Source organism: Parasteatoda tepidariorum, chromosome 10, assembly GCF_982258835.1.
Source record: "Parasteatoda tepidariorum strain Cologne lab strain chromosome 10, Ptep-v5.0, whole genome shotgun sequence".
Classification (NCBI taxonomy): Eukaryota; Metazoa; Arthropoda; class Arachnida; order Araneae; family Theridiidae; genus Parasteatoda; species Parasteatoda tepidariorum.
The window spans coordinates 17,471,682-17,593,577 of record NC_141764.1 but is presented as its reverse complement, the minus strand read 5'-3'; the positions used below and the strand labels follow the sequence as shown (position 1 = coordinate 17,593,577).

The 121,896-nt window shown below is 26.8% G+C and overlaps 3 long non-coding RNA genes across 3 annotated transcripts; all 3 read right to left on the bottom strand.

The window, feature by feature from the left end:
* Window positions 1-16,971: 16,971 nt before the first annotated feature.
* Window positions 16,972-57,715, bottom strand: LOC122269152 (uncharacterized). Its single transcript, XR_006225004.3, has 4 exons — window positions 57,597-57,715; window positions 31,994-32,303; window positions 25,776-25,860; window positions 16,972-17,416 (listed from the first exon to the last, which is right to left on the bottom strand). It is a non-coding gene; the product is annotated as an uncharacterized LOC122269152 (long non-coding RNA).
* A 990-nt stretch (window positions 57,716-58,705) lies between these two features.
* Window positions 58,706-67,817, bottom strand: LOC139426298 (uncharacterized). The gene is made up of 3 exons (XR_011637521.2): window positions 66,723-67,817; window positions 60,805-60,911; window positions 58,706-58,854 (listed from the first exon to the last, which is right to left on the bottom strand). It is a non-coding gene; the product is annotated as an uncharacterized LOC139426298 (long non-coding RNA).
* A 7,253-nt stretch (window positions 67,818-75,070) lies between these two features.
* On the bottom strand, window positions 75,071-81,584 carry LOC139426297 (uncharacterized). Its single transcript, XR_011637520.2, has 3 exons — window positions 81,434-81,584; window positions 80,481-80,606; window positions 75,071-75,209 (listed from the first exon to the last, which is right to left on the bottom strand). It is a non-coding gene; the product is annotated as an uncharacterized LOC139426297 (long non-coding RNA).
* Window positions 81,585-121,896: the final 40,312 nt, after the last annotated feature.

Below are 121,896 nucleotides of genomic sequence, written 5' to 3'. Positions count from 1 at the left end.
GAATAACTATTTAAAATTTATTGTCGAAATAAAATTTAAAACAATTTAAGCACCATTTTCGTTCAAAATATACCGTCTGGAAATCACGAGATGTGCTATCAGTGGAGGTTTATCTCGCGATTTCCAAATAGTATTTTATCCATGAAATCATGCAAATTAAAAGCTGGCGGTATACATAGATACTGATTAATTGTTCTTATTGTAAATTGTTCTTAGTTATATTTATTTCATTTCTTTGAAGAATAGTCGTAGATTTGAAATACGATATTTCACGATTGGAATTTGTAACATAGCCTAGAATTAGAAGTTGAATGTCGTGCGGAAAGTGCAACATTCTTTCATTTTCTATGTACCTTGTATTTGCTTCAGTATGTACATATTTTCGTTATTTGTTGCATAGTTATGTACATTGCAAAATTATTGTTTTCTATTTTATTAATGTTTTCTCAGAGTTTTGTTTAATAAAATCCGAAAGAGGCAGCCAATGGGGTATTTTAGTGGTAGAAGTTTCGTTAAATAAATATATTTTAACGAAGCAAATTCAAATAAAGCGAATCTCAAATTGAATTTAATTTTTAATATATATTAGGTAATTTATATTAAGTTAATTTAATTTGTAATATTTAATTTTAGTTTATAATAAATTGGATTTAAAGAAATTTGAATTCTAATTTCAGATACAGTTAAATTCTAGTTTAAACAGAGTTTAAGTTAAGTGGAATTTAAGTTGAATTTATTATGAATCAGATAATAAAATAAAATTAAATTTAAATTTTGTTTAATTAATAAGACAAAACATAAAATGCTTTATCCATTTTGATAGTTATAAAAAATATTTATTTATAAGTTTCAAATTCATTTTTTTCCAATATTGTAAAAATTCACCGGAGAAAAAATATATCTAATTAGATCAATAATTTTAGTACTTTAAGGCATAAGGAAAAAATGTTTTGTTTCCATGGAATCATTTAGTTTAAATTTTCAAAATAATTATAAATTTAAAAAATCTGTTTCTACGAAGTAATATCAATGAATATATAATATTAGTATTATTAATACTAATATGCAAGTGTAAGATATAGTCAAACAATGTCTAAGTATTAAATACAGAAAATAAAAATATTAAATTGTCCGAAAAATAGGAAATATATTGATTTGCTGACGTACTGAATCACTTCATTGGCTGCTTCGGATTTCAAGCTTCATGTTCCATTGTAAATATATATATAAATATATCGTTATCATGATTTGTGTCTGTGTTTTAGGAATAAATGTTACTGTCACTACTATTGTACTTTTGTTTTTTATTCTGTTAAGACACTGTGTGAATTAAAACTCGAATTGAAGTAATTTTTTTCTTTTTTTTCCTCCCCCCCCCCCGAAAAAAAACGTCAGTAAAAATTATTAATTGTATTAATTGTTACTAACATAGCCTTTTAAAGAAAAATAATTGTTTGTTTTTAATTATCAAGGTAATAATAATCGTATTCAACTAAAAGAACACTGGATAAAGTAAAACTTTAAAAAAAAAGTTTCATTTCATAAACGATTCCTATTCCAGGAAACCAAGATGTTGAAGCTATTCAGTTTCTAATGCACCGCCAGTGCGTACTTACATTCAAAAACAAGTCAAATATGTGTCTCATAACTCAGAGCTTTCCGAACAAACAAGTCAGTTTAAGGCCAAAGCGTAGCAGCCCCAAACCTCCACCTGTTTTGCAGGCTGAGTTCGACCCTTTTGTATCGTTTCTCGTAAATTCCGATTTAGCCGGTTAAAAGTTGACACAAGTAATGGTCCTCAGAGTCAGGGTCCTTTTCTAAGTTACCTAATAGATAACATTGAGCGACAGAGTGCTGAATAAAAGCATCTATGGCAAAAAGCCCCGGTCTGTGGTTCTTATTGTTGTTCCGTTTTGTATTGTTAGCTTGGACTTACCATAACGCGTGTCTGATTTAAATGTGGGGGATTTGGTTTGAATTAAAAATATTTAATTATAGATCTTTTTTAATCAAATGTTGCCATTGATAGTAGTTTATTGAAAACAAGAGTAATTTTAATTCGTGATGAATTCGATTATTCAATAGTTTTTTCATTGAGAGTAACTCTAATATAAGTTTTTAAAAATATAAAGCTCGGGATATCGAGACAAAATATCGATGTAAAAAGAACATATTGAATTATAGATGAACTTCCAGTCATTTGTAGTAATTTTACTGTTAACTTAAAGGCAAATTGTTTCGGAAAACTTCGTGGGATTAATGGGAAAAATTAAATTGAGATCTGTTTCTAGTAACTTTTTCATTGCTAGTAAGTTTAACGTCATTTATTATATTTAATGTCATTATTATTTACCAATTCTGGAGAACGCACTAGGTTTGCTCATCGGGAAGACTGATTGTGCAGCTCATAGGAAAAAAAAGTCATTATTATTATTTTTTAAATGGTTTAGAAAAATTTATGCGATAAATAAAATAGATTTAATTAATGATCAATTTATAGTAAAGTTTTTTAATGATAGAGATTACATTTTTTTATATAATGATTCAGGAATGAATTATTTAAATAAATTTCTGTTCAATTTCTGTAATAGTTTCAAAAATCCCTTTTTCTTTTTTTATTTATTTTGTCTTGAAAATCTTGAAGTAATGAAAGATTTAAATCTTTTGACATCATAATGACTCTATATTTTAAGTTCATATACTTATAATTAAAGTGAAGTAATTTTAAAGTGAAGTAATTTCATTTAAGTTTCAGAGTGGTTATTTTGAATTACTTTATTTTTAAAAAAAATATGGCACACCATAAAGAAGAGAAGAGAGAAAAGAAAAATCTCTTTTCTTTCTCAAACTTATGTATAAGCGAAGACACGCTAATATAGTAGATTCTCGATTATCCGCTTATCAGTTTTTCGATCCACTTGATCATCCGGCATTTCATCATGTTTGTCTATATTCGGTTGATAATAATTGTTTCATTAATTTTTTTTTTTTTTAACAACTTGCTCTAGTACAGTAAAGATAGCTCGTAAACCATTAAAATTCAAACAATGAGAAAAGGTGATTAGGTGTTTGGCTTTGGTAGGAGGGAAAAAAAGGGATAGCTGAAGAATGAGAATTCTTAAATGTTGCCATCTTAATATCGTTTAGCTTAAATACTGCTAGCTACTTAGTTATTGTTTGCAATTTCCCATATAAAATCAGCACTTTCTAATACGCAATTATGCAACACCATCAATGTAAATATTTCAATAAATTAAAGTAATATTTTTTGAACCATTTTAAAGTGAAGTAATTTCGTTTAAGTTCTGGAATGGTTAGATTAAATTATTTAATTGTTAAAAAATATGGCACACGATAAGAAAGAGAAGGGAGAAAACAAACACCTCTTTTCTATCCCAAAACTATAAGCGAAGACACGCTAATATATTGATATACTGATTCTCGATTATTCGCCTATCGATTTTTTGATCCACTTGATCACCCGGCACTTCATCCGGTCTGTTTATATTCGGTGTTGATACTAATAGCTTCATTAAATTAAATTTTTTTTTGCTATAGTTTATTAAAGATGGCTCAGCTCAAAAACCATTAAAATTCAGACTCTCTCCCTCCCTTTTTTTATTTTCTCATTTTTTAAAATATTTTTTTTACAATTTTTCAAAAAAAAAAAAAAGTTGCTATAGTTTATTAAAGATAGCTCAGCTCAAAAACCATTGAAATTCAGACTCTCTCCCTCCCTTTTTTTATTTTTTTAAATTTTTTTTTTACGCTGAATTGATTGAGATCAAATTGGAGAGTTAAGATGAATAATTTGGAACCAATATTGGTTTTATATACCAAAAACCAGTGTTGTTTCTATATATTTGACTTTTTACCCATTTACACCTCTGATATTGTTATTCAGAGCTGGGTAGTATGGTTCCTCTTTACCCTCCCCTTCCTTTTACTCTCTCTCCATCAAAACCCGATGTGTTATTTACTAAGAAATGGATACTCTGGGTAGAACTTTTTTTTTTGGTGTCAGTTTTAAACCCTATCTTTACAGTACTATTATACTGTTATCACAATAAGATTTTTAAATAATGAAAATTTAGATCGCCTATCATCTCTCCCTTCTTAAAGTGTCTCGCTACATTGTTAATATAACTTGATAATCGATTGTCTCTATATATTGTCTAAGATTCATTTAACAAACATACTTTTCGTTTCCTAGACTCTATAGGCCCTATACACTGTGATTATTCACAAGTTTAGAGCTCAAAAAAAGAAGTTGAACCGTGAATAAGATTTGGAGCAATAATCAAATTCAGACATTTCCTTAAGTATAAAAATTAATTAGTGTAGATGATATTTTGGGAAATGAAATTTGAAAGAGAAATTTATTTTATTTAGCAATATTTTTTAATGAATTCTAATTTAGATCAATACAGTCCGGAATAAGAGGCTTAAATAGTTATTTTAAATCATTTGTAATATTTTTTTGGTGCGGTTACAATATTCGAATATCCGAAAATAATTAGAGACAAGCAATAATAGTTTTTAACAAATGTTTACAAATTTATATTGTTTAATTTTATAAGGACCAAAAAGCTCCAAACTTTAGTTATTTATTATTGTTATTTTCTTCTTAAATTTTAGATGAAGTTCGAATTGTGGAAAAAAATGGGACGATTAGTTGCCGAGAAAAGGAAGCTAAAAATATGATTTCTTCAGAAATTTTACTACTCAAAACTAATTTGACTGATTTAGTTCAGAATATGGACTTTATTATCCCAAAAAAAAAGTATGATTCTAGATTATATGAGAATTTGTGTACATGAATATTCAAAAATTTTATCATTACTATAGAAAATTTTTGTCTGATTTTTCATTATGCATGCAGCAATTTCTTGTAGTTTGTTTCTATTATTGCGTTTAATTTAGGACCTTATTTTGTCCAATTAACTTTTTGAAATAATTATAACTGCAAAAATTATAATTAATTTCTTAAATTTTTAAGTAAATTGGATACACACTGACGGAATTTTGACTTTTCGTAAAATATTAAAGAGAACATTACGAAACTTAATATTATTTTTACATACGAATTTTACATCCCTATTTACGCACGTTTAGTTTGGCAAAATTCATCTCCTTATTAATTAATTGATTTGAATGTAGCCTAAAATATGAAGATTAATGATTAAATGGTTAATTAAAAAAATATAGATAACGTTGTCAAATGTTATGGGTTCCATTAGTTCACTGAGAGAACTACTTTTTTTCTTCTAAATAATTAGTATTGACTTGAGTTTCTATTATATTTGTGCATACCATGTAAATTTCAAAATCAGGAGCAACAAAGTAACTTTCGCTTGATAAACATATTTGTTTTCACCGTATTTGAATTCGGGACCCTTAAAACTGGGGACACACACTCAAAGGAGAGTCACAGTTTTGAAAATATGGCCCTAATAGTTTTGTCACGAATGTAGTCGAAAGTTTGATAATAATGTAAATAATTTGTATTTTTATTTTTCTTAACTTTTTTAAAAAATTTTTTTAATTTTTTCTTTTGCGTATTTCACTATTTAGCTGGAACTCAATACGAAAATAATAAGCGAGATCTTTTGTAATATGAATTATGATAATAATAATCATAATTCATATAATGCATACTATATTATAGATTTTACACGCGAGGATCTGACCGATTACACCTCACCAATACCAGTTATTTGATCGATTATATCAGGATTATCCTTTTTAAAATTCTAGGACAAATATCTACATTTAAAAAGGATTTGCCCCAGGAAGTCTACAGTAAGGACCATCTTTTGTTTGCAGTATTCTTTCACAAAAAGAGCTTAATTTTGAACACTATTTGTATAAAAATAAATCTATTGAAACTAATAGAGAAAATACTATTAGCGTCATAAATTGTCGCCTACAATAATCCTTCTTGGTTCAAGCACTTTGAATACTATATTAGATATTACGATTTGCGATGCTAATTATGATTAGGAAAAAACAAAATTTTAAAATCATGATTAGTAAGAATTTATTAACACTTTTACTCGCTTTGGAGCCACGTTGGTACACCCTGAATTGTTGGATAAAATGGCAACAGTTTTGATAAATGACTCTTATTACCTGCTTGATGCTTTTTTATCCTACTGATTGAGATGTACCACGTGGCACCGAAACTCATTTAGGTTTGAAAGAACTTGTTCGTGATTTGAAACGATGTTTATTATAATGTCTAAAAAAAAGTTTAAGAAATAGAGAAAATATTTCCTTATTATTTACAGGAGCTTGAAATTGAACAATATTTCTATAAAAATAAATCTATAGAAACTGATAGAAAAAAAGCCCCATTAGTGTCAATAAATTGTCGCCTATATAATCCTTCTTGGTCACGTGGTACACCCATAATTGTTGGATAAAATGGCAGGAGTTTTGATAAATGACTCTATTTTTACCATCCGTGCTATTTTACCCTACTGATGAAGATGTAACATGTGACGCCGAAACGCATCTAGCTCTATAAGAACTTCACTTCATGTTCATGACTTAAAAAGAATGTTTATTATCATAATATCTGGAAAAAAAAGTTTGAGAAAAAGAAAAAATCTTTCCTCATAGTTATAAAACTCATTTATTGATAGATTTAATGTAAAAAAATATTATTTTTTTTATGATTTAATATAAAAAAGGTCAGAATTTATTTAAATTTTTAGGCATACAAATTTTTATTGTACTCTAAGCTTTGCAATTTTTGGCGACAAAATTTAAAATTTTAACGAAACCAACCGAATAGTTTCAGAATAATGAATTTTTCAAGAATCGTACACTGTAAAGACTGGGGTGTACTATTTAGCCGAACTTGATAAAGGTAGAACAAGGCAAACAATTCTGTCAGGAAACAATTCCGTCCAAACAATTCTGTCTTTGCCTTTTCTAGTTAATACCTAATTGAGCTATCATATATATTTTAAAAGATCTAAATAAATCTAAGATTTTTTTTAAAGTGGGAAAAATTTAAGTTAAGCTCACACGCATTCACATCATGCGTTAAATACTTTCGCTTATGAATACATAAATGTTGGCGAGCTTTGGATAATTTTTATTTATCTTAATATTTTGTTTTATATTTAAATGTAAGCTGACCAGAGTTTGTTGTTGCTTTTAATGCATTTACTGAAACAAAAATTCGCCTTTAAATATGCATGTAGGTTTTCAGTTGTGTTATGAGATATCAATATTTGATTTTTTAAATCTCTAAGCTCTATGAAATAATTACATAATGTATAATTTTTATCTGCTTTGTTTCTGCTAAGCCTAGTTCGAATTTATGATATTCTCTCTGTACCAAACACATGCTTGATTTACAGACTAATTTTATTACAAGAATTTGTCTATACAGGGATTCTAAATTAACGATTATGATTTTTACTGTATATTACATAGTAAAATTAACTTAATTGGCTCTTATGTATATCTTATCTTACTGTAATTAAGGATATATGTGTTACTGAACGCCAAAAATGGTGGTAGTTACTTTACACCAAGTAGTGCAACAAATATTCTGAGTGGTTCACTACTCCAGGAACTGTTTTCGGCTCTACATCACTTTGGAGTAAAGTAGTTGCCACCATTTTTAGTGTTAAGATTCACAAAAAAAATTTTTTTTTTTGCAATTTACTTTTAAATTTTTTTCTTCGCTTATGCATTACTGAGACAAACAGTACAGCAAGTAAGGCTATAAATAAGTAGTTAATGAAATTAATTTTTCGATACATTAAAATGTTTGCATTTGATAATAGCTACAATGATGGTTAGGCTTAAAAAACATGTTGAGTTAGAGAAAATAGAAAGAATGAAATGCATGTCACGTTTTAAACACATTTTTACCCGTTATTAATCCTCTCAGTGTTTGTCTTTGCTTATTTATTCAGCTGTTTTCTCTGAAGAACCTTTTGCAAAATGTTTCGCTTTTCTATCTTTTAGGAGAGCGATGCAATAATGGATTAGGAATTTAGGGGACATAATATGTCAAAGTTTAGGGATAAAAATATTAACATTTATGGAATTTTTTAGTAACGTAATTTAAAATTTTTTTAAAATAAAATTATACTGTTTATTAATTTTATATATGTATTATTTTCCTTTAACGAAAGTGTTTTTAATTTATAAAATATTCTGTTTTTCAAGCATTTAATTTTTTATATATTTAATAATTTCATTTTATTCATTTATTTACTTTTAAAATCGTGTTTATGTTTTGCAATTTTCATAAAACGTAATAAAATGTAATCAAACCGTAATGTAATTAAAATATAATCAAAATGTTATTCATAAAATGATATTGCGTCCCAAATTAATTTTTATTTTGAAAGAAAAACTATTTTCTTTTGGATGGTGCAAATAGTTAGCAAAATTAATAAAATCAATTAAAACCATTTTGCATTAAAAATAATATAATCACTGAAACAGTTTTTTCATCGTTAAAAACTGCTTTCGAATATCATAAAATAATCGTTCAATACAAACTTTTCACGTTTAAATAGTAGAAATAGTTCACATTTACAGTTTGTTTAATTTTTTGTACTATATAAGTTCTGAACCATTTAACTTTGTTTAAACTATGTTCCCTATTTATTGCAATCAAACGCAGCTGAATTTTTGGATGCAAACTGTTTCAATGTGAATGACATTTTTACGTATGATGTATAAAATAATAAGAAGATTAATTAAGAGGAGATCTGCTTAAAAATCTACACTGGTAGCGTAATCCTATTGTATTATTTTTTTTTATAGAGTTTGGAACAAAATTTAAAGTATTAATATATCTTTACCGATTAAATCAAAATAAAGTTATTATCATTTCCTCACAACGCATTTTATCATCTGATATGAGATGTTGTGCAGTTAAGAATTTAGTTGGGAGTTCAGCTTAATAGTAACCATAACTTGATTTTAATTTCCAAAATATTAGTTGAAAAGTGCTGATATTTCAAGTAACTAATCAACAAGTTTTAAATTAGTAATTTGCATTTTAAAATTAGTAACAGAATTTCAAACTTATTCCTGCTAAACTTCACTCTCTTTTACTGAATTACTCCAGCATCTGAAGCATGCGGGTATTTATCATTTCTAAAATAAGAATTTCTGAAGTTAACGGCAAGGGCAGCATTAGAGTGATTCTCACGAAACATGACAATTCACTGTCCCTTACTCCAAGATCTAATACTATAATACTAAAGTAACTTTTTTAAAAAAAAATTAATGAATAGCATTGTTGATAGCATTTTAAAATGACTTTGCACTTGCATTGACTGTTTTGTATAGTTGAAAAATTTAATTGAATATCAAAATGCCATTTTCCTGGCATGCCCCAAACAATGTTTCCAATAATAACAGCTTCGAAACTTCCCATAAATTTTTGAATATCTAAATTTTTTTTTATCTCAACCGGTGTAAGCATCTCTAGAATACACGCAGAGGGTATTATTTACAAAAACTTCGTTTAAATTAATTTTTTCTGTCAATAATTTGTTTGTCCCTAGAAAATCTGGCATTTTCCTGGCTACTTTTATTTAGTGGTTTATAACCGAAATAGATCGAGCCAGTAATCAATATCTTATGTCAATAGATTGAGTAGATATCCTTCTATATGAACATGTCTTGCAGCATGAATAAAGAACCAATTTTTTGGGTCAAAATCTATTTCAAAAAATTTTTCTAGGTGAGTAGGTTTTTGCGTTGTCATTTTCCTGGCTTCTTGAAATCATTAATAGCATAAACTACATAGATTTATCTGAGTTATTTTACGAAATCCTGTTGTTTTTTTGCAGAATATAAACGTCTTAGGCAAAAATATTAAATTAAAATAAAGTTATATGCTGTAAAATGGCGAATTTGTCATTAAATGGCTGTCGTTTTCCTGGCTTATGAATGCCAGGACATTGAAGGATTACTAGAAATTGTTTTAAACTGCTAATACTGTAAGGAGGGAAAGCAAATATTAACCCAATACCAAGTTTATGTATGATTGTAATATGCTTGGATGTAATCAAAGTTATTTATTTATTTAATGATTATTCTAAAAAATTTTATTCTGTACATATCAGCAACAAAAAAAAATTTTGATTCCTTTTACAGTGGACAAAAATAATTAATTTAAGCAATTTATGGTCCATCTAACATAAAGGCTTAAGTTAAGTTACTCACTATTAACTTAAAATGACTGTTTTCTAAACTTCTAATATGTCATTTTCCTGGTATTCAAGATTTGGTGAATTTCTATTTTATTTTATTTCTCGAACAAATATCAATAAACTACACTGCTGTATGTAAAAGATTAATAAGTGTAACTAAGGAAGTATACAAAAACATTTTTAGATTATTTTGAAGATTTTAAATTTGAAGAAATTTTTTGGTCCGAATTGTCATGTTTCGTGAGAATCACCCATTTAAAGAGCATATTGATCCAAAATAATTATGAATTTAAAACTTATGTAAATAAGTATTCTGCCTGCTTTATCAGTACTATTGCCGGTTGCCAGTCTCGGATGTTTCATGCAGCTTATTCCATACAGATGAATTTAGCGTCAGTATTCTCAACCGATTTACTCCTGTTTAGCTCAGCCACTTCTCTATATTATCTAACCATTTAGTAGTAAGTATTACGATTATTAAAAATTAAACGACTGAAAAGTTTTATAGTAGGACTAATTTTGTTATAGTAGAACAATTTCTAGCATCGATAATAATGTTTATTTACATACATTGTCAGCTAATATACGTAATAATATACTAATAACATACTAGATGACGCAAATGATATAGCATAGTATAACACCGAGCAATATTTTGTTTTTTCTGCAATATATCAATTTTTTTATTTAATATTTTGATTTTTTAATAATATACCGATTTTTTAATAATACCTTGATGTTGTAACAATACATTGATTATTCATAATTATATTGATTTTGTAATATTATATTGAATTTTTAGAAATAATAAATTTTTTAAGGAATATATTGATTTGTTTTAATGATCTACTAGGAGGCTTTGCCCCCCGCTCGCTGGCGCTCACCAACCCTCGGAACTGCTTTCGCAGTTCATTTCGGATTGCTTTGCAATCCGATGCTCGCTTTACTCGCTCATTGGATACGTTCTTAACGTCTAGCTTTTGTATACTTTTTTGAACACTGAAGTTCCGAAAACTTTTCACTGTAGAAAATTCTAAACCTGTGCATTTCAATATTAATTTGAAATTGCAAAGAGTTCAATATATTTTTCTTAATCACACTATTCTAAATTTCTGTTGTCGAGAAAAGTGACTGTTGTAAGTTTTGTTTTAAAGTCTTTCCCATCAGAGGGCCAAAACCATGTGTTGTAAAACAATATGAAATAGTACTGAACGCCGGATGTAAAGCATCGGCTTCGATGAAGATAATTTTGTGAGAAATTTTTTGATAATTCGATGAGAATTCACCCGATTAGACATATGATTCTCACTACGTGCTCTTGCGCGCCGAAGCCTATCGATTAAAACGTATTAGCATTTTATATAATATAGATTAGCCATATGATGCTCACTACGTGCTCTTGCTCGCCGAAGCCTATCAATTAAAAATGAAAACTGTTGCCAACGTGAGAAAAGAAATATCATCGGTTTTCTTGATATATACGTACGTATTAGCGTTTTATATAATAAGATAGATAGATTTATTTTTCAAGAATGCATCGCTTTGTAAAGAATATATTGATTTCTCAATTCTATATTCATTTTACCATGATATTATGATTTTTGTAATAATCTACTGATTTTTCAACAATATATTTATTTTTTAATCATATTATGATTAAACAATGATATTAGAAGGTTTAACAATGTGTTGAATGCTAATAACAATATGTAACGATGTATTGCTATGATTTCTATTCTTGCGTATGTAATTTGCACTGGTTGTAGGAAATCTGAGGGACTTTGTTGCTATGTTATATTTTTAGTAGAATATCAACACAATTTGTACCAATAGTGAAAACATATGATATTATTTTAGTATAGAAATATTAACTATAATTTATAACTATTTGTGAATTTAATAGTGAAGTCATTGTTACCATGCTTTGCATACTCTTAAAAGCTCTTAGTTTGATGGATTTTTTGTAAACATATAATACTTATCTAATTATCATAGAAATGTTCATGAAAATTATTTAAAACTAATAACTACCTCTTTCTCGGAAAACTAGAAAAATATATTAGAATTTGTGAAATGATTTATCCGCTTAGCTATAAGAATAAAACAATGAATAAATATTGAAAATTATGACATGACTTATCATTATAGCTATACCAATTTAAAAATGAACAAATATATGGAATATATTTCCATAGTCATTGCTACATCTGTGTGATAATTTAACAGCGGTAACTTTTATGTACTTTTTAAACCTATCTAATTATTATATCTGGCCGCGTTCTAAATTACTTAAAGTTAGTAACTGCCTCCGCTTAAAAAAATAATAAAATATATTGAAATATAGAATACGATTTATAGAATACGAACTTAACTATAGGTTTAAAAGAATGAATAAATGTATCTGACGTATTTCAAAAGCTTGATTACATGCGTTATAACAAGATTGTGATTACTTAAGAGCTTTAAGTTTGAGGAATTTTAATAAACATATTATATTTTTTCATCAAGGCAGGAAACTGTCCTTGCTTTAGAAAGGTTCTGGGTTCAAATCCCGGGCAAGACATGAATGTTCTTTCCTTCGCTGTACTATCTGCCCTCACTGTGGGAGCGACGTTGGCCTACCTAATATGGTGCCCCTGAAAGAGAGACCAACAAAATTGCCCTGTATATGCCTGAATTGACGGATGTTAATACTGTGGACATTGGGGAGAAAAATCTTTTTTCAAAAACTAATAAAATTCAATTAAAGTCATGACACAATTCATTAGCCTGTATGCCTGATTTTAACAATCAAGGAATGGATAACTACATACAATGTGCTACCATCGCTATTTTACGCATGTGTTATTAGTTGGTCATAATTAGAAACAGTTTCATGTTTGTATATTTATTTTCAATATAAAATATTTTTAACTTTTTTATTAATATTCATTAAAAATTAGTAATATTAGTAACCACTTTCAAAATAAACGATATCAAAATGCATAATATGATTCATCAAACCAACTGTAAAAATAAAACTATGAATAAATACGTAGAATGTGTTTCCGTAGCAGTTGTTAACACGTGTTATTACATCATTGTGGTTACTTAACAGCTTTATGTTAGAGGTAACTTTAGTGACGAACTAAATGCGTCAAATGAATACTTTTAACTGATTTACACGCTTTTTACGACTGAAGATTTGTTAGAGCCTTAAAAATATTGACGAAAACTTCGCTCATGACAAGCTTCATGAGTTAAAGAAAAATGCTTCCCTTTCACTTTCATGAACTCTGGAACCCTTTTTTTTAAAGAGCTGAAAGAGAAGTTTTATTGAAAACATAAAAAATAATAACCCTTTCACTGGATAGTTTTATTGTTTGATGTGTATTGAATATGAGATTTATGGAAAGGTAATGTTTATGGGAGATATATTATCTGCTGTTAAACAAAATCGTATAAGAGGTACATTAAAACTGACACTTAGTTGTAGTTTAAAAGTGTGTATTGACTATTTGTTCGTAATCATATACATTTGACATTCATAAAAAATTATTTGTATTTTTACAATGAAATAAACGATGTTTGTTTAGAATGTCTAAATAATTGAACTTAAAAATGGGCAGTAAATTTTAAAATTCTCAGAAAAAATACTAAAATGTACAATACATGACACGCAGCTATATAAACAATTTTTATATAAGTTGTCTGTGTCTAACGCACCTTACCATTAAAATAGTTTGTAAACAAATAACTAAGCTGACAGAAGGGGAAGGAATAAAATATAGTTTTGAGAGCAAAATTGTATGTAGCGGTTTATTCGAATTTTTATGGGAAAATTTTTCTAAAAATTAATAAAAAAATTTTAATATTGCAGATTTGAAATAATTTATCAGATTGGTGACGCTTTGTTTGGTGTACCATCTATTATAAAAAGTTATATTACAGATACGTGTTAGCTATTATTATAATGTTTAGAAAACTTTCGCATTTTGACCTTTGACAAAACGTACTAATATTTGCAGACCATTGTTTCAGACTATCGATATTCTATCTATATTTTTTAAACTATTTGTACGGAATATGAAGAAAAACATATTGAAAAAGATCTCAAAAGAATCATATTCAGATGATTGGCTGTAGCTTTATCCCTAGTTGATTTTAATTTGTGTTCTAAACGTATCATTATGAAGAGTATAACATCACTCTTATATTTACATAAAATCATTTCGAAAAATTCTAAATCATATGCTAAGAATACAATTATTTTGTAGAAACATGATAAAATGTAAAAGAAAAATTAAAAAAAAATCAGGAAAAAATCAATTTTGCAGATCTAATTTTTAAAATAATCTTTTTGTTTCAAAATTATAATTTTCAACTCTTTTTATTCGAGAATTTTATATCATTAGAAATTGTGCTTAATTATACAGTACAAGGCTTTAAATTAATTTCCGAATAAATATATCTGCCTAAAATGAAATTTTAGTGTAAAATTTTAAAGCTTTTGTGTTTTAGTAGCAATAAGTACTGTAATTACCAATTTAATACTTAGTTATCATGCTCATCAAATATTTAAAATGGGTTTAAATTGAGAATTCATTCAGTTTTTATATCTTCCGTATGGAATTCTGAATTTGAAACAAGAAAATATTTTTATTTTACATTTATAAAAAGTAAGTAGTGAACCATAATAGGATTTAATGATTGAACATTGAACTGTAATAAAGTTACCTTGAACCATAAAAGTGGGTATATTTATTTTAACCTCAATAAGACGTTAAACTGAAATAAAGTATAATGCATTCAAATTTCAGGTTGCTTATTTTACAGGATTATGTGGTTCAACTTAAAACCATATTCAGGTTGCAGCAAACTTGTCAGGTATTATTGTACAACAATTTCTAAAATTTCAGAAAGTGTACATTTAAAATTTGATTGGTTAAAACTCAAGTTAGCATTTTAATTTGAGAACAACTTTTTTCCACAGAAAATAACATTTGTAAACTTGAATTATTTTATTTTTTAAAGTTTAATACCAACGAGACTAACTTGCTGATTTAAAATTAATTTAGAGGTAATAATTTGTATTATATTTAACCTCGTTAAGGATCTCCTTGAAACGGAAAAACCATTTTACTTCTTCTTTTTATAGAGTTTTATGTGTCCGTAATTTGTTTACTAATTTAACAACAAATTAATATTTTTAATAACACTAAGAATGCTATCAGAATCTACTGCCGGTCAAAACTACCAGTATATGATAAAATTTACCATTTACGCTTTTCTGGTTCTATGGGAACACCAAAAAGCTTGATAACTTTTATCGAAGTATTTTGGCAATGATTTTCGTAAAATTATCGAAGTATTTTGGTAATGATTTTTGTAAAATTAATCATAAAATATGATATTATAATATGTGATAAAATTTGGAAAATGCGGTGAAATTCGATACTTTTATTATGATACTGCATGGTATAGAGCATACCATAAAAACCATTTATTTGTTCAAATTTTCTTTTTAGTTTTGTATTTTTCACTAAATATTTGGTAAAAATGATAATTATTTTAAAAACCAGAATTTTCGTTAAACCGTTACAAATGAGTAGAAAACTTACCAAATGAATGGTCTAAATACCTTCAAACTTGGTTTTATTAACCATAATTATGTTTTCTTTTAACGAGACATTTCTTCTCCGTGTATTTTTTATGATTATGAAACGTTTGATACATTATGATACTTTGAAATCGTGTAGAAAACTGATGTAAAAGGTACATATTTTAGGTTTCTTTTAAGGAATTTTTGCATCATAAAGGAAAAAAAAAGTAAAACATGTCGTTAATTCTTCAGACTATGTAATAAACAATCTTTCTCAATTTATCAAGAGACTAAAATTAATAAAGGAAAATCTGTAAATAAAAAGTAGAAATTTTCTATAATTAAAAAATTGTGACTTAACATTTTAGCTTAATTAAGAAAAAGGTCAAAACACTATCTAATTCAATATATTGAAAAAAAAAAGATTTAAATAAACAAGTACTTCATACTTGTTTATAGACAAAAAGTATTCTTGTAAGTAGCGGTCCTGCAGCAGCTGTTCACATGCTGCTATAGAACCATTATATTTAATCAAAATAATAAAATAATAGTATTATGAAATCTTTAACAGTATTTATTCTGTGCATACATAGCGAAAAAGTTAAAACTTAAAACTTGGTTTTATGATTTCAAAAAATAATAACTCTATTTTTCAAAATAATTTCACTCTTTTGTATTTTAAAAAATTGATTCCGTTTTTGAAAGTAATACTTATTCACATAATTCTTTGAAAAAATTAATATTTAATCATAAAATTGAAAACTTAAAACTTATCTCGAAATTTTCTGAATAAACTAATCAGAAACGTTATATTTAAGAAATTTTATTTGGAACAGTGGTATCTTTACGACTTTTAGAAAGTATTTTTGTTCCAACTTGACAAGTTCTTGAAGAAAAAACTAGAAAAGGTAATTATTATAATATTAAGATGACAATTGTCTCTACTTTTTCAATTTCTGCGAGATAATTTTGGTAATATAAACATAATGTTCGCAATTTCGTTTCTGAAAAAAAAAAGGATTGAGAAGTCAATTAGTTCTAGTCAATTATTAGTCCCTCAATACTCATTTAAAGAGCTTATTAGGGGGCAAAAATTACTTCCAAAAAATTTTAATTAGTTCATGATTTCCAAGCTCTTGTGCAAACTATAAAGTTTTAGTGTGCGTAAATCTATAATTATAAACATAATTTCAGAAAAATATATAAGTTTATTTTACGTTAAGTAAGAATAATTACAATAATTCGTCAATACTTACTAACAATGGAAAACATTATCAATACCTGAAAAGAAATCAACAAATATCTTATCAAAATATAAACACTGTGCATTTAAGTTATCTAAGTTTTCAAAAAATGTCTTGAAATCTTGGATATCTTCGAATTCCTGAGCTTCCGTGCACTGCAATTAAGATATCATTAGAACGAATTTCGTTCAGCCAATCGCAGGACTCGTAAAAGATGAACACATAAATATCAGTCTATATATGATGATCGATCAATTGTCAAGATGCTCTTCTTTATCTTTTTAACTTCACATTCTTTGTATCTTGTCTTAAGGGCGTGGTGTGCACACGACCATAAAGGAATTCTTGTTTATTTCAGATTTTTCTTTTCATTGAAAATTACCTACAGCCACCTAAAATGAAAACATAATTAATAATTTTTACGGAAATTATTATTAGATGTTTCAAAGTATAAGTGCTAATTTTTAAAATTTTAAAGGTACAAATAAAGCTTGATTATTGTTTTTTTCATTATTTTCGTTTTCAAAAATTGCGTCTATTTCCAATGTTTTTGTAATTTCTAAATAGCTTTACACCTGTATAAAACTGTATAGGTTTTGTAAATACGAAATTTGAAATTGTCATTGAATGAAAAGAATTTAAGTTAAGAAAATTAAAGGTAAACAAGTGAAAATGAAAAATAACTATTATTAATTATTTTTTAAGAACTTCCAATGTTTTTAGTATTTCTATACAGCTTTACAACTACATAAAATTGTATAGGATTTGTAAATACGAAATATTATATTGTCATTGAATGAAAATAATTTCTGTTAAGAAAATTATAGGTAACCAACTGACTATTAACAGTTAAATAACTGTTAATAGCTATTTTATATTTATATTATATATTTATATTTTATTATATTTTTATTATATATTTATATTATATGTATATATTTATTTTATATTGAAGAAGATTTAGTTATATTTTTAAGAAAATGATTATTGAAAGTTTTTAATTGTAAGTAATATATTTCATAATTTTATTGATGCAAATTTATTAAACCTCTCAATTAAACGCTTGAAATACTTTTTTTAAAGAATGTTTACTTTTAAAGCTTTAATAATTTCATTGTTCTCTTAAAAGTTAATTTTACTATTATATAATAACTGTACAAAATTTAATAAATATAAAATTTTTAATGGTCATTATTGTTATTGAAAAATTTTTTGATGGAAAAAATTTTAACTAACTTAAGGAAGATAAATTTTAATTATTTGAAGAAAAACGCAGAAAATGCGTTTATGTTATTTTCATATATAATAAACATCTTTAATTAATAGGATGTGTTGATAATTGCCTATGGAAAAAGGCATAAAAAATAGAAGGATTCATTCATTTGATATTTTAATGAAGAAAATTGAAAATTTATTGATATTCCTCTGACAGCAAAATATCAAACTCAAATTTTTGCTTGTACAGCAGATATTTTTTGTTCAAATATTTTTTCTTGATGAATGTGATAGAAAAAAAAAACGAAAAAATTTTAAAAAACTTTATTAGGAAAAAAAAATCTTATAAGAACTCACTTATTAGTTAAAAATAAAATTTACTTTTTCCTTATATTTTTATAAGAATTTTTCTCTTAAATTAGTTACACTACTGTGCATCGAATTGCATTTTATAAAAACCATATTTTGTACTCATTGTTTAAATTTTTATAAGAAACTGCATCAATTGCACTTTCATGTACATTAATTAGATTAAATTTCATCAAATCAATGTCTATACACTTTGTAAACACTGTTCATATTTTATTAATATTGCCTATGCTTATATTATGATAGCATACATAATCATAAGCCTCATAATTGTGAAAATTGCTGTCATATTTTTTATACATTGATCACATCTTATTAAAATTATTAATGCTGCAATTACATGCAAATTTGTACTCATAATAATTATAATAATTAAACCAGATAACAATGCTATGCATAATAATAAAAACTGTGTAAATTTGTAATGATTGTATAATAATCGCAACAATGAAATTATTTTATGCATACTTTATATTCATTACTTATTTTTTTTAAAGAATGCTATTAGACCTATAAAAATTGTTCGAAATTTTCCAATTAAAATTTTTTAAGTTCGTGATAAGGGATTATTTTAAAAAGTAGATTCACACATATCCGTCGTTTTTAATTTTGTCATAACTGTGTCCATGAGTTCTGGTACATACACCAACTTATTTCCTGAAACATATAAATATTTTTATTTTTCTTAAAGAATGCGCCTTATTGCAAACATAAAGAACATATTAATCGAAGAAAAATTTAATGTGGTGTTTATCAACTGATTTATAGTACTATTTTTTCATTGTGGACCTTTCGTATTTGGGATGATTTATATCAAATATTTTACAACTGCAAGGTATTGATTCTTGTTATGAATAGTACCGGAAACCTTATATTAGCTATCGGCAGCACGAATGTAAATTTATTGAGTGAATTTATGAATCGATAAAAAAATGTTTTATTAAAACAGTTTTCGAAATTTTACTTTTGAAGCAACGCAGACAATCGACAGCACTCATTTTCTAAAACAATCGGTAATCTTTCTTTTTTTGTGACTTATATAGTAAGTGCATGCTAAGAATATAGCGTATGATTTTACCGAATTTGTGATTTGCGACTGCGTTATTGTGCACCTTTATCATCAGTCATGTGCACGCATAATGCAAAAATACCTCCTAAAATATACTAGTTAATTGAAGTGCTGCTAAAACTAAAGTGCACACGGCAAAAAATTCCGGATCAAATTCCGGTACAAAATACCGTCATTTTGTGTGCATCATGCATAAAATCCATTATACCATAAAATCAATTTTTTTTCGTAAAATATTATTCCGTAGATTTAACAATATTATTTATATAACTAGAATTATTCAGCGATTTTACGGTAATTATTAATGTAAAAAATACGATATATCAGATTATTTTGTTCCATAACATGTTTTGGAAAAAATAGACTTCACGGTAAAAGGTATTCCCGCACCCTGAGAGCCAGTACTTTTCCCGGTGATTTGATTCAGAATATTTTACAGTACAATAATTTGTGTAAAAACTAGATTTACCTAACGCAAAAACATGTTAAATATAGATATGTACTATACATAATCGTTCGCTTAATAAAAATATTTTTTTAACAAAAATATTCTGTTTATTTAAATATTTGCTAAATATAAATATTTGTTAAATATAAATATAAAATTACTGAACATAAATGTTAAATATTTGTTCGAAATAAAAATATTAGAAAATATTTATAAGTATAGAAAATATTTATATTCATTAAATACAAATATTTTCTATACATAAATATTTATTAAATATAAATATTTAGTAAATATAAATATTTACTAAATATAAATATTTAGTAAATATAAATATTTACTAAATATAAATATTTGCTAAAACGTTTTGATATTAGTTTATTATAAAATTTAATACTTCAACAAATTTTCTGAATGAAAACACTTTCTCAGTATTTGGAATACTTCCTTATTTTAATTATTTTTTTATTTTTTTAACAGCTTACGTAGAAAATCATTCAATTTATACAAAATTTTTTATTAAGTCATTTAGAGAAAATCAAGACTCCCAGCGTTCGAAAGCTTTTGATGTTTGGTTAACTTGCATTCTGATATATATGCCCTAGCATATTGACCATAGCGGTAATGAAGGATCATGATGGGTAACAGTTCACATAATAGTCCAGATAATTGAAAACAGTTTTTTGTCCATGTTACTCCCTTGTACAATTTCAAAAAGACATGATAACTTCTTTCAATGTTTGATATAGAAGTTTTTTTTGTACTGCTTAAAGGCGTCTTATCATCTATATAAATTAAAGCTATGATTTCCATTCTTAAAATTACCAATGTTGCCAACAAAAAAAAAAAAAAAAAAAAAAAAAAAAAAAAAAAAAAAAAAAACGGAAACAAGTTAATATTGATAAAAATCAGAGTGTACAGAGTTTTTGAGTTTTCGTAAAAGCTTTCGTTCAAAACATTTAAAGATACCGTTATATGCTTTTTAAAATGTATTTATAGTATATATACAAATACATTTTATACAATAAGCTCTTATATTATATTTGGCTCAATGTTAAAACAAAGAGATTTCATACAGCATTTAGCATTAACAGTCTACGCTTTAGCTTCTACACAAATCTTATTTTTTACACTTAATTGATTGTCAGAAATTTTCATTAGGTTACATATAACTGTTACTCAATGCAAAATTCATCTAATATCGTGAAAGCAACTGTAATTGGGTATTAAAGTGAACATTATCCCTGTTCAATTTAAACCATTGTTTCGTGCAGTTAAAGTTTAAAAAGTAGGATAAAATGGTGCAAATGTGAGCCATTTAGCGGTTGAATGATATGATGGTTCACCATGCTTAAAAATTTCTAGAAATATACACTATTGCTTATCAATAATACTTGATTATTTTTATTGAAATAATTAAGCCAATGCTATTTGCAATTTTATTTCATAATGCAGTCAGATTGTTCAATTTCGATCCTTGAGCTCTGGTGACTCAGGGGATAAAGCGTTCATCTTCCATTAAGGTGAGCCGGGTTCAAATACCAGCAATGGCTGGTCGATACTATTTCCGCGCCGAAACACACCAACCACACTGACATAAAATATTCCCACTGGTAGAGGAATTATGGATTAAGATGCCTTTGCCATTAATCTAATTTTTGGTGGTTTTCGATATTTTTCTCTCCATGTAACGCAAATGCAGGTTAGTTCGTTAAAAAAAAAAAGACCTCCACAAAGGCAAATTTCTCCTAATACTTGATCCAGGAGTTCCCCTGTCTTCAGAATTGGGTTCAAAATTACAAGGTTACGGGGCTGAACATTGGTAGTCTTAAATCCAAAATTGCGTCAGCTGTTCAAAAAAAAAAAAAAAAAAAAAAAAAAAAAAGAGAAAAAAAAAAGAAAACGACAGTTATAAAGTATAAAATATAAAATTTTGATTCCTATGTTGCCAGTAATGCTCGTATTTATTATGACTACAAGGTCGGGTGAAAATGAAGAAAAATTAACATTATTTTACAGTCATGTATAGAGAAACTAACGTATAGAATGAGCTTTCACAAATTTTGAATGGATCTTCTGAGATGCAAATTGTACTTAGTGGTTTGATTTAAAATATAATTCAAAAGATATAAAATAATATTAAGAAAATTTAATGTGTCATTTACTAAAAAAAAGCACCATTTAGGAAATCATACTTTGACTCTACTTCCATTGCTTGTTCTTGCCACCATTTAAAAGTCTTGAGTAAACTGTTAAACGTTTCTGTGCACTTTGACTCATAATGTCACCCAGTTTGGTTGCAGCCTAAATACGGTATTAAATTAAAGCACGTTATGTCGCAATTTCCTAAGCTAATTATTCAGAAATCTAAACTAATTATTTTTAAACTTGAACTACGTTTCTATGACTCAACCTTTAGTGAATCATAGTTCAATTTAACCACTTATTTAGGTTGCAGGAACTTAATATATTGTAGTTTAAAGTACTAATGTCCTCGTTCAGCGTGTAACTAATTTTTTTGATAAAGCAATAATAGAAAATTTTAGATATAAATTTAATTTATTAAAATTCAAAAAGCTTCAGAAAAGGATATTTTAAGGTAATTTTTATAATTCAAATTTTTATCGAACTAATCCATTGTTTTAGTTTATAATTATTTTAATGGAGAAAGATCCGTTTATTAATATCAAAGTATTTTAATGAACAATTTAAGAGGGCGATAATAAATTAAGTTGTGTAATAATCAAGTTAGGTAATAACAAACTAATGTTTAATAAACGTTTTTTAAATGTCGTTTTCGAATTTAAAAATATAAAAAGAACATTTTTGTTAACACTAAAAAATTATTTATAAACAGCTAAGTTATAAACAAGAATTATTAAATGATTGATCGAGCAAAGCGTTAATAGCTGAGCTACAAAGTAATGTCAAAGTGTTAATGTAACGGTGTTCCCAGTATTTATATAAAATATTTAAGTATTTAACTTTTCTTGTTTTGATGTATTGTATTTAAAATAAAATTTAGAAGATTATATTTAAAAGAAAAAATGTCTTTCCTTTGAATATTTTCATGAAGTTGGACTTCAAAATCAATCTTTGTTTGGCATAATATAAGTCAGTCAAAATTTCAAAATATTATTTTTTTCAGGCTACGGAAAATCTGTAAACTTTAATTAAGGAGTATGTTTTAAGGCTAAAAGGAAAATTCATTGTGTTAACAAACTTAAATTAAATTGTCCAAGACATTACATTTTATCTAAAATGTTTAATAAAAAAATTAGAGCAAACTCTTTAATTTTCGTGATATAATGCAATGCACTGAAATTGCAGTGTTTAGTTTTAATAAAAAATTTCGAAAAGAATAAACAGTAATGGTTATAAAACTGTAATTTTTATATTTGGTCAATAAGAGAAGTTATTGCCAAAAAAAAAAAAAAAAAAAAAAAAAGAGTGGCATAAATTCTGTGTATAAGCAAATCATGAAAAGCGTTCTTAACAGAATTTAACAGTCACTTGTGAATTAAATACGTTCTTAACGTATTTAATTCACGATTGAAAATAATAACTAAAAACTGGTAAGAATTTTGCTGTGTAGTTTTTAGAAAAATTCATGTATTATATCTATTGTGTTTTAAACAGCATGTCCAATTACCATTTTAGTATATAAAAATTTTCTTCTAAGTGAGAAAAAAAATTAATAAGTTAATAAAACAAACGTGGTCAGTTCCTGTTTTTTATATAATAAGTCATATCTCATTAAGTTTAGAAAAATATTTACTTCAGAACACAGAAAAGCATAGTGCATAATACAAACGAAATTTATACTAGAATTGAATAAAATAAGCTTGGCGTATGTCTAAAATAGAACTTTGTTTTTTTTAGAAATATTTTAAATTCATAATTCAAAATTTTTTCCTATTAAAGCATCTTGCATAACTTTTAATCAAACTATGCATATTTCAGAAATTCATTTATTTTTTAAATATCTCTATAAGGCAACGGTCATAATCCTTTTGATGAGAAAATAAATTTTTATGGAATTTTTTATCGAATTTTTTTTATACTTTTAAATGCATGCTCATTATAGTGAAAATAATCGATACTCTTTTTATTTTTAACACGAATTCTTAGCCAGCTACATTTTTTAGACTCTTTTAAAAGAAGTTGATGTTCTTCGCTAATAACGAAATCTTACAGAACGAAGTACATTGTTGCTAACATAGTTTTCTTTTTCAAATTTGACATCTGAACAGAAATATTACTTTGCATGTATCAAGTGAATGAGGAAGCAATATCTAATGAAGATTTCGGGAGAGAAAACACACCCATGTGATTTATTTCTGGAGTTTAAATTTAAAGTGCAAGAAAAATTAGTCGTGTTTTAGTGTGGCTTTTTATAAGCTTTTATATGAAACATAAATGGTGAAATGAGTATTGGCTAATCTATAATGCTGCTAATACTTCTCGAGTTGGAATTAGAAAATTTAGGTATAATGAAAAAATGTTGCTAGAAACTGAAGTCTGAAGTCTTGAGTCTGAAGTAAAACCCGTGAAGAAAGGGGAAAAAAAATCTCTGAGGATTCGTTGAGACGTGGGGCTCTAGGAGTAAAGAAAACAAGCACCCAAAAGGCATAATAATCCAAGATTTTCGTTATATTAATCCAAGATTTTTATTTTATTTTATAAATTTTTTTAGACTTTAATTAAATTCTTCTCTAGATGAAAGTATATATTTAATTTACAGGATTAAATGAGGCACAATCCTCTACGACGGTTTATAAAAATCGCTTAAAACTGTTCTATGCTCTTTTTAATTTAAATATTTTACACCAGAACAGAATACTCATGGTAAAACTAAAAACAAAAAATCCCATAGGAATATTATTTATTTGAAATGTTTGAAATATTAGTGTATGAAATGCTTTTGGTTGAGTGAAAATATTTTGCACATTTCGCTTCTCGCTTTGAATATTCTCATATACTTTTTGAGCCGAAAATATTTTCAAATAATATTTAAAATTAATTTATGTTAAAAAAGTCTCGAGAAGTAAAAATTCAATATAATTTAATTAGAAAATGAAGAGTCAATATTTAGAAAGTAAATATGTAAATTAAACAAAGAAATTTGTTGAAAATCGGGCAAAATTAAGTCTATTAAATAATGAAATAATGTTTGATTAAAGTCAATAATTACCATTAAAGTGTTGTTATACTTTGTTTTTATATATTTAACATACCTCTTAATACACTGCTTAGTTCATTTTTATAAGTTCGTGTTTGCATTTTATTTTAGAATATTCTAATTTGAAATGAAAAAAAATATAGAGATATGCTTGAAAATTAAATAGCACATTAAAAATAACGCATTTTGCTATATACCCGAAAAATTAATTCTGAAAGCAACTAAAATCATTGAATGAATTTTTAATGTGCGCATTCATTATAAAATCGGTGGTGTGAGTTTTATGTGCAAATAAAATGCTTAATGGGTCTGATGCGGACGAATAACGACCAGGCAGTATACATCAAATTCTATACTGTAAATGGAAGATTTCAAGCAATTGTACTTCAGAATAAATGTTCTTTTTTTAGCTATCCAATCAGGAACGCATTCCTGACATTGGATTATAAGTTTGTGAAAAATACTTACATTTCTGTAGGTAGCAGATAGCTTAAATGTTGTTTTCGTTTGCTTATGCAGCTGTAACTTCTGTAAGCCACTAAGCAACTGACATCTAGAAATAGAATTGGTAAGTAAGACTTTATTTTTTCGAAGTATTTTTTTAATAAAATGACATCAATTTAATTTAAGTATGTCTTATAAACTAAAAGCAAGAACAAATGTAATATGCAAAATACATTTAGTATTTTATTCCATCATAAAAATAAGTTAATTATTAATTTTGTTTAAAAAAAATTTATTAATACCGTCATGTGGGGCTACTTTATGCATCGGGGGTACTTTGTGCAAATTCGAATTTGGTTCTTTTCAAGTGCTGCTACTCAGTATTATGTTTTTTTTGTTTACGTTACAAATGTGTGGAATTAAGTCTCCTCTATTGATACAAACATTTTTTCGAATTTTAAAACAATCTCAGAGTGTGTTTTGTTTATCCAATGTCAACTACTTTCCGAGAACGTCGAAAACTGTGCGTGGAAACTTTAGCTGTGAAGACGTTGATAAAACAATTGTCGTAAGTGCAAAATTTTTTAATTATATATTAATAAACAATTATGTCATGTTAGCGTTAAAAAAATGTGAAAATTAATAACAAATAAACGGAAAATGAAAAAAAAAAATGCACTGTGGGGCTACTTTGTGCAAAATTTCATTCGTTTTTTTTTTCGACAGAAAAATTGCCAGACGTTATAAAAAAAATACCTAGAACGAGAAACTACCGTGGTTACACTTTAGAAAAGCTGCAACAATGTTTGCAAGCAGTTGCTGGTGGTATGTCGATTGCAGAAGCTTCTCGGAAGTACAAAATCCACAGAAATACTATCTCTAATAAAATTCACAAGAAACGCGTGAAACGTGCTATTAAACTATCATTTTTCTTCTACAAAGATTTTCTAATGAATTAATCAAACGATTTAACACATAAAAATATATTTTATAGAACATCAGGTGATTTTGACAGAAACTGAAGAGCAAGTTCTGTCATGTTCATTCAATCATGTTATGTTCAAATTTATCAATATTAAAAATGTTAATGAATATGTAATAATTATTATTTTTGAAATTTCATCCATTTCAATCTTCAAAAATGTAAATGGTTTCCTTTTGTTTAAGCTTCAAATGTCTTGAAATAAACATTCTTTTTAAGAAAAAATTCTTTATAAAAAATGTTTTTTTAATGCTGAAAATTATTTTCAAACTAATATCTTTACATATCTTGATGTTTTTGTTATTAAAAATGTCAACAATTAACTTTTTTAACAATTTTATATCAATAATTTACTAAAAACATGATTATTGAACTGAATTCCTATCGCTGCACAAAGTAGCCTCATTTGGGGGCTACTTTGCGCAAGGTATGTTTTGACTTATTATTTGTAAATATTACATACAAATAATGCCAATATTGATCAAATTCACTCGTCTGAGTTCAGTTATGAATATAATATCGATAAATTTTACTAAAGTTTGAATTAACATAGTTTTTTTTATATTTCAAAGTTCAAAAACTGCGAAATCCTGCACAAAGTAGCCCCACATGACGGTAGTATAAATTGTTATTATTCAAAGTAATTCAACTTAGTGCTTATTTATACACAAATCTTTCCAGGTGAACTAAAATATTTTAAACGATGATAACCACGATGCTGTGTAACAGCTCAATCTATTTAGTTAATTATTTTTGATTATTTACTAAAAATTATTATTATATAAATATCGAAAAATATTCTTTTATAAGTAAAGAAAAATTAATTTGACTGAAAATATTTCATTTTATTGTATTCTACTCATAGGTAATATTTTTTACATGCTCAGAAAGGTACTTTTTCAAATCTACGACACATAAGAACTTGAAAATATATTTAGTAAATTTGCTTTGATTATTCTTAAAAAAATACTTTTCACAAAAGTGTCATAAGAATAATATTTTATCCATAAAAAATCATTGTCATTATATTTTAAATGATATAAACTTGGACTCTTTTATGCACTCAAAAAATATAACTGATTCTAGTAAATGTAATATAATACATTGCAACTATTTCTGAAAGCACATATTAATTTGATTTCGATTTTTTATTTTAATGTTACATCATATGCGTTGATATACAATGTTACAGAGTTTTCATATAAAAGTTGAGACTAAAGTAAAATAAATGAATATTTTATTTAAAATGCATTTTCACATTCGAATTTTTATTTAATAAATGAATTGCGATTAATTATTCGAATATTTTAACTTATAATTGTCGAAATGAGTACTATTGAGTACGAAACTATAGCAAAAACAAAACGTAATTTTCCGAGCAAAGCATCTCAGTGAAAATGTAGTAGCATAAAAATACAATTGATTTCTGGAAATATATTTAGTAAGCAGAGATTGGTTATTTATTGTAGTAGTATTACCTTATTAAAATTAATTTAAGGAACAAAAAACATAACCTAACTGTAACGGATTTAAGTATTAAAATTGAATTTAGTGCATTGATTTTGAGGGAAGAATTTCGTAAAAATGTTATTTATTACTTGGCTAATAATAATTTAAACCTAAAACTGTTATGTCCATAAGATCCCAAGCGATTTTAAATGTATTGTAATACAAATACTACCGTAAAGAGACTATATTTTGCTATTAGATTTTGATTAATACTAAAAATATTATTTTACAATTGTTGTAAAAATTCCATCATTTGCGAATATAATAATATTTTATACACAAGAATCGGTGTATTTTACTCTTAAACCGAGTATACATATTTATTCAACTCCTTCATCTCAACGATTTTAATAAATTCAATGATAAAATATAAGATGTTTAAAGAGACCTCCTTCTCCCCTATACTTGTAAAGTTGCTTTGATTTAGTTATTAAACTGTTTTTGTGTAAATAATGCTCAAATGTAACTTTTTATATGAGCTTAAATATTTTAGTAACACACTCAAAATCAAAATATTGACAACTTTTTTCTACTCTACTTCTCTAAGTAATTTTTTTAAAAAGTAAATTGTTTCACATTTTTGAAAATTAAATTCGTTTTTTAAGATATGCTATGTAAAACTATTTGTAAACGAAAGGTCGAATTCTTTGCAAAAAGAAATTTCTAGTTATTTTTTAATAAATATTTTTTAATAGAGTACTTACATAAGAAGAAGGAAAACTAGTTTTTTAATTTTTTTAAATAATATAAATTTTTTTTATTTATTTATGCACAAACTCTCCTCTCCGTTTTTTTTCTTATCCATAAATGTCTTTTAACCATGTTCACTTTCGTATTACAAATAATTCCCAAGATTACTTTCAAAATCAATTTGAAAGTTTAACAAAACTAGAGACAAAAATAATTTATAATAAAACAGTGTTTATTTTTAAATAGGTTTCAATTTTGCACATATTTGTTATAAAATAATTTTTAAATAGGTTTCTCGTTCTGAGAAGCTCTTTTTTCAAAAGCATTTATAAAACTTTAAGTTATACAAAATATTAACAGGTTATAAATTTTTAGTGTATCTGTAAATGATAGTGATAATGCAGAATTTTAAATAAAAAACTTGTAACAATAAATTTTATGTGTTCGTGTGGTAAGGTATATTTTTTACTAGATAGTAAACGTGATTAAGGAGAATATAAATAGCTTAATCACGTAGTTTTATTTTTTGTGTTCTAAAAATTAGTACGATAATGGAACTAAATTTAATTTATTATATTTTTATTAGAATTCAACACATAATTTCGTAGAAGAAATTATAGAATATAGTCATTACTTTATTACAATTTTATTTAATATCTTTTTATTTTATAAATAAAGTATTAAACTTTTTGATCACAAATCAAATGTTAGTTTACAAAAAGTTATTAAAACTTAATTTTTTCTAAACTCTTACAAGTTTTATAGGACAATCTCAACGTAAGAAACGGTATGTTCGATGATGCAATTTGCTTTATACGGTAAGACTCACCAGCTACTCGGCAGCATAATTTAATAGAGCGTCTAACGCACTTGGTATTTGCCGGTAGCTAAACACTTTAACAAAATAAAAAAATATTACATCTTGTAGAATAATTAAAATGATAAAATATGTTCAAATTAACCTTTGTAACGGAGCATAATTACTATTAAAATAAATAACAAATGACAGCTGTTATAATTCACAGCCCTTATTGAATTTATTTTAAATATGTATGGCTTTAAATAATGCTTCCTAAATACATCGTAGTGCTAACAATTTATTTATTTCAAGCTGTACGAATAGTTATTAAGACGTCTTTTAAAATATTTTTTTTACATTTTATATTTATTTCAGCTTATTTTAAGATATTTTGAGTTTTCTGTTATTATACATATCTATACTTTTTAGTAAAAAATAGTTCATTTATTTGTTTTAACTATTTTTAAAATGTGAAGGTTTTCTTTTAAAACAAAATCTTAAAATTATGACTTGTGAGATAGTTGTAGTAATATGTATTTTGTTATGCAACTTTTAGAAATACTACTAATACAGCACGAGATGTCTTTTTTGCGCAGATGAGTTACAAATGATCAGATAAGTTACAAATGATTTAAAAGTTAGCAACTGAAACATCTCAAAAAGTATTACAAATCTTTATATTTAGTTTTGTAAACATAAAAAAGTCCACTGTTCTGCAGCCATTTTAAAACTATTTTTAAAATATTTCTGATTTGACCCTGTTAAGATACCACATAAGTTTCTTTGTTAATCAAAATAAAACATTTACAAGAATGTATTTAAAAAAAAAGTGTCACTGTATGGTATTTTCTGCGATGTCTGAAATAAAATTCATATTTTTTGAGACACAAGAGTGTTAATATATGTTGCCAATTTTCTACTAGTAACTTTTCTCTTAATAACATTTTAATAACTTTTAAAACATTATTATATTGTTTTACAAAAATAAACATTGCATTGCATAAACAAAAAATGAAAAAAGTGTTGATGGAAAAATTCCGCAATGAATATGGCGTATCTTGTCACCTTGACTATTTATTGCATTCCTATCATATGTGGATACGAATCCAAAAAACAAATTTTGCGATAAAATTTCATTAAAAATTAAAATGAAATTTTTTTGGGAGTTATCAAAAAACGCATCATTATATTTATTTATTAAATATTTATTTATTAAATATTTATATATTAAATATATAGTTTTGAAAGCTGAAATTGATAAAAGCAAGAGTTTTATCATTTCCTAACGAATTTGCCAAGGTTTTGTTTGTACAAAAAAGTTAATATTTTTTATATCCAGATCAGGGAATATATCTTACCATTGTATATCCATACATTTTTAAAAATTTAGTGTAAATTTAGTGAGTAGTTCTATGTTGAGCATTTTTAAAAAAAAATAATATCTATCCGTCTATATATTTTCTATACCTTTATATATTTGCTATAACTCTCTATAATCTCTATTTTTTTATGCATTTAAATCTATAAATTACGAAAGAAAAATAGGTAAAAATTGCAGTATTGGCCTCTGGCAGTCGAATTACAATTAACAGTCTCTGGATCAAAATTACAATCTCTAGCGTTTTGCAATGACCTTGCAAAACTCATGGCAAACAACTTAAAATAAATGAGGCTAATTGAGCAATGGATGATGCATTTTTTATTTGGATTGAAGTTAAGCATCAATGCAAGGAGCTTAAAAATTATTAGACTGATTATAATACTAAAAAATTTTGTAACCTGCCATTTAAAATTGACGTTGGTGCCTTGCAAGGTGCCTGATTTTTAATAGATTCTTTATTGCGAAATTCATGTCAATTTAGTGATTAATTCTGTTTTAGATAATATTAATTGTAAACTTTTGAGTCACATATTTAAAGCAGACAGAAATAAAAGACCAAAGACCAAATATAAAAGACCAAATGCTTTACATTTACTTTGTCAAATAGTCTATATAATTCCACGCCCTTATCTGTATAAGATACCGTAATGTTCATAGAGTATTAAAATAAGAAGTATCTATGTTAAAAATAAGAAACAAAGGGTAACTTGCTATTTTCTTAAGTAAGAAAAAAACATTTTCCTTGAAACACCTGCCAATTTAATGAAAGATATAAACGTGATCTCTAAACATTTTATAAGTCGTAATACTTCTGATTGACTCTAATAATAGCATAAATCCCTCATAAACTTTATACCGATATATGAAATGCAAACACCTACAAAAATTACGATGACCCTAGAAAAATAATGCCAAACGTCTTCGTGTTCTTTTGGGCGTTGTGTTTGGTCTTCTTTTCCAAAAAGAAAAACGTGACCAATTTTATTCCATTTCGCATTCATAGTGTTCTATGTAGTGTCCGATGAATTGTTCGGAGATTAGGGACGTCCTTCGGTAAAAGAGGTCACATGGAATGCCTATTGGTATTTACAGTTTTCTTTTCATGTATGGAATCAGGTCGATGTATTTTCCTTGTATTTTATCTAATGACCAACTTGACACCTTAATATCATGGAATTGGCCGTTAAAAACCTGAAAATATAAATTAGGAAACATAAGAGATATGTAGTGATGAACATTTGTAATAGTTACAATATGTAATAGTAAGTTACAAAATCATTCGGGCTCATTTCTAGTAATTTTTACTTTAAAAATAAAAACAGGCAAATTTACTTATAGTTACGCTCAAAACTTATAGGTATTGGAATCAATGCAGATGATTTTTGGTGTTTAAAAAAATACATGAAGCTGCAATGTCTTTTTAGATAGTCTAGGCATTAAGGTTTTAGAAACAAATTATGCTGCTATTTAAATTTAAAATTATTTGGGGCAAAGATATCTTTGAAAAAAAAGGAACATGGCTCATTTTCTCTTAGAGCTGTAATAATTAAAAGCATAATAATTATAACAGTGATTGAAATATTTTGTATTTGGAATAATTTTTTCCACACTTCTTTCCATGTGCAATTTCTTCTTAAATTTCTTTCTTCTCGAAAATGCTTTGCCATTAATTATACTTATTTACTTTTAAAAAAAAGTAGTTTTGGGTTGGAATCACTTAAATGCAAACGAATAGTCATATGAGTAATGAAAAAACTGCTAATAAACTAGTTTTAGAACAAAAAAAAAAGGATATCAAATGTTTTTGAAACTGAATGCATCATTTGTTTCACCTTTAATTAATGCATGGCTCGTATTATTGGCTGGTAAGCAATGATATAGTTAAAAATACAAACAGTAAAATTGCCATTAGATTGTGAAACCAGTGAAATTGACGTTTTAACTTTCAACGCAATTAGATGTGCACCTATTTTGAAAAAGTGTCGAGAATAATTTCGGGTTAGAGAATTCACTAGAATAATTGTATTTTATAAGATCTTTTCATTTTGATGAAATTATTTAAAGTTGATACTTTAAACTATATTTGCATTTAAATTTCTTTTACTCTCTCTTCTAAGTTCCAGCAAATAAAAGTAATTTTGCAACATTCAAATTTCGTCAATAGTCCCATAAATATATTGATTAAAAACATTTTGTTTGATTCGCACAATGAGAAAAAAGTACAAGGAAATGGTAAAATTAACAGTGTAACGGTTGAGAAAACCAAAAATCTCGGTAATTTTTACCAAGGCTCTTTGGAATTGATTTTTGGTAAAATTAGGAACAAAATAATGAAATAATACTCATTATAAAATTGTAGCGTGTGGAGAATTTACGGAGAAGATACCATTTGGTAACTTTTCCGTAACTTAATACCGGATAATATTAAAGTTATATGTTTAAAGTTGTAGTTAATATGTAAGCATTAAAATACACTGTATTTTAATAATATTATTTTTTGGTCTGGTTTACAAAATAATAGTTCTTATTACCATGCATTTAGTGAAAAATTCAAACCTTTTTTATAATAATAAAATGGTTTTAGAAGTGGTTCTTATTTCATGTTCTAAGGTTCTATGATGACAAATATTACCAGAAATTATTAAAGCATATTTTATTGCTAATTTCCCTAAAACCCTTAACAACCTTAAATTTTACCACATTCTGGTAGTTTTGACCATAATTTTTTCTATATTCAATTACTAAGAATACAGTTATTTAATTTGAGTGCCTAAAAATGTTATTTGGAATTTTCAATCAATCAATTTGGAATCAAGAGACAGCCAAAATACCAATGTTTTGAAAATGACCCATATTTGAAAATGATCCATATTTGTCATTATAACGATATTTAAGTTTTACAAAAGCCGCACATGTAATTCATTTCTATTAGAGTAACCTGGTTATTCATCGTGAGCTTATTTTTAAGTATAGTAAACAATTTACTTTGATTTATTCCTTGGTGGATTAAAATAATATTTGTCGCCTGCGTGGAATTTATATTAATATTTATCATCTACTAAGGCACATGTTTTGCTCAATTTTAAACATGGTTAATGAAAAGTCTTTATTTCATTACAGACTATAATTAAGTAAAAATATGTCCATTAGCTTTATACATAGTAATCAATTAATTCAGTTATTCAGTTATAGGGGAATTACAAGATTTCTGAATTAAACGTTCGAAACAGTTTATAAATCAACGTTTATTTATTCTTCGATAGTTTGGTAACCTTTAAACGAATAACAAGAAATAAAAAAAAAATATGCTTTTTCACTGTTCTTGAAAAAATGGTTTAAAAAAATCAAAAGATTTCTTTTTTGTATTGATCATTTCTTATAAAAATATGGCTGCTATTTAGTGTCTGCTCAATATCAATTCATTTTCGAATTAAACGTTCAAAAAAGGTTAAATTAAAACGTTTATTTATTGTTTAATAATTGGATCACATTAAAGCATAAGAAAATATTAATTTATTGGAAAAAATGCAATTAAATCTTTCAACTGTCATTAATAAACGATTAACTGTTTAATATCAGTAATTAAAATTACTTAAAATCAAAAGACAGTCTATGTGCCAATGTTCTGAAAATGACCCGTATTTGTAATTATAACGATGTTTAAGTTTTACAAAAGCAACACACTTAATTCATTTCTACTAGAGTAATCTGGTTATTCCTGGTGAGCTTATTTTTAATTATAGTAAACGTTAATAAACGGTAAAAACGCAAATTAATGGAAAATCTCTTTCCATATTGTTTGCGTATCACAATTGAAACTATTATAATTTTCACTTCACAACATAGTTCAATTTGACAAGTGATTTCTGAACTCTACTTTAACAAAAAACTAAAATCATAACATTTATATAATTGCTAAGTCGGTAACGTTTAAACATATTTCACTTATCTATCATATTTTTAAAAATTTTTTTAAAGCAACTCTCACAAACAAAATAATGATAATTGAAAGAAATGTGGTGAGTTTGTTTTCGGTATTATTCATTTCTCAGAAAGAGCAACTACAGTCAAACTACGCTACAGTGAACCTTCATGGGACCGAAATTTCGGCTCACTATAACCGGGAGTTAACTATGTCCACACTGCAAACAATTTTAACTAATTTGTCTGAACTGCTCCCTTTTATTACACATTATTTAAATAAATGACCAATAAAAAGAAATACAAAAATGATTAAAAATCAATATGTAGTAACAAAGAATGTGCTAACTTTTATTTTTTATTACTCTTCGTCTTGCGTACAAAAAATTTAGGAATGGAAAACTGAGATAGAAGAAGGAAGCAAGAAAAATGCTTATGGCTACATTCTACTCAATTGATGGTTTTGAAATTCGGTAAATGCTTTTTATGCAGAAATTTCAAAATTACCATAAAAGGAAGGAAAAAAATGAGTCGAAGACAGAAAAACAGTTCATAATATCCAATTTCCTCTCTTTTTTGGTCCACTGTATCCACAAAAAATAATACTATACGCGTATCGTAAAGCATGGGAGCAAACATTTCGCTCACTAGATCCGGGAGTTCACTATAAACCCTGTTCACTATAGCGGGGTTTGACTGAAAAATCTCTGACCAATTGATTTGATGATCAATTTCTGAATGAAACTTTAAGAAAAGATAATGTCATAGCCTTATTTTTTTGTGCGATAATTCGGTAATGTTTAAACGCATGCAGAAGTAACGTTTCATTGAATGTCAAAAGCAACGTTTTCATTGTCCCTAACAAAATAGTAACACGAACAAATTACCGTCAATATTACCCTCTTTTTCATAAAATGAAACTACGATACTACAACCCCTGATCATATTATTAGATGCATTATAAGATTCTATGAAAAATTATAATAATCAGGTGATACAATACAGCTGCATTGTTTTTACTCGGATGAAACAGTCTTGCATTTGTTTACGTTCGTGTATCAATTGTTTAACATTGTAATGCAATACGTCAAAAATAAATACAAATAAGAAGTATATAAGAAAATCTCCTGAATAAAAACCCATTGCATGTATGCTTAAATACAAGTGTTGCGTACAAACTCGTGTAAGACATGTCATTATTAAAAAACTACAGTGCGTCTTATAATTATGTCTAATTATTATTATATACTGATATAATACCTGATATAATAAATATTCTATATTTATATATTATATCGTCCAATTTATCCAATCTTTGATTTTATATTATGTATCTTCTAATTTAACAAACTAATGCACGAACGCGAACAAGCGTAAGCCGGTTTCAGTCACATGAAAACAATAAAGCTGCATAGTATCACCAGATAATTAAGATTTTACATAGAATCTTATAGGGCAGGGGTGGCGAACCTTTATGCACCAATGTGCCATTTTTTCAAAAAATTGTTGAATGAGGTCATAGACGTGCCGTCAAATAATTTTGACTTCGTGATTATTGCGAAAATAATAATACTAAATACTATCAACTCGAAACTCTTTATTTACTATGAAAAAAAAAACCTTTTGCAATGTCTCAGTTATACGCGTAACTCAACTTGAAGTAACATCAGTGTGACTTCTGTTGTTGCAGATTAGATGACAAATAGCTTATATTAAGGTTGTAAGATGTAAGTTTAAGCAGGACTGTTAATTTCTTTTTTGCTTGTTATTTATTTTTAGCTCGTTTTTTAAAGTTACTGGTTTGTTTGACATTAATTGTAAATATTTTTGTTAATAATTGTTTATTTTTTAGAAATTTTAATTTAATTGCTAATATGCTTCATAGTGAACTTGTGATCGGTGGCGTGCCCAGAATATTGTGTCGCGTGCCATAAATGGCACGCGTGCCATTGGTTCGCTATCCCTGTTATAGGGCGTCTAATAATAATGCCAGGGGCTATATAACCGAGTAATATCAATCAGTTTGACCATTTATTTCGTAATTTAATATTTAAAACGGACTAAGGTCATAACCTTTATTTCGGATATACCATGGTATTGTCTTGCATGAAACTAATGAACAAGTTTGTAAAAAAAGGAAGAAAAAAAAATGTTTTATGTAAATCCATTCATTAAAAAAAAAACAATTTTTTTTTTACTCTCACTAATAAAATAATAGCGAAAGAAAGAAAAAAAACTACCGTGTGATCGCTTTCTGTTGCTGACTACTCATAAAGTGCAACTATTATATAAATCTTTGAGCAATAACCCACAACTTCCTGTTGTCATCAGATTTGCAATTAAGGACTTATTGGGTCGTCAAGGGTTTTTAGTAACGATTCGCTACTCATTTTAACTGCAACATCTTTTAGTGACTCCGAAAATTTGTACTTCATCTACGGCTCTTTCTTTAGAGCTCGTTTAACTGCACATTTGGCCGGTTATGAGCTTTAACGTACAGAAGTGTGAGTTTCGCATATTATTTTAACGATATTCTTTTTATTTACTATACCTATCAATGTTTTACTACATCTTTGCTTGTCTCTATGGCATCTATAAAATAAACGTGAGATTACTTGCGAAGTCATTTAAGCATCTATCAAACGATTTGTTTATTTGTTGAAGGGTGTTTCAGCAGTTTAACAAAATATGAAAACATAATTTCACGTGTTTATTTTAACTTAAAAATATTTTTTTTTTTGTCTGTTGAGGAATATTATTATAATGTTTTGAGAAAACAACGCATTCAAATGATAATTTTAATTTTATTATCTAGCAAAAGCGAAACGAAAGTGCAATTTTTTGATACACCTTCATATTTTTAATAAGGTATTTACTTCCTTATTTTGATTTTGAACAAGGTTACTTTTATTCTTTGCTTTTTTACAAGATTTTTGATCTTTATATTTCGTTTTTCTAACAAGTTTACTTTAATATTTTGCTTTTTAACAAATGGTTTTTACTTTTATATATATTACGACTATTTTCAATACCAACCCCCCTCTAAAAAAAGGCAGTATTTTTAACATGGTAATTTTTGGATTATAGGAGGAACAGCAGCTTTTTTTACGCTTTTATAATATTTATTTTCTTGAAAATATAGGATGTAATGTAATAGGAGGAATAGCAGCTTTTTTACGCTTTTATAATATTTGTTTTCTTGAAAATTATTTGCAAAATCCATCTATAGGATGTAATGTAATAGGAGGAATAGCAGCTTTTTTTACGCTTTTATAATATTTGTTTTCTTGAAAATTATTTGCAAAATCCATCTATAAAAGTATATTTTTTTGGACCTAAAATATTTGAAACCTTCTAAATTTGTAAAATTACCATCTAAAAACATTATTTCCGAAACTCACTTTTCCGTTATATGGAGGAAGTTTCTGTTCTATACTTTCTTGTACTCGTTTAAGTCTATTTTCGTAACTGCATCATAAAAAACAGTAATATATACTGAAAACAGAAGTTTTTAACTCATACAGAACAAAAAAGTCCGAGTTTGTTGAGTCAGAAATAATAAATAAAAGCCAATAAATTTTTATCAAGTTAAATAATAAGGGGAGTTTTGGAAGATAATATCGTACAAAATATTGTTTGGGAAAATTTTGTTTGATTGGTAATATAGATTTTTGTTATATTAACTGTTGCATTTATTAATAATAGACTTATAATTGCTGCAGAAAAAATGTATAGTCAAATTAATATTATAAAATAATAAATAATTTATGATTTTAATTTGTCGCACCAATAAGTTTAGTTTTAGTTTAATAATTAATAATTTAATTTTATTTGAATGTAGTAAAATTAAGCTCTTTTTCGGCACTATGAAAACATTCGAAACTCAGTAATTTTTACCAATAAATTTTGATAACGATTTTGGTAAAATTAACAATAAAATATATATTCATAATGTGTGATAAAATTTGGTAAATGTGGTGAAAATTAGTAATTCATACTTTAGAGGACGACATAAAGACAATTTATTGGGTTAAATTTAATTTTCAATTCGGAATTTTTTACAAAAAGTGTGGTAACAAGAACCATAATTCTGAAAATCAGAATTTCCGGTAAACAGTTGCCATATGAACGGAAAAATTACTAAATGAATGGTTTGAATGGAGTATATTCTGATTTGCTAGAATTTTTCATTTCATCAGAAGTGTCATTATCATACAGTATGGTAATTTCTTCAGACTTTTTTACTCCGGGAACAAAACGTTATTAACTTTTTTGCTATTAGAGAATAAAGCTACAAAGTTCTTCAATTCCTAAAAGTTGCAATTTTTTTCAAAATAATTTTATAAATATCAAATAGTTTACATCACTACTTCGAAATTTTTTTCCTAGTAGATCTTTCGTTTTTTGAACCCATCTAAAATTAATAATTGATCTGTTTCACTCTTAATAACTTAAAAAAATGTAATAATATTTGTAATGTAAAAATGTAAAAATAAATGTAAAAATGTAAATAAATATTCCTCCTTGATATAATTCAGACATTATTTTTATTTAGTTTTAAAGAACGATTAAAAATTATTGATTATTCTCATTAAAATTATCTTTTTAAACACATAAAATACAGGGATAACACCCAATCAAAGTAAGAGTAATAACGAGAATTAATTTAGAATTTTCTCATTCAGGGTCGTGGCACCCTGAGTGCCAGTACTTTTTACCGTAATTTGATCAAGAATTTCTTACAGTGTAGGGTTTAATAGAATGGATGTTTTCGCAATTAACTTATATGTGTTTCAATTGACTAATATATAACGTAACGGGATCGCTTTTAAACTTAGCAAAGCTTTCTTTCAATTTTTTCGTATTACTTGAAATTAAGGTTTAACTTCTGTTAATAAAAAGTTAAAGTTCTTAAGTGAAAATAACTAATGTCACAAACACTAAAAATAAGTAATATCATACGTCGTAGCTGCATGTTCCTGCCCTACCTCATTTTCTGCAAGGTTGGATACTGTGTAAACAGCGGGCAGGCAAAGCAGATGAGCATGATAAAAATATCTTTGTGATTTACGTTCATATAAACTAACTTAATTTACGATGAAATCCAAATGTATTCCTTAGTTTCTTTGTTTTTTTAAATTACTATGTTTACTTCTCAATGTACGAGGATCATGATATAACTTGTTGCTAAAAATAAGAATTTCAATGAGAAAACTGCATTATATCTAGTTATACGGAGGTATAAGATTTATCCGATCCAATCGGAAAAACCAGAATTCATCCGATTAGATGGGAAAATTCCTGGTTTTAGCATTCTTCTAACATCAAGAGAAGAACTTTTTTGAAATTTCTGTACTGTAGGGTAACCACATTTCTAAAAAAAACCCTTAATTTTGGTTTCAAAATAATAGCTCCAATTATCGCATCTTTTGTAAAAAAAGATAGTTGATTAAATAGTTTTTATATCATGCTACAAGATATCATGATAAAATTATCACATTTTATCACATTTGCTAAATTTTATCACGTATTAAAGAACCATATTTTACTTTTAATTTTACCAAATCATTTTCAAACCTCCTCGGTAAAAATTACGGAACCTTTCTGGTTTTTCCTTAAGGACAGAAACACGGTAAATTTTACCATATTCTGGTAGTTTTGACTAGTATTTTTCTCAGTGAAATATAATTAAGTTACCCTCTAAAATATGTATTTTTTACACTAAATAATTTTCATTTTTGGAGCTACTATTTTCTCATTCTCACTCTCCTGGGTAATTTAAGAATTTAGAAATTGAAAATTTTAGAATTTTATTCACGGAGTTTCTTAGGGAGGGAAAGAAACTCTAAAGATCCGGATTTGTTCTAGCAAACATTAGCCAACATAAAATTCATATTAAAAAAAGTGAAAAAAAAAATAAGGGAACAAATGTTTGATTTTTGCTGCCTTTTAATGAAAAAGTAGAGCATACTTTTCAAACAAAATAAACTGCAAACAAGTAGACGTACTCATAATAATTATCTATCAGAAACTAATAAATTGCGTTGTTTTATTACATTTCCTTATTATCGCTGAGAAAAAAAAATCATTTATAGGGATGAGAGTAGTGCTTAGTAATCATTTGCTATTTCAATCAATCGTGGACTTTATCTCTCCCTTCTTTTGAAAAATCATCATTTAATACTGGCGTATGGTATTTTATTATCAAAAAGTCGTTAAGAAAAAAAAAAGTAAACAAGGCATTGAAATAAAATATTTAACCTAAAATCCAAGATGTACAGGAAAGAGGGGACTTAAAATCTAAAGTTTCTCCTTCGGGTTTTCAATTTATAAAAAAAAAATAAACTTCTTCTCTGTAACAATGTTTGCTTAACAACATCTCAGAGAAGATCGTTATGGCCAAATCTATGGCCCAAAATCAATCGAATGAAGAGCCTATAGAGCTTACTAGATGAAGGTACTCATATGAAGTACGTGCTCATAAACTGGCCTATCATCGCTTAATATTATGATCCTCTCCACCAATAAAAAGGCTTTCTTGAGTCATAATCTCGGTGCACTCAACAGAATTCCATCGGTTGTGTGCAATAATAGCTGTAAAAATGCTGTAAGTACAGTGGACATAAAAGAGTTGAAGAGTTGGTATGAGCTAGCGCATCTGCGGATTGTCCCACCAATGAAGTCGCGCAAACACTACACACACTTCTAGGAGCAGAAGACATAAAAGACATCGCTTACTGAAAATTGACATTTTTATGAAGATGAAAAGCATAGAACTCAATCCCAGAAGTGCGTTGAACTGATGCGCATCCGTATATCTGTGGAACTTATAAAGTTCTTATCTGTTTACTGAGAAAAATGTGATTATTTTCGTAACCCGGCTATATGTTCTTTATACTCTTAAAAAATAACTTCAACATTAAACCATATTATCAGTATCTTGAAGCATAATAATACGGTGCACATATTCTGCAACCTTAATAAGGTGTTCAAAGCTCGTAAAAAATTCGAGCTGTCAAGTTCATGAAATACAATTAGGCAAATTCAACCATAGGTTCAACCTAGCACCACTTTAATTTTGCTGCAAAATTCAATGATATTATGATATCTCTCGCTCCAAAATTTCTAGTTGCGTAAATGTGGTAGATTTGCTACTATTTAAAATAGGCTCTTGTGATGCGTTGGCAAGCTCACGGCAATAAGCCTAACAAATCACGTTGGAAGTTGTAAAGAGAAACTAAAAAGTAAATTTAAACGATTGAATGGATCCATGCTCTGAGACATCATGATAAAACTAACAAATTTTATCTTAAATTATAAAACCATATTTTGTTGTTACTTTTTTCTAAAATCCCTACCAAGGAACTTCGCTAAGAAGCACCGAGCTTTTTGGAGTTCTTTAAAGCAAGGAACCGTTAAATTTAACCAAATACTAGCATATTTCTTTTTCTAAATGTAAAATTGAAAGTTTCTCTGCACATTGTGATGATCACTAATGCACCAACTTCCATCGTATATTTCTTGTATTTCAGTTTGCAAGTATAGTAATAACCAAATTGTTATTTTCTTACGAGAGATAATTTTAGAATAATATTTAAAAACAAAAAACTAATTTAAATAGATTGTTGCATATCCAACGTTATATTTTTAATCCCTCCTTCCGCTTTCTCGTGACGCTTTTTTTTTATTTTTATCATTTGCTGAAATATTTTGTATTATTATGCAGCATTTTTCATTCTTCTATCTTAAATATTTCGCATACAATATCGATAAAAGCTGTTTATTTTAAGTTTCAGAAGGTGATGTTATAAAAATAACATTGCTACAAATTTCGTTTTTTTTCTTTTTCTTAAATTTTTTTTAAAAAGAAAACAAAGTAGATGAAATCTGAAGTAAAAATAAAAGCCGAAGTGCTAATTTCGAATTTCAGTATAGAAAATAACTGAATTTAGATTCAGTTATTTTCTAACACTTTCAATCGCATTTTTAAACTCCTTTTTTTTCATTCATCTATTTAGGTTTGAATAATCAAATTCAAGTGTTAATATTTCCCCTCCTTTTATTATCGAGTTTTGAATTTCAATTATAGTTCACAAATTAGTTATTTTCGCAAATAATGACTGTTTGTCGAAGAAAATTTGCTAATAAGGTTCTTTGCTAGTAAAACAAGGCCTACTTGAAACAGGTGAATTAAAACTTTTTTAACTGGGGCTATTTGAATTGATTCTTATAATTAGGTTTGGTTTTTGACGAAATGATTTTAAACTACCAGAAAACTGAACATCAACTAATTTAAAAAAGGAGGAAAAGTTTGTTAACAGAAGCAATTAGTTAATAATTCAACCGGTGACATTAGTTCAGATCATCATTAATAGCATCCGTCTTTTTTTTAATGACTGAATTATTTTCATCAAAATGAAAGCAATTTAAATTTTTAATATTTGGTACTCGCAATTATGAATAAATAAATAAAAATTCAAATAAAATGTAAGCATAAAAAAAAGAATGTCCTTAAGAATTTAATTGATTATTTTTAAAAAATCAACTTAATGTTTTTTTTTATCTATATGAATCAAGGTAAACATTTTGTATTCACATGAAACTTTTAAAATATTTCTATAAACCTTAAAACAAGTTTGTTTCCGTCTTTATTTTCCTTCTAAAATGGTGACATTAATTTCGCTTTTTGCATAACAATGCAAAATTCTGCAACTTTCTTAATTTTGAAACTCACGACTATTTTTTTATTTATTGAACTTTATTTAACTGCTGTATCTCAATCCTTAAAGACACATAATCTGTCATTGCAAAGATCTGGGGCTCAAACCTCAATGGAGACACAAAATCCTCTCAGTTTCAGACTCATGGGTGTCAACTTGTCTCAGAAGTAAATGCTGCATACTGTTCGGCTTTAAGGACAGCCCAGACTTTTAGTCTGCTACTACGGTACCAAGGAAGCACATTTCTAACTGTAGTGCATTGGAGGAACGAATGAGTCGATTTGCGCAAAACTAAGATCCCCCCCCCAACTATATACCCAGATTAAGACAAAACTATTCATCCCACAACCCTAACCGAAGTGACCATTTTGACCACTGTCCACGCCACCACGTGAGTCCGATGTCTAGATTAGTTCACCTGAAAGTCGCACAATACATTGTCCCCATCCTGCTGTTGGTCACGAATTACGAATATTATTCTTCTGGTCCCCAAAGGATTGTTGTGGGAATACTTTTTAAACTTAATTATTATCGATTTTATTTGAATATCAGAGAAAATATACAGTAAGAGAACATAAAGTCAACAATACATTGACTAGTAAAGACAACTTAAAAAATTGGTGTAACATTGCACCGGAATACGATGCTAATTTACGACTTCTCTAATAATGTGTTTAATTAAACAATGTTCAATTATGGTATAGTACGGTAGCTATGAGCTTATTAATTTACTCAAATATTTATAAATTCTTAAGAATCAGAGCGCGATGAGTTTCATGATACAGTTCGCAAGAAAAATATAAGGCAGTAATAGAATTTTAAGTTTCAATTGCAAAAATGTTAATGCCATAACTTTCATTATTCTTGACAAAGTTTTCTGATATTTCTATGCACAATGTTTTAAAATTAAATTACTACAGCTGAAGAAAACTATAAAGAATCGTATAAGTGATATAATTTTTTTTTCCATGTAGGGTACACTAACTGGTGAATGAACACACCCCAGTAAATGAATATTTCATATATATTTTTCAAAAATAAAATTTTAAAAGAGTTTATTTAGATTGATTGGTTTCAGTAGCTTGCTACATAACAATAAGAAGTCATCTAACAATGTATTGGATTACGTGGCTACATATTCTTCTCTGAAAAATTTTCTGAATGTGTTAGTATCTTTGCAACACCTTGTTTCTTCGACAAAATTATTAGGTTTATGTTTATAGTTATTTGTTTTAAGTGTAATTAATTGTATGTAATAGTTTTATTTATTCTGTGAAAAAGAGAATTCAAAATATGGCTATTGAAGTAACATTTTATGTATTTAAAGCATCGTAGCATAAGCAAGTACTGAGATAAGGAGGTGTTTATTAACTGGATTACCAAACGATGAAAACCCAATGAATGAGCAAGTGTTCATTTATTGGGATTATTCCGAATTAATGAAAATAATGAAAGAATTTTAATTTTGATATACCTTTAGTCGTATTATGCATCAAATTCTGTTAAAAATATAAGAAATTATCTAACCAGTGACGGAACAAGCATGCATGTTCCTTCACTGGAGATAGAATTCCCAGTGAATGAACAGTTTGTGAGAAAAAGGACTTTACATGGCTCTATGGTAATTCATAGTTCTGCGATATAGAAGACACCTAAAATTCAATTAAAAGTTGTATGAATAATTCTTAAAATAATATCATTTCTAAATGCTGAATAAATAGTCAAATTTATGAAAAGAATTATAATTTAGTTATAATTATAAGTTATTTTTATAAATGACGTGGTAAGTTACGTCATAGGTTAGGCATTTTATTAAACTATGTTTACTACTCGAAAATTAAATAAATATAATAATAAAAACTTGAATAGAGCATTTCTTCTCTGGCTTTTATGCCAATAATTAGCTAAATTATGATCTTAATACTGTCTTTAACGTTATGACAGAAATGGGTAAAAAAATCCCTTTAAGGGCAATTGTCCAGGTGAAAAATGGATGAAACTTTTTTAAGACAACATCCACTGATAACTCAACGCAATGCAGAGATAATTTTAAAAGGCCAGACTTCCCTTACAGAGATGAATATTTGAGGGTGGTTTAAAGAACTTCAGAGATATCTTGAAGAGGAAAATAGCTCTGACATTTCTTTTTAGAAAATGATAGCATGTGCATACAAAGAGATTAACCACTTAATTTAAAGGTTTCTAAAAGTTGTTTGAATTATGACTGAAGGCTCTGAATTTTCTACAGATTAAATTATCTCATTAACTGGAGTAAATTTTCTCTTACTCGGTGCCCTGCAAAATATTCCTTGTATATGCCCCTTTATTGGAAGGATTTAGTAAAAAAATCACTACATTAAAAAAATCTCTACATATTCGGCTATTAGAAATCTAGTTAATAACAAGCTCAACGACTAAATCAAAAATATAAGGTATTAAAACTTGCTTCTAGAAAGCGTTCATATATTCAAAGAAAGTAAAAATAACTTTGTGCAGGAATATAATAATTGTGTCAATCAGCATTTAAAGCAGGAATAAAAAAAATATAATCAAATACTATCAAGCGGATATTCACTATGAAAAACGTTGCTATTCATGCCCAAGGTAAAGACTTCGGGCGATTTGCTTTATAAAATTCTACCTAGAATGTGGATGTAGAAGATTTGATGGACCACACCTTTGAACTATAGCTTTTTCGTTTTAATTCCTTTTATTTATGAAACCTTTACATTTTAGGCATAAAAATCTCCTTTTAAAAAATAGATGTTGAAATTTCATTGCATACAAACCTTCACTTGAATGATTTGTTTTAAAAAAAAATCTCGTTCCCAGAAGTATAAAAAATACTTATTTTTACCGACCTAGTTACAAAGTATCTCAAATTTTAAAGTTCAATGAAACTTTTGATCCACATGCTATATATTTGGAAGGGTTTGGTCTCTGTTCAAAAAGCAATACACTATCGATTATTACGAACGATGGTAATGCCAAACCAAAAATATAAACTATAAAAACTTGTTTGAAGAACGCATTAAGTGTGAGAATCAGGTTGTCAGAAAAGTGAGAGTCAGGTTGTTTTTGTAGAATAATTGTAGTAGCATTTTGTAGTAGAATACTATAAACGAATGAAACCACGTATGAAGTACACATAAGAATTATAAAAGATAAAGCATTCATGTGAATGTAAAATGTGTCAAAAACTGGTATGTACGATCAAGACATAGAAGTGTTCATTCAAGTTATTCCGCAGAAATTTTATGGGAATATATGGTTAAAAAAGATTTGAATGAGTGCATTGCAACAAATTTGAACAGCAGCTATTTTTTTCGGCTCTACTGCTTTTATTCCTTGAAGCTTTAAATTTAAACATTCAAATCTCTTTTAAAAAAGAAGCCCTAACTGGCTTGAATTCAAACATTGATTTAAAGGATTTGCATTAAAAAATAAAACCTCGTTCCCAGGAGCGTGAAGAATGTATCATTTTTTTGCCGCCCTACTTTTACTATATCTCAGATTTCACGCCCAAATCTCATTACAACGACGGGATGTAATTTTAACCTCAAGGCGATCAAGTAAGCTATAAAAGTTTGATTTTTCTTTGCAGAGGTTCGGTCTCAATTTGAAAGAAGGCCATGCATTTTGCGGTTGTCACAGACCAGGGCCTTAGTCAAAAATGCAAACTCAGCGGCTATATCAAAAATATAAGCCATAAAAGCTTACGTGTTTTAGAGTTAAGGGGGGCGTGAGAGAGATACGTATCGCTCCTATTTTTGATGGCTCCTGGAACATTAACAATGCCATTGTCCGCCTCTCCCAGCCTAGGCTTTTTAATGGCTTTTCCTTGCAGAACCGAATTCTGTTGGGAAAAAGCTATTCCAGGCGTCCTCCAGTTTTATAGTTTGGCCATAAAATCTAATTCTTACTTTTTTCTGATTGGTTCAGAGCTTATAAAAGGCGGAGTTTGCTTCTATGGAATGTATCTCGGAGTGGCTGACTGTGTAATGTTAATGTGGACATTCCATAGGTTTTAGCGCTTGCCATCTGATTAACTGGTAACGCACGTGATTTGTCGGTAGATTAATTTTGTTGAATTATACGGCCGTCGTAAAGTCTGCGTGTGCCACAGATTCCTGTGAAGGTAGCGGCTTCCAAGGGAATGTAAAATAATTCAGACGTAATTGCCTTGAAACAAGAGCAGACACGTTTTAAACTAAGGCCACGCTATCACACTGGTGTATTTCAGAGACAATTTTAGTTTATGAACCTCTATACCAGTTGCAGACACGAGGGCATACATTATAAATACTGCCACGCGATGCGATAGATTAAATTTCTTAATTAATTTTTTTATTTACATTAAACTGTATATTGATGCAAGAATAATTTATATGTGCATTATTTATTTATATTAAATTATATTAAATTTATATTGAATAATTCTGATGTACTTGCCTTGAAACAAGAACAGGCACGTTTTAAACTAAGGCCACGCTATCACACTGGTGTATTTCAGATACAATTTTAGTTTATGAACCTCTACACCAGTTGCAGACACGAGGGCACACATTATAAATACTGTCACGGGATGCGATAGATTAAATTTTTTAATTATTTTTTTTTATTTACATTAAAATATATATTGAAGCAAGAATAATTTATATGTGCATTATTTATTTATATTAAATTATATTAAATTTATATTGAATAATTCTGATGTACTTGCCTTGAAACAAGAACAGGCACGTTTTAAACTAAGGCCACGCTATAACACTGGTATATTTCAGAGACGGTTTTAGTTTATGAACCTCCATACCGGTTGCAGCCACGAGTGCATACATTATAAATACTGTGTGATATATTAAATAATATGTAATATATTAAATAATATATTGAATACTGGATATGATATATTAAATTTATATTAAATGCTTGTCATCTTAATCAATTTTGAGAGTTTATTTCTTTGCATTTTGATCTTGTAACAAATATGGTTAAGGAAACACAGATAAAAAGATATAGTGAGATTTCACACTCAAATAATTTATATATTCAGTTTTCGATACCTTTAAAAAACTTTTTGTTTTCCTGTTTAGCGAGGAGATTGCTACAATACAATCGTAAAAAATGCATTTGCAAATAACTTTTAGTGATTTAGAAAGTAAATTTCCTCTAAGATCAGAATATTAAAGAACACTTCAGCTTAATATGTGTTCAATTTATTCTAAAATGCCTTTTTCTCTGCTATACAATAGTATGTTTTTATTACACTCTCTAATTTATATTATTTATAAAACTATAATATAAAATGTGTTCATTATAGTCTTTATTGTATATTTACTACAATATTCATTTATTTCATTTCACCTTTTTGTTTAACTTTTTTTTAATAAATCGTATCCAATTACATTATGTAAGATTTATAAAACACTGACTTCATATTTTGTTTTCTGTTTCTGATCTTGACTAGTCGCAAATGGTTAAAGAGTGCTTCCTGATAAATTATTCAGTTCAAAGTAAATCCAATCAAAATATCGAACGTTCTTTTATTTATTGTAAATTTTTATAACATAAATAGATCTAATAAATTTTAATTAATAATTATTATTCTAGTTTATAATATTTTCAAACATTAAAAAAATAGCTGTTATTTATGATATTCTTAAAAATTTAAAAAAAATAGCTGTTATTCTAACTTATCTATTTTTAAAACATCATTTTAAATTTTGCACGGTTTGAAATTCTAAATTAAAATGTTTATTTGCTGTATAAAACTCTTTTAAAACCAAAGTAAACGTTTGTTATTGTCATCCAAGTTTGAAAACAAATTTCGTTTTGAAAAAAACTGCAAAACGTAGAATGACAGTGGATATTGGAGAATCACTTGGTAGCTGAAAATTAATTCAGCATACTTCAAATAAGGTAAGTAAAATAGTTGATAAAGTTTTTTTGAAAATTGGGGATAAAGTCCTAAAAAATAATAAATCGTGGTAAGGGATCTAATTTAAAAATAAAATTAAAAGTATGCTAAATTTTTTGAAGTTATTCTATTGTAGTAGAATAATTTGCAAACCAAAAAATGTCTTAAAGTCATAAAGAAGTTCATATAGCAGACATTTAAACTTCAATATTTGAGTAATATGGATAAAAGTCGCCTAAATCTTACCACTTTTTCATAAAGAAATTTTGATATTAATTAGAAATCATTGAAAATTATATTTGAAATATTAATAAGAAATAGAGACATTCAGCTACTTAAAGTATTCTTATTTCTTTGGTAATAATATTTGCGCAGAAGGTATTAATTTTTTTTAAAGGTTTGGTAAAATTTTGGAACTGGTTGCCTAATTCATACTATCTGATCCATAAACCGTATAACCTTAAAATAATTAGCATTTATGATCAAGTGAATAAGTAAACAATGAGTAACCCAAAATAATTGCTTAATAGCATTACAACAAATGTAATATTATAAACTTGTTGCAAGTTTAGTAACAGTAAGTATTATATGGCTGTAAAATGTAATGGGACATGATGTTACGTGCTTAAAAGTTCAAGTGTAACCCTTACAAGCGTAGCTTGTTAAAATTGTATTTTTTGGGATATATATAAATAACTTTCTTCTTCTTGGGATTGAAAAATAGGGAAAATGATTAGATGGAAGGCATTTTCGTAGAAGGCACCTCTGACATGAATCACATTAGTAACCAATAATTACTATATCATTACTTAATTAACCAGAATATTCCACTCTAAGAAGTTTTTCATCGCCTTTTTATTCCTGGGAATATGGGAACTAAGAATTACTTGACTAAAAACTTCATTCGCCTCAAAAATATACAAATGTTTTGTTTCTCACCTTTATTTTCCTTTTTTATAGGCAATATTATGTTTTATATTTCAAAACACGTTTGTTTCTTCTCATTCTCGTCTGGCAAATCTTGAAAATGGGTGCCTGCTTTTGAGCGCTTGAAACCTGACGACAGTTACGTCCTATTTGTATATTTTTGAAGAGAAGGAAGTTTTCAATCAAGTGATATTTTACCACTTCAGTTTCTTGGCATTATTTTTTTAAAGGAAACTAAGTCTCATTGTAAGGGTATTAAGTCTCATTGTTTCTTTGCTATAAATTGAAGCTTAGTTTGATGTTTTCTGCTGTCAAAAAATCAGTTTAAAAAGATATTGACCCAACATACTAGTTAAATTCTTTTAAGCAGACTTATGTTTCTCAACTTATGCTAACTCAACTTATGTTAACTCATCTTATGTTCAACTTATTTTCAACTTTATACTCTTAACTTTGTATTCTCAACTTATGTTCAACTTATTTTCAACTTTATATTCTTAACTTTGTATTCTCAACTTACGTTCAACTTATTTTAAACATTACTGACGAGATTAGAAATCTAATATTGGAGAAAAGTTAGCTTAGAAATATTCTAATCATTTTTCAACCGTTTGGGTGCAGTAAAGTTTAAAAAGTTTAATGAACAAACAATTCAATAGGAGTTGATAGGTTAACATATCGGAAGATTAAAACTATACGCAAGGTGTGATTTTGGAAATTACGTATTAAATAAAGTGTTATTCTAAGCTTCAAACAGTAATTTGTTAGCAAAGAAAGAAATCGGATGTAACAGATTGCAGTCGGATTTCTATTTAACTAACTTCGATTTTGCGAATTTCTCTAATTTGCGATTTTTTTTGAGGAACCAAGAACATTTTGAAAATTTTTTTGGTAAAAAAACTTCCGAATAACGAAGTGAATTTTCTATTTCATGAACTTTTCTTTGAGATCCACTTTCTCTACTTCCAAAAATATGTCAGAATATTTCAAACTTGTTAACGCATTTTATGGTGGAAATGACCTTGAATTGATCTTCAAAATCACTTAACTTTTAGAGAAAGCCGAAGCCACTTACCTTTTTTCTTTTTGTTTGCATTTTAAACGAAAAACTCAGACAAAATTAACGGATTTTATTAGCAGCAATAAAAATTAAGAGTGCATGCAGTATAATGCAGCTGTAATTTTATACATAAATTTAGCTTTCTTAGTTAAAAATGTATGTATTATGATAGTGTAACAGTGAATAATGTTTTGTTCTATTCTTGCTTTCCATGCAAGTTTTTTTTTATGGTTAAGATTTATAAAATAAATAGTAATACAGTAGGGAACCGATTATCCGGAACGATCGGGACCCTCGCTATTCCGGATAACTGATTTTTCCGGTTTTCTGAATCGCTACAAAAAGCTGTTTTTTTATTGTTAAACCCAACTAAAAAATATATATAAATTGGGAAATAATCTTAAAAAGAAGAAAAAACGATGAAGTAATTCACTAATGATTATTTCCAAAATGATGGTGAGGTAAACATCTTTCAAAAAAGAAAGAAAAATCCTAAAATCTTATGAGGAAAAAAACATTTTTTTAGAAAAATGGCGGGAAAATTTATCGAATTTCTGGTTTCCGGTTTTCTGATTTCCGGATAATGGGTTCTGTACTGTACTACTTTACAAAATAAAGGTGCATCAACTGCTATTTTAATTATGCCTAGTGTTTATGAATTTAAAACCTTTTTTGAGTTATTCAAGTATTTCATAAGGTTATTTTCAATTTAACGAATTTTTCATACAGCGAGCTTATTATCGGGATTTAGTGACTTCGTTAATAGAGATCCGACCTTAGTTATTGAAAGATTACATGATTTATTTAATAAACTGTGCACAATTTTAATTTCGTTATATCCTTAGGCAGGATGTTCGAAAAGTGTATTGAAAAATTGAGAAGCCTAGTAACTTATGTACACAGTAGGTTGACACTTCTCCATGAATTTATTCGTGAAAAAGGCCTTCTAATTTATTCAGTCTATAATTCTTCAGAAATAAGACGTTGCTAAAATTTTTGAAACGAACATATTAGGCAACTTTCGTCTATTATATTTGGAAGTTTAATGTAGTTAACGAAAATGTATTTTGAAGTTTCAAAAGATACTCTTTAATTAATTTGAAATTTAAATCAAAGAAGACTATTGGAATTTCCTAATTAAATACTTTCAAACATTTACTTGAGAAAAAGTTCGCTATTTCAAATCTCTCCAAATTGTCTAAAAGGAAAAAAAAATATTACTAAATTTACATTACTTTCAAAGAGCAAGTTCGTTATATTTTCTGCTGTTTGAAAGATGATCCAGTTTGTTTTGAGCATTTGAATAAATATCAGTGAAATAAAATAAAATAAAAAGTTATTATAGTAAAGGAAACAAGACCTAAAACTTTATTACGTGCGTCTAGGATAAGCGAGTTTAAAGAATGATTCTAATTATTTGAACAACCTTGTACATGGGAAATGAATATCTTCCATGTTTTATTATTATTTTTATATAATAACTGATTCATATGATATATACTCATATAGAGAATTGATATTTAAATTAATTTTAATATTTTTAAATTTCTGGAGAATTTTACAGCTTTAATAGTTGTGGATTTTATTTATTACAGTAGAGCAGGTCTTGAAATTTTAATGAGAGAATTTCAAGTTTTCAAAGAAAAATTTCAGCATCAAGTGAAGCGAAATGAAATATATCTGACTCCTAACCTAAAGCAATTTTTATAAAAAATTTATTGTTTGCAGGCATACAGCTATTACTTCATTTTAATTCATTGTAAAATGTGTAGTTGTAAATTATTATATAAAAATTATAGAGGGAAACATAGCACACATTTTTAATATATAATTTTATAATAAAGTTAAAACACTTTCAATTATCTTCAAAACTTAGTGAATGTATTCCAAAAAAAAAAAGAGAATGATATTAACTCTTAGAAATTGCATTTAGCATTATAATTTAAAAAAACCTTTAATTATAAATTTAAGAATAATGTACTGATAATGTACTGTAAGATAAAAAAAATATAATAAATTTTTATTTCATTAAAATTTTAAATAAAATATCTCAGGAAAATAAAACATATTAATCAAATAATTAACGAGTTTAGAATTTTTTTTTTAATATAACGTAATTTAACGTTATTAAAAATATTAACAAGCTTTAATGAAAAATTACTAGAAATTTTCAGTTCTAAAAATTACTAGTATTTAAACTTAAAAATGTAATCTAAACTAGTAAATAATTCAACAAAGACTTCAAAAAAAAGTTTTTTAATAGAAGCAACTACTTTTAATCTTATTACCTACAAGTATAAATTCAAATAAATTAGTCAACTACACTGTAAGAAATTCCGTATAAAATTACAGTACAAAGTACCGGTAATTTTGGTGCATTATCCATACAATCTATTTCACCTTAAAATAATGCTTATTTAATTACCATAAAATATTTATTTAGTAAGAGTGATTCAGTGATTTTATGAAAATTATTACTGTAAAATGTATGGTACTTCAGATTTTTCGTTCCATTACATGTTCCTCCGGTAAAAAGCATCAGCACCCTGAGTGCCGGTACTTTTTTTCCATTTTACAGTAAAATATTTGTAAAATAATACTTATTTTATTACCATAAAGTACTTATTTAATAAGAGTGATTTCGTGATTTTACGATAGTTATTACTGTAAAAATTAGGGTATATTAGATTTTTGGTCCTGTGACATGTTCCAATAAAATGGATTTTAAGGTAAAAAGTATCAGCACTGTGAATGCTGATACTTTTTGCCATAAAATCCATTTTAACTGTAACTTGATTTCGAATTTTTTACAGAATATTAAAAAATTAAGGTTAGTAACTAAGAAATCGCTAAGTAATAAACATGCATGATTAAACTACAAGGCTTAATCGTTTAAAAACTATTTTTACTGCTTCATTCCTTCAAATGAATGAAGCAGCAAAATTAAATAATTGGTGTGAAGAATTAGCAATTGTAAGTTGTAGAATTGATACAGTTTCAGTACAGTGATTAGCTTTTAGCAACATTACTCGATTCTCGATTATATAAGTTTACTTAGAATTTAATCTTTAAATTTTCTCCTTATAAGACGTATTCATTGATAAGACGAGTAGATTATGTTTAGTTTCTGATGAGGAATAGTAATAAAAAATGACTTTTATGTTATGAAATTCGTTATTTGAAAATAAAAAGCAAAATTATAATTCATTAACGATTTTATTTTTTTTACAGATTTGAAATATATGACGAAAATGTTTTTTAACATCTCTATTAAAGTGTTTTCTACGAAACAATAATTTTTCATTAAACACAAATTTCTAATATAAAGAAGAAGATCCTTAAATTAAAATTAACTAACTTAACGTTTTTAACTTTAAAAATTTAAAATTTTTACGTGGGCCTTTATTCTTCTTTTAACATTTTGTTTGTATCTCTGAAGTTGATAAACTTTCTGTGATATCAAGATATCTGTCGCTAATGCAATTTTTATATCCTGAGCTTTCCTGACTTGAATACTGGCGAATTTTAATTAAAATTACCTTTTAACACTTTGCACTCTGTGCTATTGGTAACAACTTATATTAATTCTACTTGCTAAAGTTTTTCTCAACATTTATAAAATCTGCATTTATTCAAAGATATTTAAACTTGAAGCGTAAAGCAGCATAATGAATGATAATAGAAAATGGTTAAAAAGTTTTTTTTTAATCATTGCTTATTTTTCAATTAAGCAGGACAAAGAACAACACTTGCTAAAAAATGTATTAAATGGCCATATTCCTTTTTACAAAACGATTTTAATTTCATAATAATTGAAAAAGAAAGGATTTCAAGTTTTCATAAAACTTTCTTTGAAGTTTGATGCACGAAGAAAACTTTAATCTTCTTCAAATTGTATCAATAAATTTAGACCTTATTAACATTTTTTAAATAATTGTAATTTTTGAATATGAACTATAGATCAACAATATATATTTAAAATAAATTTGGAAAGGGAATTAAAAATTAGTACATTTTGAAGGAAAATCCTGTAAAAAAGTGCAGAATTTTTAAACCATTTGCAAGTGATTTAATGCCCTTAGATTCGCAGTCAAAGCTTGCGTTAATCATTTGACAAAAAATTAATCAATCAATACTTGAACACATAACTTAATATTCGTACAAAAATTACAACATATCATTACAGAAAATACATGTACATGTGTACAGGTTGTAATTTCTACATTTTATGCAATAACAAAATAACATAGCATATTTGGTTACAGCGATGTAAATGTGTTAAACAATTTAAAAATGTTTAAACGTTAAATGTTTTTTGTCTTTAATGTCCTTTTATATAGTTTAAATATATTTTGGGATGATAAATTATAAATATAGAACTTTTACACAAAGTTTTTTTTTTATTTAAAAAAAAAAAACAACGGTTAAAAAACGTTTTTTTTTTAAATGTATTTCAACATATTCTAGTTTTATGTTAAAAATTAAGTATTGAATGAACATTTTTTTATAAAGCATAGTAGAATTCTAAGAGATTGCTCTTATAAATGTAGTTATATTAAAATAGAAATTGAAATATCATGAATATTTACGCTTTACTTTTTTTATAGCGTAATTTACACATTACGTTATTTTTTTTGAAAGATTTTTTTAAAAAACTTTTTCTATTTGTAAATTTAGTCAGACACATATTGTTAGATATTGCATCAACAGGCATGCTTCTTTAATAATTTCATGTATTCATGTGGTTTAAAACTTTTATCGCTAAATTATTAAATCAAAATTTTATCTAAATTATATAAAGTACCTAATCAAAATTTTCAAAATTCACCCAAATTCTAATTTCAGCATTTAATGTGCAATGCATATAGGAAAAATATTTTATCTTTTATAACCCCCTTAACTTCTTCATTAAAGTTACGAAATGCCTTTTAATTTCTTTTTAATTTTTAAATGAAAATACACTCAGATTTGTTAAATTCAATATATTTATTTCATTTAACAAATTTGTACACTTAGAAATTAACTACAACTAGAGATTTATTCAATGTTAAACAGCAATATTAATTCAGAAATGTTAAAAGATAGTTATAAATAGTTAATATATATAGAATTATTTAACTTTATCTGCCATTTAAATGCTTTAGTGGAACCTATTTTAGAAAATTGATCCCTTTTCAATAAGCACTATTCTTGCTAAATGTTTATGAAGAGTAATCAATTAAATACAATCAAACAAAGCAAGAATTCAATAAGATTGAAAATAACGTTACTAAAAGTAGGTTTAATGATATACGAGTTAAAAATGTTGTTTTCCAGTTAGTAACTATTTACATGAAAATTAGGAATCAATTAACTGAAAATTTCGTTCTGTTCATTGATATTTTTAAAAATTACTTAGCATAGGTTATATTAAAGGGTTTCAGTAACGTTCTAGTATTATGGTGATGTCTATTAAAGAGTTTATTACTTATTATGTTTAAAGAGTTCAGTAACAAAATTTTTTTTAAAGATACATGTCATAAGTGTGTGTTCACAATAGCTGAACCTATTAAAAAATTTAAAGAACTGGAATAGAAGTTGAAAAGTATATTGTTATCGAAATGCAAATAAATCAACGTCATTTCTTTAAATCACGTGAATTTTCTATTAAAAAATGTCTCGTAAATTTGATAATTTAAAATAATAATAATTTATGATTATAAAATATAGAAAATATGCATTTTAATTGCATCGATTTAAAGATATTTAGCTTTCATTAGTAAAATTAATATTTATCTGACTTGCTATGTAATATTATTTTTATTTAAATCTATCATTATTTTCAGCAATTAAATATTTTATACTGCAACTTCATAGGGATTAGTTTGAATTTCTAATTAGTTCCTCATAATTCTTTTTAATAAATCATAAATAACAGCAATATTAAGTAGAATACTTACTACATATGAATGTGGAAACAAAATTTCTCATTTTTTAGGAGAGGAAGCATTTGCTTGGGCTAACAAATTTAAAAATGAACAAATATTTGCCGTTAACTCAATGTGAAATATAAAAAAAAGAATAAGTAAAATCAGGGGGGTAAACTATAAAAAATCGATAAAAGAGCGTAATCACATCAGCTATTAGTCACATGTATTCTATGATCAGTAATTTAATGATCCAAAGATATCGACGCCTGCCACCAACAACCAATCGGAGCAAAGAATACAACAGACAATAATGTTGTGACGTATTGTTGATTGTATGTCATTGTGATGAAGCGTATGATACCAACACCCCCAACTGCTAATGTTTCTTCAGCAGATGATGCGTCAGGTAAAATTAATGCACGTCATTTATTTCATAATTTCATAAAATGCTTAAATTTAATAATGGTAGATTTATAATTTACAACACCAGTTGTTGATAAAGAAATGTATCAAGAAATGCTGTCTATAAAGAAATCAGATATTTATAAAATATTTGGAATAATTAATTCTAGCTTAATAAGCTTTTGCTAGGCTAATAATTCAGTTTTTTTTTTTTTGCATGTTAGTTTTAATTCATGAATGTGCATATTTTTCTGATTTCGTCTGTATTTATTTCTTCAACTAATATCATTCATTCATAAAATTTTATATTTATCTTAAGCACATCTTTACTTAAATATAGTTGAAATGTAGAATTTTCAACTAAGAAGATAAATTATTAAATTTATGTTTTCTCCAAATATTGGACATTTTATATTAACTTCTTTAGTAATTGATGTTTATTTAAAACTAAACATTTCGAATAGTTATCACAGATTTAATGAATATGTAGAATTTGGATAAAATATTTAATTATTTTTAAGCCAGAAACAATTAGTGCTTCTTTAAGTTTGAAAACATTAAAATATTTTCGGCTATTTAAAATACTTTTTAACTAAGTAATTAAGGAAGTACTTCTTTAATATAAGCATTCAAGAAAACAAACATCCAAATATAAAAATAAACATTAATAATTTATTAAATTTCACGACTTGATTTTTTTTAATATAACACGTTCAATAGAGAAATAGATAGAACTATCAAAATTGTTTTCAATGAAAATATATTTATTTTAAGTTAAAGTTAAACAATAATAATAAAGTGCACTCAGATTTCATTATTTTCTTTTAAAAGTGCTATCACGTCTGTAATTTCAGAGCCATATTTCAATGGATTCCAAAATATTACCCTGAAATAGAAAAAAAAATCATTTAACGTAACCATTACAGTTTTATCAATTCTGATAATCATAATCAATTATAACAAACACTAATTACGATCAGTTGAAAAATCCATAAATAAAGTTTGACCGTTTAACTGATAAATCGATGAATCTAATAATAATAATAATCTAAAGATAAATTAACTGATAATAACAATGTATATCAAATTAAAATGAAAGATGAATTCATAAAATAAGTTGTTAGTGCTTTACAAGCAACTTATTTTATGAATTTATACTACACTTCAATGAAGGTATTGAAATAAAATATCTTCAATACCTTAGTATTTAAAGGAAAGTGAAATGTTTTGAATCTTTCAATAAATAATTGTAAGAAAGTGTTATTTACTAATTGTGTTTTCTGAATCCATAGTTTGTAATGAAAGTTTAATAACTATATAAAAATCTTTGAAACTTTACCAATTGACAACCCTTTTTATTAAAAATTAAAGAAAAGTATAATTATGTCTCAATTTGAGAAGAAAACTTTTTGAGTTGAAATTGAAATTTTATTACTTACTATTATTAACTTATTGAAATTGCAACATACACAGTTTAATTTATATGCTTTTAGTCATACATAGTAGATTAACTATATTTGATAATTAATTTCTTTTTGAAAGACGTACTGTAATAAAATGAACAAAATGAACAATAAACGTTTTTACCATTTTAGAAATTTTATACAAAACATTTTCATTAATTTTATCGAAATTTTCATGAATTTTCTTCCATATTTCCATTTAAAATTTAACGCTCATTAAATAAAAAAATATTATTTTAACATGCTTTTAAAACACGCTTTTATCACATAATTTAAATTAAAATTATAAAGCCTGTTTTCAAATTTCAAATTTTTCTTGTACCATTAAAAAAGTGTGAAAACTGAATTTTCTATCAATAAAATGAAGAAACTTATAAAACTACATTTTGCGAATCTGAGGGAATATTCTTTTGTGCACAGATTTGTGTTAAAGCTATCTAAAGTTCTTCTTATATTTCAAATACAGTATTATACGTAGATTAAACAGCAAGTACAAACAAGAAAATGTTAACAAAAAGAAATAAATAAATAAAATTCATAAAATTAAATAATGCATTGAAAATAAAATGTACTCAACCAATTTTTTTTTCTAAAATAGGGAGAGTGAAACAAAGTTTTAAACTACATGTAACAGTAAAAATATTTGTTCATGTATAATGTGGAAAAAAAAACTTTCAATTCATAAAACACTTCTACAGAGTTATTTTTCAAATAAAGGATACATTATAATAAGTTTATAATTGTTAGTAAATAAAATGATTAGATACATCAACCTTATAAATTTTTGCTTGTGGAAATTTGTACGTCTGTTATGATGAAATTAATCAATATCTAAAAAATAAAAAGAAATAAATTAAGAATGAGAAATTTTTGACGCAGCACAGGAAAATGTAAAACTGATTATTCTGGACAAATCCCGAATAATTTTTTGGTTTCTTTTGCTTTCTCTTTTTAAATTATGATAATAATACAATTTAATTGCTAAAAAATTTGTTTATACTCTTGAAATGGGCTTGATTATACTCTAGACATACTAAAACATGGGTTTTATAGAATAAAATGCATTACCTTTTCTTGTATAATTTAAAATATTTTTTTTTCCTTTTTCCAAATATTGCACTCTTTTTTTGTGAATATTTCAATCGCTTTTTTATATCACACACATTAATATTATATTCTTGACAGTGATTTACAAACTTAAAACCTCACTACATTTCTAGCGTTTCCTGAATTCTTATTCAAAGCAGAAAAAAATTTAAAATATGTTTGAAAATTGATAGAAAAAAGTTCAAAATATTTTAATTGGTAATAACATTCATTACAATATTTTGCTAGTTATTATTAAATAAGCTACATAGAACTGCAAGTTTTACCTTTTAAACTCGTTATTGAAAATGAAGCCGACTACAAATTAAATTCACATCTCTTCTATGCTTTTCAATCATTTGTGGCTTAGGGAACAATGAAGTAGATTTATTCCCTAAAAAAAAAGACAACATTTTTCTACAATAGATAAATTCATGACAAAAGAAATTTATATTTACTTTGTTTAATAGTTTTGATCAAAATTGAATTAAATCGAATTACAAGTTCCAAAAATTTATACAACAGAAAGAACCTCAAAAAAGTGTCTTGTACGTTTTTATTTATATTTTATCATTTTAGGGAACTTTAAAGTCTTAAATCTAATATTCGAATCATGCAATGTCTTAACTACATTCTTGAAAAAATTGGTTCGTATGCATTATGTCACTCAAATTTCACTCAAGTTTTCTGAAGTTTACAATAGTATTTTACTATCAATTTAATAACTATGATAATATGGTTTAAATTGGTAACGTATTAATGTTGAAGTAAATTTCATTGACAAAGCTAAATATACATGAAACTTTCTAACAATGTAAGTTGTCTTTAGTTTTCTCAAAACAGGCTAGTAATTTCATTTATTCATTTTTAAAAGATTTTGATGTACCAATTGTGTATAAATTCACACATGTCATTGTAACAATTCATACAAATGATGATCCTGAAACTGTTGAATCTTTACACATTTTTTATGACAGAATAATTGGTAATACCTAGATTTCTTAAATTTTCAAATCGTTACAAAACGTAAATTTTCAGATCATATCATTTATATTTTCAAATGTCTTTTTAACAATATAGAGTTTTATAGATTTTACTTGATTTAGGCCAGGGTAGTCTAAATTAAATTATTATCATGCATTTTTTAAATAGAAATAATTAAAAAGATTACTTATGTTAGAATTTTATGACATCGATACTCTGCTTTTTTTACTGCTTTATTAATTTAAACGCACCATCCTGAAAGTAGAAACAAATCTTGCTACATAATAGTTCTAAATATTTCTAAAAGAGAAAATTTATATTATTTATTATTGTATTTTATTTTATGACAAATCAAAAGTATTTTTGACTATATTATAATTTGTAAGAGTATTTCAGAGCGTGTAACTATTTCAGAGAATAATGAGTGGCAAGTGGATCATTTTTGTGTAAGCATGTATCAATTCTTAAAATTAAACTTTTTTTTCTGCCAAAATCACAAACACAATGAATAAATATGCTAAAAAAATAAAACTATGTTTTAACACTCAATACCATCACTGCCAAACAAATTAAGTTTTAAATTTTATCAGTTTTGTTGACTGAATGGAAGATAAAATTTGATTAAAGCAGATATTTCTTCGTTACACTGAAAAAATAGGTTCAAACTTTGCTCTAAAGTGTTTTCATACAGACAAAACAACATTAAATGTTTGATATCTTTAAAGAATATATTAGAAAGCGGATAAAAATGCATAGTTACGCACTCGCACGTTTTTAAGATACATGATTTTTTTTATTAGCAACAGAATTCGGAATTCAATTATTCATTAAACGAATTTATGAAGTTATTTTCTTCAAAACAATATTTAAATATATAAATTTTGATAATGAAACGTGTTTTTAAATGCATAACTATTTTTAAAGGGCTAATCAATTCCTTATTTGCTGCCATAACAATATTGAACTATAAAGCTCTAAATTGTGAACTCAACAATTCTGAAAACAAGGGAAAAGAAAACAATCTGCCTAAAAAAGTTTAAATTTTCCAAAAAGAAGTTTATTTTTTTTCTGACTGCGATTGGAGAACATGATCCACAATCACGGTGAAATTTAGATACAGTTAGAATAACTATATCTCATTATAAAAAGTTACAGTTAGAATAGCCAAACAGTTTGAATAACCATATCTAATTTTCATTTATAACGGTTTTTTAATACGCTGAGAATAAGAAAAAATGTCACAAGGAAGATCTTGTTGATACATTTTGTTTAAAAAAAAAAGGAAACAAGAATATAACGTTAGTTTTTTTTCTTTTTTTTGTAACTGTATTTAAGCAAGCCATAATATTGACGCAAATGAGAATAATATCTTCTTAATCACACAGCAAAAACTTTTAATAAGCATAAATGCACATAAAAAATTGAATATTTTTTCAAAATACTATCTAAAATACTGTGATTTTTTTTAAATTTCAAAAACTCAAAATCTATTGATTCGAAAAATATTTTAGGTGGATGTTAATAATTTTTAGCGGAATTAAAATTTGACTGTTTAAATTTTTTTTATCGATAATTAACTGGTGACATATTCGAGAACTTAACTTGAGTGAGAAGAACAAACATTTTCAGCAAAGACCGGAACATGACTTGGATGGAGCCGCATTGGTCGAGTATTAGTTCCGAAGGATTTTGATCCGAAAATTCCCACAACATATTCTTATTTCCCACAACAATAAATGTATTAAAAGTAATAAAATGATTTATTATATATTTGATACTAATCTCAACTAAATTTAAATCTTTGCAATAGTTTTTAATTAGTGACAGACTCGATTAAACCAAAGCAATGATGCTTATGATTTTTTAAATAAACACTTTAATTATAATTTTGTTTTTATTCTCCTAGAAGATGATGGGAAACTCGACGTTATAAAGTAAGTAAATTACATAACGTAATATAAGAAACGTAACATAAAGTAACATGAAGTAACTATTGAAGTTAACACACACATCCGTAAGTTACATTAATAAAATATTTAAAAGAATACTATTATGATTTTTTAATATTTAAAAACAAATTTGATTTTGGATCTAAATTCCAAAAATCTGAAACCCAATTCCAAATCGAAATACTTTTAAATTATTAATGTATTTGTTTTTTTAAAAAGCTTAATGTTTTTTTTAAAAAAAAGTAAGCCACATTTTGTTGAAAATACTGACATTATTCACATTTACTCGAAAGGAATATTGCGGAAATGAAGCCACTTAAATAAAAAGTACAATCAAGCGACGCTTGCCAGAAGCATTGTAATCATTGTTGCAAAAAGTAGTGCAACTTTATAGACAAAAAAAATAATTGCAACCAATAAGTAAAAGGCGAGCAAGAAATATTGCAATAAGTGCTTTACAGCATAAATTAACTTTCTGAACAACAAAATTTGCAAACACTAGGCATAAAGCATTCAAGAAAAATTACAGTTAAAGTTGTAAACAGTATGACTGAGCTTTGAGAATTACGAAAATTGCAAATGATAGCATAAAATAGGCAAAAAACAAAGCAACCGATGCTCGAGAAATGACAAAGATAAATATTTAAAAAAGTAAAACCGACAGTTTTTAATTAACCCTACACTATTTTGATTAAAGTATTCAGTCATAAGAAAGTACTGACTTGGTGAACAGCAAAAATTTTAACCAGCAAATGCAAAACATACAAGAAAACGTGAAATCAGAGTTGTAAGCAGTGTGTCTTAATTTTGAGAATAATGAAAATGTTCAACCAGCAGGTACGAAATATACAGGAAAACTTGAAATCGGAGCTGTAAACAGAATGTCTTAACCTTGAGAGCAGGAGAAATTGCAACAGGTAAGAACAAAACAGGCAAAAAAAAAAAAAAAAAAAAAAAAAAAAAAAGCAACTGATCCTCGAGGATTTACTAAATGAAGAAAAATAACACATACACTTTTGATTTTATTCTACACAAAATAATAAAAAAGATAAGCAAAGAGTAAAAATTAGCGTATATAAACCTTATTTGTGGATTTTACGTGACGTAGAACAATGTATGTTTGAGCAGTTTTTTTCCTTCTTTTCCTTTCTTTTTTTTTGTTTCTGTTTTTGCTTCTCAGGATAAATTATCCCTAAAATTAATGGCAGTAATTGATCTTATTATCAGCAATTATCTAGAATTGAGTAATTATCAACATAGATCTGAGGAATGTTTTATTTTGTCTTTCTTTATTTAGTTTTAAACCAACTTCAACCACACTCTCAATCAAACATCATCATGATAAGAGAAAAGTAATAGTAAAAAGAGTTGTATGAATAATAATTTAAAACCATTAACTGAACATTTAATTAACAATGAGAAATTTTCTCGTCAATATCATTGGAGGTTTAAAATGAGGTGTTTAAGGAAGTCGGGTGTTGAACCTTTAGATTTTACTACTCATAACATGAAGAAGAACACACATTAATATGATATATTTTATGAAGTCTGAAATTATTATCACACTTTCATAATATTCCCTTTTTATCACGTTCCAGGGTTATTCCTGTGTCAGTTACTCGGCAAATAATCGTAAAAGAGTGTTGCCGATATAAATACGCAAGCAAAGGTCGGACATCCTGTCTTATCATTTGCCTTCCTCGACGGCCACCAAAGAATATTGTTGAGAAAGCGTGAGTGATTTCTTTTAATTATAAATTTAAAAACTGTAATTTTGCAATTAAATGTTTCTTACTTAAGTATAAGGATTGAAAGTCTTTTATCTGTGTTTTAAACACAGTTTCTGCTTAATTAGTGGATCATAATTTAAAAAAAAATTACTTATGACTGTATTCAAACTTGTTGCAAATTCTGACTCAATTTGTAATTTATTTTTAATTTAAAAATCATATAGCGACTTTTATGCACGATATTATCATCAGGATTCGATCGAAAATATTGTTCAATTTACTTCCTTTTATGGTTTTTTTTTAAATACAGTTCTCAAATTCCAATTTAAACTGTCAAAAAAATTTTTATACATAATTTTGACATATTCTTTTAAATTTTATCAGTGTCAGCATTTTATGAGAGTCAGTTTGGTTTTACCACTGACTGCAGAAAAGTTCCAATTTGTTTGCCGACAGTGTGACTCCAGATGAAGTGCCGTTTTTGCTAACACACATATCTTTAGAATTGCGTTTTTGCTCGTTTTTTAATTCTAACTTATTATTTAAATTGCTTAAGGTAGTTCACATTTCATTTTGGATTTCGATTTGCGAAGCAAAATGCGTTAAGATAGTGTAATGATTTTCTGAATACAAATAAAAGGATAATGTATTATTGCTTAATGATGCTGATATTAAATTTTTTTCCATTTTGCGTTCTGTTTTAAAATTTTACTGATTTTTAAATTTTTTAAATAAAACATAAAGTTTTTTGGTTTAAAATAACTGTTATGTTCATGAATTAAAATAAAATATTTTTGAGCATAGTAAATATAAGGTAAAAGCATCTTACGTTAGAATTTAACATTATGATTTTTTTGAAACTTTGCAGTAAGTTCTATAATATTTATATTATATATTATATATATATATATATATATATATATATATATATATATATATATATATATATATATATATATATATATATATATATATATATATATATATATATATATATAATATATTATATATTATATATATATATATATATATATATATATATATATATATATATATATATATATATATATATATATATATATATATATATATATATATATATATATATATATATATATATATATATATATATATATATATATATATATATATATATATATATATATATATATTTATATATATATATATAGATAGATAGATATTTAACATTTTTCAAACTAAACAAAAAGTTCTTAGGTAGAAATTAATAAAAATTTCCAGTTTTTTTGCAGTGTTTCAGTTGATTTTCCTTTATTTTTATTTCTATATAAAAGCTATGTAATAACTGGCGTATTGATAATAGATTAATTTAAACTTTATTAGAATTTAAAAACTTACTTTTCAGTATTGTTATTCGCAATTTAAAACTTTGTTCAGTATTTTTATTCGTCTTCTGGGTTGTATCAAAATTAAATCGTATTTAGTTTTCGATGCCGAAATATCACGTTATAGATGATTCATCGATACAGATGAATTATTATATTTATATGTGAGAATGCTTACTTTTTATATATTCTTGCTGTTTTCGATAACTCGTAGCTGGCTCCTTTAGTTTTCTTCTGATAAATAATAAGTTCATTGATATTTTCAAAGCCAATTATGGAGGACGAGTAGTAGCAGTACAGCAATAAGATTTGGCAGATGATCGAAGGACTTTCAAATTCGTTCAGAGTTCATTTACTGATGATCATCAATAAAAATCATTCTATCATGATTCATTCAGAGACCTAATAACAAAACAAAATAAGCATTAGTATAAAAATATTTTCTTACAAAAGAAACTGTACTCTTTTAATCTGTGCAGAAAAATCATAATATAGCTCATAGATCGTCATAACTATATGATTTTACACAAAAGCTGACAAAAGTGTTTCTGAAAGTCTTAAAATAATACGTTCTTTTGTTTTTAAATACTTTTATCAGATCAATTTTTCTATGTTTATCCCATTTCTTAATTAATGAAATTCAATTTGTATAGCATGAGCTTCAGTTCCACCTTTCTCTAAACTTTAGAATGTTTTTGTTTCATTAAAAAAACCTGCTTTTTTATGTTATTAAGGAGGCTTAATGCTTGCTCCTCAAGGAAAATTTTCTCAAAATCATAATATTAAGGATGCTAAAGATTATTTTTCTGCAGATTTAATTGTAACTTAAAACTATTATCTTCTAACTCAAATCTGATATTGAATTAAATAGAAGTTTTCAATAGTTTTTACAGATCTGTTGTCATGCAAATTGTAAACTCTAAACGAAATATAATATTTTTAATTTCACTATGTATCAAAGTACCTGCCATGTATATAAATTATTAGCATTAACATTATTCATTTTTGTCATTAATTGTTTTTCGTGATTCGCTATAAATGTTCTAGATTCAAACAACAAACTCAAGTACAGTATATAGTAATTATTAATTTAGAATTAAGGAACTTCAGTGTAGGCTGCAATGTAGACAGTTTTAAATCAAGAATTTGCTACATAAAAAAAAATTTCATGCAAAAGTAATCAAAATTGTTTTTATCCTACAGTATACATTTTCAATTAACATGTATTTATACATACGGTATGCATATATTAGAAATAGATAAAACATTTATTATTCTCTAAAAAAAATTCTAAAATCTTGTTTTTAAATGAATCACTTAATTTCTTTCACCTTAATTTAAATAATGAATAAATCTATATTTTTTTTCTAAAATGTAAAATTTTTATTACTCGGCTGACCTTCCAATTTTTCTCATGAGGCATTCGATAATATTTTTATTATTAACCACAAATCGCTTAACAGTAAAATTAAAGAATAAACATTAAAAATAAAGCATTAAACTATATTTTTCTAAAACTTTAGCTTCATCTATGTTTTTAATGAAACTCTCCTTTTTTCATTTTCTACTTGGTAATGTTTATTGTAAATAATTAAATTTACTGATAAAGATAGTATACATTTACGTTCGAAAGTAAAGTGTACATTTACACCGGACGTGTATGTATAAGTATGCTCAACTTTTAGACATCAGTGTGATATTAATTATGTTTTAAGTGTTAATAAGCGAAAAGTATAAAAACTTTATAGTTACTTTTTAGGAAAGTTTTTAATTTTCAAAAATTTTTAAAAATTTAATTTTTAAATACTTTATTTCATTTATAAATGCATGGTAATCAATCACATTTCAAAAATGATAAATTTACAAAATTTCAAAATGCGATTTTAAGATATATGATTTGAATTGAAATCTATTAGATAATACTTAGTGTAATCATAGACGTATGATTAAAAGCTCTCAATACAAACCAAGTTATTTAAAAACTGAAAATATCGTAAAATAATTTTTCAAAAGTTCAAATTAATAAAAGTGAATATTTACTTTTAATTTCGTTTTTGTAAAAGAGTAGCTTAACATTTTCATTTTCAAATTCAGTTATTTGTGCCGAAAGTAAAAAAAAGTTATTTTTGCCGAATATTTCTTCATTACTTTTCAAGGAAACTTCGTGGTTTTATTTCTTAATATAAATAATCTCTGTAAATAAGTCTTATCTTTAAGGCTTTATTTGAATCATAAAACAAGATTCAAAGAAACCGCTCTTCTAACCACAGATATTTTTACCCTAGAATTATGCTATAAAAGATATAGATGTTTGTTTTTCGGATTTATGAAATATTATAACAACACACGATAAAAATAGAGCTTTAATTTATAAAATCTTGCTTTGAGTTGTAAATATTTATTGAGTTATAACTAGCTTTTCAAAATCAAAAATAAAACTAAAGTAACTAGTTGAATTTTTTTTCCTCATGTTTACTTATTTTACCAAATTTTTTACCAATTTTTTGCCAAAACCCGAATTGTTTTTCCGAATGAATTGAGTAGCGTCGTAATCCCACTCTCCATGATCAATTCTTTCGCTGTATTTAGTTATTTTATACAAGCATTTCATCACTAATTAAAGTGATTTTTGAACTCTGATGCATTTGAGAAAACCACTTGCTTGCTCATCATTTAACTTAGAGTATGGGAGTTTTCGAATATTTTTTTAATCTGATTTCATCGTATTTTAAAACAGTCAGCATTATATAACATGTTAGTTAAGGGTTAAATTTCTGCTGATGACTGATATCTTATTCGCTCTTAAGCTATTTATTATTGTTTTTAACAAATTATGTTAATTAATATACATGATTAAGCCTAACGCTTCGACGAAATTTTCACTTTTTGAAAGTAATATTTTCTCAATTTGACGAAATGTTCGTCTAGCTTAGGAAACGGTTCAGTCAAAATTTTGAAGAGCATTTTATGGATTTTGCTTTTTTTTTACACAGTGCTACCTAACACATAACTCACTCTGCAATATTTTAATTTGTTGAATGCTATATTTTGTGAAATGCGGCAATTTTTTCTTATTTTTGCTTCAATGTTTCATAAATTGTAATATACCACACATCATTGTACTACATATAACCTTTGTATTAAAACCTTGATAATTCAGGAAAAAAACGACTTATAAGGATTTTTTAAAACCATTGTATTTATATTACAAATTTTTAATTGCTAGATGCTTTTAAATTTAGATCCCTTAAATATACCTTTTCAAACCATTATCACATTTCAAATCTTTGCATAGGATCTAAATAGATTTTTACGACAGCTAATAAAATTATTTTCTTTTAAATTTGAAAACAGCTTTTAAAGTATGATATAGTCTTCAAATGGAATTTTTAAAGTTTTATGTACTAAAATTGCTTTTAACTTGAATACTCAGATTATTATAGTATACTGAGTTTTACAGAAACTTATGCTTCAAATTGAAAGCTACGCTTTATTTTGTTGAAAATAACCCAACCTAGATTGTAATATATTACTTTAATATAGATATCAAATTGTATTTCAGTATAATTGCCACTTCTAGCCGTCAACAATGTATATAACAGAAGGTTTCTTGCAATAGTCTATTCATTGCGTGTCCAGCAACTAGGCAAGGTCCAGCAGCAGACGCCATTGTATTTTTGTCCAATGCAATACTTTAAAAATTGAATATTGCTATAAAAAGTTTTGTTAATAGATATTTAAAAGCATTTAAGCATAATAAGTACTTCAAGCTGTCAACAATATGTATTGTTGAGAATTTACAATGCACATTGCATTTTCCAACGTCTCAATTTGTGAAATTCTTAAAAATAGCGTAGTCGCTGTAGAGTCGTTGTTGCACTACAAAGCAATTAGTAAATAGCTTTTTGGCAGAAGAAATAGGAGAAAAATGCCATAAATCTGTTGCAAGAGGAAAAGAAGGGAATCTTGGGAATCATTGGAGAACCTTATCGTATGACTGCAGCATTCTTTTGATTTATTTTGGGATTTTAAAAGGGATGCGGAGGATGAAAAATCCCTGAAATTTCTCCTCCCTCCTATCCTTTTGTTGACTCAGCAGCTTTTGGAAGAAACCCAAAGCTTTCTGGTAAAGTTACTTTGGCGTCAACTTCATGTGATTTATGTGTTGGGATGAAAAAATTTTTACGATGTCCTGGTAGGCGGGATTTCGATGATGCTGAGTCGTAAAGTATACCACATTCCTCATCCTCATTGGCTGATTCTCTCCGAACTTTCGCATCATTTATTGCCCCTTTCTAAGAATTCGGCATTTCCATTAGCTTCCATAGCTATGTAGAAATGCCGTAAAATCAGAAAATGTTAAGTAGAGAGTCTCCCTACTAACATATTTAAGTTTGAGTCAAAAAGAACTTTGACTTTCTAATAAATTTGTATATTTTGGTATCTTGAAGCAAAATAATCAGGCAAATATAAAAGACAGAACAAAATATAAATGACCGAACAACTATTTAAAATTGCACAATTTAAAATTAATAATATGTTGAATAAATACTGAAAATACGATCTCCGAAAAGAAGATAACTAAGATATTTAAATTTGATTCAACAAAATCGTTTTTTTTTAGAATTATAGTTTTTGGAAGCAAAGTACCCCAGTAATAACAACTATTTAGCATTGGTTCTAACTAGAATTGAAAAAATGTAAGAAACAAACTTGAATAATATAATTTTCAAAATATACTATCTAAAGTATTTAAAATAAACAGAGCAAGAATTTTATCTTTCCAAACAATTTGCCAACTCTAGTAATATGATTAAATTGTTTTCAGCAAAATTTTTAGCCAGAACAACTTTTTAGCATTGGTGAAATATGTAATAAATAAACCAATTGTATTTGACGGAAATTTACCCAGTAATCAAAATATGAAATCAAAGAAATACAAAGTTAATCACAGCATTAATGGATTAATGGAGATTTTTTTTTACTATAAACTAACTCAAAATATAAAGAATTAAGCATTCTTAAGAAATATTTAAGTTTAGTTATATAGTGAGATTTGAGATGAGATCAAATTTGAATTTCCACAGCTGTTTTTAACTTATCAATATGTATCAATAAAAAGTATATGTCCAATAATTACATGCAAAGAATACTAAAACTTTTTCCATTTCTTCTTTTCCTGCTATAGAGCTCATGCACTGATTTTTTCTAAGAAAAAGACGAAAGTTATTTAGACAACACTAAACAATGGCTTGAAGAAGTTTTAAGTAATGTCTGTAATTACGAATAACAAAAGTCTAACAAAAATCTACCTCAACAATGCTAAAAAAATATTATTTGGCATGTAGTATAAGGCAAGCGTATTATTATTAAATCTTATTGCTTTGCTGATTATAATTTTAACTGCGATAAGATAACGCTGTTGTTGTATTTCTATAGGTAGTAGATCTTCTGGATTGATTTTTTTTAACTTCAAGTTTAACAGCTGATAATTCTCGAACTAAGTATCGAATCTTATTTTTGTATTTTCTAGTTTCTAAGAGTTATAGTTAATGCGCAGAGAAACAAAATGCAACATGAAGCAAAAAAAAAAAGTTTGAAAGAAATTGTAAAAAAGCTTTTAAAACTGTAATAGCTTTTGAACAAATTAGGATTTCAAAAAAAATATATAAGTAAAATGTTAATTTCATAGTTTGCTGAACAATGATGTTAATTTCATAAGTAAAAATAAACTCTGTAGCTGCATTTTTGTGACCTACAGAGTGTTGTACTTTCATTACAAGTTTAACAGTTAATTAATTTCGAACTAACTATACTTTTTTTTATTCCTTCACACTTTCTGTACATATCCTCCACACCTTCCTAATTTCAAGTTTAGTTTATAGTTAGTTAAAAATTGAGCAAAATTAAACGCAATGTAATTAAAGCAGAAGTGGCGGCTCTTACGATTACTTAACATAGAGAAATTGGAATTTTTCTGTCCTTTTAATCACTTAAGGAAAAAGTCTTAAAAATAAAATAAAAAAAACTTTAAGTAATGTTATTTAAGTACAATTATTATTTTACTCTCCTACCCCGTAAAGACTGGTGATCCAAAAGAGCCATCTTTGCATTATTACATGTTATTGTTTAATATTGAAACACAACAACAATTGGCACTTTTCAGTTAGTTGACATTTTTCAGAGCAAGTTTAGAAAAAAATAATATTTTTTTTTGTTTGTCGAATGTGCGCAAATTTTCTAACTTTGTCTTACATAGAAAATCTTCCAAGTCAAATTTTATCATAACATTTATTGCTTCCCTTTGGACAGGTACAAAATAAAGTTTTTTTTATATAAAACTCAAAAAAGTAATTCGATCCTATTATAAAACATCAAATGTACATTAAAATAATAAATTTGAAATAATTAACCAGCAACAGGAGAGAAAATAAACAAAATATCTGCACTTTGATAAAGCTTTATTTTCCTAGAAAATATCAAATATAATGCAGAGCGCTGATTATCCGAACCCTTATTATCCGAACGTCCAATTATCCGAACTACGTCCGAATTCGCTTCTTTTCTTTCCTTCTTTTTTCTTCTTTTTTTTTTTTTTTTTTTAAAGTTTAAAATACTTTTTTTAACTTATCTACAATTTTGCTAAATTTAGAGGAATAAATAATATCCACTACATCTGAAGACCATATTTAATTTAAAACCTTTTTTAGCAGTTTTCTTATAGCAAGCAATGCATACATGTATTGTAGTTAGTTATACAGTTAAACCTACATACCCCTTTCAACAGAAAATTATCTACAATGGTTGGAATGAGGAAGGAGTTTAGGAATAGATATGTTCTGAAGTTCTACAATTAGGGGATGGGTAGTTGTTACTTATGGTTAATGATTAGTGATTACAGTGCTTGGAATCTTAAATCTTGGAATAAAATTCTTAAGAGTAAAATAAACGAAACTGATGTTTCTGAACCAGTAGATTTTCCTGATGTAAAGAGGTCATGCTATACAGCAGAAGAAATAGAAGACTGATGTCGAGACACTGAAAACGGCCCAGTATTTCAAATTTTAAATGAGGATGAAATTGTTGCTGAAATTTTGAATGAAAATCGGAACTCCGCAGACAGAAAAGTTGGTGGTCAAGTTCAAGATAGTGGACCTTCTCATATAGAAGCATGCAATTCATTGGATGTTGCAATGAATTGGCTAGAACGTCAAAATGATGTTGATCCAGTTCAGTTGATTTATTTGAAAAGAATAAGGGTTATGGCTGCTCAAAAAAGAGCATCTTCTTTGAAACAAAAGTCTTTGCTGGATTTCTTTTGCAATGGAAAATAAAGAAAAGTGTGGTAAAATCAGTAATTGATAAAAAAAAATTATAAAAAGCTGAAATATGATAAAAATAATTCAAAATGAAAAAAAAGTAAGAAAATAAATAAATGAAAAATATTTAAAAATTGAAAGAAAAATTTTTTTAAACACGCCAGAGCTATTTTAGATAGTACTGCCAGACCAAAGCCTGGTAAAAGTGCGAAGGGAAGTTAGTGCATAAATAATAATCATTTAAACTAGATTTTAAGCAACTTTCCAACTATCCGAACTTTTCATTATCCGAACCAAGTTCGGTCCCGACCAGTTCGGATAATCGGCGCGCTACTGTAATTTTATCTTATTTAAAACAGACAATTCAAAGTACTAATTTTTATGTCCATACGTTTAATACAAAAAAGCAGCAAGTAAATATGAATGCTTAAAAATGTTATTTGCATTTTTGTTTCAGTTATGAAAATTACTTAAAATCATGGGACATCAAAACTGCTAGTTTTTCTAAAATGATTAATATATTTTAATCATTGAGCAAACTGGATGAATATCAGTAATGTGACTATCAGTAATGTGATTTCGTGGTGATAATCAAACTGATATATTTTGGTAAATGAGAAAAACTATATCCTTTTTTACAAATCTCTTTAGTAAATAAACATTCATTTCAAAAAGATACTTGAAATTGTTTTTATTTCCCAGCGATAAATTTCTTTTAAATACATAAAATGTTTAACCGAGAAAAAGTTGAACTGTTTGGTGAAGTGTTACTGTTTTTGATAACCTACTACTAATTATGTTACGTTATACGTTACATTTATACTGTAAGTTTGAGAGCATTTTTGGTCTGAAAAGAAGTGGTTTTCATGTAAGCAAGGATATATTTTTTCGTATTGTACTTTCATCGTTCGGAGTTTCCAGAATGTTGATTGCTGATGAAAACTTATCGAGAAACAAGACTAAGAAAAAATTTAATGCAAAAATGTCACTTTGATGTTCAAAATGTGTCTGATCAACATGCTGTCCCATGCCCTTCAATAGAAATTTCAACTAGAATATTTTTAAGTGTTGACAGTTGAGACCAGTTTTTGTGGTTTTGCACTTATCAATATTAGCAAGCTGTTACTAATGAATAAAATATAATGTAATAATAATGAATAATGTTCAAAATTTCAAATACAATATTACACAATGTATACTTAACTTTGTCTTATATAAGCCTTTTGAAAATTCATGATTCAACAGTCAATTGCTTCAATTATTAACATTTTTTTTCTAAGAATATAGTATTTCAGTGCATTTTCCATAATTAAAAATGGCATCGTGTAAAAGTGGCGTACTGAACCCTAAAAAGAAAAAAAAATGTCATTCAATTTTAAAAAAAACCTTATTTGAAATATTTGCATAAACATATATTAATTACAGATAATTTTTTACTAGTGCAATAGTTTCAAGAACATGAATGAAAAACATGTCTACTTTAAAAATTATGTTTTGTCTAAATTATATGTGTTGCTAAATAGTTTAGCTACATGTGTCATTTTGTAGAGCATTTTTGCTCTTCAATATCACTGAGAATTAATTATCGTTCATTTTCTCCCTCTTCTTAGTTTGTCTAATGAAGCAATGCATCAGCATAATTTCTAAAAAAAAAAAATTTTTTTTTGTGACAAGGCTTTTTTAAATTAAAAATTATAAAATTCTGCAAATTCTAAAACCTTTTCATGGATAATACATTGTATGTAAATTAAATATTTTTATATGAAAATAACTTCATATATTTCTAAGAATTAGTTATTTCTTAAATAAATTGAGGAAGGAGTTTCAAAAAATTGTGATGGCATATCTTCGGATCATCATCAAGGATGTTTTCCTGACTGATGCCAATAGCCCATTGTGCATCTCTAGTGTGGAGTAAATAAACCTTAAATAAATATTTTTTTAATTTAAAATTATCAAGACAAAATTTCAGTCAAAAACTAAAAAAATTAATAAGAGTGGTAACTTAAATTGATTAAAAACAATGCTAAGCATAGTATTGTTGTAACCATGTTTTTTTAAGTGGATAGGTTTTTAAATATATGAATAAAAATAGTTTGTTAATACTTAAGAAACTATTTGTATTCAGATATTTAAAAACTAAATATTAACTGAAATGTTTAATTTTTTAGTACCTAAACACTCTATCTTTAAATAATTAATCGCTAATTTATTTAGATATTAATAGTTACCAAGTGTAGAGGAGATAATTCGAATTTCTATAGAAAAATCGGTAATTAGATTGCTTTCTTATAGTAATATGCAATATTAAATTTTTAATAATGAAAATATTCTTAGATGTAAATGAAAATTTCCATCCAAAAGCAAGCAAAATTTATTATTTAATTCATAGATATTAAAACTTAAATTATACTGAAAATTAAATTTATGGATCTTTAGGATTTAAATTTTTATTGCAGTTAGTTGTTAAATTTGTACTTAAAAAACAACAGTAAGAAGGGGATAAATTCAATGGATAATAAATCATGTTGAAATAATGGCAGTGATAAAAAAAGTAATAGTAAAGAGTGTGTTAATGGCGATTTCAAATCGTTAGATACTTATGATAGTCATGCATGAAATGCAACAAATATCGAAAGATGCCATTTAACGCTGTTTCAGGTTTTATACGCTTTTTCATTTGCATAGTCGTCCTATGGTAATGGTTGAGCGTCGAATAAGGTTTGTGCGTACTTTATGGCCACTCTCTTAAAATGCTCACTGCGAGTTGTCGGTATGTTGACGACCGCTTACACATTCGGAAATGGTTTAGTAAACTATGAAACACAAAGGTAGTAGTTGATGCTTGCACATGACTCTGATCAGGTAAATAATTCATTTTTTAAAAATTTATATGTAATGTATGTATGTAATATGTAAAATTCATTTTTTAAAAATTTGAATGTAATGTATGTATGTAATATATAAAATTCATTTTTTAGAAATTTATATGTGAAATCAAACATCGAATGTAAATAAATACTAGCAAATTTGACAGCAAATTTAATTTTAAAACTTAATAGCTATTAAACATTAATTTAATTGAAATAACTATCAATTGGAGTAAGTTGAATTGTGAAATAAAATTAATAGTTAGTAAAAGCATTTCTGTTCATCTTAATTATAAAAAAAATCTAGAATAAAAACTAATTTAAATGTCGTATAAGAAATTGAGTGGAAAAAAATTGTTGCAACATTTGAAACGAAATTAATTTTAAAATTACAAATGGAGCAAACTTAAATTTAATGTTAAATAACAATTAAAAAAATCCTTGTCACTGCCCATTAAAATTAAATAACAAATGAAGTTAACCTAATTTTGCTTAATTTAACTTAATTTATGTAAGTGACAAATGGAGCAAACTTAACTTTAGAGTTAGACAGTAAAATGAATAGTTTCCATTGTTCTATTAAAGTGAAATGACAAACAAAGCTAACTTATTTTTTTTAGTTAAATGAAAAATGATGAAAACATAATTTTAAAGCCTTATCGTCCCTTAATTTTAAAGCCAAATACCAATAAGAAGTGTTTCCATACTTAAAATTTTTATGTTTTTCTTACTTTTAAATGTATTTGGATCCTTGAAATTATCTTTATATCATATTCCATTTAAAACAAATGTTATTTTGAAATCATGCCGTTTAAAAAGAAATTTTTTCTCTAATTAAAAATAGAGGAAATATAGATATTTATATTCGGAATAATGGTACTTAAGCTTATGATCAAAATTGTCGGTAAAAGTTAATAAAGTTCAAAACAATAACATTCATTATGATTTTCGCTTATATAAACTAAGCTGATGTTTAAAAATATTTGTATTGGAAGTTTTGCAAAAACGTTCGATAGAAGTATTATTCATTCCAGTTGACTGAAAAAAAGGAAAATGTAAAAAAAATATCCTCAAGTTTTGTTAACTATAAGTAATTAAAATTTACACTAAGGAAATGTAGATTATTTTTAGCAACTTGACTTATTTCGAAAATAAAAAATTATTCTGAAATTACAATACTCTGAACATTTTGAACCCAGTGACTAATTTGACTATTAAGCACGTAGAGACTTTTTTGATTTAAACTTTTGGTCATTGCTTTAATTCGTAATTCGTTCATTTTTCGTTTTAAAACTCATAAAAAGAAAAAGACTTTAATTCTGAGGATGCTCTGAATAAATATATTTTAAAATGACAAATTATGTTCAATTTGAAAACGAAAACGTTTGCCATAATGTTAGAATATTTTACTGCCTAGTTAGAGTAGGGTATTACTTTTAAGGCAAATTTTTATTTAATTTAAAAGGGATATTTTTATATGGCACTGATAAATAAAACATGAGAAATTAAATAAATAGTTTTTGCTTTCTTTTTGTAAAGTTCCACAAAATACTTATCAATAGACAGTTAAACATTAAGGTATATATTTTATTGTTTCAATAAAATTTCATGATTTATTAATTATAATCTAATAAAAATAAATTGTTTTTAATAATGTATAAATGTTAAAAAATTTTTGAAGTGTTACACATACTGTCTTGATGTTTCTAAATATTATATTTAGCACCTAATTTAATCAATTTAATACTTTAATTTCGTATTTGAAATAAACAGCTAAATACAAATAATTAAATAAATAAAAACAATTAGAAAATATAAGCATACAAATCAATAAATACAGTAACTAAATTAAAAAAATTTTAAATAAAATTATATAAATGCATATATCGTTATTTTAAAAGAGACATAAATTACAGTGCACATTATTCTTCGCTTATGTAAGAAGTAAAATTTGAAGTTTTCCTCTTTTAAAAAATAATTATAACAAAATTATTTTTTCTTACTATTCCGAATATCTTTATTGTCTAAGTAAAAAATAATGAAGATAATTTACTAACTTATAGAATTTGTATTTTAAAATTGAAATAATTTTGCATTGCTGGAATAGAACCAGCGGAACTATCATTACATATTTACCGTTCAATAGCCTTTGACGCAGTCTGAAATCTTGAAATTTGAATGGTGGGCCCAGATACCCATTACTGTGTATAAAATTGTCACTTTTTTTAAATATTAACTCACCATTACTTTCTCTTTACAAAATATGGGTTTAACTTTGAGTCATAAAAATGTGGAAAATTCTTAAAATCTAACTGACGATGGTTCATCTTAAATTGTTCGAAAGTTTCAAGTTCATACCTTTCAAATCGGCAGTGAATTGTGGTTGCAGTAAATTTAAATTGTTTAATAAGTCTCAAGATTGCCATCAGTGTAGTAGCATCTTTATTTTGATATTATATGGAAATTTAATGTATCTTTTTGATTTTAAATGATTAAATTCATTTCATTTCATGTTTACATTGCAAAAGATTAAAGCAATTTAAAAGTATTTATGAAAAATTATTGCATATTATCTCAGACTCCTTAAAAAAAATTTATTTTTGAATCCATTATCGTGTTTTTGAACTATTTTGAGTTCATTGAGTTTATTTTAGAGTTTTTGTGTCAAAAGTAAAATATTTTTAGAAAATAACTTTGCTATTGAAGCTATAGGTAAAATTAACAAAAAAATTTTTATGTATAAATATATTGTTATCACGCAAAAAAATATACAAAATAGAGAAAATAGCAAATATTTGAAAAAATTAAGGAGAATATATTTCTAAAAATGTGCTTGTTTTTTAAACGAAATGTTTTTGTGATATAGTCATTAATTCTGATGCGCATGAAAATATGTGTTGTTTATAGATACAGAAAACAAAAATAAATAAAGTTACAACACCTAAAAAGTAAATATAAATATGTTTACATGAGCTGTAAATTTTTTTAGTTTACCTCAATAACAAAAATGGTGGCAGCTAGACACCAAATTTTTACAGTGTACATGATGTAATGTTCCGTTATTTTTTTTTCAAATTAGCCTTACAGTAAAAGCTACGATGGTTCAATAGTTAAAATCACTGATCTGTCATCGCGAAGAACTGGGGTTCGGTTCTCAAAAGTGACTTGAACCAACTACAGCTTGTGATCGGTGAGTACACTGTACAAAATTTCGGATAAAATTATGATAGATAGCACCGGCACTTTGTATGCATTATTCCTAAAGTCAATTTTTACCGTAAATAATTATACCGTAATTTTCACAGTAACATTTATTTAATTAGAGGGAATTTATGTTAATTATTGCTAAAAAAGTTAAGTCAATAAATTTTTGGTTCCGTAACATGTTGATCCTGAAGGTACATGTTGATCCATAGTTGATCGTGAAGGAGATTAAGGTGACTTACACACTAAGCTCACTGCATAGCCAAAATGATGATTTTTGTCACAAAATTGTGGAACCTTAACTTTCATGACCCCTTGGCCCACAACAGGAAGTCAAGGATGTATTAACTTTTTTACCTTTATAATATGCATGTTTATTTGCTACAACCAAAATAGAAAAAAAATAGTAAAGAAAAGCTTGAAAGTTACATAAACTTATTATTCCTGTCGGAATAGTACTTTTCAATAGTCGGAATTAAATCGGAATGCTTGAAATTTGCTTTTTCTTATTTGCAACAGAGATAAAATTTAGTTTTCACTTACTTTGATTTAAATTTCTCCTATTATGGTACACCATAACCATTGATCCAATTAACGACATCCAGTGTCAGAATGCTACTTGAAAAATGAATACAGCAGACGGAGAAAAGAACGAATATGCAAAATAATCTGTAAAATAAAACATGATTAAGTGATTTTGGGATTCAAAACCTAAAATTTCTTTAGATGTTTTGGACATTTTCTCGATAATAAGGTTTTCATTTGTTTATTTTTACTTCAACCATAACGAGATTTGAGATTTAGTTTTGCTTTTCCTGTATTGAACTTCAATAATGCTGTCTAATTAATGAAACATTGTTTGATTTGACACTTTTTCCAAAGTTCGGTGCGTTTATTTTCAAGAAAAAAACTTCAATTTCAAAGTTTAATATTTCGGAATTTTTATGATAATAGCAACAACTTCGAAATGAAATTTAAGTATGTATAATTTTTTTTTAAAATTGAAATTATCTTTATTACTTTCAGTTGCATCGCTGTTATAAGGTCTTTAAATAATTATTTCTTCTTAAATGCCTCACAAAAAATTATTGTTTACTTATCAAATCGTACAACAGTACAAAAAAATTAAAAAAAATCGATCTGAAAAAAAACTTTAAAATGTACTCCGAGATGAATGTGGGAATATATATATATATATATATATATATATATATATATATATATATATATATATATATATATATATATATATATATATATATATATATTATTCCCAACACTAAAAAATATTTAATATTGAGTTAAATAGTACTTATAGATATTATTTGAATATTAAGAAATGTTTTTATATTAAACAACAAGACACCACTGAAAATCAAAATAATGCATGGATATTTTAAAAAATTAATAAATTTATTCCGAAATAAATGATTACATATTATAATATCACACAAGCAATAATTATACAACACACAAGCAATATTTTTTTGAATCACCTGAACAAATTTTGTTTTCTGTGAAATTTTACTTCTTGCATAATCAGAAAATTTGGCATTTTTCTTCCATTCTATTTATAAGGGGAAAAAGCAAGCATCTGTAAAATAATAAATGTTTTACAGAATTCAAAATGTAAGAAATAAGACAAAATATATAAAAAGTGATGAAATGATAAGAATTTTTTCTTTTTCTCAGAAACTACGAATTCTTTCCATATAAAAATTGTACGTGTAAAATTATTACTAAATCATTATTAAATTCTTTCTATATTTCATAAAAAAATTCAAAATAACTTTGTCAAAACTAATTATATAGCAGATGCCTGATATTTTTTTTAAAATTTATGTTTGTTCTTGAAAACTATATTTCTTACTATATAAAAGCTCTATATTTCTTATAAAAAACAATCCTGATTTTATTAATCGTAGATTTTTACTTATATTTCAATTTTTATTTAAATTTTTATTTTTCATTTAAATTTCATTTTTATAGCAACTTTAATTTCTATTTCAATCTTAATTTTTATTTTAAAAATAAATTTTAACTAATTTCATTATTATTAGATAATAATAATCCACACATTGAATATGTTTATATATTTTAATGGTTTTAAATGCCGATATGTTTAAAAGCTGATATATATATATATGTCTTTATGGCTGACCATTGGGAATTATAATTTTAAATCATCAACTATAAAATGTGTAAAATAGAATTCATTCAAATTTTAAATAAAGTTGAAACTCGATTTATAATGGAGCTCACGAGTCAAACATTGCAACAATATAGCTTTTGACAAGTTTTTTTTTAGGGGCACTAATCCATGAAAGTAGTGAAATTAACTATATCTTTAGTTACTATATGAGGAGATTCATCACAAAAAAAAGAAAAAAAAAAAAAAAAAAAAAAAATTGGGGAAGAATTTACAAAACAAGTCTGTGGATGAAGTTACTGTGGAAAATAATAAGGTTGGAATTTTATCTCAATAAAATTGGGAACTAAATAAATGAAAATCAGTTTTTTTAATTTTTATTTATTTATCAGACAATGAGTTTGTTTCATCAAATAACTTCTATACTACTATCTATTTAGCAGGACGAAACAATAATGTTTGCTGAGCAATTTATGGCGGGTAACTGATAGTAAAGCGAATAGAGCCTGAGCCTTCTAGTTCATTATGGATATAATAATTGGAATTTTCTTTGACGCAGGTTTCAGCTTCAGCAATTGCTGGTGGATACGAATTTTGCACTCGGCTCGTACTGGCTACAGTGCTGACGTAGAAATATCTCAACTGATTGACGGATCATAAGTTACTGATAAACGGATCATAGGTTAGAGTCCCCAAGCCGTCGGGATAATCGTGAGTGGTTTTCGTTGTTTTCATCTCCCTGTAACGCAAATTTGTGTTAGCTCCATTAGAAAGTCCGCCACGAAGGCTAGTTTATCCGAATGCTTGATCCAAGAGTTCACTTGTCTTTTGCGTTGGGTTCAAAATTGCAAGGGTACAGAATTGAGAATTGATAGTCATTAACTCAGAAATGAGTTGGCTGTTCAACAACGGTTATACAATAAAAAAAAATTTCAATATTTTCTATTATATTTATTCCAATATTGAACTTTTTATCTTTGACAATAGTTTCATGTCGAATCTAATTTGATTTTCAATTAAAACATTTTGCTTACAAAATTACATATTTTATTTCTCTAAAAAAATGTTTTATTTAAATTTCTTAATATAATTATTTAATAACTTTTGCGTTCTTAGTGTTCAACTTAAAGAAAGAGCAAAGCAAGCTAGTGCAAAACATTGCTAGTGCATTTGGATATTAAACTAAAAGTATCTTAAGGTCTTTCTGTTGTTATTATTAAAGGTTTTGAGGTTAGTAAATAAGAAATACATTTTTAGCCCTTTTTAGGTAAGTTAGAGATAACCTCTACAACCTCTAACTATACTTACTACTTTAAATATTTCACATAACATAAATATTTTTTTAAATATTTCTCTCTGCTATAAGAAACAAATTACTGATGTCAACTTTACTGCTGCTTTAGAAATTTTCACTTCGCTTGCTTCTTTCAATCACGACGTGAAATCTATTTGAGGAATAATAAAAGAAATGTTTTAGAAACATTCTGTTATGATTCATTAGTTTTTAGTTATTTTTTATTAAATTTAAAAGGTTTTTATTTATTATTAATTTATGTATTTATTACACAGCTTAATTATTTATACACACACACAGCTTAATTTATTTATTGCACAGATCAGCATCCTAATGATTAATCACAAGCAGTATACCTCATTTAGTTTAAATTTTGAATAAGTTTTAGAGCGATTAAATTGTTCATTTCGGGTTTTTTTTAAAGTTTTTTTTAAAAATTTATTTATAAATAAATAATAGCATTTTTTCGTCTAAAAATAAAAATGAACTTGGTCTCTTCTGAAAATTTCGATATAATGCTGTAAATATATAATTTAGAGGTTTTGTTTTCTGGTTTTTCACATTATATTATCCGGAAAGGTCGATAAAATTCTTTTATTTTTCCATATTTTGGAAATTAACATAGCCATTAGTTAATTTTTAATAAAAAATAGGATAATTTTAATTTGGAGACTCGATGACAATATTTGTGTAAAAAAGTATTTAGCGATCTTTGAAATTCTATTTCTGATTTTTCTTTTTTCGGTGTGATTTCTCCTTCCTGCGTTTGGCGAAAACTCTATTTCGTTTCTAGAAAGAAAAAGTAAAGTGTAGTAGTTTCAAGCATGAAATTAAAATTACATAAATGAATACCAGTAGCTAATTTAGAGTCAAGGAGCGATTATCAATATACTTTTGTATCACGGGGAATTTGCCAATTTATTGAAAAATCCATCTCATAGTCGGTTGAAGAGGGGAAATGAGCTAATGGAGCAATGTGAAAAAAATTGAGCAAGCAAGTGCGGATTTTATCAAAATATAGAATGCAACTCTGCTATATTTAAAATAAAATATACTAGAGGTACCTTTCAGTTAACCGGGCGCAAGAGAAAAATCGCCAAAAATTGTAGAATTTCGTCAAATTTCTTGCAACCAAAATTTTTTACAATTAGATACCAAAAGGGTATAACATTATTTGGTGACTTTTCGCTTGCACCCTGCAAGCGGAAGAGTAGCATACTGTAAATTAAAGTATAAAAGCTGTGGTATCGGAAGTTCAAACCCCGAAGCTATTGGTAAAGAACGGATATAATTCCAAGTAATTCTGGAGATTGCAAGTAATAGCAAGGGTCATAGCCACCAAATCTTTTTTTAAAAAGTTATAAAAATTATATTAATTAGAATTATTTATTTATAGTTGTTGTATTAATTAAGACATATTTTTAAAAATATTATTGCATTTACAAATCTTTATTTTGAAAATTCCTAGTCTAATTATTCATTAGGTCATTATCTAGTAAATGGAAGTTATTCTAAATTATTACCTAAGGTGAGCGATTAATAAGAGTGCGAATTGTTGTATGAGTGCAGAATGATGACAAAATATACAGTGAAAAAATATTCTCTCTAAGTTATCAACAAATTTCTAGGAAAGTGCCGAGGTGGGTCAGTGGATAGAGCGCTCGCCTTCCAGTGAGGTGAACCGGGTTCGAATCCCAAGAATGGTTGGCCAATACGAATCCCGCAACCAGCTTGCACCGATCGCAGTGCTGACGTAAAGATATTCTCAGTGGTAGACGAATCATGGGTTAGAGTACACTTGCCGTCAGGTTAACCATGGGAGGTTTTCGTGCTTTTCCTCTTCATGTAATGCAAATACTCAATCAAAAAGTCCTCCACGAGAAAGCAAATTTTTACACAATACTTGATCCAGGAGTTCCCTTCTTTTCTGGATTGGGTTCAAAATTACAAGGCTACGGAGTTGAACATTAATAGTCGTAAACCCAAAATTGGGTTGGCTGTTCAAGGACAGTTATAAAATGAAATTTCTAGGAAAACAACAATCACACAGGCGATCTCTACAAAAAATGCAGGAGCTAAAACTGACAAATGCCTAAGACACAATTATTTAATTGTTGACTCTATATTAGTATAGGAAAGGCAAGGACAGTGCAACAAACTTGTTATCCGCATTGCAGTGGGTTATATTTCTCAATCAGTCTAAGGGCTGGACTTCCAACAAACCAGTACGTTATGTTTCTCAGTTAACATCGAAATATTATATTAGCTTCAGGAGCTTAGCTGTAAACTGCTATTGTCATAGATAATGGGTAACCTGGTACACACAGTATTCCATTTTATATTTTTGAGTAGAAAAACTAATTGCAAATAAGTGTAAGTATTTTCTTTTTTGAGCAGGCTCTTGCTAATTGTCATTAAAGAGCTATACAACTCGAAAAGTTGTGAAAAGTTTTAAAATTTCAAAGCACTTCTACTTTAAGAAATCTTGAAATCGTAACTACTGATAGCAATACTGAGGCACAATGAAGCTGCTTTGAATATATTTTTATCTATAAAAAACATTTTTACCTAAATTCTTTACGGCACAAAATGAATGTTTTTCACGCTTATAATAAGTTTGTATATTACATTTCTGATAATTTTGTCTGGTATTGAGGAATATTGCTGCTATTTATGTGCTGATTTGCTTCACCCATTTTTTGATATGTTCTAGGTTATCTTGTTTTGTTGTATATTGCACAAAAAAAAACCTCTCTGAATAACTTTTTATCTAATGAATAGTTTATCATGAACTCGGAATGAAATTAGTCAAATCCAATAGTTTCTGAGCAATTAAATTTTGAAAGAGTCGTAGTAATAGATTTAAAATTAGTTTCATATTGCAAGAACTATTCGATCGAATTCGTTCAAATTTTATACATTGCCATTTAAAATTACATTCTTTAAATTCATGTAAAAACTTTTATTTCTTGTAATTCAACATTTTTTTCAATTATTGTTAGACTAAATAATAAAAATTAATAAACAAATATTAAAAAAAAAATTTTTACATGAAATTTTCTTTCTGTAAACGAATTTTATAATTGTGTTCAAAATCTTTCCGTCCACTAGATGATACATTTATTTAACCTTTTGCGGTTCTATGTCTACTTTCAGCACCATAAGCTTTTAAACTGTTCCAGTTGTATATGTTTACTTACGGCCATTCAGCAAAGAAACATACTGATATTATCATACTAAACAATACTGATTACTTACACAGTAGGTAAGGAGATATATGAAATTCGAAACAATATTTTACAAATGATGTTTAAGCATAATATTGCTTTTCCTTCCAATAAAAGGATATTTTTTCTTCATTTTCTTACTTCTTATATTCGTCCAATAAAAATTAATCCCGACCAGTAGGAAAACTACACATGAATATAAGAATGCACGTGAAGGCTTAAGTGGGTAGAGTTTCAAATATCGCAAGTTTAATTAATATTGTATGGCCAAAATTCAAGTCAATATATAAGAATCAACTCACATTGCACCAGAAAAAGTGGTTTTATTTTGACCTCTTACATGTTCGCGCATTCAGTTCTCTTGCGTTTTGTATCATTTTTCAATTAGATTTGACAAAAAATGGGTACCGTGGTTATGTGAAATTTAAAAATGTTTTTTTTTAGTTAAGTACTGCCTATTCTAATGATAAAAAATATGCATTAATAGCAGTTATAAAGAATGCAAAATAAATTAGCAACTTTTCTAAAATCAAATCGCCCTCTTGTTTGCTTGTTATGGTAGTATAATTAATTAAACAAATATTTTTTCAAATATTTTTTTACAAATATATTATAAACAAATATATATAATAAAGATTTTTTCCTTCGATTTTTCTTCCTTTGCCAAAAAGAAATTCTTTTTTATAATTATAACATTTTTCAAAACTATTTAAAATTTTTGATCAAGATGAACAGTAATTTGAAGAGCTAAAGAACAGCCTATCCAAACAAAGTAGTACATGTATGTAGTAGTATATACTTAAAGTATATACTGCATCTATGTAGTATATACTATAAAAAATATCTTACAAATTTTACTGTATTCAATTATTATAATTAAGGCTAATTTTAATTCGTCATAATATTCTATCTTTTACATATATATGTATTTGGCTTACAAACTAATTTCATTTTTAGAATTGTGTGTATGCATCCTAAATTAACTGTTCTTACTTTAAATAGTATCGCAAAATTAATTTTACTTACTCTTAAGTGTATTGTATCTTCTTATATTATATGTTTTAGTGTTACAGAAAGCAAAACGAAGCAACGGCTTTACACCAAAAGTAGTGTAAATTAACTTTTCTGGTGTTACAAAAAACTAACTTGACTGGTGTTCTGGCTACACGAAAAACTTATTCAGGTGTCAATGAAAAGTGCCCTTGATGTTCATTACTCCAATAATTATATCTTTTGTTTCACTATGCTACTTTTGGAATAAAGCAGTTGCCAACATTTTCAGTGTTAAGATGCTATAATTATTTAGTATACATAATAATTTTAAAATATTTCATTTCTATTCGTTTCTGTTTTGTTAAATCTAGTTTGAATTCATATTAACTAGGAGGCTTCGCCCCCTGCTCGCTGGTGCTCGCCAACCCCCGGAACTGCTTTCGCAGTTCATTTCGGGGATTGCTTTGCAATCCGATGCTCGCTTTACTCGCTCATTGAATACGTTCTTAACGTCTAGCTTTTGTATACTTTTTTGAACACTGAAGTTCCGAAAACTTTTCACTGTAGAAAATTCTAAACCTGTGCATTTCAATATTATTTTGAAATTGCAAGCAGTTCACATATTTTTCTTAATCACACTATTCTAAATTGCAGTTGTTGAGAAAAGTGACTGTTGTAAGTTTTGTTTTAAAGTCTTTTCCATTAGAGAGCTGAAACCATGTGTTGTTAAACAATATGAATAAGTACTGAACGCCGGATGTAAAGCATCGGCTTCGATGAAGATAATTTTGTGAGAAATTCTTTGATAATTCGATGAGAATTCACCCGATTAGACATATGATACTCACTACGTGCTCTTGCGCACCGAAGCCTATCGATTATAACGTATTAGCGTTTTATATAATATAGATTAGCCATATGATGCTCACTACGTGCTCTTGCGCGCCGAAGCCCATCAATTAAAAATGAAAACTGTTGCCAACTCGAGAAAAGAAATATCATCGGTTTTATTGATACATACGTATAAGCGTTTTATATAATATAGATATTCTGTCTCTCTTTCTTCTCTGTGTGTACATTATTAACAAACTAATTTTATTTTGAAAAATTGTGTATCCATGCATAGCAAATTTAAGATTATTTGCATCGTAAAACTAACATCGTGTATTGCATCGTAAAACTAACACTGACCCTTATGTGTATCATATTTTACTTCAATTATAAATTTTAGTGTTATTAAATAACAAAAATGGTGGAAATTTATGTGTATCATATTTTACTTCAATTATAAATTTTAGTGTTACTGAATAACAAAAATGATGGAAGCTACTTTACCCCAAATAGTGTGGAAGAACATTCTTGATGTTTCAGTACACTAGGAACTATCTTTGTTGTAGAGAAACACCGAAAACCAAAATTTATGTAATGTCCTTCACTACGCAAATTTGATGAAAAGTTGGTGTCCCCATTTTTTGTATTGAGATGTAACATAATTTTTTACAGCATAAAAGCAGCTTTTCAGCATATATAGTTAGCAGCTTTTTCAGCATATATAGTTACAGAATTGGTACATTCTGAATGATCTATGCATATTTGCCGAATTTTTCACTATTATTTTACTGAATAGAAAGCAAAATCGACCCCCATTTATCGAATCCAATCGCTCAATCCTCCAGTTGAAGAAAATACACATTGCGACGTGCAATTTCTTCATGGAAAAGTCACATTGCTTTTGGGACATGCCCTATAAGAACTTTGTTCCTGGCTGTAGCTGATTTTGTTTGCTAGTAATTTTAAATGACGAAAGTTATGTCATTGTGTAGTGTCCAGCCAGTTTACTATAGCTACCTACCTATCATCTTAGGCACATAAGGCCTCAAGTTTCTTTTTCAAGACACCTCTGTCTTTAGCTAGTCTTCTTTGCCTCCTCTCATCTATTTAGATTAGTTTTGCGCAGATCTTGGTGCACGTGCTTTTGCCAAGAAAGTTTCCTTTTTCCTCTTTTAAGTTTTATTTACTGTAGTTAAAAACTTTTTTTGTTAATTATTTGAGGTGTTCTAAGTTTTTTCATTTTGAAGCACATTTCTATTTCAATGCGCCTATTAGTTCTATCCTCGATTGCAGTTGAACAGTTATAACAGTTATTTTGTATTTTATAACCGTCGTGGAACAGCCAACTCAATTTCGGTTTTACGACTACTGATGTTTAACTCCGCATCTTTATAATTTTGAATCCAATAACGAATACAAGGTAAATACTGGATCAAGCATTGGAAGATGTGTGCCTTTGTAGAAGAATTCTTGTTGGAACTAAAACACACGTTTGCGTCACATGGAGGTAAAGGACCACAAAAACCTCCCACGGTCAGCCTGACAGCAAGGGGATTCTAGCCCGTAATCCGACTACCACGGAGGATATTTTTGGTCAGCACTGTGGTCGGTGCAAGCTGGATGCGGAATGCTGGATGCGTATCGACCAGTCATCGCAGGGATTCGAACCTGCTTCACCTCATTGAAATGCGACCGCCCTATCCTTAGACCCATCACGGCAACAGTTATTTGACACGTTGTAATTGTGGTTGTTCAGTCCGCAGTCATTTTAACATACCTAGCGCAGCCGTGATGGCTCAGGGGATAGAGCGTTTGCTTTCCGATGAGTTGGGCCCGGTTCGTATCCCAGCAACGGCTGGTCGACACGAATTCAGGCTTGAACCGACCACATTACTGACCTAAAAAATCCTCAGTGGTTTTCGCCATTCAGCCTAAATTTGTCATAAAATTGTTAAATTTTATGACAAAATATCTTCTTAATCTTAGAATACCTTAAGAAATGATATAACTAAATGCGAAATTACATGCCATTGTAAATGTCGAAAGGATAAATATTTTACATTCCCGAAGCAGCTGTAATTACATCGATTAAATTTTATGAATATGCCTACGTGTTTTGCGGTTTATTACACTCGGGATATTTGCATTATTTTTTTTTATAGATACGACTTATTGAAACGATTGCTTACAAAGACATTTTTCTTGTATTTTGAAAATTCAAAAGAAACATTAATTAATTTAAGGTTAAAATTTTTTTGATCTTTTTATCAACTGTATTTTCTCAAAATTTCCTTTGATTTCGAAATTCATGCTCTACGTAAGTTTAAATGTTTTTTATAATTTATATTAAATTAATTGATTTATGAATTAATATATTATTATTTTATAAAAGTTTAATTTTTTTAATCATTTTATCCCTTAATTAACTTGAATAAGCAAATATATGTCAAACTAACCGACTTTATTTGTCATTTTTTAGAAAACTTTAGACATAAAATTACCAACGTTAAAATTAATTGTTTGATCGATTATACATATATATGTAACCTTATAAAATGTCTTTTGAACTTTGAATTAAATCTCTTCATGATAATAAAATTTAATTTATTTTGGATATATTATTTGAATTTTGATGTAGTATTCGATTTATGGAACATTTCTATTTTTAGAAAATACTTTCTAAATTTTGATTTTAGATAGATGTAAAATATATTCAGTAGTTATTTTTCTTTTCTATTTCTTCCTTTTTTTTATTTTCTTTTTATTTTGTGTGTTTCTTAAGGACGAAAAAATTGTTTTTTAAGGAAAATTTATTCTAAGTTCAAAATTTAAATCATACGGAAATAGCAAATTTGTTTACGAGAATTTCTTGTCATTAAGAATTCACTTTAGGAACACGAATTTCAGATAATCATATTTTTTGCTTTGTTCATATCATTACTTAAGTTAGCGGTAATACAAGGCAAAATTATTAAAGAAACAAACACGTAACATTTTAAATACTCTTAATTTTATTTACTTTGGCTATGTAAAACTTTGTTGGTTACAAACTTTAGAAAAGACTTTTAATTATCTCTTTCAATCTCTCTTTAGTTAAGATGCTTAAAATTAAATGAAATGATGAGGGGAAATGATATTTTAAATGAACTGAAGAAGTTTTGAAATTGCATGTGGCAACAGCGGAAGAGTTTTCAACTTGTCTCTAATAGTCTGCTGAATTAGACGGAGTCCTTTATGTGTTTTGTTTGCTCTGTAAATATTTGACTTAACTTTTAATATACGAAATCAAGAAAGATGCACAGCTGGTTCTGTTACGTAACAAGCCCTGCTTGGAGAGGAACAAGCAAGGTTTGAAACTGGTATTTATTTCACTTTCGAACAAAGTTAGAGCTAATATTTACATTTTTGCTGCAGGTTCAGTTAAAAAGTCTTCTACTGTTTGTCCAAGATGCGAACTCCCCTAGCCATTCGTCTGGACCCGTGGTGGTAAATATGGTAACGAGGTATAACTATTTCAAGTAGAAATGTGGGATCATTGTTTAAGGCAGGTTTTGGAGCGGGTCGGCAAATGGAAAAGGAATCTACAGGGTGTTTCTAAAGTCCCAGACCCATTTTGATGTTTAATAACTCATAAAATAATAAAGATAGATTAAAATTAATAACATATATGGTTAGATAGATTCAAAGCTGCAAGCATGTCGGCAAACTTTCATGTTTCCGGCATTGTTAATCGCCATAATGTGCGCATATGGGAATCTGAAAACCCCCCTGAATACCGTGAGACACAAAGGAATTCCCCAAGGGTTAATGTGTGGTGTGGACCAATGCACGACCGAGTCATTGGGCCTTTCTTTTTTACAGAAAAAATGGTCTCATCAGTCGTATGTTGGAAAAATTCGTAATTCCACAACTAGAAGAGCTTCAGCTACATGTCTTTTTGCAACAAGATGGTGCACCACCTCATTGGGGTATCAACATTATTAGTTCTTTGAACGACCATTTTCCAGGAAGAGGAATTTGGAGAGGAGATCCTATTCCCTGGCCACCCAGATCACCTGATATAACGCCGATGGACTTTTTTCTTCGGGGATTTATAAAGGACAATGTTTATAGGAGTATCGTGTTGAACATTGATGACCAGAAAGCCAGAATTACAACCAGCCAGAATTACCAAAAAGCCAGAAGAACTACCTAAATTACCTAAAGAATTACCTAAAAGCCAGAATTACAACCGCAATAGCCTCTGTGGGTGCCGACATGCTTGCCGCTACCTGGCGTGAAATTGACTATCTACTTGATATTCTCCGTGTGACGAAGGGGGCACACGTGGAAGTTCATTGACAAGGGGCATGAAACTTTTGGAGTCTATCTAACCATTTATGTTATTAATTTTAATCTATCTTTATTATTTTCTGAGTTATTAAACATCAAAATGGGTCCGGGACTTTATAAACACCCTGTATTTCTTCCGTCTTCTGTGTTATCCCTAGAGTAAAGAGAAACTACCCTCCTTGAAATGCGTTACTCTTGTTTCCAGATCAGCAAGGAGTCTCAGACTTTGTGGTCGGAGGAGTTCTTACCCTAGACAAACTATACGTCACGAAATGAGAATATGACTAGTTGTTCATTAGAATGATGTCTAATGTTTCTCCGTGAAAGGGATCAAGATCACAACAACCTCGTAAGACTAGTTTGTCTCCTGAATCGTCGCCACGATACGCTACACTTAATGAAAGGTACGATTAAAAGTTAAGAAGCCGTGATTGTAGTCATGTGCAAAAGTAGTTATACTAGGTGACACGAGGCCTCAATTTTGTTCCAAAGCAAACTGTTTAGCTAAAAAGTGACTAAGAGGTGTCCCCTATGGATAAGCCGGAAAAGAGGCTGGCACCTAGTAATTCAGAGGGATAGAAAATATCTCAGTTATCTAGTGGTTTATATGAATTGAGAAGTCGTGGCGTCGTCTAGTGAGTTATTAAAGGAAAATTGAAGTTCTTTTGGAGTAATCTGTTAAGATCAGATTTGGTATATAAGTCATATTCTGAGAATTAAAAATGGAATGAGAATTGTGCTTCCATTATTCCGAGGAAACCAATGAGCTTATGGTGAGGGGGAGGACAGAACGCCAAATTTGAAGCTTAAGAGATCAGTACGATATTTTCTGAGTTGATTGGTGAAACGTACCCACAGAAGAAAGTTTATCTCCTGATAAAAGTTATATATGTTTTCATTGGGAAATACTGTATTTAAAGACGTATCGAATAATCGATTTATGTGGTCGTATTTACATTACCTGATTATGATTCATTCTCGACTACAATTATACTACCTGATACCAGGTAACCAGGGTCAAAAGAAAGAGTTTCTTGTCTAAACATTTAGAGCCTTTTTATGAAACCAAAATAATAATCCTCAATAGGGTGGTTGAAAAATCTTTTTAATTTTTTTCGATTTTCTTTTACTAATTTTTTATAGATAAACCCTTTTAATTTACTTCTAGAATACATATAATTGAAAAAGGAAAATTGATTTTAAAAAATAATTTTTTTTTTCAAGCATAGCTATTATTTTACGTTTACTCGTTGTTTTCTATTTTTTTTTTCAGAAACACTCTAAATTTTTCGGAAAGTATACTAAATATTTAAATATTTTAATACTTTTTATTACATTTAAATATTTAACTATGATATTGCATAAATGAATATTTTGCTGACAAAAAGTTTAAACTTGACAAAAAGTTTTCTTTTATATTTGGTAGGGGAGGTTCTGAAATAATTTTGACGGCATAGGTTGAGCTGAATTGAAATAAGTAAGCAATTTTCTTCGAGCATCTATAAGTTTCATGTAGTTTAATTACAAAACGTGTAAATCTCTCTCTTTCTCTCTCAATGCACAAAACCGTTTTTCAGGAAAAGCTCCGAATAAACATTTCACCTCAAACTTCAAAACTACTATCCTCGCTTATTCGAGGATACGAATTTCGTCAAAAACATAACATCATTGATCAAGACATACAACTTATTATGAGTGTAAATAAGTAGTCGTGAATTGTACCAGGGCAATATGCTGGACAGGAGAGTACGTGTTATACCGCATCAAAAAGAGCTCATAAATTCTTAGAAGGTGAGTAGTATTTGCTTCAAATATTAAAATAATGCTTCTGTTTAAAATACAAATCTTATAAGTATTATTTGTGTGAGTGCATTTATTTATTTAAAAAAAAATGTATTTTTGCTCCTCAATCTTTCGACTTATTGCCACACTGTAAAAACCGAGGTGTACTATTTCGCCTGATTTGGTATTATAAAATTCCGAAATTAATGTGAACGAATACTTAACCTCAATTGACACAGAATAAAGCTAAAATATTCCTTTAAAGGGTATCTAAATCTCAACATCTAAAATCTAATATTTTTGCACTAAACTCACACTCATTTATGAATTATTTTCGCCTCCAAAAACAAATTTCCGCATGCATCTCGGAACTGTCAGATTGTAAAAGTAGGTTATTTAATATTGGGTACGAATAGTTGTAAGTTACGTCTCGGCATATTACTAATCATCCACAGAAACAGAATTTTACTTTTGCAAAAGCATTCATATTTTTAGATGTGTTATAAAGAAAATTCCGGCAATATTAGTTGATTAACATGTCAATTATATCACAAAACTCAGGAAGTCCTGGATCAAGTATTGGGAGAAATTTGCCTTCTTGAACGACATTTTGATGGAACTAACGCGCATTTTCGTTTACCTAGAAAGTAAAAGCACGGAAACCTACCATATTTAGCTTGACGGCAAGGGTTGATTACCATATCAATAAATCTCAATCCGCTTCTGTTCTAGTAAGCCTAACTCGAACATTTGTTTTGATGCTTAATGAGTATCAATGATTTACAAACTTATTTTATTTCTGAAATTATTGAATGTACGCGCCGAAATTAATGCTGTAAATTGCTTTGTAAAACTAATTTTGCTGGTTGATTCTTGTTTGCCTGTATCATATCTTATAGTAATTCTAAATACTTGCATCAAAACAAGTGTAATGACAGTTGTTTGATAATAATAGTTATCCATAACGTTTCACTACATTTTTGGTTCCAAACAATTATCATTATTTATTTGGGTTAAGATACACTGAAATTTCTTACAGTGAACTAAGAGTCAAAAAAAGGATTGCCAATTAAAGTTGTTACAACTAACAACTAAAAACTTATCATTTTGTATCAATTTATAAATGCTATAATTTAGTAGAAATGCAAATGAATTTAACAATTCAGCTGTAATTATTATTTAAGCTTTGTATTTGTTATCAAGTAAAAATTTTGTACGTCAAAGATACTTTTTTATTCGTATTTATTACTTTTCGCAACAAAAAAAAAACTTACTCTAATTTAAGATAACGTCCAATTTTTCTCCTGCTTGACAACGATTGGTTGTCTCAAAATTTTAACGGTCATGTTGTTTACTACCCTATTTTCAAACTAGACCCCCAAGAGACGCTCATTTCGTTCTGAAATGGAAAAAGAAGATATTATAAAGATCGGAAGCTTATCTTCAAGAATCGTCGTTTTTGACGCGGAATGCGGTCCGTTCTTATCTTTATGACTCTTATCAGAAAGCGTGCTCGGCGACCATACAATCTTTCTGGTTTATTCCTAAAACATATCAGCGATTACACTTCTTCTATGTTTCATAAAGTTATTAGCAAGCTAAGACGTGTTCAGCATGTGTTTACCCACTATTAATACGTCACGCCATTAATATTTTTTTATAGTGTGATACAAGATTATATATTTTACGAAAATTCTGAAAATAGTCTTTAATCTGAAAACTGCCAATTCTTTATAATTTAGTTGTTATCTATATTAGCTATGAGAGAAAAGTTTGAGCATAAAGTTGTTTCAAATATTTAATATTGCCCATGATAATTTGATAAAGATTATTCTATAATTTTCTTTCCCTTTAGTTGAGTAGTATAAAAACACTAATACTGGTACTTATGAAGAACAATTAAGTGCAAAAACAGAGCAAGTATGAAAAATTATGCACAAATTTCCTTGGCAAATTTTTATAAGAATCCGAAGATAGGAAAGAAATGGTCATTCCTTATTACATGATAAGTTGGTTTAAAATATTTAGAATTTATATAAAATATTATTTTGAATAAGTTGTTAAAAATGGAAGCTAAAATTATTCTACCATTTTGTCTAAAAGAGTGCTTTTCACAAAAACTACTCACATTTTTTGTCGTTGAGAATTATCTAGGGTGATACCTTTTTTTATTGCTGTACTTATTATACTTACAGTACTTTTGCTTGTCAGTAGCTACATATTTTGATATGTTCTTAAGAGTTCCAGGCTATTGTATATTATTCATAAATATATGTTCATACGTTTTTATGAACGTATATACATAAGCTCGTAAATATTCTACCTATTTTTTTTCGGAACACAACTTTTATCTTTCCAGACACTATATTACATTAAATAATCCTATCACGTCAACATGCAATTTTTTTGAAAAGCTTTAATAAACCTGTTGTTTCTGATGAATGACTTTTTACATGAGCATAATTTTTTCCTGTTAAAATTGCCAATCCATTAACACAAGCCTTAAGCTCATCCATGCATGAAGAAACAAATTTTATTAAAGTTACCGGATTGAGATAATGACGTTAATGGTTTTTTTTTTAAATAATAATAATACTTATTTAAACCATTCATCTATAATAATACGTATTTAAACCATAAACCATTCATTGTTTATATGGTAACGGTTTACTTGAAATTTGAATTTTCAATATTATGGTCAATATTACCACACATATATTATAAAATACAAAACTGAAAAGTAAATTTAACTGAATAAATGGTTTTTATGCCATGTTTTAACGTACCATGTTTATTTTGCTTAATTTTATCATACATTTTAAAGCCATTTTTCACTATTTATTTTTCCAAAATCATTACTGAAGTGTTTCAGTAAAAATTACTGAGCTTTTTGATGCTTACATACGGCCAGAAACACAGTTTATCATATTCTAATAGCATTGGTCATATTTTTTTCTCAGGATGTGAATGGAATACATTAAATACGAGAACCAAGTCATCATGAAAGGAGAAACCACCTTGTTGTTTTTCTCAAAAGTCTCTATAAGTCCAAATTGTTTCTTAGAAATATTTAATTCTAAAGCAAGTTAAAGAAAAACGTTTATCCTACTTTTTTATAATAGCATATTGAAACTTTATAAACATATTTGGAATAAGTAAAATTTTATGCTTTTTAACAAAGATATATGCGTAAAAACCTAATAACGTAAGAATTTTTTTTGTTAACTTAGCATGAAATAGGCTGAAATAACTAAATTTTCCTTCTTAAGCTACTTAAAACTAAGCTCACAGACCTTGATAAATTAAATACCAAGAATAATCAAGATTATATATTTTATCTTATCAAATCAAGAATTTTGCAGCGAACAATTTGTTTCATTAGTCATATAGAGACAGAAGAAAAAATTTTAATCTTGTTCTGCAATCGCAAATCTTGATTAATTCCGTACCACATTTAATAAAAATACAAAACTGAAAAGTAAATTTAAAGCAATAAATGACTTTTTATGTCATGCTCTAAGAAATCATGATAGAAATTATCAAATTTTACCACATTCACCAAATTTTTTTGTATATTTTTGAAACAACATTTTTTTTTAAATTACCAAAGAGCTACCGAGATTTTCTGTGCAGATATTTGTCTCTTGAAATAATTTTAAAACGGTCGGTTTTTTAATCAACAGAATAGTAAAAAGACATAAATAACAAAATATACCATCTTAAAAATTTCAGTCTCTTACATTAAATTGAATGATGTTGCATAACTTTTGCTGCGTCTGTACACATATTTAATGATAAAAGATAAAATATAAAATATATATATATATATATATATATATATATATATATATATATATATATATATATATATATATATATATATATATATATATATATATATATATATATATATATATATATATATATATATATATATATATATATATATATATATATATATATATATATATATATATATATATATATATATATATATATATATATATATATATATATATATATATATATATATATATATATATATATATATATATATATATATATATATATAAAATAAACTTACAATATTAAAATATTAAGAAACTAAGAGCAATTTAATTACTTAGATAGCTTGTATAAATTTTATAAAAATTTGCTAAAGTTTAGTGAATTTGCATTGTCTTCATATAAGTTTTTATATTTCCACGAATCGAATTGTATTTGTTTTAAGTATTTCATAATTTACTCAATATTTAAGAATTTACTGAACATCCATCTAACTGCATTTGTTCTTTGCATAGAAATAAATTATTGTAATATTATTGACCCCATTTCAAAAAGCTCACGTGACTTTTCTTAAACCTGTAGATCATACCATATTTTAATAAAACATCGGATCAAAATTCACAAATTTTCTCAATTCCTGGTTTCCGTAACTATGTCTGAAACTCTTAAGAAAATCAAACATAATTTCTCAAAATAATATATTTTACTGATTGAATTTTACAATTGGAGGAAAAAAGTAATTCTTTTCTTCGTGTTTTATAAGTACTCTAATGATCAAAACTTGCTAATTTTTTATCGATAATTTTAGTGTTCTTTAATTGACAAAAAAAAACTTAGTAAATAATAAAAAATAAATAATCCATGTATCAAATACGCATTATTATATTGAACTATAATATTATATTATTATTATTATAGTATATATAGTATACTATTAAGTGAAAAATCTGATAATTGAACCTTGTTTAAATAAACAGGAATTCTTGGCAATAATATGTTGATTCTTAAACATTAAAAAAAGCGTTCACATCTAAACCGAAATATGAATAATTTCTTTGAACCATAATATGCAATTTTAATATGATGTTAAATTAAATAATATGTTAAATTAAGATGTTAATTAAGAGATATTTTGATTCCCACACTCCAACACTTCGACCAGGATACGGTCTTATTGCTGATCCGCATATCCTTAAAATAACTTACTCAATTAAAATTGAAGCAATATCACTATATTTATTGAATATAAAGCTGCTGTTGTTATGAAATAAAAAATGAAAAAATTTCAAAAGCTCATAGTTCATGAAAAGTTCATGGTTCAAAAAATGATTTGAGCCAGAAACTGATTTTTCTGAGAGTGTATAGTGATATCGTTCCTATGAAATAGCTAAAATATTATTATACATTCTCAGAAAAATTTATTGAAATACCTTGAACTATGAAAGAGTGCTAATTTTAGGCAACTTTAAAATACGAAATTTAATTATGTTTCCTTTTTAGTTGAACCAAAATATTTTGTAATCAAACTTATGAAATTGGATAACAAGGTTAAACTTATGTTCCAATTACGGACTGCAGTAATTTGAGCTAAAACATAGCTATATTATGGTTAAAATTGTTCCAAAATTTCTACCTGTGTACAGTAATTAGGTTTGTCGTTATATAATATCATTTCATTTATTTATTATTGTGGTATGGCTTCAATGAAATAGAAAAAAACACCACTATACACTCCCAAAACAATTGGTTAAATATTGAATCATAATATCGATACCTTGAAACAAAATAAAATAGTGAAAATTTGCTACAATCCTAATAATTTGTAATATTTAATTACGTTTCCATAAGTTGAACACATCTTACGATCAATCTAATTAAATACAATAAAAAAATTAAACTTAGGTCTATATTACGGTTTCAACAAATGTAAGCTATATTATGATTCAAAACATTCCGAACTTTCTAGCAGAGAACAACTGTAGTGTTGATATTCTTTAGAACAACTTAGACGATTAAAAATAACTACAATATTACTATACCTCTCAAACAAATCTGTTTAATTACATTATCAATACCTTTAATCATTAAAAGAAGTAAATTTCCCATTAATAAGATATTAAATCTATAAGATGTTAAATTTATTTATCTTTCCGTTTGAGTTAAATCATAATATCAGTTTCGGAAATATGATAAAAAGGTATAATAAGGTTAGTTTATAACTCCATATTAAAGTTGTAGCATATTTAAACAGTAACTTTGCTCCACAAACTCAAAATTTTTTAACAGTTTATTCATTACTATAGGTGGAATTACATGCCCAAGTAATTTCTTTTACATATAATTTTTTATTTGATTTTATATTTAAAAGATAAAAATGTTTTATTATTTAGTTACAGTTGAGATCGAAGTTTTCGTGGAACTCTTCAAAGTCTTCTAGTGGAACTATTTCAGTAAATATTTTTTAAAGCGTAAAAGCTATATTTTTTCTTCCGGTTGGTGTCACGCAACCATATTTCACACTTCAATCACATCAACCTCCTCTCTTCTCATGTTAAATAAGAACTCATTTTTTATTCCCCAACAGAAATATTTATGTTATTACTTTAAAATGGAAATAGTTAGCTATATGGGTCAGATCTATTCAGTTATACATTTAGAATTGTTGATATCATACATGAATTTTAAATCTATATTAAAATCAAGTAAAGCAGTTAATAGTATTTTGTATTTTTATGCCTGTATGAATGTCATCAAATGCCAAAGAATAACATTTGAAGTGTTTTATTTTTATTAGCGAATGATAAATACTGAAATTAACTATACGAGGTACACTGTGTATTTGTTTCATTAGTGACGTATGATTCCTTAATTCTAAGCATGCAAAATATCGTCGGTTTTAATTGTGACGTTTAAACATATGAAATTAGTGAAAATAAATTTCACATGAATTGTTATTTTAGTAAAAAAAGGCTTTATTCTAGTTATATAGACAAGGACCTTTAGTGTAATGAACGTAAAACAATTATTTAAACAAAAGTCCTCTTAACAATTTCTAAAAAATATCTTGCTTTTAAATTTTTCGATTTTAAAAATTAATCTCAATGCTATAATTCATATTAGTTAAAAATTCAAATAAAATAAGTTCAATGCGCATTTTTGGTAGTTTTTATCTGGTTTGATTAATATTTATGCATTTAAAATTTTAAGAATAAGTAGAATATTATATCTTATTTAAGATTATTATAGTAGTATCGTATTAATAAACTCATTTGGTTAATTTCTTCTATTCTAAAAATGGTAATGAAAAATATTTTTTTAAATCAACAAAACTCAAAAGTTCACTGTATTCGAAATAAACAAATATGAACACACTTTTTCTTTCTAAATTTCCCAATTCTGAGAAGTGTTCATTTTTATACTGCTCTATCTGTACAGAAAAAAAAGTAAGTACGAGTTTTAATAATTCTATGGGCAGATAATAAAAAATAATAATCTTGAAAGCAAATGAGACAATAATTGTAAAGAATTCAATAACATTTAATTTGTTACTTAGCTGTTATATATTAGTGTTAATTTTCGATCTTTACATTTAGCATTTTAACTTCTTCAATTCGGGTTGTTTCAGAAAATTTATTTTTAGTTGAGCAGAATTTAATTGAATAAATACATTTATTCAAATGTAAATATTGTCCTAGAAAATATTTTTATTGAATTGAAATTTCGAAATTGTTTAAAGAAACATTTTAATAATTAAAATGAAGCATAAGTAAAAATTTTACTTTAAAATCTTTATTGTTTAAAATGCGTCAAATTTTATTGGCATTTAACTTATTTTCTATACAAAAACTATTTGTGTTCCTTCTTTAATTTATTCATTAAAATGTGCATATTATAACAATTATTTAGTAATTCAAAAAACTTATAAATTGATTTATTTCAAGAAGAATGAAACAAACATGGGAAATAAATATTTTTAATTATTAGGAAATAAAATATCTGATGTATTTAGTCATTCCAAAATTATATAATTTTATTCTCATCTGAGTGCTTTGGTTTTGTGTGAATATTTTGATGCAATTTATGAAAAAAATATATATTCTTATTGAATCAGGTACTCAACATTATTTTATTCATTTAAAAAAGGTAATATTTAAAGAGAATCAAACTTAATACACTATTCGGAAAAAAATCAAATACTAAGTATTCTATTAATGGAGAAGAAAATTTTTAAATTTTATTATGAATGTTGCTGAATGAATTATAGATTGAAAATACTTCTTACAATATTAATAAGAAATAAATTTAAAAAAAGATAAATTTTGAAAAGAAATAAATTTTAAAAAGAAAATTTTTATTGAATTGTAAAAGTTTCTTATTACGAGTATATTAAGTGCATTTTCAATAAAATGTTTCGTTCAAACTGTTCCACTATTTTAATGTGAGTGCACTTTATTTCTGAAGAAAATATTTAGATGAAAATTACTCATGAATGAAAATATTTATGCGAAAAAATTAAATAAAAAAAAATTAGAATCAGATTTATCCTTAAGTCATGTTTGATTTTAAGTAAGTACTTTAAAAAAATTATTAAATAAACATAATTTTCATGTATATAAACTATGCAACGTTTAATGTTTTTTTTAATTTTTCTTACATAAAGAATTATTTGAAAATAACAGTTTGATAATAAATTAAGTTCAATTCATAAAAAATATTTATTCATGTAATAAAACTTAAGTAACTTGAAAAGTTTAAGTATTATCAATATATATATCAATGGTTAATCCCGTCAATATAATTGAATGAACATTTTAATTTACAATTAAATTTAAAAACGAAAATTCTATGGACACAATTTAGTAACAATAATTTTGATTTTAAGAATTATTGAGTCAGGTTATCATTTAAATTGTTTCTAAAAATAAATAATTTCTTTTTTACGAAAAAATGACACATTTATAATTGCATTCACGAAATTCATTGAATTACATAACCGAATGATTCTGAAATCAATATAGTATCTCCATCACTCTATTTATATCAACCATTTTTGTAGTTTTTGTTATTTTTTAAAATTGCATTCATTAAATAATTATTTAATGACTAATTAAGCAACATTTTAAGTATTTCGAAAAATTTTAATATGTATTGGTCATGTAAATCATTGGCTTTTAACTAATTTTACCGCCATACAAAAGGCATAAATCCATATCAAACAAATGTCAGCCTATTTCATTTAAACGAGACAAACAGACAGAAACAAGATGTTCCCAATCATAACATCTATTCTAAATTGTTTGATTGCGTAAATAAACGCTGTGTCCTATGTATAATACGTGATACAAAAAGACAACCAAAAATGATTCATATCACATTACACTGGATATTTATAGCTTTACATAATAGTGAACGAGTTTTATTAATCTCATAAAACATGTTGTTTTGAGTGAAATCGGAAAATATTACTAAGCTTTCAGCAAATAAATCGGCTTTCTATTAAACACATGTTTTTATGAATTGGTAGGTTTATTGAAATAATATGTGGAAAAAAAATAATAATTGGACATACAGTGTAATTGGTAGAAATCTACAGTTTTGACGACACAATTAATCTTTAAGTGAATGTTTTTTATTAAATGGATATTTGGTGAATAAATAAATTTGCATTATACATACCACGAATCAGATGCGAATTTCCAGATTTTGAATTATTAGATTAAATATTAGATCATAATTTGTTTTTCCGGGACTCACTAAAGCATGTGAAATTTAGAGATGAAAAATTGCAGTTCAAGAAATTTTCAAACACGTTTGAATGTTTCAAAATTAATCCTAAGTAAAAATTTATTGATCTTTTTGTTAAAAATGCGTCGATTTTTTTTGGCATTTGAATTATTTTCCATACAAAAAATATTTATTTATTTCTTCTTTAATTTTTTTTACTAAAAAGATAAATAATAGTTAAGTATAAAAATCTAACATTAAATGAAGAAAAGGAAAAGGAATAACTCTGCTTTTGCCTTAAAACAATCTTTAAACAAAATTTACTTAAAAAAAAACTGCTTATAAGCAAATGCGCGAGAAAAAAATTAAAATGGAAAGGGTTGTTAAAAAAATTCGTTTTTATGTTATAGGATCTATAGCTGAACCTTCAAGAAATTTTCTCAGTGTCTAAATACCAGATCTTCTTTTGATGTTTAGACACTGAAGAAGATTCTTATTTACAGAACCGAAACTTTAGTATACCCATTTTCGCACTTTATTCACTCTGTTTTTTGCTTTAGTCTATGTAACACAAAACATTCCCTAACCTTTGTTTGGATACTAAAAATTAATACTTCAAACACTTTCGAATTATTCTGTCTATATTTTTGCTCGAAATAGCACATTGTGAATAACATTTATAGATGTAAAAATGAAAATAAAGCACATTGATGTAATAATAACATAGTATTCAATAATGCAATAATATGCATAATGTACAGTGTGAGAAAAAAAAACGATTCATCCCGGAAAACTTTTGGTTTAATGATCAGATCTTTACGTTCAAGGATTCTATTTTAATAGTTCCAGAGGGTGACCTCAAATATGCTAATTAATTTGTGCAGACGATATTTTAAGTTAAGAAATAAGACACAAAAACTCATTTTCTCTAAATAAAGATGTCTTTTTGCTTTATTTTTTATTTCTATTTATTTATTTTGGCAGACTGATGCTGATTTTAGACTCTTAAAATGTAGGGGGTTATTAAAATTGACTCCTAGAACATGAAGATCCAATTATTAGACTAAAAGTTATTCAGAGTGGTTCGTTTTATTTCCCCTTTTTTTTAATGTATAACAATATAGACATTGCAAATGAGCCAATTTACAATCTCACGTATAATTCGTTTTTGTATCAGTTTGTCCGTTTTGTTGCATAAATACAAACTAGTTTGCTATCAAAATCTATTTTTCAGAGAAAATGTCAAAGCTTTAATTTTATCACACATTTATTTAAAAGTAAATGTTTTTTGCAGTCTACATACAGATGTTTCAGATTACATAGATGGCATGACTATAAAGAGGAATAATGAAGTAACTGTTGAAATAGGACACAGTAATGCATTAAATCTACTCAAATAAATATATAAAAACAATACCAGATTTGTTACATAAATTTATGGTATTCTCTTTGAATTTAAAACTTAAGTGGAACTTTTTATTCCGGCATACCAAGAGAATTAGCATAATATTAAAAATTTATTTAAAGAAATATTAAAGCCCTTAATTTGACAATATAATAGATTTAATTTTTAAAAAGTAAAATTTTGAATTATTTTCAAGCGATTATGTGTAAATTTATTTAAACTTTTTCAGAAATTACTGTTTAAAAAAAGGGAAAAACACATAACTCAATAATATCAATTAAAAGTAAAACTTACTTTTATATAACTTCTATTCAAGACGAATAAATCAATGTATTACAGAACACGTGGCTTTGTTTTAAATAAAAAAGGACCTACTATCTAAAAACCTAAGTTAGGCATTTAAAATTAAATCCACACCGATAGAAAATTAATCGTAATCGTTGATCCAGAAACTCCGCCTCTTTTCGAAATTGATGACTTGTGACAGAAGAGATAAGCGAAAGTAATTACATTTAGAGTATTACAAGCAATAACGCCCGGAGAAATGTTTTGTGATTCGCAGTTGAATAATGATGCTTTCAAAGAACATATTGGTCATTATTAAATTCCCAGTAGCACAACAAAAAATTTATGGTTTAAGCACTTTGAAATGACTATTTGCTTTACTTCAAAATGGAAAGCATGAATTTTTTTTATTATTATTATTGAAAATACATGATTTAAGTTTCGCTTCAGTTTAAACACGATTTAAGTCAGTTTGACTGCAAATATTTATTATAACTAATATAAATTTTTACTTTACTAGCTTAACTTAAGAAGAATGCACAGTCCACCGAAAAAAAATTTTAAAAATAATTTTAGGTCTAATGATCGGATCACTACGTTTCAGGACTCATTCTTAAGGGTTTGAAAGGGTGACCTCAAAGGGTGACCTTACTTTTTGCGTATTTCACTATATCTCGAGAACTTCGTAAGCAAATTGAAAAGTTTTTGTCCACAATTATAAAATTCATTTAATCAAAAATAACTCAATGAAAACAATTTTAGCAAATATTCATTATTTTTTGATGTTTTATTAAAATAACAGTAAAAAATATTCTGGTATAAAAAGTTTTTTTAAGATCATTTTAAAATTAAGTAATTTTACATGGCAAAATACAAAATTTGAGTGAAATCGGTTGGATAGCACATGAGAAATCGAATTTTAACTATATGACTTCTTTAAAATTTGATTTCTCAGGAACTATGCAATTTCTTTCTCTAAATATCCAAGATATTTATGATACCCGAGACTAAGTTTAATATTATAATCTGAAAATCTAACAATCTACGTGCATTCTAATGCAATATTTGAAGAAAACAACTGTGAAATTTATTTTACACTTTTTACTAAAAAAAAAATTGATTCTGTGAATATTTTATCAGAGTTGCAGTAGGAACATCTTGCAGGTAGTTAACTTCATAACTTCATGTTTGAAATTTATTCTTTTAGAGTGCTGCACTCAACCATCAGAGGGTTTCCTAATTGTCTTCCATTTTAAAAGAAAAGCAAATTGATGAAATTCCAGAAGAACACTTCAAGTCAAGTTTTGCCCTGAAAAAAAAATAATTAAAAATAGATTAGTTAAAATACAACAAAATTGGTTACATTCATTAGACAACTAAGCAGAAATCATACGAGAATAAAATTTCATGTCGAAATTTATGAAGCGAAATCTTCATGCATTAGCATGATATTTTAGTTCCTTTTCTTATGATTTATGCTAAAAAGAAAATCTATTTTCAATTTAATTCGCTTAAGCAGTGATTGAGTATATCTGCATTTCAAATGATATTCAAAAAAAAAAAAGACAAGATTGTTAGAATCCATTTTAAAGCTATGAAAAATTGCAATTAACGTATGTGAGTTGGGGTGGATCAGGGGACAGGGCTCTCACCTTCCAGGGAGGTGAAATGGGTTAGAATTCCACCAACTGGTCGTTACAAATTCCGCACCTGACTCGCACAAACTACAGGGCTGACGTACAATATCCTCTTTGGTAGACGGATCATGGGTTAGAGTCCCCTTGCCGTGTCTGGCTAACCATGGGAGGCTTTCATGGCTTTCCTCTCCATGTAACGCGAATGCGGATTAGTTACCCCCAAAAGTTCTCCATGACGGCAGATTCCTCTCAATACTTGATCCAGAAGTTCTTTTGTCTTCTGCATTGTGTTATAAATTACGAGGTTACGGAATTGAACATTAGTAGTCATAAATCCGAAAATTGGGTCGACTGTTTAACGACGGCTTTAAAATAATATAAAAACTAGTGTATCTGATTAGATAAATTAGTTGTATCAGTTCTTAGCTTTAAACTTTCATTACAAACTCTCTTTTCTTTGTCAAAGATTCAAAATATTACTATTCACTAACGATGCTGACAACAGAAATGGCTTGAAAATCGAAACATGCATTTTGAAATTGTGTAAACATAGACTTAATTTCACAAATCTAGTATTCTTATTTTTAAAGTGATAATCTATATTGGTTTTAAAATTCTGTGTACTATAGTTTCATAGCATTTTAAGTATGTTAATAATGCTTATATTATAAGCCCTTTTCATCATGTTTATATATATATATATATATATATATATATATATATATATATATATATATATATATATATATATATATATATATATATATATATATATAATGTTTGTTTTTAACAATTATTATGCGTTTTTAACAAATTGCATGTGCATAAAACTACAATTTGACTCATAGAAATTTTTTTTTAATTTGTTCTCTTTGCAATTAAATAACGATATAAACTTTTGAACTTTTATGCATAGAATTTATTCGAAGATAGAGCATGTTTTTGGATTTTTTGGAATCAAACCTTGGGGATATTTCGAGTGTTTCAGAGCTAAATCATTTTATTTTGTAAAAAATAACGAACTTTTTTTTCACTCTGCCCTTTTTATTTTGACAATAGTTGCTTGATATCTTAATTAATTAATTATGAAAACAAAATATATATTGCTTTAAGATACATGATTCTTATAACGAAAGAAATAAGCATAATTATTGTTTTCAATTAGCGTGTATAGATTTTCAAATAGCTTTTTCTCTTAATAAGTCAGAATAATTAAATAAAATTTAAGACGTTCGAAATTTAGTGAGATATGCTTAAAAAACTAAAAATATCTCTGTTAGGAAAATATAATTAAACCGAGATAAGTTAGATACGCGTGAAAGTCTACAATTGTCCAAAGATCATCGCCCATCATGGGGAGATCATAGGGTGCATTTTCACTTCGATAACCGGCGTAATATTAGGAGCGGGCCGCGTGAAAATGAAAAGGTACATGGCTTTTTTACAAGATGCTCGTATACAGCTAATCAGTATAGCATAAAGTCTTCAGGTAACTTAGGTGGCTTACTAAAGAAAAGCTTCAAAATATTAAAAGCATTTACCAAAAAAAAAAAATTGCAGATAACGTGTTTTTTATTAAATTATAATTGTAATACATGTAAGAAATCATAATATCATTTTTATTTTTTTTTTTTAAAAATTGTAGCTTTGGGAAAATGTAAGTTGAAAAATAGAATAACAAGAAATATAGAACAACTTTTTTATGAAACTTTTACGATTTTATGCATTCACAAAAATTTTTACGCATCTTGTATCAACTTTGAAAATAAGCTATATCATTTTAATCTATGAAAATTTTTTTCTAAATACAGTCGGACCTCTATTTAACAAAGTTGATGAATCCCGCTAATAAGTTCGTTATATGGAAAATTCGTTAAATAGAAAATCACCTTTTGGCATACTTAAAAAACACGAAATAGGTTTTAAATTCATAAACACTCGACATAAGTAAAATAGCAAATTGATACACCTTTATCTTGTAAACTTAGTATCTACTATTTATTATATAAATCTTAGCCATGAAAGAAATCTGTATGGAAAGCAAGAATAGAGCAAAACATTATCCAGTGTTACACTATCATGCTACATACATTTTCAACTAAAAAAAAAAGCCAAATTTATGTATAAAATTATAATTGTATTTATTTGTTGTATAAAAATATAACTGCTAAGTAATTTCAAACATACATTACCACATGCATTCTTAAGTTTAATTGCTACTGAGAAAATCCGTTAATTTTGTCTGAGCTTTTCGTTTGAAATGCAAGCAGAAAGGGATTTTACTGCTTTCTCTAAAAGTTGAGGGGGCTTCAAAAACCAATTCAAGGTCATTAAAATGCGTTAACATGCTTGAAATGTTCTAAAATATTTTGCGAAATAGGAAAAGTGGATCTCAAAGAAAATTTCGTTAAATAGAAAATTCACTTCGCTATTTTGGAAGATATTTTACGCAGAAATTTCCAAAATGTTCTTGATTCCTAGAAAAAATTCGCAAAATAGAGAAATTCGCAAAATGGAATTTCGTTAAATAGAAGTCCGACTGTATAAATATTTAGTTTATAATGTGTAAGCAATGTTTTTTTTAGAGGGGATGACAAATAAATGCTTTAACTGTAAAAAATGTTTCTTACAAATCAAATGTTTTGCTTTAATTTTAAAACTCTAATTTTTTTCAATTTTTATTTTAATTTGGACACATTTAGAATGAGATTAATGATTGCTTATACACAAAAGAGGCAGCTAGTGCGACACAGTTTTGATAAAAACAAATGAAATTATCACTAATCTTTTTCTAAAAAATTGAAATCGTTTTTGGAGATCAATGCTTATGTATATAGTATAACTTACCCTTATACAGTGAAAAACATTGTTGATGATTACTTAAAAATCTCTTAAACACAATCAAACAGTCTCAGAAATAAGTATTTTTAAGAAAGTTGACAGTAAAATATTTATGAAATAATTTTTCGAAGTTACATTCCAAACATATTTGGATATATCAGAGACATTTTTGTATCCTTTCTGAAATAATTTAATGGCGATTTAAAGAAAAAAGCGAACTTTAGAAATTAAATGAAAACTTTTCTGGAACGTTTTTTGAATAGCAATTGTAACATTTGCATCTAATTTCGAAAAGATATCTTCGACGTTTCTATTTTACAAGCAATAGAAAAAAAAAATTTTGTCGAAAAATATTGAATTATATGTAGAGATAATAAAGTCATATGAATTTATAAGTTTTTTTTAAAATTTAAGTATTATTATTCTTTGAATATTTTTAGTGTTAGCTTACTATTTGCAAGTTTAGTTTTCCGCCTTTTGCTTATGCTAAAATCACAGGACGAAGGCAAGCTACTATTTTCTGATTTAATATAATTTTCTATTAGCTAAGTAATTAAAATTTTAAAAATGAGACGCTGATATCAATGCTACTTGGTAATTATTTATATTTTTATTCTTATACATGTGCTTCACTGTCCAAATTATCCTAATTATCTTAGTTTTTTCTCTAATTACCAATTTTTATGGATATTTGAAAGCTTTTTCTGAAATCTTAATTTATTTTCAAAGGTTTCATGTAGATTTTTAAAGGATGTGTGTTATCCTATAATAGAATTAGATTGTTTTCACTATATAACAGTGTTTATACAATATAAGATTTAGACAAAATTTCTATTTGAGTTAATGAAGAATGCAGTAAGCTTTGTTATACATAATTCTGTTCTAAACAAATAAATTTAAATAATGAGAGAGGATTTTTTGCATCAATTTGATGCCTGAAGGTAAAAGACTTTATAAATAAATCTATAAAGATTTAATGCAGCATCGTACTAAAGCCTTCCACCTTACAACAGGTGATCTAAATACTAAAATGGTCATTTAGAATAGAAATGTTGATATTTAAAGATAATAATAACCCATTTTTATTTTATATTGCTTAATTATTAAAAGAATTATTATGAAAATATTGATGTGCCCAATGTATTATAAAAATACTGATGTGCCAATACTGTATGTGCCCAGTGGTCTACTATTGTAAATGTTAAATTATAATATTTGCTAGAATTTTGAGTATTTTTTTTACCGACTTAAAAATAATTACATTTCGTAGCGTACTTATGCACAAAAAATATTTTTCTTTATATTGAGCATATATATGATTACTAGTAAGATTTTAATATAGCATTAATTAAATTACAAAGTTTAAGAGCTGGTGCGTAACAAACGATATAATAATCTTTGATGAATTAATAAAATTCTTTGATGTGCTATTCCTAATTTTCAAGTCCCGCAGTGGACTGATCGTTAAGACACTGCTTCCAGCAGATCGCCGAAGTCAAGCATCACTGGCTACGGTCAGTGTGCGGGTGGGTGACCACTTGGATCAGCCTGCGTGGGGACCGGGGGTGTGCGGTATTGGTCCTCGTTAAACTGTTCTATCGTAAAGTGCTCGACTTCACGTGCAGGTCGTCGGGCCACCGAATCGAGGGTGCCATCACCTCTGCAGAGGATCAAAATTGTGATGGCATGTCTTCAGATCATCCTCAGGGATGTTTTCCAGATCATCGCCACTAGCCCATTGTGCAGCTCTAGTGCAACGTAAATGAGCAACAACAGCATCCTAATTTTCAAATCTCATTATTACTTTTTCTGTTGCAAACACAAAGTTCATAGAGGAATTTTATTCTATTTATCAGAAATAATGAGATAAACTTTGTTTATATCTATCTCAGGACGCGATTTGGTATATATTTTCATGCTATTAAGTTGTAGGGGGAACAAATTATGTAATAATTTGACCGCTACTGTAGTTTCGTGCAACAAATTAAACCTTTTCAAATTTGAGTAAATACTCTCCAATTCAAATTCAGAAAGCAATGAATTTCAATTATATTGTTTTATTGTAAAAAAAATTTCGAGATTATGTATATTTACTAGTTTTATGATCATTATACAATCTTACGATAATTACTTTTTTATTCAAAATATCAATCATTCTTTAAGTCTGATAATGAGATTAAATAGCCCATTACGACAAATTCATTCATCGAGTTCTTTAAAAGACCGGGGAATTTATTCCACACTTAATATTTTACACACTTAATATTCCACACTTAATTAAATACTCAGTATCAAAATCAAAAACACAAAATTAAATTTGCTTTACGAAGGTAAAATTGTATCAGAATATATTTAAACCTAACTTTGCTTTCGACTAACGAGAAATTTGTTTAAATTTGTACTGTTTTACTGTTGCATAATCCTTTAATATCTATTTTTTAAACAACGAACTTGTGACAATATATTCGATCATTTTTATTTCTTTTGAATTTGCTCAGGCTCTAATTACTGCTAAAATAGTTCATTGTTGAAATATATAACGCATTTTATTCCTTTAATTTTCTCTTTGTTCCTTCTCTGGTATACGCATCACCAGTTTTAACAATGGTTAGTATATTTATCACTAAGCACATAAGTGTAATTAGGCCGGTGATAGTTTGGGTGTTATAAAACATACCTTGCAAATTTTTTAATTTATTTAATGTTGAAAATTTTGGAAAAGAAATGCCTTAGCAAGATTAAAAAAAGAAGGATAATTATAGTTCTTTTGGATTATGGTTTTTAATGATGTGCGTGACTCACGTTTCCAAAATGTACCAATTTTGTTTATTATATAAGTTATAGTGGTTGGCAAAAGTAACGAATAATACAAGCCATTTTATCCTCTGCAAGAAGTTGAAGTTTGCTTATAATGATAGTTCAAATATTTAAAAGGAGAACTTTTTGAAAATGCAAAAATATTGAAAGGTAACAGCAGCGACATTAAACTTGTTTCTAAACGATATTTTAAATTTAAAAAATAATTTTACTAAAATTTTAGGTAGGAATCATTTACCTAGACAAAAGGAAACTATGAAACTATTAACACATAACATTAATTTATAATAAATGTAATATTAACTTCATTTTAAGTATGAAAAAATGCATTGAAGTCATATTTACCTATGCAAGTTTAAAAATGAGATAATTTCATTTGTTATAGTGGTAATACGAGTAGTTAATTGGCGACTAAACAGTTCTTTGAGTTTAAGAAAAATTTGACTGTAAGAAAAGTATCTGCAGAAAACACATTTACCTACACATTTGGAACAATGTAAGAACATTATTTGCAACATTGAATATGTTTAGACGGTTTCTAAACGTTTTATGCTGCAAAAATTAAATTGAAAGAAAATTTTACGTCATAATCAGATGCAACAAGGCAATGCGAAAAGTGCACGTGTAAGATTTGCAATAGCGGTAATAATTGAATCGGTTTATAAACGTTGTTTTAAGTTACGGAAATTTAATTGAAGAAAAATTTATGTAGGAAAAATATTTATCTGTTTTGAAAAAAAAATTCTGCTGAAATTACCGTTCTTGTATGGTAATGACAATTCTGGTAGAAAAAACTTCTGTTAATAAAGCTAAAATATACGGTATTTAAACCATTAAGTTGTTGATTTTCCGTTAGTATGGTAACTATTTACTGGAAATTCTGGTTTTCAAAATTATAGTTCTTATTGCTAGGTATTTAGAAAAAAAAATTGCTAAACTGAAAAGTAAAATTAAGCAAATAAATGCTTTTTTTTTTTTTTTTTTTTTTTTTAAAGCTATGATAAAAGTCTCTAACTTAACTACCTTTTTTACCTAAAAGCATGATAATAAACTATATTTTAAGGTTAATTGAGAGTCAAAACGCTTGCTTAAAAATTGCCGTGCTTTTTGGTATTTCTAAAGAGCCAGGGACATGGTAAATATTATCACATTCTAAGTGATGCAAACTTTTTTCTTAGTGTAGACTACGGAAGAAAGTTTTTTTCTAATTTTTAGAGTTAAATAACATTAGAAATTAAGCATGCAACATCACTTAAGTAATTATTATATAAGTGATTTAAGCATTTTAATTTAATACTATGGACTTATATTTTGAATTTTGATTTCTAAGCAAACCGCCGGAAGCGATTTAATATCGTGCAGCTCAATATTTCTGAACGCACATAAAAAATTTTTCTTTAAAAATATGATAAATTCTCTTAGATGAAATTCACAGTTTTTGAACATTTTAATTTGAAATTGCTCTTTTTAAGCAATTTTTTTATCAGGCATATATTTTAATAATTATTTAAAAAATATATTTAACGAATACATATAATGTATGTAATTGTAATAAAATACTTTATGTGGAATAATGTTTCTCTGCAGTAAAGCTGAAAATCTGATTTGGCGCAGTGATAAATTTGGAATGCGGTAAGCCAATAAGCAAGAAGCATTTGGCAGTGACGCCATTACAAAAAAGGGGGCGAAACCATACTCTTCACTAGATGATGTCTCAATCTGCAATTTTTTGCCGAATTTCACATTTCGAAGGTAAGTACTGTTTCTTATTTGGTCCGTAACATTGCAAATTTATTAATTATTTTATCAAATTATGTTATTTTGTGAAAAAAAAAAGTTTTTAAAATTTTTTGGTTTAGGTGCGTTTTTACAACAATGTGCTTAAAGTATTATGAAAAACCATAAAATCTACCTAGTGTATAGATAAGTCAATATTATAAATGAAATTATGGAGTTTTTCACATTTACATTTTATAAACACATTTTTTAGAATTCACAAATATACAAAATATGCCAATCATTAATTTTTGTGAATAAAAATTTTATGAAAATAAATAAATATATCTATATGAATGGCTATCATATGACTTTTGAATATTTAAACATTTTTTAATGTTTAAAAAAATGTTAAAAGAAAATGTCGACGAAGTTACTTCGAGACAATCATCTGAAATTGTATGCTTCAAAGATATTGATTTAAACATAATATTGACTTTTAACACCATTAACAATTAACACAATTTTTTGAACAATTTTTCATCATGTTTTTAAAATATTTACCTTTTAAAGACACTTTTAGTTTCAAAATCCTGCTTAAATATATTTCCAATGTATTGCATTTCAGATTGCTGCATACAATATAATTTAATTTATTTAAACGTCAAATTTCCAATACTCACTTGATAATGACAGTTGTAGTTAAATTGCTGGATGAGAGTGCTTTTTTTTATTTCTCCTTCATACAGTAACTGGGTAATTTTTTGATTTTCAAAATCTGAAGGAAAAAATACAATGATAATTTACTTTAATGAAGTATAAAGATTTAAAAATTTCTTAAATATTAAAAAATAATGCCTCTAATTAGTATCAAAATGAATTTGCTAAACATTTTAAAAACAGCCAAGTAATTACTAACAAATAAATATTTTTCAATGACCCATGACGACGCAAATTTACTTAAAATAGCATTCATTTTTTTAATTATGTTTAATGTATCATTAGAAATAATAATTATTGTTTTAAGTTTTTTAGATAATTTTTCATTTATTTCATCATAAAAAACAACAAAAATTTATGGTATTTAAACCATTCAGTCCTTTTGGATAGTAACGGTTTACCGGAAATTCTGGTTATCAAAATTATAATTTTTATTACTATTTAGAGAAAAAAAATGCTAAACTGAAAAGTAAAATTAACCAAATAAATGGCATTTTTGCCTGGCTTTAAGATGCTAGGCTATGATAAAAGGCTATAATTATTTTAATTGTTACAACTTTTTTTAGTAAGTGGAATACAAAATCAAGGAAATCAAACCATTCCACATTGCCTAAATGTATTACTTAGAAGAAAGACTTGTAAAATGCAGACTTATGAAAAAAAAGGGGAACTGTAATCTATTTTTTACTACACCGTCATTCACTTTCTAAACTATCATTTTTAAACTATCATTTATTTTCTTATGTTTAATAATCCAGCAATTTATTGTTTTCATTTTTTAATATTTTTTTAGAAAGTTTTTTTTAATTATATAACTTATAATTTAAACATTTTGTTTGTTTACTTATTAAAGCAATCTCTATATAAGCACATAACTTTTCTGAAGAGCGGATTCTGTAACCGTTTATAGGTTTTACAAAACTTGCTATTAGGCATATATTTTAAAGCAAAAATCTGCTTTTGTATCTGTACAGAACGAAAGAATAAAATACGTTAAATTGAGGTTTTTAAATCAATAATTCTAGTCTTTTGGTGTCTTTTATGTAATGAAAAAATGATAAAGTAATTCTGTTGTTTTTTTCACAAAGTTTAAAAAAAATGAATAATATGGGACTGTGTAAATAAATATCACTCGTTTTAATTCTATTTTTTTTTTCGAATCATGTCTTCGTGTTCTTTTTATATTAGAGTTGTATTAAATTTTTAAGTGCATTTTTAGTATTACTAGCATTATTTTCTTTTTGTATTTTCTATAAAATATGACAGTAAATCACAAATAGAACAACTCCCCTTCTGAAAAGTATATATAATAGGATATAAAAATTCTCAGTGAATAATCAAGTAAAAAATAAGTGTTTTTTGGTATTTTTGATAGAAAAGTAAATTAAATTAAATTTAAAAAATGCTGTTAAGTAAAACACAGCATTAATTTAAATTTAGCATACATTCCGAAATTTCATTAATTTTTAAAATTATCACCTGTGAAATATATGCCTTTTAAATAAAGCTCTGAATATTTTTTCAATATAATGATTGGTCCAAAAAGGCAAAAATTAATGATATTACATAGTATATCTACTCGGCTATTTTAAACATTAAGAAGTTTAGAATATCAGACACATTTTATTTATTATTTAAAGCATAAAAATACCCGATTTCTTGAAAACCCGTTTATTTTATTTAAATTTCTACGTTTTTGAAAGGTTAAAAAACTTTTATAATAGCACAAGAAAAATTTAGATTTTTTAACAAAAGGTTATATTTTCAATATTACACAACAGGAATATTTTTATAATAAAGGCAATAATTGTGTTTTTAAAATATTTATGTAGGAAAAATGAAGTATTTTGTTCTAAGTTGAGATTTTAGGAACTCATTGAATTTTGAGAATGTATCTAAATGTATTATAATACAAAAATATGAATATTTTTTTAAAAAAAGCTAAATTTTCCATTATTTGAATAATTTTAAAGTTTTTTGCAACTTGGGTATAAAAACAAGTTTATTTTTTAATATTATAGACTTTAGAAAGAATTAAAATTTTTTATGATTGGAAAATACATTAAATATCAGAATCAATGAAAAAATGCATTAAATATCATTGGAAAATGCATTAAATATCAGAAAGATTATTTATTATTCACTAATGTAACTAATAAACATAGACTTGCATAAATATTAATAGTACATTAAAAAATCGTAACTAAATTAAAAATATGGAATAATTCAATAACATTAATACATTAACTCTTAAAATTTTTTCTAATTTTGAATTGGTACTTTTTTAAATTTTTAAAATTAATGGATAGCTGATGATTTTCGTGAATCTAAAAAATTATTTCATTAAACAGCAAAAGTCGTAAATTTAAAATTCGATTTTTTAGGAACTTCGCGACGGATTTAGTTAAAATATTTTGCCACATAAAACCACAATCTTTAAAATGATGTAAAAATTTGTGTTTTCAAATTTTTGCTGACTTTTATTGAATTAAATAATAAAAGATAAAATAATTTTTCATGGAATTATCTTTGTATTAACGAATTTTATAATTGTGTGCAAAAAAATTTTCACTTTACGTCAAATGTTCTCGAGATATGGCAAAATACAGATGAAGTAAAAATATCATTAAGCAATCCAAACTTTAAACCGATGTTCTGTTCGAACTATAGTGATCATATTTTACAGAATGCGTCTACCCCCGAATTTTGAGGATCAGAATTCCAAATTCGTTGATGTTTATTCAGAGAAATTAGGCTTCTGTTTCTGGTTTTGTAACTTACCGTCTGCAGTACTTAGTCAGCATGTTTAAGGCACTAAACCATTAAGGTACTCAAACCATAAATATTTAATCTTTGTACGTGACAATCCGATTAGTAAGAAGTTATTCAGGATTTTTTTTGTCGTTATTATTTTTTTCTTTTGTACATAGTTGTGTGAAAAAGGTTGCTTTAACAAATTTATTTTTCAGTGCTGTGACTTTTGTCAAAATATTTTTCCAAATTTCACACCTCCAACTAGTTGTTGTTGGTAAATATTTCCCCACAATTACACATGAATTTTTATTATGCACTTTCTCCGACTTTCCACTCGTGTAAGAAAATTCTTGATATAAAATATAATATGAACAAATTTTGTGTTATGAACAATTATTACTTAATTGAATTTTTTTATTTTAGTTTAGAGATAATTACCTACATCGAAATGTCTTAAAATTGCTTTCGCCGAAGGAAATTTCACAACTCGTTTGTCGAAATTTCAATTGCTTTTCTAAATTTTACTTTTCAAAATTTTTTAATCCAAATTTTTTTGGTTCAAAAATCAAAAAGGATTTAACAAAATTTCCTGATTAATCCTAGGTTCTCTTTTTTTATTTATAAAAATTCAGGCCGGTTGGCGAATGACACTTTATTGCTAAAACTGTTCGACGAAAGTATGAATGTGCATAGTGCAAAAAAATTATGGTTTAAGCAATATTAAGTAAATAGTAATTATATAATTTGAATACTTTTTTCCTAAAATCAAATCAATATAATAAGTTCCATATCTTTTATATACAATCTGGCTCAAATTTGACTAAATCAATTCAACACTGAGCCCCCCCCCCAAATATTACGTAAGCACATAAAGTGGAGAGGTTTTTTTGGATCACTCATGTTTGCCTACAATAGAGTAGAAAGGTAAAAATAACATTTCACTGTAAATAATTTCGTATTGAATAATAGTAAGAAGTACCAGCACTCATGGTGCCGGCTTTTTTTACAGTAAAATCCATTTTTACCGTAAAGTTATACTGAATAAGAAAAAACTTCACTATTTCGTAATTTTTATGCAACAATACCGTAAAATCACTGAATTACTGCAATTAAATAAACAATACTGTAAAAATTACAGTATAACATTTTACTGCAAAAGAGGATATTTCGATCAAATAGGAATTAGGGATGCTGCAATCAGGGCACTTTTAACTATAATTTCAAACCGGAATTTTTTACGGTACGTAAGACTCTAAAATCCTCTTTTTGTTCAATTAAAAAAAATACTAAACAAAAACGCTACAAAAATACTTAGAAAAAATTGTACTGGGAAAAAAACTGGGATAAGAGTTAAAAGTCGAGAGTTTTGAGTCAAGAGTTTCGAAGTCAAGAGTCAAAGAGTCAAGATTTTTGAACACTGAACAAAAATATAAGAGATTCCTGATAAATATTTTACTCAATTTTTTTTTAATCAATTTTATGCATGGTTGCTTTTTTATTTGAATTTAATTCTAAAACTAGGTAACTACAGTTACAGTTCAATTAAAAAAGCTAGTGGTTGCGTATTTCTTCAGAAGAAGCAAGAAGGGTGTTATGATTATTTAAGTGGCGAAGAAAGGCTAAAAATTTTCAAAAGCATGATTACGTAATATTTTATTGGCCTCTTGGGTTGTCAAATTTACTGCACTTCAAAAAGGTTATAAATTTTACCATACGTTTCCATTCAAATTTAACCATTTAATCATGGTATTTAGTTTTCGAAGGATTAATTTATATAATAGTTAATATAATAGTTAAATTTGCAGCAAATCTGACTGTGATTAGAGTTTCATACGGAGGAAAATTTTTAATTATAAATACGAATTCATTTTTGAAGAATTTTCTAATGGTTCTGTAAAGGAAATATTAATAAAAAGTTCAATTGGTACATATTCTACTCGTCACTACTTTCAATAAAAAAAAAGAAATTTAAAACAAATCTATGAAGAATGATTTTGATTTTTCGGTACACATTGCATTCTTAACACAACTACCTGGAGTGTTTGATGTTAAATAATAAATAACCTTGAAGAAAGCAACAATACAGTTTTGTTTTACAAAACAATAATAAAACATGTAAAATTGCAACCCATAAACACTTCATTCAGTGAAAGGGAACACAAAATTTTGATTGTTTACAATCTTTCTATAAAACGTAAGAAAATGATTGAAGACTTTTTTGATTGAAATATGATGCTCCGTTGCCATTTCCTTCCTCTGCAAGAAATTTCGTTCGTATTGTCTGATAGTTTTAAAACAAGTCTATGATTGACGGTTCCATTCGTGTTGATTCCGTTTTCTTTGCTGTCCCTCATCTGTCAAATTTGAAGCTTTTAAAGATTTATTTAACTTCATACACTACAGGCACCTAAAAATAAAATAATTTTTATTAGTTAAAATGAAACAAAATGAATAAATGAAATTATTTGTTATAAAGTAACTAAGAAAAGGAAAAGCAACTGATCATTCTCTCTCTCTCTATAAGTATATTAGAGAATTATAAAATGCAATGATATAGAAGAAATTGCACATTTTTTTGAGGATGTATTTTATTTCTGCTTAAAGTTACTTTACATTGCAATTTTTGAGAAGTTTAAAAATAAAGCAGATTAAGTCAATAAATTATAGTTTTGTAATAAATAAGTTTAAAATATTATAATACAAGTTGAAATTAATAAAATAAAATAAAGAAAATTTTCAAATAGTTTAAGCTTCCGGCTACGCTCCTGAATAAACTTTTGGAAATGAATGTTTGCTGGATGTTGAATGTATCATCTATATATTGTACCCAATGTTTTGAAGTTTAAAAATTTTAATAAAAAGGTAAGTTTATTCAGAGAAAATACACTGGTGTTCAAAAGAAGTAAAAATTTTCGCGTTTGCTTTATTATCTCCAAAACTACTGCCAAATTTTAAGGAAATTCGTTGTGATTACAGGTTGATATAATAGAAGCAACAACTATCAACACTTACAAAGCAGACAAAACAAAATATAAACAAAATTACTTAACAATTATAATAATCTCTCATTATTTCCCGTTGCACTCATCGTTTTTAAAAAGGTACCAAAAAATAGTAACAGGGTTAAACAAAATATGAATTAATGGATCGTACGACTCCTTCTTATTAGAATAAAGGCCGTACCACATGAATTCATATAGGAAACAAAGTCGTTTAGAAGGTGGGGTGATTGCTTTCTCTAATTCAGAAACGCTATTTACTGACTCTAGATGGTCTTCGTTGCATAAATGCATTGTGAGTTAAAATCCCTCTTATATATTCTCCATAACCATAGGAGATTTTCGTGTTTTTCCCCCTATGTAACGCAAATGCTGATTAGTTCCATCAAAAATCCACGAAGGCAAGATTCCACGGAGGCGAATTTCTCCTAATACTTGATCCAGGAGTTCCCTTGTCTTCTGGATTGGGTTCATATCTTCACGAAACTTTGACTGGGTTAAGGTATAGTCGTAAGTCTGCTTTTCATGGGTGCAGTTGGACCTGTTTTCATTTAAATGACTACAACGTGTGGCCATATATAGCTTATCAGGTCAACGATTTTCTCGAAAATGATAGCATTTTCAAGAGAGAGAAATTGGCAAGCCAAGTCTCTAGACTTTAAACTTA